The sequence below is a fragment of the Ranitomeya variabilis genome, chromosome 3 (assembly GCF_051348905.1).
Source record: "Ranitomeya variabilis isolate aRanVar5 chromosome 3, aRanVar5.hap1, whole genome shotgun sequence".
In the NCBI taxonomy this organism is placed as follows: domain Eukaryota; kingdom Metazoa; phylum Chordata; class Amphibia; order Anura; family Dendrobatidae; genus Ranitomeya; species Ranitomeya variabilis.
Window position 1 is genome coordinate 691,415,845 of NC_135234.1, and position 144,179 is coordinate 691,560,023.

General features: G+C 45.1%; 2 protein-coding genes across 2 annotated transcripts; one reads left to right on the forward strand and one right to left on the reverse strand.

Moving 5' to 3' along the window:
• The first annotated feature begins 6,978 nt into the window (after positions 1-6,978).
• SERPINE3 (serpin family E member 3) lies at positions 6,979-60,601 on the forward strand. Its single transcript, XM_077299809.1, has 9 exons — positions 6,979-7,116; positions 15,559-15,844; positions 26,340-26,582; positions 30,056-30,253; positions 46,882-47,080; positions 51,538-51,638; positions 51,728-51,814; positions 53,063-53,146; positions 60,418-60,601. Exons 1-9 carry the CDS (start codon positions 7,039-7,041, stop codon positions 60,459-60,461), a joined length of 1,320 nt encoding a protein of 439 aa, XP_077155924.1. The 5' UTR covers positions 6,979-7,038; the 3' UTR covers positions 60,462-60,601.
• A 3,407-nt stretch (positions 60,602-64,008) lies between these two features.
• Positions 64,009-108,228, reverse strand: INTS6 (integrator complex subunit 6). Its single transcript, XM_077298124.1, has 18 exons — positions 107,836-108,228; positions 107,634-107,711; positions 98,247-98,396; positions 87,029-87,118; positions 85,127-85,310; positions 84,406-84,531; positions 82,130-82,284; positions 81,097-81,249; positions 78,986-79,118; positions 78,392-78,486; positions 78,197-78,307; positions 77,756-77,971; positions 76,934-77,060; positions 76,161-76,303; positions 74,583-74,814; positions 72,057-72,431; positions 70,498-70,591; positions 64,009-66,801 (listed from the first exon to the last, which is right to left on the reverse strand). Exons 1-18 carry the CDS (start codon positions 107,944-107,946, stop codon positions 66,711-66,713), a joined length of 2,664 nt encoding a protein of 887 aa, XP_077154239.1. The 5' UTR covers positions 107,947-108,228; the 3' UTR covers positions 64,009-66,710.
• Between the last annotated feature and the right edge of the window lie 35,951 nt (positions 108,229-144,179).

Consider the following 144,179-nt stretch of genomic DNA (forward strand, 5'->3'; position numbering starts at 1 on the left):
ACCTCGGGAAGATCAAAACATCCAACACAGCGGAGACACCATCACGTGTTTCTCAACGCAGTGATCCAGAACACTGCCCCCATAAGTGCTCTGCGATGTGCACCGACGTCCACGCCCGGCATATAGCAGTGACGTTCAATGACACTGATGCATGCAGCCTTTAATTGGCCGGTGGCCTTTAAACGTCACTGCTATTCCCTGCATGATGACATCAGCATGCGGTGCATAGCAGTGACGTTCCTGGTGGCCATCTTAACATTAGTAGTTCTAATGACTACTGTTACCAGCTGGTCCCCACTATGTCTGGCACGGGGGGCCTCCAAGGACCCAGGGCCCATGGAGAATCATCCGGTGACCTGGTGGGCAGTCCGACTCAGTCCACCAGTAAAAGCTAGCCACAGATGCGAGACTCTTGTCACTATTGTCAGCCATTGATTATCTTCTATTGTGCAAATGACGAATAGCTAATAACTAATGAGAACTTTCATCTGTTGGATACTCTTTAGACAGTATTCACTGTTATGACCCCAATGGCGAGGGTCTCACAGAAACAAGTAAGTCTGCGACGTACAAAAATCCAGCTCATAGGGCAGTGGTAACTGGGTTGACCATATATCTACTCCTAACGCCAACACTAGCAGTAGCCGGGGAACATGCCTACGTTGTTCGCTAGATGTCTCGCGCCAGCCGGAGGACTAACTACCCCTAGAAGAGGAAAACAAAGACCTCTCTTGCCTCCAGAGAATAGACCCCAAAAGTAGGATAGTAGCCCCCCACAAATAATAACGGTGAGGTAAGAGGAAATGACAAACACAGAGATGAACTAGGTTTTAGCAAAAAGAGGCCCACTTACTAATAGCAGAATGTAGTAAGATAACTTATATGGTCAACAAAAACCCTATCAAAATCCACGCTGGAGATTCAAGAACCCCCGAACCGTCTAACGGCCCGGGGGGAGAACACCAGCCACCCTAGAGCTTCCAGCAAGGTCAGGAAACAGATTATATACAAGCTGGACAAAAATGCAAACCAAAACAAATAGCGAAAAGCCAGGAAGCAGACTTAGCTTAATCAAGCAGGAACCAGGATCAGTAGACAAGAGCACTAAAGATTAGCTCTGATATCAACGTTGCCAGGCATTGAACTGAAGGTCTAGGGAGCTTATATAGCAACACCCCTGACCTAACGACCCAGGTGAGCATACAAGAGATGAATGACATACCCAGAGTCAAATCACTAGTAGCCACTAGAGGGAGCCAAAAGGTAAATTCACAACAGTACCCCCCCTTAGTGAGGGGTCACCGAACCCTCACCAAGACCACCAGGGCGATCAGGATGAGCGGCGTGAAAGGCACGAACTAAATCGGCCGCATGCACATCAGAGGCGACCACCCAGGAATTATTCTCCTGACCATAGCCCTTCCACTTGACCAGGTACTGAAGCCTCCGCCTGGAGAGACGAGAATCTAAGATCTTCTCCACCACGTACTCCAACTCGCCCTCAACCAACACCGGAGCAGGAGGCTCAGCAGAAGGAACCACAGGCACAACGTACCGCCGCAACAAGGACCTATGAAATACGTTGTGGATGGCAAACGACACCGGAAGATCCAGGCGAAAGGATACAGGATTAATGATTTCCAATATCTTGTAAGGACCAATGAAGCGAGGCTTAAATTTGGGAGAGGAGACCTTCATAGGAACAAATCGAGAAGACAGCCATACCAAATCCCCAACGCGAAGTCGGGGACCCACACCGCGGCGGCGGTTGGCAAAACGCTGAGCCTTCTCCTGTGACAACTTCAAGTTGTCCACCACATGCCCCCAGATCCGCTGCAACCTATTCACCACGGAATCCACCCCAGGACAGTCAGAAGGCTCCACATGTCCCGAGGAAAAACGAGGATGAAAACCAGAGTTGCAGAAAAATGGCGAAACCAAGGTGGCGGAACTAGCCCGATTATTAAGGGCAAATTCAGCCAACGGCAAGAAGGTCACCCAATCATCCTGATCAGAAGAGACAAAACACCTCAAATAAGCCTCCAGAGTCTGATTAGTTCGCTCCGTTTGTCCGTTAGTCTGGGGATGGAAAGCGGACGAAAACGACAACTCAATGCCCATCCTACCACAAAAGGATCGCCAGAACCTGGAAACAAACTGGGATCCTCTGTCCGACACAATATTCTCAGGAATGCCGTGCAAACGAACCACGTTCTGGAAGAACACAGGAACCAGATCAGAAGAGGAGGGCAGCTTAGGCAAAGGAACCAAATGGACCATCTTGGAGAAACGATCACATATCACCCAGATGACAGACATGCCCTGAGACACCGGAAGATCAGAAATGAAATCCATAGAGATGTGTGTCCAAGGTCTCTTCGGGACAGGCAAGGGCAAGAGCAACCCGCTGGCACGAGAGCAGCAAGGCTTAGCTCGAGCACAAGTACCACAGGACTGTACAAATGACCGCACATCCCTTGACAAGGAAGGCCACCAAAAGGACCTGGCCACCAGATCTCTGGTGCCAAAAATTCCCGGGTGCCCTGCCAACACCGAGGAATGAACCTCGGAAATGACTCTGCTGGTCCATCTAGCGGGCACAAACAATCTGTCAGGTGGACAAGAGTCAGGCCTACCAGCCTGAAATCTCTGCAACACACGTCGCAGATCTGGAGAAATAGCAGACACGATAACTCCTTCCTTAAGAATACCCACAGGTTCAGCGACTCCAGGAGCATCAGGCACAAAGCTCCTAGACAGAGCATCGGCCTTCACATTCTTAGAACCTGGTAAATACGAGACCACAAAGTCAAAACGGGAGAAAAACAATGACCAGCGGGCCTGTCTAGGATTCAGGCGTTTAGCAGACTCGAGATACATCAGATTTTTGTGATCAGTCAAGACCACCACACGATGCTTAGCACCCTCGAGCCAATGACGCCACTCCTCAAATGCCCACTTCATGGCCAACAACTCCCGATTGCCCACATCATAATTTCGCTCTGCCGGCGAAAACTTCCTAGAGAAAAAGGCACAAGGTCTCATAGTAGAGCAACCAGGGCCTCTCTGCGACAAAACGGCCCCTGCCCCAATCTCCGAAGCATCCACCTCAACCTGAAAGGGAAGTGAGATGTCAGGCTGGCACAAAACAGGCGCCGAAGTAAACCGGCGTTTTAACTCCTGGAAAGCCTCCACGGCAGCAGGAGCCCAGTTAGCTACATCAGAGCCTTTCTTGGTCATATCCGTCAGCGGTTTAACAACGCTAGAGAAATTTGCGATAAAACGACGGTAGAAGTTAGCAAAACCCAAGAACTTCTGAAGACTCTTAACTGACGAGGGTTGAGTCCAATCATGAATAGCTCGGACCTTGACTGGATCCATCTCCACAGCAGAAGGGGAAAAAATGAACCCCAAAAAGGGAACCTTCTGTACACCAAAGAGACACTTTGAGCCCTTTACAAACAAAGAATTTTCACGCAGAATCTCAAAAACCATCCTGACCTGCTCCACATGCGAGTCCCAATCATCAGAAAAAAACAGAATATCATCCAGATAAACAATCAAAAATTTATCCAGATACTTCCGGAAAATGTCATGCATGAAGGACTGAAAAACTGAAGGTGCATTAGAGAGACCGAATGGCATCACCAAGTACTCAAAATGACCTTCGGGCGTATTGAATGCGGTTTTCCATTCATCGCCCTGCCTAATGCGCACAAGGTTGTACGCACCACGAAGGTCTATCTTGGTGAACCACTTGGCACCTTTAATCCGGGCAAACAAATCTGACAACAGCGGCAAAGGATACTGAAATTTGACAGTGATCTTATTTAAAAGCCGATAGTCAATACAAGGCCTCAAAGATCCGTCCTTTTTGGCCACAAAAAAGAATCCCGCACCAAGAGGGGAAGAAGAAGGACGGATATGCCCCTTCTCAAGAGACTCCTTGATATATGAACGCATCGCGGTATGTTCAGGTACCGACAGATTAAACAGTCTCCCCTTAGGAAACTTACTGCCAGGAATCAAATCTATTGCACAGTCACATTCCCTATGAGGAGGCAGTGCACTGGACTTAGACTCGCTGAAGACATCCTGATAATCAGACAAATACGCTGGAACTTCCGAAGGCGTAGAAGAAGCAATAGACAAGGGCAGGGAATCTCCATGAATTCCATGGCAGCCCCAACTTGACACTGACATAGCCTTCCAGTCCAAGACTGGATTATGGGTCTGTAACCATGGCAAACCCAAAACAACCAAATCATGCATTTTATGCAGAACAAGAAAACGTATTACCTCCCGATGTTCGGGAGTCATGCACATGGTAACCTGTGTCCAAAACTGCGGTTTATTTTTTGCCAATGGCGTAGAATCAATACCCCTAAGAGGGATAGGATTTTCCAATGGCTCAAGAACAAATCCGCAGCGCTTGGCAAATGACAGATCCATAAGGCTCAGGGCAGCACCCGAGTCCACAAACGCCATGACAGGATACGATGACAGTGAGCAAATCAAAGTTACAGATAGAATAAATTTAGGTTGCAAATTACCAATGGCGACCGGACTAACAACCTTAGTAAGACGTTTAGAGCATGCTGAGATAACATGTGTAGAATCACCACAGTAGTAACACAAGCCATTCTGGCGTCTATGAATTTTCCGCTCATTTCTAGTCAGGATTCTATCACATTGCATTAAATCAGGTGTCTGTTCAGACAACACCATGAGGGAATTAGCGGTTTTGCGCTCCCGCAACCGCCGGTCGATTTGAATAGCCAGGGCCATAGAATCATTCAGACCTGTGGGAATAGGAAAACCCACCATCACATTCTTAATGGCTTCAGAAAGGCCATTTCTAAAATTAGCGGCCAGTGCACACTCGTTCCACTGGGTCAGCACGGACCATTTCCGAAATTTTTGGCAATACACTTCAGCCTCGTCCTGGCCCTGAGACATAGCCAGCAAGGCCTTTTCTGCCTGAATCTCAAGATTGGGTTCCTCATAAAGCAAACCGAGCGCCAGAAAAAACGCATCAATGTCAGCCAATGCCGGATCTCCTGGCGCCAGCGAGAAGGCCCAATCCTGAGGGTCGCCCCGTAAAAAAGAAATAACAATTTTTACTTGCTGAGCGGAGTCTCCAGATGAACAGGGTTTCAAGGACAAAAACAATTTACAATTATTCCTGAAATTTCTAAATTTAAATCGGTCTCCGGAAAACGGTTCAGGAATCGGTATCTTAGGTTCTGCCATAGGACTTCTGATAACATAATCTTGTATGCCCTGCACACGAGCAGCAAGCTGGTCCACACTTGTAATCAAGGTCTGGACATTCATGTCTGCAGCAAACACAAGCCACTCAGAGGTAAAGGGGAAAAGAAAAAAAAAAATGAGAGAGAGAAAAAAAAACCTCAGAGCTTTCTTTCTTATAATCCCGCTTCTGCAATGCATTTAACATTTAATAGGGCCTGGCAAACTGTTATGACCCCAATGGCGAGGGTCTCAGAGAAACAAGTAAGTCTGCGACGTACAAAAATCCAGCTCATAGGGCAGTGGTAACTGGGTTGACCATATATCTACTCGTAACGCCAACACTAGCAGTAGCCAGGGAACATGCCTACGTTGTTCGCTAGATGTCTCGCGCCAGCCGGAGGACTAACTACCCCTAGAAGAGGAAAACAAAGACCTCTCTTGCCTCCAGAGAATAGACCCCAAAAGTAGGATAGTAGCCCCCCACAAATAATAACGGTGAGGTTAGAGGAAATGACAAACACAGAGATGAACTAGGTTTTAGCAAAAAGAGGCCCACTTACTAATAGCAGAATGTAGTAAGATAACTTATATGGTCAACAAAAACCCTATCAAAATCCACGCTGGAGATTCAAGAACCCCCGAACCGTCTAACAGCCCGGGGGGAGAACACCAGCCACCCTAGAGCTTCCAGCAAGGTCAGGAAACAGATTATATACAAGCTGGACAAAAATGCAAACCAAAACAAATAGCGAAAAGCCAGGAAGCAGACTTAGCTTAATCAAGCAGGAACCAGGATCAGTAGACAAGAGCACTAAAGATTAGCTCTGATATCAACGTTGCCAGGCATTGAACTGAAGGTCTAGGGAGCTTATATAGCAACACCCCTGACCTAACGACCCAGGTGAGTATACAAGAGATGAATGACATACCCAGAGTCAAATCACTAGTAGCCACTAGAGGGAGCCAAAAGGTAAATTCACAACAATTCACTTCTAAACTTGTATTTTGAGAATATTCTAATATGGGACTTTCCACCCCCTGCGTCCTATCTTTGACTAACCATGGTCACAACAAATGTTTTTAGTCCATAAAGCAAAAATCTTATATTTGTGGCTGAATTAAAGGGGTTGCCTGATCATACCACATCTCCTGGTCAGGGGAGGAAGCAAAAGAGAATATACAGACAGGACAGCATTCTTTCTATGAGGTAAGGCTTTTACTGCTTGTATTTAAACAATGTTTTACCTCACAGACAGCAACATCTGTGATCCCATGCTGTAATGTCTGTACACTCTCTTTTGCTTCCTCCCATGGCCAGGAGCTGTAGTGTGATCAGATCTCTTCCTGCAGGGTCAGACACGGCCATTACACAGTACACAGCAGGGGCACATTTATAAGATTATCTAAGCACAGGAACATTTTAACACATTCAATTGTGGAACTTATTATTATTCTAAGATCTATTAATTAAAATGTATTTTGTTCGTGGGAAAACCAATTAAGCCAAATATTGGCCTGTCTGAAAATAATTACATTAAATTATTTTTTCCTGGGTCCCATATGTAATAAAATCTATGGAGGAATAATCAGATCTTAGTCTTACGCTGCATCCCTAGTGTTCCTCCTAACTGTTCCTTCCCCTATATTTGCTGGCTGATGGCCTGCCTCTCTTCATATAAAGCCACAAGTGCACAGGAATTTCACCAGAGTGGTACAGACATCGCCAGTAAAGGCTGCAGCCCCAGGATATGCCTCTCGGTGCCGTCCCATGACTTTGATGTGTACATGAATAAATCTAAGTCCCCAGAAGAAGGAGATTCCCAGGGAGACACATCCAGAGGACCGCACAGGACAGCATACATTGTGATAGTCCATGAGCCAAGAACCAAATTTGACGATATCGGTACCAAGCGGAGTGACTAATTCTCTTTGGTATTTTTAGGTAGATGCATGTCTGTAGTTTATTTTTTGATATGATAGCCCTTACATATACGTAGCTTATTAACCCCTTCAGCCCTAGGCCTATTTGTACCCAAGTGCCTAAGCCAATCTGACCTGTGCCACTTCATGGGCTAATAACTTTGGAACGCTTTCACCTATCCAAGCCATTCTGAGATTGTTTTCTCGTGACATATTGTACTTCACGTCAGTGCTAAATGGGAGTCAATATATTTTACCTTTCTATATAAAAAAATGCTAAATATTCGGAAATTTTGGAAAAATCGGCAATTTTTTAACTTTGAAATTCTCTGCTTTTTACAAAAATACTGATACCCCCCATAATAGTTATTAATTTACACTCCCCACATGTTTACTTCATATTGGCATCATTTTGAAAATGAAACCTTATTGTTTTACGACGTAATAGGGCTTATAGTTTTATGCGCAATTTTTCACATTTACAGCAAAACCCACTTTTCAAAGGACCAAGTCACTTCTGAAGTCACTTTAAGGGGCTTACATAACAGAAACCACCCATAAATTACCCCATTTTGCAAACTACACCCCTCAAGCTGTTCAAAACTCATTTTTAAAAACTGTTAACCCTTTAGGTGTTCCACAGGAATTTTAGCATGAGCCAAGAACCAAATATGACGATATCGGTACCACCCGGAGTGACTAGATGTAGTATTTGTAACAAAATTTAATCCAAGTTATGTAAATACACACTGAACATGTCATGTGCATATATATATATATATATATATATATGTTACTCCATAATATCTTCAACATCGGACTCTGAATCTGACTGTTGTTCTACTGGCTCGTCTTCAGTACCCTTGTTCTGGCATGTCTGTAATCTGCACATGTCTGTGCACTTCAGGCCATTGCTGAGGCAAGTACACTGAGGAAGTTCACATGACCGCACACACTTGCAGGACAGTAGCTGTATAATAGCTTCTGGTGCTGGTGCCCCTTGCATCCACTTGACAACAAGCTTTCCGTCGTTATCTATCATCCAACCGCAGTCTGTTGGGTTTGCAACCCATGGCTGGCTCTGCAGACTTCTCCTCCAGATCGCAGCCTGGTAGTTTGCACGCAGTGCATGCATGAAAAGGCAGTCCTGGCAAGGAGGGAGTTGACTTGACTCTACCACTCCACGTCTGGCACAGAACAGCTGATAACGGAGCCTGTTTACCTCAGTTGTTTGGGTAGTTGGCAGGTACATGTGGCAGGTGATTTCCTGTAACTTCTCAAAAAGTTCGGTAGACACTTCCCATGAACGACCAACTTCCTGAAAGGCATCCTGGTATGTCTTGTTCATCTTCAACTGCTTGAGTGTCGTCATCTTCCCACGGCCAGCGAATGCACTGACGGTGTCACAGCCTGTAAATGCATGCATACCAATCAATGAATCACATACGCTGCCTCCCAATGTTCGGCTCAGAGTGGTGATATCCAGGAATCTTGTCCGGTTCTGTGTACCGCATTTCTGGAACAGGTGGGATGGGATTTTGTGGCACATGCCCAGACACAGGACCATGACATCAGTATCCTCCGAAGTGATGATGACCGACTTGTAACCAGATTCTGCTGCATGAAGAGCATGGAGAAGGAGGCGTTTGTCTGCTTCTTCTTGATTTGACTTAAGGTCAGCAGCCTCTTCCCACTGTTCTTTGGTGATCTTAAAGCAGAGCTGCTCACATGTGACATACAGCTCCTTCTCCTCAAGCTTCTCCCTGTGGTGTTTCGCCTTCCATTCTTCTACCAGAAACTTTATGAGACTTGCCTTGTTGGAGGAACTACTTAGAAGCTTTTTCCACTGCTGGATGTTGTGCCCATGTTGAATGTTCTTGAAATGGATCCCTGTGCCTTCATATCTGTTGACTCTTTCTGTATCTTTGATGGATGTCTCCTTGTAGACGTCAAAGACAATATCAATGCGCTTGCTCTTAGCACCCTCATGGATAGCGCGACTCATTGCTGTGCCTGCTAGCTGGCCAAATGTTGCATTGTTTCCCTTCAGTTTCTGAACCAGGCTCATCCCATCAATGATGGTTGCAGAGGGCTCGGGGATCACTTCTGCAGGACGAGCATTCCTCTCCAACTCCCTTGCGAGGGCAGCCTTGTTGGTCTTGCGGATAGACCCATCACCATTGGCAAGTGCCCATGGCAATGGACCCAGGGGATGAGTCAAGACATCACTCATTTGTAGCTTTCTGTTCTCAGCTACAAGTATCATCTGGCCAAATAGGTTTCTGTCAGCCTTCAAAATTACCTCCTTGCCAAGACCTTGTCTGCGTGTCTTCATTTGGATGTTAGAGAACGTTTTAAGTTTGTTCTTCGTCATCTTGTCATGAAACAATGTAGTTGGCTTATCGGTACCCAAACGCTCATCCTTGAATGTTTGATATGCATCCTCTCCTATACTGTATGCCCCTTGAAGGTCTTTGGCTACATCTGGTGGTGCTACAGTCGCTGTTGACAAACTGATAAGTTCACCATTATGCTCTTTGTTGAAGGGGTTCACCCAACCTGTCTCCAGCAGTTGAACGAAAGATTGGACATCGGCTTCATCTCTTCTAATCCTAGACACCTGTAGGTCTGAATGGCTGAAGTCAGTATATTGTTGGCCTACCAGGGCCCTCAGCTGCCTCAAGTACATACTGCGGTACTCTGATGTCAGGTAGAACCTGGAAACAGCTCCAACTTTGAGGCTGAAGCCTTTTGTGCCCCCTGGTGTCTGGGTGTCTTTGTTGATTGTCTCTTCAATGGTCTGGTCCACAGGAATTCGTCCAAAAGGATTCTTGCTACCGATCTGTACCGAAAAGCCACCTTGCATGAAGTATTCATGGACCTCTGGGTGTTCTATGGGCAGCCGAGACATTGTGGCATAGTAATAGGTTAGGTATCGGGCATAGTTGACCTTGTCATAGGCAAAACACCATGGTATCATCTGTCGGATTGCTCCTAGGTGAAGCATCCAGTTGCCTTCTCTTGAAGCTCGAACCAGGGCCAGCATGGTCTCGACCATGTCCAAGTATGACATCCAGAATGCTGAGAGTTGTTCATTTCTGAGGGTCTCAAGATAAACTTGAAAGAGCTTCAGGGTAAGTGTGCAAGATTCATTATCCAAGAGCTTTTCGAAGGATCCCTGCGACACACTGATGCGAAAGTTTGTGATGTTCTTCAGTGTTTCATCCAGATGGTGAAGGTCCCTTGCATGGTTTTCTTCTAGCCATGGAAGGAAGTTTTTCCAAGCAAGCCTCATAAGTGCTTCATAGACCAGCTTGTGTAGTCTCACTGCTCTGCCTGGGAGGTGTCAGCCTCTACAGAGGGAGATAGGAGCTCTGCAGAGAAGACCGGAGAGTCCTGTTCAGCACAGAACGTGTATGTGTCAGTGTGTGTGCGTGTGTTGGGGCACCTCAGGGTGTCTTCAAATGTGACATAGCCCCCTAGATTTCTTCCAGTAAAATTTGCACTCCAAAAGTCATTTGGCGCTCCTTCCCTTCCGAGGCCTGCCGTTCCCCAATACTGCAGTGTACGACAACATATCGGGTGTTGTTGTGTTCGGGAGAGATTGGTGAACAAATAGTGGGGTGCATTTTTTGCTGGTACACCTCTTAAAAATAAAAAAATGAGCCTAAAATGACACCTTCATGTAAAAAATGCACTTTTTCCATTTTCTCAACCAAGTGTTTCCAACTACTGTGAAACACTGGTTGGGTCAAAGTGGTCACTATACCCCCTAAAAGATTCCTTGGGGGTGTAGTTTCCAAAATAGGGTCACTTTTTGGGGTTTCCACTGTGGGGGTACCTCAGGCAGCCTTCAAATGTGACATGGCCCCCTAGATTTCTTCCAGTGAATCCGCCACCCAAAAACCACATAGCGCTCCTTCCGTGTTGAGCTGTGCTGTGTGCCCATACTTTAGTTTACGAGTACATGTGGGGTGTTTCTATAAACTGCAGAATTAGGGTAACCAAGTTTGGGTTTGCCGTTAACCCTTGCTAGGTTGCAGGTAAAATTGGATTACAATGTAATATCTGGAAAAAAAATGAAATTTTGAAATTTCGCCTTCATTCTGCTAAAATTCCTGTGGAACACCTAAAGGGTTAACAGTTTTTAAAAATGAGTTTTGAACAGCTTGAGGGGTGTAGTTTGCAAAATGGGGTAATTTATGGGTGGTTTCTGTTATGTAAGCCCCTTAAAGTGACTTCAGAAGTGACTTGGTCCTTTGAAAAGTGGGTTTTGCTGTAAATGTGAAAAATTGCGCATAAAACTATAAGCCCTATTACGTCGTAAAACAATAAGGTTTCATTTTCAAAATGATGCCAATATGAAGTAAACATGTGGGGAGTGTAAATTAATAACTATTATGGGGGGTATCAGTATTTTTGTAAAAAGCAGAGAATTTCAAAGTTAAAAAATTGCCGATTTTTCCAAAATTTCCGAATATTTAGCATTTTTTTATATAGAAAGGTAAAATATATTGACTCCCATTTAGCACTGACGTGAAGTACAATATGTCACGAGAAAACAATCTCAGAATGGCTTGGATAGGTGAAAGCGTTCCAAAGTTATTAGCCCATGAAGTGGCACAGGTCAGATTGGCTTAGGCACTTGGGTACAAATAGGCCTAGGGCTGAAGGGGTTAATAAGCTACGTATATGTAAGGGCTATCATATCAAAAAATAAACTACAGACATGCATCTACCTAAAAATACCAAAGAAAATTAGTCACTCCGGGTGGTACCGATATCTGGCCCGGCTCATGGACTATGAGTAGATGACTTTATATGATACATCTCAATGAAAAATGCCCATTGACAAGTCTGCAAACAATATTTATACAAACATCATATTTTAATGTGAGAACCAGATGATTTTCAGAGATAACTGGTGCTTCATTTGTGCTGCTCAACTCTTCCTGAAACAGAGGTGTGTTATAAATTGCTTCAAATAACATGTAATGCTTCGTCTATCCTGAAGATGTTCTTCAGCAGCTGCATGGTATTATAAGGTACTGAGTCTGAAGGAAACATTCCTTATGATCAAGGTATTTTGCGCTAATTAGTTAATAAATTATGTGTTGGAAAGTTAGCTTCTGTTCATAAAGTGGTTCTGTAGCAGCTAAGGTATATGTTGTATGTCTTATATACAATTACGGTAATTAAGGATGACCTATTACATGTCTATGGTACAAGGACCTCTAATATTTCTTTACATTTACAGTGGTAATTATCCCATATACTATTACTGTATTTTGTAATATAGATAAATATTCCACTATTTATTTTAAATATTGTATACTGTATTATATACATGTAATATGCATAGTACGTTTAGTATTTATGAAAATGTAAAACAAAAACAAATATATTTTTTTTGTCCAAACAATTTAGGTTAAATAAATGGTTAGTGGATATACAAGTTATGTGTGTGGGATGGTAACAGTGCAGATCATATAGTATATCAAAGGGGACATGACATGGAAATTGGAAGCTCGTGATTATTAATAAAAGCCATATTATACATTATGCACTATAACAAGCAACATAATAAAAAAATACTAAATAATGTTAATAATAAGATTTCATATTGAGCTGATAAATAACTAATCGCAGCAAAGGTACAATATTCAGGCAATAACTAAAATTTGGCGCTTGCCCAGATTAGGGTTGATTTCATACTTCCAAAACCCGTTTAAAAGTATGTGCACACAACATCTTTTTTCCCACGAATCTACCTGAAAAACAATCACAAAAGTGAAGCAAAAAAAATGGACATAATGCACAGCAATGTAAAAAAGACATTGCTGTGCACATTTTCAGTCTCTTGTTACTTCTTCTAACTTCTTCAGGGTTCAGAAACCATGAAGCGGTTAAATAATAACTTGTTCATTCATTTGGCAGCTTTGTTTGTTGCCTATCCACTCTTTATATGTGAAAGTATTGGGTAAAGATAGTGGCGGCAAAACCACCAGCGAAGCCACATCAGGATAAAGACCTCAGGCGCTTTCCTGAAATGGGTTCACATCTGCTTTCTTGGATCATGACCCCTTCAGCCCCTGTATGGATTAGTGTCACGAACCAGGCAACACTCTGCATAGAGCTGATCATGACAACACTCTGAGGATGTGATGGTCCATTACATGTGCTTGTTTTGGAGGATATTATATCTAGAAAATAGATGATCTGCCACCCTTGGGATAAAGCATTATGTTGTAAGGTTGGTGGCCAGTTGCTATCGCGTTCCTACCCCTGAAGACACCAATCACGTCATGTATATTGTGTAATGTGAATTGTGTTGTGCGTCTTTGTTATCTATGTGTTGTGGTCATGTACAGTGTTATAAGTAACTAGATTGTGGCCCGATTCTAACGCATCGGGTATTCTAGAATATGCATGTCCCCGTAGTATATGGACAATGATGATTTCAGAATTCGCAGCAGACTGTGCCCATCGCTGATTGGTCGAGGCAACCTTTATGACATCATCGTCGCCATGGCAACCATTATGACATCTACGTCGATACTGTGCCCGTCGCTGATTGGTCGAGGCCTGGCGGCAGACTGTGCCCGTCGCTGATTGGTCGAGGCAACCTTTATGACATCATCGTCACCATGCTGTGCCCGTCTCTGATTGGTCGAGGCCTGGCGGCCTCGACCAATCAGAGATGCGGGATTTCCAGGACAGACAGACAGACAGACAGACAGAAAGACAGACAGACGGAAAAACCCTTAGACAATTATATATATAGATAGTGTAGGATGTGCTAGTGTATAGCATAGTGTATAGTTTAGGTAGTATAGGGACAGATAGTGACTGTAGCTTAGGTAGTGACGTCAGGGTAAGCTAGTATAGTGATAATTAGTGATGAGAGAATATACTCGTTACTCGAGATTTCTCGAGCATGCATCCTCCGAGTATTTTTTTAGTGCTCGGAGTTTTAGTTTTCCTCACCGCAGCTGAATGATTTACATCTGTTAGCCAGCATAAGTACATGTGGGGATTCCCTAGCATCCAGGCAACCCCCACATGTACTTATGCTGGCTAACAGATGTAAATCATTCAGCTGCAGTGCTAAAAACTAAAACTCCGAGCACTATTATTATTATTATTTATTGTTATAGCGCCATTTATTCCATGGCGCTTTACATATGAGGAGGGGTATACATAATAAAAACAAGTACAATAATCTTAAACAATACAAGTCATAACTGGTACAGGAGGAGAGAGGACCCTGCCCACGAAGGCTCACAATCTACAAGGGATGGGTGAGGGTACAGTAGGTGAGGATAGAGCTGGTCATGCAGTGGTTTGGTCGATCGGTGATTACTGCAGGTTGTAGGCTTGTCGGAAGAGGTGGGTCTTCAGGCTCTTTTTGAAGGTTTCGATGGTAGGCGAGAGTCTGATGTGTTGTGGTAGAGGGTTCCAGAGTAGGGGTGATTTTAGGAGCACTAAAAAATACTCAGAGGACCCCCGAGCGTGCTCGAGAAACCTCGAGTAACGAGTATTTTCGCTCATCACTAGTGATAATGTGTGGGACTAGCCGATAGTAGGAGCAGTTTAGTGTTAGAGAAACTTCGTGTAGTTAGTGAGATAGGGTTTGAAGAGTGAAGACAGCAGTGATTCTGTGAGGTGATCTACGTTTAAAAGGAGACCTATACACATGGATAGTGAGATCCTAAGGAGAAGTAACTGACCAGTCACAGTGGCTTTCCAGAGAAGGGTCCGTGGTTAGGATGCTGAGTCATGAATACCCTAAGCTTGCAAACGCCGAAGGTAACAGGCCTAAACAGGACTGAGTTTGTGGGATTAGTGGGGGTCCAAAGCAGTAGACCCAGGGCGTCAGTAGTGGAAGAAATAGGATGTGGAACCTCTGAGTAGAGACACCTACTGATCAGGACTGTGGCATAGAAGCTGGGTTGTAACAAAATAGGGCGAAACAGCTCTGAAGTAGACTACAAAGGAAGAATACTGTGTGAATGAACGGCCAGCCAACACCACAGGCTACAGGTGGCCTGCACACGTGTAAGGCCCTCACTTCATGAGTGCAAACACCCAGCCAGGACCCACACTTTCATGTAGCGCAGCGTAAAAGGAGGAGATGAGTGCCGCGCCCTTAGCTATCGCCCAGCACCGCGCTACAATATTATCCATGCAGAAGGAGCTGCTGTCTTATTCCAAAGAACACAAGCCAAGAGGGCTACTGATATATCTACATTACATATGGGGAAGAGAAGAAATCAAAAGGGTATCTCAACTTTATCTTACCGGATGTGTGTCAATTATTATGGCATGTCTTAAATCTATAATTGTGTCAAGACATTCTGTAACTCATTTTCTATTCTCCTCCAGGTCTGGTTTCCGGTTGTGCATACATACCCCATGCCTCCAGTTTTGTTTTGGTTACTCCTGTATTCATGTTGCCTCTACCAGGGTCACTGCCACCTTTATGATAGACTCAGGGAGCTGAACACAGAGTTTGCAGTGAATCTGTACAAAACAGTAGTGACCACGGAGAACAGCACAAATGTGGTCATCTCTCCAAGCAGTGTGGCCACCTCTCTGGGGCTACTGCAGTTCGGAGCTCAAGGCAGCACCTTCACCCAGATAGAAAAGACTTTGGGATACAATGTTTACGGTAATTAAATTATTATGGATGTAAATTATTAATTGTATTTATAATGTAATTGTAACAACCATGCTGGCATCATTGCATGGCCTCCCATCCCCCACCTGCATTACACTCAAACTCACTTACTTCTCTGGGCCTTGTTGTGACTTCTCTCTGCTGCCTGCTCTATGCTGTGTGCCTCAAGTCTGCTGCTTGCTCTGTGCATGCTCTGTCTGTGTGCATAGGGGGGCGACACCGGCAATTCCTGTGTCTTATTGAGACTGTGTGCACCTTGCTAAGGTGTCCCCGGTCAATCACCATGAGGCTTCCTGTATTTAAGACATCCCCACCTATTGGTGGGGGCCTGTGCAACTTACTCCCTCAGTCAGTTCTTAGCTGCTGAGGTGCCAGGCCCTGTCTCTTTTACTCTCGTGTCCGCCACCCAGGGGGGCGTTGTACCCTGGTCTGTGTCCTGTGTAGCCACCCAGTGGGGCTTAGTACCCTGCCTTTGTCCTTGTGTAGCCACCCAGCGGGGCTTCGTACCCTGGCCTATGTCCGCCACCCTGAGGGGCGTCGTACCCTGGCTTGTGTCCATGTCTCTGCCTAGTCCTGTGTCTGTGTCCGTTTATATCCCTGCCTTGGTTTCCTTTCCCTGCTGTGCGTACTCTGTGTCTTGCTTTGCTCTACTTTCGGCTCCGCTCTCTGCGACCTTGCTTTGCTCCTTGCTCTGCATTCTGTGACCTAGCTCTGCACTCTGTGGTTTTGCTCTCGGCTCTACACTCTGTGTCTTGCTCTGCACTCTGACTTTGCTCTGCTCTCAGCTCTGCACTCTGTGGCTTTGCTCTCAGCTCTGCTCTCTCTAGCTTTGCTCTGTACTCTGACTTTGCTCTGCTCTCAGCTCTGCACTCTGTGGCCCTGCTCTGCGTCTCCACTCAGCTCTCGCTCTGCGGCTCCTCTTCTTGTGGTTCTACCTTGCTCCGATCCTTGTGGTTCTACGTGGCTCCACTCCTTGCAGCTCTACTTCTCCCGTTCTTGGCTCCGCTTCCTGCATTTCTGCACTTGGCTCTGCCTCCAGCTCTTGGCTCCGCCTCCTGCATTTCTGCACATGGCTCCACCTCCAGCTCTTGGCTCCGCCTCCTGTATTTCTGTGCTTGGCTCCGCCTCCTGCTCTTGGCTCCACCTCCTGCATTTTTGTTCTTGGCTCTAGCTCCTGTGCTTTCGCTCTGCATCCGCTCTTGCGGTCTTTCTCTACCTATTCTTAAGTCCTCCTGTCTGAACAGGTTCCTACCTGTTTTACATACCAGCCTGCAGACCGGTCCCTACGGGTTCTTCCAGTGTACTAGCCTTGTCCTCCATTCTTGCCAGAGAGCCAGCCGTGCCCACCTGCCAGTGTCTCTGTAGTACCCATACCTGCCTGCCAGAGAGCCAGCCGTACCTGCCTGCCAGTGTCTCTGTTGTACCCGTCTGCCTGCCTGTGTCCCAGCCGTGCCCTCCTGTCTGCCAGCTGTGCCCGCTTGCCTGTCTATGTTCCGTTCCCCGGTGGGATCAGCAGCCACAACCAGACACCACCCTGGAGTGGTACCTGGTAGCTTCCTATTGCACAAGTCTGACCTCACCATCAGAGGCTCCAGCGAACACCTAGGAAGCTACTTAGTTACGCCCCCTCCAGGGAAGTTTGGTCTGCGGTCCAGTGGGGCCACTCCCCCGCACGCCCGCGCCAACCAGTCTGGGCACGAGCGTGACAGTAATGAGATAAATACTAGTGATGAGCAAGTATACTCGTTGCACAGGTCCCCCTGAGCATGCTCGGGTGGTCTCTGAGTATTTTGGTGTGCTCGGAGATTTAGTTTCCGTCGCTGAAGCCTTCTTGATTTGCGGCTGCTAGACAGGCTGAATACATGTGGGAATTCCCTAACAAACAGGCAACCCCCACATGTACTCAGGCTCGCTAGCAACCACAAATCATGCAGCTGAGGCGACGAAAACTAAATCTCCGAGCACGCCAAAATACTCGGAGACCACTCGAGCATGCTCGGGGAGACCCGTGCAACGAGTATACTTGCTCATCACTAATAAATACATGAAAATTAAGCTCTTCTAGTTCTAGTAAGTAGTGTTGTATAATAATATGCTTTGTCTAGAGACTTACCCATCCACGTTTTTGAGCAAGGTACCTTCAAACTGGAACCTTGATGAGGCTATGTAATAAATCTAAAAGAAGCTGTGGGCAGTGTCTGAATAGAATGAGTGAGTGACCTGACTGCATGTAAATAGTAGGTTCAGGTCATCAAAAACAGCCAAGGAATAGGTATTCTGTTGTATTTAAACATGGAACAATTAACTGAAAAAGAGATTATTTGCAGTAGGTCTTTTTTATTTTGAATGTACCTGACCTTTTTGTGTATTTTGATTATTATACATGGTTCCAGACACATTTTGCATATTAAAATGGATATTAAATAATAGATTATTGGATCCATTTTTAAACATATGACATGAACATGGTTATGTAATGTTTGTGTGGGACCACACTGGCTCAGTGCTTAGCATATCCTGCTAATACATGTTAATCTGGACAAACTGAGCATTTGTACTTCCATTTGGCAAATGTGGTTCACTGTAGATAAATGTAAAGTTATGCATATGGGTAATAATAAACTGCAGATAATATATGTGCTAGGATGAGTAAATCTAGGAGAGTCACTTGTAGATCACAGACTAAAGGTACCGTCACATTAAGCGACGCTGCAGCGATATAGACAACGATGCCGAAGTCCCCGGGTAACCAGGGTAAACATCGGGTTACTAAGCGCAGGGCCGCGCTTAGTAACCCGATGTTTACCCTGGTTACCAGTGTAAATGTAAAAAAACCCAAACACTACATACTTACATTCCGGTGCCTGTCGCGTCCCCCGGCGTCCGCTTCCCTGCACTGTAAGCGCCGGCCCTAAAGCAGAGCGGTGACGTCACCGCTGTGCTTTGCTTTACAGCCGGCCGGCGCTCACAGTCAGTGCGGGAAGCTCTGAGCAGCAGCGCGGACGCCGGAGGACGTGACAGACATCAGAAGGTGAGTATGTACTGTTTTTTTTTTTTTTACTTTTACAATGGTAACCAGGGTAAATATCGGGTTACTAAGCGCGGCCCTGCGCTTAGTAACCCAATATTTACCCTGGTTACCATTGTAAAACATTGCTGGCATCGTTGCTTTTGCTGTCAAACACAACGATACACGCCGATCTGACGACCAAATAAAGTTCTGGACTTCTAGCTCCGACCAGCGATATCACAGCGGGATCCAGATCGCTGCTGCGTGTCAAACACAACGAGATCGCTATCCAGGACGCTGCAACGTCACGGATCGCTATCGTTATCGTTGGAAAGTTGGTCAGTGTGAAGGTACCTTTAGTAACAACATGCAAGGACAATCAGCTGCACCTAAAGCCAGCAGGATATTATCTTGTATTCACAGCATTAGTGGAACCTCATCTAGAATATGCAGTTCAGTTTTGGGCACCAGTACATAGAAAGTCCTGGAGTTAGAATGGACTCAAAGAAAAGCCAGAAAATTGATAAGGGGCATGGAGGATCTTAGCTATGAGGAATGATTAAAGAGAACCTGTCACTTCCTATAAATATGTAATTCTTTTAAAGTTTCATTTAACAGTGCGGCGCACAATGAAATAAAACCTCGTCATATTCAGGAGAACAGTGGAATACAGTCATCTTGCAGCTCTCTGTCTCAGACATATACAGTTAGGTCCATATATATTTGGACAGAGACTACATTTTTCTAATTTTGGTTATAGACATTACCACAATGAATTTTAAACCAAACAATTCAGATGGTGGAGGCAGTGTGATGGCTTGGGCATGCATGGCTGCCAGTGGCACTGGGTCACTAGTGTTTATTGATGATGTGACACAGGACAGAAGCAGCCGAATGAATTCTGAGGTATTCAGAGCCATACTGTGTGCTCAGATCCAGCCAAATGCAGCCAAACTGATTGGTCATCGTTTCATACTACAAATGGACAATGACCAGTGTTGAGCGATACCGTCCGATACTTGAAAGTATCGGTATCGGAAAGTATCGGCCGATACCGGCAAAGTATCGGATCTAATCCGATACCGATACCCGATACCAATACAAGTCAATGGGACTCAAGTATCGGACGGTATCCTGTATGGTTCCCAGGGTCTGAAGGAGAGGAAACTCTCCTTCAGGCCCTAGGATCCATATTACTGTGTAAAATAAAGAATTAAAATAAAAAATATTGCTATACTCACCTCTCCGACGCAGCCTGCACCTCACCGAGGGAACCGGCAGCCTTCTTTGCTTAAAATGCGCGCGTTTACTGCCTTCCGTGACGTCACAGCTTCTGATTGGTCGCGTGCCGCCCATGTGACGGCGACGCGACCAATCACAACAAGCCGTGACGTAATTTCAGGTCCTGAATGCCTAATTCTAGGCATTCAGGATTTGAAAATTACGTCACGGCTTGTGATTGGTCGCGTGCCGCCCATGTGACCGCGACGCGACCAATCACAACAAGAATTAGGCATTCAGGACCTTGTTGTGATTGGTCGCGTCACCGTCACATGGGCGGCACGCGACCAATCAGAAGCCGTGACGTCACGGAAGGCAGTAAACGCGCGCATTTTAAGCAAAGAAGGCTGCCGGTTCCCTCGGTAAGGTGCAGGCTGCGTCGGAGAGGTGAGTATAGCAATATTTTTTATTTTAATTCTTTATTTTACACATTGCTATTAATCCCGATACTGATTCCCGATATCACAAAAGTATCGGATCTCGGTATCGGAATTCCGATACCCGCAAGTATCGGCCGATACCCGATACTTGCGGTATCGGAATGCTCAACACTAAAAATGACCCAAAACATGAAGCCAAAGCAACGCAGGAGTTTATTAAAGCAAAGAAGTGGAATATTCTTGAATGACCAAGTCAGTCACCTGATCTCAACCCAATTGAGCATGCATTTCACTTGTTAAAGACTAAACTTCAGACAGAAAGGTCCACAAACAAACAGCAACTGAAAACCACCGCAGTGAAGGCCTGGCAGAGCATCAAAAAGGAGGAAACACAGCATCTGGTGATGTCCATGAGTTCAAGACTTCAGGCAGTCATTGCCAACAAAGGGTTTTCAACCAAGTACTAAAAATGAACATTTTATTTAAAATTATTGAATCTGTCCAATTACTTTTGGTCCCTTTAAAAACAGGGTGGCACATGTTAAGGAGCTGAAACTCCTAAACCCTTCATCCAATTTTAATGTGGATACCCTCAAATGAAAGCTGAAAGTCTGAACTTCATCTGCATCTGAATTGTTTTGTTTGAAATTCATTGTGGTAATGTCTATAACCAAAATTAGAAAAATGTTGTCTCTGTCCAAATATATATGGACCTAACTGTAGCACCATCTTTCGTTTAAGCAAAGCCTCATTCAGATGTTTCTGAAACACTGTCCATGCATGGACCCGTGACGAACGAACTAGTCGCAGGTCTCACAACCCAAACTCAACAGCCTCATATATGTCTGTGAGGCCATCAAGTTCAAATCAGGAGACTGTGCACCCTAGTCTATACACAGACAACTGGATGAAGCCTAAATCTAGTCTGGTTAGCCAATGGGGCATAATCCGAATTTCTTCTCTATGGGCATCATCTTGTAGATAACACCTTGGCTAAGACGACTTGATTTACAAACATTTATATACAAGAATTAGGGTGGCCATATATTAGGAATGGAGAGGAACAGGGACTAAAACAATATTGTAACATATTTCTGGCAACTAAAAAGTCCTATTTAAAAGGATTACATTTACTTACTCCTAATAACAGATGTCTAAGGGGGACATGACGAAAGGGTTAGTCCATCCCAGCACAATTTCGTGGCAAGCACTACAGCTTTCTGAATCCTAGTGTTGTGTAATAAACAAACTGTCAAGATTTGAATGCTTGTGGTCATGTGCCAGAGCAGCTTCTCTTCCTGTTCTCCGTGTTCTGTTGAGAGACGTAGATGAGATGCTAGTCAGCACACGACTGCAAGTATACAAATTACATTCTTGCAGTCACGTAACACCAGCTGTGATTGGCAGGTAGAGCTAAATCCCAATAGTTTGTATATTACACGTTAGGAGTGCTTGCCAGAAAAAAAAGGGTAATGAGCTGGACAACACTTTTTACGTGTACAAGTATATAAATTGCCCATACAAAAAATATGGTGGAATATTGTAAAATCACCCAATAGACACAAGTGTTCAGTCTCCAGAGGTGAGAGGCCTTTTTATCTTACTGAAAAACTGTGACTTAGCCTAACTCTGGAGCAGGTTATACAGTTTATAGCTTAAAAAATGAACTTTTAGAACATTTCTTAGATAAAAGATAAGATTTTTGTTTTCATTGTTGATCCAGTCTGACAACCTTTGGATCAGGAGGGAATTGATTTCCTTTTAGGGCAGATAGGTTGAAAAAGGACCAAGGTCCATCAAGTCCAATCTTTCTCCACTGATTATATATTTTTAGTCACTAATAACCCACAATGTTATGTCCAGTGAGGAAATCGTCCAGCCCTTTTTTGAAAGCTGTTACAGTGTCTGCCATTACTACCTCTTGTGGTCGGACATTTCACAATGTGACTGCTCTAACTGTAAAGAACCCTTTACTATGTACCTGCCGGAATCGCCTTTCTTCCTCCCATAATGAGTGCCCCTAGTCCTTAGTATGGTCTTTGGAAGGAATAAGTCATGTGTCAGTCCTCTGTACTGGCCACACATATATTTATACATGTATATGAGATCTCTGAGATGTGTTTTTTCTAAGCTGAACAAGACCAACTTTTCCAACCTCTCCTCATATGAGAGGCCTTCCATCCCTTGTAATAATCTAGTTGCTGCCTTTGAACTAATTTCTGAATATCCTCTTTTCCTTATGTTTTTTTTTTTACTTTCCTGTGGCTTGATGAGGTTAAGGAAATCTAAAAGTTACACCTACTCCATCCCTCCACATGTTCTTCCATGCCTTATTTGAACTTGTACCTTTTTAATTATGCGTCTGATATCAGTACAAGATGTATGATATAAAGCCACATTGCGGGTGAGCTGGGAGCAGCCCCGACTGCATTCGTTACTGGCCGAGCAGCGTATCAGCTTTCTTTCCATCTTCTTAATCCTTTAATAATTTACAATAACAACTTCACTTCCACTGGGTCATTCAGCGTGAGCGGAGGAAATTAGTTTCAAACGCTTGTATTTGATTTTAATTAAATACTTAAAGGATTTTCATTTAAATAAATCAAGATTTCAGGATTAGGTGCGCACCCTATGCTGCAGGGAGACCAGGTCTTAACCAATGCATGGTGAATGTCTGCCAGACTTTACTAGAGAGGAACCAAACCTCGAGCCACAGTACGTGAGGCTGGGGCAAGTCCCAGTACTGAGAGTATATGATTAGTACATGACCATATGAGAAGCAACGACAAAGAGCACAAATCAATCTAAATTGTTGCACTGTAATGTTGTCCTGGATGTGTGCTGTTGTGATATAATCTGTAGATAATCTGCTCAGAAATATGGTAACTAGTGATGAGCGAACGTCTTAGGCTTCTTTCACACTTCCGTCTTCCAAATCTGCACAGGATCCGTCAAGACGTTGAAATGACGGATCCTGTGCAGATTGTGGAAAACGTGTGCACTGGGCCAGTGTTTCTGACAGACCCATCGAGCCTATGTGCACCTGTTGTGTATGCGTCTTCGCAGCGAATTTCTGCTGCGAAAACGCATACACAACACAAACCAGGTTAAAAAAAATTAAAAATCGCAGTATTCTCACCTAACCAGCGTTCCCGCGCAGCGATGTTCCCGGCAGCTAGCGTTCCTAGTAATACATTGCGAAATCTCGAGACGAGGGGCGATAACGCGACTTCTCGCGAGATTTCGCAATGTATTACTAGGAACGCTAGCTGCCGGGAACATCGGTGACACTGTGCGGGAACGCCGGTAGGTGAGAATATTGCGATTTTTTTATTTTTTTATTATTTTTAACATTATATCTTGTTACTATTGATGCTGCATAGGCAGCATCAATAGTAAAAAGAGAAAGAGAGCGAGCGAGAGAGAATTTCCCTGACGGGAAATTCTTCCACGCATGCTCTTTGAAAAGGCGGGACCCATCGCTGGATTCCTGCTTTTCACAGTCAGCGTCGCATCCTGCGCCCATAGGCTACTATTGTAGCCAGTGACGGGCAGCGCAGGATGCGTCACTGACCGATTTTCCGACGTGCAGAAAAAACGTTCCTCTGAACGTCATCTCTGCTCGACGGACTGTTTTTTTTATGCAGGATTCAGTGAAAGACGGATGAAACGGATGGCCATCCGTCACAATCCATCGCTAATACAAGTCTATGGGAAAATGCAGGATCCTGCATTCTCAAAAAACAACGGATTGTGACGGGAGCTGAAAGACGGAAGTGTGAAAGAGGCCTTATCCGAGCATCTGGGCGTGCTCGTATATTATGTTCTAGTCCCTGCAGCTGCATGACTTGTGCCTGTTAGACAGCTGGAATACTTGTGGGGATTCCCTAACAAACAGGCAATCCCCACATGTGTTGTATCTAACAGCCATAAATCATGCAGCCGCAAGGACTCGAACATAATATACGAGCGCTCCCAGATGCTCAGATAGCACCCAAGCATGCTCAGATAAGACGTTATCCAAGCACGTTCGCTCAACACTAATGGCAACCATTGACTGACAGCAAAAAAATAAAAAATGTTGAAGTTAGAGAGAAATTAAATCAAATAACCTTTATGTAACACAATTTTTGTTCCTGGCTTCCAAATGTAATATTTTAACTGCTTATGTTTAACGATTATGGAAAAATGACTACATTCAGCACAAACTTTGATTTTATGACCACAGGCCAGAAAATTTTCATAATTATTGTGTCAGAAAAAGGAAATTACACTATAACAAATTTTTATTTATTTTTTTGTTCTTGAGTCCAAAGTGTGTTTCCCTAACCTGCTATGCCTAAAACAAATAGATAATAGTTGTTGTTCTACAAAAACTTTGCTTCTGTGATCAGGACAATGAAATTTTGAAATCTTTCTGTTTTCGGGAAAATTCTCCATTCACATTCAATACTGAGTAGTCTTCATTGTCCTGATCACAGAAGCAAAGTTTTTGTAGAACAACAACTATTATCAATTCGTTTTAGGCCTAACGGGTTAGGAAAACACACTTTGGAACAAAAAATAAATAAAAATTTGTTACATAGTGTTATATCATAAAGTTAGATCAAAATACACATATGTAAGTGAACTTAGCGCATCAACTTTACAGCATGGAATGGTAAGATAAGAGGTGACTTGATTCTTGGCGCAAATACTGAGCCAGCAATCAGGTACAATATCCAACAGTTCAAAAGGAAAAAAAAGTTTCTTCATCATCTTTAGTTCATCACAACTTAAAAACTAGGTGTTCTCATCCAGAGGCTCAGATTTGATTTTCAAGCCATGTTCTCACTTCTATCTTGGAGTTAGGCTAGGGTCAATAGGCCGATTTTCTCTCATCCAATAAAATCGGCCATATTATGCTAATGATCACTCTTATCGGACTCAGATCAGCATTTGATCATTGTTTGAGCAGAGTAGGATCCAATTTTCTCAGATGTGAATAATAAAAAAAAAAAAATTATCCAACTTCTCCATTCTATCAGTCTATGAAAATCGAACCGCACTCCGATATCATCCGAGTGCAGTCCAATGTTTTCCACGGATCCATAGACATAACTGGTTGAGTGCGATCTGATTGGATGCAACTCGTAGATGCCGTGAGTCGTCTGAGTAAAAAATTGGAAATGTGCACAGCCCCATAGAATAACTTGGTGACGATGACGAGTGCTGTCCGTCAAAACGATAGATAGTGCACGTTCATTTTTTACTGTTGACTGCACGAGACCTTATGCTAACTCTCGAGATCTGTACTCCTTATTTTTACTTTGCAATGAAATGAAAATTAAATTCATTTTAGCTCACTCAGGTTGCCAAAGAAATCTTTTTGGATTTGCATTATTCAGAAATATCATTTATACAGTGAAAAATTTAAAACTGGAAAAAACACTTAATTACCAATATTCCCTGCAACTACCGTACTTCTTCGGGAGAGACGTTACCAAGGGTCCTACATAAAGGGGTTGTCCAGGATTCTGAAAAAAACTGCAGGGAAGATGATTATAAAAAAAAATAAAATAGTACTCACCTCTATAGCTCCAGTTGCTCTTACGGTCCCTGTTGGTCCTGCAGTAATAATATGCCACACATGACCGCTGCGGACAATCACTGGTCTTAACGGTCTTGTGCTATAGATAGTGGCAAGTTGAGGACATTACATCTCTGTAGTGATGATGGATCACAGCAAACAAACTGCAACAAGCCAACTTTTAAGATATTAAGTCTTTGTATCTATGTATTGATTTGCATTTGTACATTTTATATTTACCACCAGATAAAACAGTGGAAGGCTTTCTGAAAAGTATGCACATGGAACTTTCCAACTCCAGCCAGGACACTTCCATCCATACGGCATGTGCCCTATTTCTCCAACCAGGGATACCTATTTCCCCTCAGTTTACTGAGCATGTTACACAATGGGCACAATGGGCAAACGGCAGCATTCAGCCGACCAACTTCACTGAGCACAACGGGACAAGCAGCCAAATAAACCAGTGGGTACAGAGGAACACAGGAGGTGAGTTATTACTCTCCAGTCCCTACGCCCATACGCACCTCCAACGTTCTTCTTCCACTTCTAATACATATTTAGGGGTAAGGGGAAAGGGGCAACCATTTTTATTTTTCAAGGTCAAAAATGCCAAGGCTGGATGTTATTTAGACGCCTATGGTAAAATATTTGAATGTCAATGTCTGTGTATGGCATGTTCTGTGAATTTTTTTTTTTCAGGCTTTTTTCCCCCCAGACATTTTGCACAAAATGTTCAATGGAGTTGTTAACAAATATTCAAAACACAGAAATGATAGTACGGCAGAAGAAACCCTACCATGTTCACACTATCCATTTGTCTCGCATCTTTTTGTTGTGATTTTTTCAAAAATGCTGCAAAAACGCTCAATTTTCAAAGCCTCTGTCACTCCAGGTCTATTTCCACCTATTTATTTTACTCACTTATATAGCGCCCTTAATTCCACAGCGCTTTACAGACATTATTGGCACTGTCCCCATTGGGGCTCACAATCTAGATTCCCTATCAGCATGTCTTTGGAGTGTGGGAGGAAACCGGAGAACCCAGAGAAAACCCACGCAAACACGGGGAGAACATACAAACTTCTGACAGATGTTGTCCTTAGTGGGATTTGAACCCAGAACATATTGCCACCTTCTCCTGCTTAACTGACTGTCTTTATGCCATACTTCAGGCAAAGGAGCAGGGAATGGAGCTGGAGAGATAGAGGCTTGAGATCCACTATAGCACAGCTCTTGAGACTCATTTAAATATCAATAGATTCACAGATTTCTCAGTAATGGAGGAACGGACTGACCATATAAAGGTATTGCTGGACTTGTCATTGAGCTTCAAGCAAACATACATAGTTTGGGGGGTGAAATCCTGCTGACAGATTCCCTTTAAAGATAGCTGTTTTTTCATAAACGTTTGACATTTCATAGTGACTTGTAAGAAATTTTCAACAGCAAGGGTCATTGTATGCCAAGACCCCAATGATCTGCTACAGAAAAGAGAAAGAAGTGCTCACCTGTGCATTGTGGTTGAGTGGTCAGGATTAGAGTTGAGCGAATTTGATCAGGTCCCTGCTTATTCGGCAAGCTATAGCACTTACCGAATAAGTTGCAGAGGGAACCCAGATACCTGGATCGCTCCTGACGATCAGATGATCAGCGCCGCAGCTGCATGTGTCGCGGCTGTGTCACGGTCACAGCACATGCATGGAGAACCTGTGTGTTGGGTACCCGAAGAAATTCGCTCAACTCTAGTCAGGTTAACTGAAGATGTGATCATAGACTTTATGAGCACATCTTCAACTAACTTGCCATTTTTGTCCCCTTCATCTCAGCATCGGGAGCCCTGCTGACCAGTGCAGTTCCTGTTTGTTGCGATTTGCAAAAATTCGAGGAAACATCATTGCCAAGGGCATAATATACTGTTTTGTCTGTTGTGGTTGTTCGGTTTAGGCTATGATTAAACTTATTTTTGTGTGACATGAGGATCACAACTAAAAATTGTCAATGGGTTCACACTGTGACCCACAACCAAATACAACGCAACTTTCTAAAAGAAATCAAACCCATTGGATTTTTGGTTGTCATAGTCTACAATACATCTTACATGTGTATGTTTGCGAATTAGCTGTATTTTTTTACATCCAGATCACAGCCCCAAATAGTCATATAACTACAAGTCACACAAGAGTTTTTGGACAAACAATCCAGCCTTAGAAGATCAAATCTACCATCAAATATCCTGCTACGGAATTAATAGTAGGGAAATCTGATATAAATCCCTTGGACTTCATTCAGAAGTCCATTTGTCATGAGTGTTTTTGACCAGTTTTATCTTATGTGCAGAAAGAAAATAAAATTGCAAAGTTCCTCCTGCCCATTGCAATGTCACAAATGGACAGCACACCTATTTTCACAGACCCATAGACTTGAAGGTGCGATTTTAATCATTGACGCAGATCAAAATCGGATATGTCTACATGATTTTTTATAAGACCTGGGAAGAACCCAACAGAATATAATACGAGGTTCTAGAAATAAAGAATAGAAAAAAATTCTGCGCGACTCATGGACATCTGAAAAAGGCCTTATGTAGACAAAGCGGAGAGTGTCTGCAAGGCCGATTTCACACGTACGTTTATTTTCAGTACTGAAAAAAACTGTATCGGAGATATCCGCGTCCGTGTGTGTACTATGTGTGGCAACCGTGTGCCACCCGTGTGCAGCATCAGTACCACAAGGACAGGTCCTGGGGAAGAAGTGCTACTGTAAGCGCTGTTCCCCAGCGGCAGGTGCTGAAGCCGACTCTCATCATTCTCCCCTGCTCTGTCCGAACGATAGCAGGTGGGGGCTTTTGGGACTCTTACCCCATCATCCGACACCTGGTGCCTCTAATAACAGTGACAGTAGGTGCGGAGGATGGGGTATTCCACAGCCGCCAGCTGCGATCTAAGGAAATGAATGAAAAACCTGTCGTGGGTTCTCCTCTATTTTCTTGAACCAACCAGGCAAACCTCACAGCTGGGGGCTGCAACCCTCTGCTGTCAGCTTCAGCAAGGCTAATTATCAAGAATAGAGGGGTCCCCACGCTGTTTTTTTAATTATTTAAATAAATAATTTTAAAAAATGGTGATCCCACCCTTTTTTGACAACCAGCCTTGCTAAAGCTCACAGCTGGGAGCTGATATTCTCAGACTGATAAGGGGCCATTGGTATAGGCCCCCCAGCCTAAAAACAGCAGCCCGCAGCTGCCCAGAAAAGGCGCATCTATTAGATGTGCCTATTCTGGTGCTTTGCCTGGCTTTCCCCCTTGCCCTGTAATTGTGGCAAGTGGGGTTAATATTTGTGGGGTTGTTGTCACCTCTGTAATGTCAGGTGACATCAAGCCCACGGCGTAGTAATGGAGATTACTGCATGGGTCGATGTTCTCAGAACCAGGGCGAAACGGACTAGAGAATCCCCAGGTACAGAGAGTCTGAACATGGAGAACACTGCGGTACCGCCTAAGGCGCTATTACCCCGTAATGTACTGGAGGACATGGAACGGAGTGCAGGGAAAGAGCAGAATGAGAACTGCATAGGACTTGTTGTTGATGTTGTTACTGACAAAAATGAGCTGCCAAGTTATTCAAGTAAAGTTTCACATGTTACATTTGAACTGGACTGTGTCTCAATTCTTGTGAAGCCAGTTGCAGAAAGGCCTCAGCACCACAGTGGTATCCCTGATGGCGCAGCGGGAGAAGACACAGGTACGCTGGTGAAAGAATGCTGTTTTCATGTAAGCGGAGGCCAGGGCAAAGATAAACCGGAGTGTTCGGCCATGACTGTGATTCTGGCACTCCCTTACATATGGTTAGGTGATAAATGTATTCAATGAGACAACCCCTTTAAGTGTATACCAGTTTGTCCACTGTATTTTAAGAGAAGGATATAATTAAATTTTAAGCAGTTTGCGCTGATTTTTACAGGCGGAGTAAAGACACTGGTGCCTGGTGGAAATTTTGGGTCCGGTTATACACAGATCGCACTTGTGAGCACAATGTATTACAGAAGCAAATGGAAAACAAAATTCTCTTTCGCGGACACCCAGACATTGCCTTTCATTAGTGCAGATGGATCAGTGGTTAAAGTTCCCATGATGCATCAGACTGTGGATGTAAACTACGGTAAGGAAGAACTGCTGTTCTAGTAATCGCAATATCATGGAATAAAATCAACATTCACATGTCCGGAATCGCAGGGCCGCCAGATGCGTGTTACCACACATAGTGGAGACGGGGTTTCATAAAATCCCCTCCACTATGCTGTAACATCTGGACGCTGCGGATTGAACGCTGCGGCTCCATGCTGTGTTCAATCCGCAGCTATTCCGGATGTAATACGGCCCGTGGACACATACCCTTAGGCTGCCGTCACACTAGCAGTATTTGGTCAGTATTTTACATCAGTATTTGTAAGCCAAAACCAGGAGTGGAACAAATAGAGGAAAAGTATAATAGAAACAAATGCACCACTTCTGCATTTATCACCCACTCCTGGTTTTGGCTTACAAATACTGATGTAAAATACTGACCAAATACTGCTAGTGTGACAGCAGCCTAAGAGCCTCCTTTATCAAAGTGTCTAAAAGGAAAACTGGCTTTGTTACTCATAGCAACAAGTCACAGCGCAGCTTTCATTTCATAAACTGATCTGGTAAAATGAGAACTGCTCTTTGATTGGTGACTTTTTCATCTAAAAATTGACAAAAGTCACCAAATCTTTGTGATATTTTAAACACTTTTACGCCAGAATTCTAGCAAGATCTGTTCAATGAATCTGGGCTGAAGCTCTATCCTAACGAGGGACTAAATATTTGCTGGTGGGCCACCTCTCTGATGACCAGAATGATTAGGGCTAGGTCTACTCAGTAACATTTGCTGCAACACAGGTCACACAGAAAGAAAACACTGTATGCTGCTGAAAGATCAATGCATAACGAAGGATAAATGGGGTCCCACTGTGACCTGTGGAGTACCGCATTTATTATGCTTTGCTTATATTGCGCCTTTACATTCTGCAGCCTATGCTGCTGTGCACATGCCCATGTTTTTACACGGGCCGTGTGCCAATGTAAACCAAACGGAGACATTTTCTTTTTTTCCAGCAGCACAGGGCCAATACAAGTCTATGGGCGAATTTAAAACACATACCGCACAGGGATGGCATCCGTGGGCTGTAAGTGCTTAACATCCCAAAGTATAGGAGAAACTTTCTAATTTCTTTTTCTTGGCCATACCAGAAAAACAGGGATGGCGAGACTGATCCAAAACACTAATGAAACCGGTACTGGTGAGTTTTTTACCTCACTATTTGTAAGCCAAGGAGTAGAATAGTTAGGCCGGGATCACACATACGTGAGATACGTGCGAGTCTCGCAGGTGAAAACCCAGCTCTGGCGCCGGCACTCCGGAGCGGAGCGTGCAGCTCCATGTATTGCTGTGCGGCTGCACGCTCCTCTCCCAAGTGCCGGCGCCAGAGCTGGGTTTTCACCTGCGAGACTCCGCTATATCTCGCATATGTGTGATCCCGGCCATAGAGGAAAAGTAAAATAGAAACATGTCACCACTTCTGAATTTTTTACCCATTCCTGGTTTTGGCTTATAAATACTGAGGTAAAATACTGACCAAATACTGAACAAGTGAATGTGGCTAATGCTGCATTTTAGCATCAGAATAGTGCAATCACCGTGTAGCCTCAGGTCACATGTATATGTTCGGTATTTGGTCAGTATTTTACCTCAGTATTTGTAAATCAAAATCAGGAGTGGGAGAAAAATACAGAAGTGGTGATGTGTTTTTATTCTACTTTTCCTCTGATTGTTCCACTCCTGGATATTTCTCTTCTCAAACTGGCGGCTATAGATTCTGTTGGTGGTTAAAAAAATGTTCCAAAGCCTGAAGATATGAACATATGAATAGCAAGTGATTTTTATATAGAAATGAAGATGCACATGTTCATTCTTTTGTGCGTTTTTCATGCTGTTTTCATGGAGGAATCTGTTTGAAAGATGTTGTGGGCACATTTCCTACCCCCTTTTCCTTAGGTAGTTACCACTTGAAAAATTCGTCTTTTTGGAATGCCTCTAAGGCCAGTCTCACACGTCCAGATAATTCCGGTACCGGAAAAATCGGTACCGGAGTTATCCGTGTCCGTGTGCCCCTGCGTTTCTGTGGCACATCAGTGCGGCACACGTGTGCTGCCTGTGTGCCGACTGGGTACCACACGCACCCTTCTAGGAGACAGCGCTAGAGATAAGCGCTGTCCCCCCCACGTGGTGCTGAAGCCGCCATTCATATCTTCTCTGCAGCAGCGTTTGCTGTAGAGAAGATATGAATAATCCTTTTTTTTGTTTCTCGTGTTTAACATAAAGATCCATGTCCCCACCCCCTGTGCGCCCGCCCGCTGTTATTAAAATACTCACCCGCCTCCCTCGCAGTGTCCTGTCCTGGCCGCAGCTTCTACTGTATGAGCGGTCATGTGGGGCCGCCGATTACAGTCATGAATATGCGGCTCCACCTCCCATAGGGGTGGAGCCGCATATTCATTTCTGTAATGGGCGGCTGTTATGACCTGGTGGGTACAGAGCAGTACTGAGATTACCTGGTGGGCAAAACCAATCATGGACTCACTACGGAGCAGCACTGAAATGACCTGGTGGGTAAAACAAAAATAGGACTAGCTCTGAGGAGGTGGTAACTTTACTGACCGCAATCCTACTCCTAACACCAACACTAGAAATAGCCGTGGAGCGTACCTAACTCTGCCTAGACGCCTCTGCACAGCCTAAGAACTAGCTACCCCTAAAGATGGAAACAGAAAGCTATCTCGCCTCAGAGAAACCCCCAAAGGAAGATAGCCCCCCACAAATATTGACGGTGAGTGGAGAGGGAAATGACAAACTCAGAAATGAAACTAGATTTTTTAGCAAAGGAGGCCAACACTATCTAAATAGACAGAGATAGGATAGGTTGCTGTGCGGTCAGTATAAAAACTAAAAGTCCACGCAGAGTTTACAAAAATAACCACCACACCGACTCACGGTGTGGAGGGGCAAATCTGCGACCCCAGAGCTTCCAACTAGCCGGAATATTTCATAATGACAAGCTGGACAAAGAGACATAAATTGAACTGAACAGAAGGTCATAAGCAGGAAAACACCCAAAAAGTAGCAGACTTATCTTAAGCTGAAAATGGACTGGCCAACAGAGAACTTCCAGGAAAGGACTGAATCCACAGGAAATACATTGACAGCTGGCATCCACTAAAGCCAAAAGCCCAGTTAAATAACAAGGCCAGGAAACCGATTAGTGAACGCAGCTGCTAAGTTACACTTGAAACCACCAGAGGGAGCCCAAGAGCAGAACTCCCAAAAATACCATTCGCAACTACAGGATTGAGCCCAAGAACGGAATTCACAACAGTACCCCCCCCCCCCTTGAGGAGGGGTCACCGAACCCTCACCAGAGCCCCCAGGCCGATCGGGACGAGCCAAATGAAAAGCACGTACCAAATCGGCAGCATGGACATCAGAGGCAAAAACCCAAGAGTTATCCTCCTGGCCATAACCCTTCCACTTGACCAAATACTGAAGTTTCCGCCTTGAAAGACGAGAATCCAAAATCTTCTCCACCACATATTCCAGCTCCCCCTCAACCAACACCGGAGCAGGAGGGTCAACGGAGGGAACCATGGGCACCACATATCTCCGCAACAAAGATCTATGGAACACATTATGAATGGAAAACGAAGCTGGAAGGGCCAAACGAAAAGACACCGGATTGATAATTTCCGAAATCCTATAAGGACCAATAAAACGAGGTTTGAACTTAGGGGAAGAGACCTTCATAGGAACATGACGAGAAGACAACCAGACCAAATCCCCAACCTGAAGCCGGGGACCAACGCACCGACGGCGGTTAGCAAAAGTTGAGCCTTTTCCTGAGACAATGTTAAATTGTCCACCACATGAGTCCAAATCCGCTGCAACCTGTCCACCACAGAATCCACCCCAGGACAGTCCGAAGACTCAACCTGCCCTGAAGAAAAACGAGGATGAAAACCGAAATTGCAAAAAAAAAGGCGAAACCAAAGTAGCCGAACTAGCCCGATTATTAAGGGCAAACTCGGCCAACGGCAAGAAGGTAACCCAATCATCCTGATCAGCAGACACAAAGCATCTCAAGTAGGTTTCCAAGGTCTGATTGGTTCGCTCCGTCTGTCCATTTGTCTGAGGGTGAAATGCCGAAGAAAAAGACAAATTAATGCCCATTCTACCACAAAAGGACCGCCAAAACCTAGAAACAAACTGGGTACCTCTGTCAGACACAATATTCTCCGGAATACCATGCAAACGAACCACATGCTGGAAAAACAAAGGAACCAAATCAGAGGAGGAAGGCAACTTAGGCAAAGGTACCAAATGGACCATTTTAGAAAACCGGTCACAAACCACCCAGATGACAGACATCTTCTGAGACACAGGAAGATCGGAAATAAAATCCATGGAAATATGCGTCCAGGGCCTCTCAGGGATAGGCAAGGGCAAAAGCAACCCAATAGCAGGAGAACAGCAGGGCTTAGCCCAAGCACAAATTCCACAGGACTGCACGAAGGAACGCACATCCCGTGACAAAGAAGGCCACCAAAAGGACCTGGCAACCAAATCTCTGGTTCCAAAGATCCCAGGATGACCAGCCAACACCGAACAATGGATCTCAGAAATCACCTTATTAGTCCATCTATCAGGAACAAACAATTTCCCCACAGGACAGCGGTCGGGTCTATCAGCCTGAAACTCCTGAAGCACCCGCCGCAAATCAGGGGAGATAGCAGAAAGAATCACCCCCTCTTTGAGAATACCAGCCGGCTCACGGACTCCAGGAGAATCAGGCAAAAAACTCCTAGACAAGGCATCAGCTTTCACATTCTTAGATCCCGGAAGATACGAGACCACAAAATCAAAGCGGGAGAAAAACAAAGACCACCGAGCCTGTCTAGGATTCAAGCGCTTGGCCGACTCAAGGTAAATCAGATTCTTATGGTCGGTCAAGACCACAACACGATGCTTGGCTCCCTCAAGCCAATGTCGCCACTCCTCGAATGCCCACTTCATAGCCAACAACTCCCGATTGCCGACATCATAATTACGCTCAGCAGGCGAAAACTTTCTGGAGAAGAAAGCACACGGCTTCAACACAGAGCCATCAGAGCTTCTCTGAGACAGAACAGCTCCTGCCCCAATCTCAGAAGCGTCAACCTCAACCTGAAAAGGGAGAGAAACATCTGGCTGACGCAACACAGGGGCAGAAGTAAAACTACGCTTAAGCTCCTGAAAGGCCTCCACAGCCGCAGAGGACCAATTCACCACATCTGCACCTTTCTTGGTCAAATCGGTCAGAGGTTTAACCACAGTAGAAAAATTAGCAATGAAGCGGCGATAAAAATTAGCAAAGCCCAAAAATTTCTGAAGGCTCTTCACAGATGTGGGCTGAGTCCAATCATAAATAGCCTGGACCTTAACAGGGTCCATTTCAATAGCAGAGGGAGAAAAAATGAACCCCAGAAAAGAAACCTTCTGAACTCCAAAAATGCACTTAGACCCCTTCACAAACAGTGTATTAGCACGAAGAATCTGAAATACCATCCTGACCTGCTTCACATGAGTCTCCCAATCATCGGAAAAAAACAAAATATCATCCAAATATACAATCATAAATTTATCCAAATACTCCCGGAAAATATCATGCATAAAGGACTGAAACACAGATGGGGCATTAGAGAGCCCGAAAGGCATCACAAGATATTCAAAATGGCCTTCGGGCGTATTAAATGCTGTTTTCCATTCATCACCATGTTTGATGCGAACCAGATTATACGCCCCCCGAAGGTCAATCTTGGTAAACCAGCTAGACCTTTAATCTGAGCAAACAAATCAGAAAGCAAAGGCAAAGGGTACTGGAATTTGACCGTGATCTTATTGAGAAGGCGATAATCTATGCAGGGCCTCAAGGAGCCATCCTTCTTGGCAACAAAAAAGAACCCCGCTCCCAACGGTGACGAAGACGGGCTAATATGCCCCTTCTCCAAAGACTCTTTTACATAAGTCCGCATAGCGGTATGCTCTGGCACAGACAGATTGAAAAGTTGACCCTTAGGGAACTTACAGCCAGGAATCAAATTAATAGCGCAATCACAGTCCCTATGAGGAGGCAGAGGACTGGATTTAGGCTCCTCAAATATATCCTGGAAATCTGTGAAAAACTCAGGAACCTCAGAAGAAGGGGACGAGGAAATTGACATCAGAGGAATGTCACTATGTATCCCCTGACAACCCCATCTAGTCACGGACATGGATTTCCAATCCAGCACTGGATTATGTACCTGTAACCATGGAAACCCCAGCACAACCACATCATGCAAATTATGCAAGACCAAAAAGCGAATATTTTCCTGATGTGCTGGAGCCATGTTCATGGCTAACTGTGTCCAGTACTGAGGTTTATTCTTGGCCAATGGCGTAGCATCAATCCCCCTCAAGGGAATAGGACTCTGCAACGGCTCCAAGGAAAAACACAGCGCTTGGCAAATTCCAGGTCCATTAAGTTCAGGGCAGCGCCAGAATCCACAAATGCCATTACAGAAAAGGACGACAATGAGCAAATCAGGGTAACAGACAAGAGAAATTTAGGCTGTAAAGTACTGATGGTAACCGACCTAGCAACCCTCTTAGTTGGCTTCGGGCAGTCAGAGATAGCATGAGTAGCGTCACCACAGTAAAAACACAGCCCATTCTGACGTCTGAACTCCTGCCGTTCTGCTCTCGTCAAAACTCTATCGCATTGCATAGGCTCAGAACTCTGCCCAGAGGACACCGCCATATGGTGCACCTCCTTACGTTCACGTAAGCGCCGATCAATCTGAATGGCCAGAGACATTGATTCGTTCAAACCAGCAGGCGTGGGAAACCCCACCATAACATCTTTAAGAGCTTCAGAAAGACCCTTTCTGAAAATAGCCGCCAGGGCATCCTCATTCCATTTTGTAAGCACAGACCACTTTCTAAATTTCTGACAATATATCTCTACTGCTTCCTGACCCTGACACAGAGCCAGCAAAAATTTTTCTGCCTGATCCACAGAATTGGGTTCGTCATAAAGCAGTCCAAGTGCTTGAAAAAACGAATCTATATTGAGCAATGCAGGATTCCCTGGCTCAAGGGAGAATGCCCAGTCCTGCGGGTCGCCACGCAACAGAGAAATAACAATCTTCACCTGCTGAATGCGGTCACCAGAGGAACGGGGTCTCAGAGCAAAAAATAATCTGCAATTATTTTTAAAATTCAAAAACCTAGATCTATCCCCAGAAAACAAATCAGGAATAGGAATTCTAGGCTCAGAAACAGGAGTTTGAACAACATAGTCTTGGATACTCTGTACCCTTGCAGCGAGATGATCAACACGCGCAGACAGACCCTGAACCTCCATATCAGCACCAAGCTCCTGCACCATCCAAAAATCAAGGGGAAAAAGAAAAGGACAAAACAAGCAACACAAAAAAAAAATGACTCAGAACTTTCTCTTCCCTCTTTTGAGATGCATTTAACACATTGTGGGCCAGCTGTACTGTTATGTCTGGTGGGTACGGAGCGGTACTGAGATGACCTGGTGGGCAAAACCAATCATGGACTCACTACGGAGCAGCACTGAAATGACCTGGTGGGTAAAACAAAAATAGGACTAGCTCTGAGGAGGTGGTAACTTTACTGACCGCAATCCTACTCCTAACACCAACACTAGAAATAGCCGTGGAGCGTACCTAACTCTGCCTAGATGCCTCTGCACAGCCTAAGAACTAGCTACCCCTAAAGATGGAAATGGAAAGCTATCTCGCCTCAGAGAAACCCCCAAAGGAAGATAGCCCCCCACAAATATTGACGGTGAGTGGAGAGGGAAATGACAAACTCAGAAATGAAACTAGATTTTTTTAGCAAAGGAGGCCAACACTTATGATCCTAGTGGCTTAGGATCACAAATCTAACCAGCTAAGTAGAAGAAAATAGGACGAGCTCTGGGGATGTGGTAACTGGACTAACCGCAAACCTGATCCTAACCGCACACACTACAGGCAGCCGTGGAACGTTTCCTGAAATCCTAGACGTCTCTTCACGGCCTGAGAAACTGACTACCCCTAAAGAGAAAGTAAAGACGTCACTTGCCTCAGAGAAATAACCCCAGAGATATAGAAGCCCCCCACAAATAATAACGGTGAGTTAAAAGGAAAAGACAAACGCAGAGATGAAACAGGTTAAGCAAATGAGGCCCGCTAACGCTAGATAGCAGAAAATAGCAAGGGATCTGTGCGGTCAGTAAAACACCCTATGCAAAAATATCCACGCAGAGAATGCGAGAACCCCCACACCAACTAACGATGTGGGGGGAGCAACTCAGCACCCCAGAGCACCAGCAAGCAGGGAAATCACATATTAGCAAGCTGGACAAAACTCATCATACACTAGGAAACATCTTGAACACAGATGAGCAAAAATAAGCAAACCAAACTTAGCTTCTCTTGGAGAGACTGATAACGGATGTAGACAGGAGCAATCAGAATAGCACTGAATACAACGACAACAGGCAAGGAATGAAGGACCAGGTGGATTAAATAGGAAACCTAACTAGCAGATGACAAGACAGCTGATCCTGCCAGAAAACTGCAAAATAACAAAAAGAGCCACTAGGTGGAGCCCAAAGAGAGAACTCACACAGTACCACTCACGACCACAGGAGGGAGCCCGGAAACAGAGTTCACAACAGTACCCCCCCCTTGAGGAGGGGTCACCGAACCCTCACCAGAACCCCCAGGGCGATCAGGGTGAGCCACATGGAAGGCACGAACCAAATCGGCCGCATGAACATCAGAGGCGACAACCCAGGAATTATCCTCCTGACCATAGCCCTTCCACTTAACCAAATACTGAAGCCTCCGTCTTGAAATACGAGAATCCAAGATCTTCTCCACCACGTATTCCAATTCTCCCTCAACCAGCACCGGAGCAGGAGGCTCAACAGAAGGAACCACAGGCACCACATACCTCCGCAACAAAGACCTATGGAACACATTATGGATGGTAAACGATGCCGGGAGGTCCAAACGAAATGACACAGGGTTGAGGATTTCCAAAATTTTATAAGGACCGATAAAACGAGATTTAAACTTAGGAGAAGAAACCTTCATAGGAACATAACGAGAAGACAACCACACCAAATCCCCCACACGAAGTCGGGGACCCACACAGCGACGACGGTTAGCAAAGCGCTGAGCCTTCTCTTGTGACAACATCAAATTGTCCACCACATGGTTCCAAATCTGCTGCAACCTATCCACCACAGAATCCACCCCAGGACAGTCAGAAGACTCAACCTGACCCGAGGAAAAACGAGGATGAAAACCAGAATTACAAAAAAAAGGCGAAACCAAAGTAGCCGAACTAGCCCGATTATTAAGGGCAAACTCGGCCAATGGCAAAAAAGTCACCCAATCATCCTGGTCAGCAGAAACAAAACATCTCAAATAAGTTTCCAAGGTCTGGTTAGTTCGCTCGGTTTGGCCATTCGTCTGAGGATGGAAGGCCGACGAAAAAGACAAATCAATGCCCACTTCATTGCCAACAACTCCCGATTACCAACATCATAATTTCGTTCAGCCGGCGAAAATTTTCTTGAAAAGAAGGCACATGGCTTCATCACAGAGCAATCAGAGCTTCTCTGTGACAAAACATCCTTGCTCCAATTTCAGAAGCATCAACCTCGACCTGGAAGGGAAGAGAGACATCTGGCTGACATAAAACTGGAGCCGAAGAAAACCGGCGCTTCAGCTCCTGAAAGGCCTCAACGGCCGCAGGAGACCAGTTAGTCACATCAGAACCCTTCTTGGTCAAATCCGTCAAAGGTTTAACCACACCAGAAAAATTAGCATTGAAGCGACGGTAAAAATTAGCAAAACCCAAGAACTTCTGAAGACTCTTAACCGATGTAGGTTGAGTCCAATCATGAATAGCCTGGACCTTGACTGGGTCCATCTCAATAGAAGAAGGAGAAAAAATAAAGCCCAAAAAGGAAACTTTCTGGACTCCGAAGAGACATTTGGAACCTTTCACAAACAAGGCATTGGCACGCAGGACCTGAAATACCATCCTGACCTGCTTCACATGGGATTCCCAATCATCTAAAAAGACCAAAATATCATCCAGATACACAATCATAAATTTATCCAGATATTCTCGGAAGATATCGTGCATGAAGGACTGAAACACAGAAGGGGCATTAGAAAGTCCAAAAGGCATCACCAAGTACTCAAAATGGCCTTCGGGCGTATTAAATGCTGTTTTCCATTCATCGCCCTGTTTTATACGCACAAGATTATACGCACCGCGAAGATCTATCTTGGTGAACCAACTAGACCCCCTAATCCGAGCAAACAGATCAGACAACAATGGCAAGGGATACTGGAATTTGGCCGTGATTTTATTTAGAAGGCGATAATCAATACAGGGTCTCAACGAACCATCCTTCTTGGCCACAAAAAAGAATCCCGCACCAAGAGGGGACGAGGAGGGGCGAATATGTCCCTTCTCCAAAGACTCCTTTACATAGCTCCGCATAGCGGCATGCTCTGGTACAGACAAACTAAACAGTCGTCCCTTAGGGAACTTACTACCAGGAATCAAATTTATAGCACAATCACAATCCCTATGAGGAGGTAGGGCACTGGATTTGGGCTCATCAAATACATCCTGGTAGTCCGACAAAAACTCAGGGACTTCAGAAGGAGTAGAGGAAGCAATTGATACCAAGGGAGCATCGCCATGAATTCCCTGGCAACCCCAACTCAACACAGACATAGCTTTCCAATCCAGAACTGGATTATGAGCCTGCAACCATGGCAGACCCAACACGACAACGTCATGCAAATTATATAACACAAGAAAGCGAATCACCTCCTGATGTGCAGGAGTCATACACATGGTCACTTGAGTCCAGTATTGAGGTTTATTCTTGGCCAATGGTGTAGCATCAATTCCCTTCAATGGAATAGGGAACTGTAATGGCTCAAGGATAAAACCACAGCGCTTGACAAATGACAAATCCATCAGATTCAGGGGGGCACCTGAATCTACAAAAGCCATAACTAAGTAGGATGACAGAGAGCAAATCAAAGTAACAGACAAAATGAATTTAGGCTGTACAGTACCAATGGTGACAGATCTAGCAAAGTTTTTTTGTGCGCTTAGAGCATGCTGAGATAACATGAGCTGAATCACCACAGTAAAAGCACAACCCATTCTGACGTCTATGATTTTGCCGTTCAATTCTGGTCAGAATCCTATCACATTGCATAGACTAAGGTTTCTGTTCAGAAAACACCGCCAGATGGTGCGTAGGTTTGCGCTCCCGCAAACGCCGATCAATCTGAATGGCCAAAGACATTGACTCATTCAGACTCGCAGGCGTGGGGAACCCCACCATAACATTCTTAATGGCTTCAGAAAGACCTTCTCTGAAATTTGCAGCCAGGGCACACTCATTCCATTGAGTAAGCACCGACCATTTCCGAAATTTTTGACAATACACCTCAGCTTCATCCTGACCCTGAGAGAGAGCCAGCAAGGCCTTTTCTGCCTGGTTCTCCAGATTAGGTTCCTCATAAAGCAATCCAAGCGCCAGAAAAAACGCATCCACATTCAGCAATGCAGGATCTCCTGGCGCCAGGGAGAAGGCCCAATCTTGAGGGTCGCCACGTAACAGAGAGATAACAATTCTAACTTGCTGAGCGGAATCACCAGAGGAACGAGGTCTCAAAGAAAGAAATAATTTACAATTATTCTTAAAATTCAGAAACCTAGATCTATCTCCAGAAAAAAACTCAGGAATCGGTACTTTTGGCTCAGACATAGGACTGTGAACAACAAAATCCTGAATGCTTTGCACCCTTGCAGCAAGATGACCCACACTAGAAGTCAGACTCTGAATATCCATGTCTGCAGCTGAACTCAAAGCCACCCAGAGATTAAGGGGAGGAGAGAAGCAGGACACACTGCAGAGCAGAAAAAAAAAAAAATTGAACTCAGGATTTCTCTTATCCCACTTTTGCAATGCATTTAACACTTTTGGCCTGTTGTACTCTTATGATCCTAGTGGCTTAGGATCACAAATCTAACCAGCTAAGTAGAAGAAAATAGGACGAGCTCTGGGGATGTGGTAACTGGACTAACCGCAAACCTGATCCTAACCGCACACACTATAGGCAGCCATGGAACGTTTCCTGAAATCCTAGACGTCTCTTCACAGCCTGAGAAACTGACTACCCCTAAAGAGAAAGTAAAGACCTCACTTGCCTCAGAGAAATAACCCCAGAGATATAGAAGCCCCCCACAAATAATAACGGTGAGTTAAGAGGAAAAGACAAATGCAGAGATGAAACAGGTTAAGCAAATTAGGCCCGCTAACGCTAGATAGCAGAAAATAGCAAGGGATCTGTGCGGTCAGTAAAAAACCCTATGCAAAAATATCCACGCAGAGAATGCGAGAACCCCCACACCAACTAACGATGTGGGGGGAGCAACTCAGCACCCCAGAGCACCAGCAAGCAGGGAAATCACATATTAGCAAGCTGGACAAAACTCATCATATACTAGGAAACATCTTGAACACAGATGAGCAAAAATAAGCAAACCAAACTTAGCTTCTCTTGGAGAGACTGATAACGGATGTAGACAGGAGCAATCAGAATAGCACTGAATACAACGACAACAGGCAAGGAATGAAGGACCAGGTGGATTAAATAGGAAACCTAACTAGCAGATGACGAGACAGCTGATCCTGCCAGAAAACTGCAAAATAACAAAAAGAGCCACTAGGGGGAGCCCAAAGAGAGAACTCACACAGTACCACTCACGACCACAGGAGTGAGCCCGGAAACAGAGTTCACAACACAACACTATCTAAATAGACAGAGATAGGATAGGTTGCTGTGCGGTCAGTATAAAAACTAAAAGTCCACGCAGAGTTTACAAAAATAACCACCACACCGACTCACGGTGTGGAGGGGCAAATCTGCGACGCCAGAGCTTCCAACTAGCCGGAATATTTCATAATGACCAGCTGGACAAAGAGACATAAATTGAACTGAACAGAAGGTCATAAGCAGGGAAACACCCAAAAAGTAGCAGACTTATCTTAAGCTGAAAATGGACTGGCTAACAGAGAACTTCCAGGAAAGGACTGAATCCACAGGAAATACATTGACAGCTGGCATCCACTAATGCCAAAAGCACAGTTAAATAACAAGGCCAGGAAACCGATTAGTGAACGCAGCTGCTAAGTTCCACTTGAAACCACCAGAGGGAGCCCAAGAGCAGAACTCCCAAAAATACCATTCGCAACCACAGGATGGAGCCCAAGAATGGAATTCACAACAGGCGGCCCCACGTGACCGCATACAGGAGAAGCTGTGGCCAGGACAGGACACTGCGAGGGAGGCGGGTGAGTATTTTAATAACAGCGGGCGGGCGCACTGGGGGTGGGAACATGGATCTATGGATCTTTATGTTAAACACGAGAAACAAACAAAAAAAGGATTATTCATAACTTCTCTACAGCAAACGCTGCTGCAGAGAAGATATGAATGGCGGCTTCAGCACCATGTGGGGGGGACAGCGCTTACTGTAGCGCTGTCTCCTGCATGGCACACGGACTGCACACAGACAACGTCCGTGTGCAGTATGTGTTTTACACGGACCCATTGACTTTAATGGGTCCGTGTAATCCGTGCGCTCCCACGAACACTGACATGGTCCGCAAAAAATCAATGACATCTGCACAGATGCATAGATTTCAATGTGTCTACGTGTGTCAGTGGCTCCGGTACGTGAGGAAACTGTCACCTCACGTACCGGAGCCACTGACGTGTGAAACCGGCCTTAAAAAGTGTGCACATAGCCGAAGACCTCACTGAAACAGCTGAAGTGCTGGTCTGTACTCAGGTCAAAGGAAGCAAAGTAACAGCATCTGTTTGACGCAACAAAACAATACGGCCGTGTCCACATGATGCATTCCCAATGTATTTTGTTTTTTTTCTTTGCACAGCTTTCCAAAAAAAACTGTTAAATTGTAGTGGTTTTTTTTATTTATTTTTTTAAGTGAGGTAAATAAAAGTGCATTGCAAACACATTGTGTGAACACAACCTAAAGAGGTCGTGTTAGGTTATCAATGATTGATTGGCTGGGTCCAAATTTTGTAAGGAATGAAATGACTGCAAAACTCAGAGTGTGTCTGTCCCTTAGGCTAGAATCACACATCTGTGTGTCATGTCTGTGCTCGGACTGTGATGTATTGATGTGTTAATCTAGCCTTAGGCCACGTTCCCATGTTCAGTATTTGGTCAATAATAAGCCAAAATCATTCTACTGGCATTTTCAGTTTGGACAGAGCTCTGTTCTTTCCAATACAAGTCAATGGAAAGTTCTGACGACGCCCAGAAGATGCCCAGGTCTTTTGTTTTGTTTTTTTTACATAGTTTTTGCTTCAAAAAAAGCTAGCGGTTTCTTAATTATTTAAAGAAATTAAAAAACGACCGGAAAACAAAAATAAAAAGACTTCACAAAAACAATGAGAAAACCTTCAAAACAAAACAAAAGGGAACACTTCAAGGAAAAAAAGCTCAAGTTTCTTGAAGACTCTTCTGCTTGAAAAATATGTCGAAATCACTTTAGTTTAGAAGACTGTGTGCATACATAGTTTGAGGCTATGTTCACACATTGCATTTTTTATCTTTTTTTTAAGCAAATTTTAAGCTGCGTTTTACAGTATCAGCAAAGCCTATGAGATTTCAGACATCTCATGCACAATCGTTGATTTTTTTTCCCCAACTGATTTGGAAAACTGATGTGTTTTTGAAAACTGCAGAATATATATCTTTCAGATATTTTGCAGCATTTTTTCACCCGTAGGAAACAATGGGTAAGTAGGAAAACACAGCAAAAAAACACAGGTATCAGGTTTGCTTAATTTTTGGTGCAAAAACCATAAGGAGGTTATATCATGATTTATTTTTTTTTTTTTGGGGGGGCACTAAACTTTATCAGCATGCACAAGAGAAAAAAAATGCTGCAAATATGCAGCAAAAAATGAAGTTAAACCTGCTTTTTTTTGTAGAAACAAAATCGCAACGTGTGAACATATCCTCTGGGAGTTTTTGAAGAAGTTTTTGTTTCCTGTAGAGTTTTTAAGATATTTTTTCTCCTAAGGGTTTTTTTTCAGCCTTTTGATTGGACAGTGCCTAGCTTGGAGCAGAGTTCAAGAGTTGAATTAAAGAAGTCGCATGAACTTTATTTGGTTTTACTATGAGATTTTCAAAATGTTAAGAGGAAGGAATGTCAAAAAGACTAAACACACACGTGGTCAAAATTGTTGGCAATAGGCCTGGACAGAAATTATGGTACCCCTGAAAATAATGTGACAAAAGGGACATGTTAAATCAAGGTGTGTCCACTAATAAGCATCACAGGTTTCTACAATCTTGGAATCAGTGAGTGGCCTGTATATAGGGCTACAGATACTCACTGTGCTGTGTGGTGACATGGTGTGTATCACACGCAACATGGCCAGAGGAAGCCAAGGAAAGAGTTGTCTCAGGAGATTAGAAAGAAAACTATAGACAAATATGTTAAAGGTAAAAGTTATAAGACCATCTCCAAGCAGCTTAATATTTCTGTGACTACAGTTGCACATATTATTCAGAAATGTAAGATCCATGGGACTGTAGCCAACCTCCCTGGACGTGGCCGCAGGAGGAAAATTGATGACAAATCAAAGAGATGGATAATACAAATGGTAACAAAAGAGCTCAGAAAAACTTCTAAGCAGATTAAAGGTTAACTTCAAGCTCAAGGAACATCCGTGTCAGATCACACCATCCGTCGTTGTATGAGCCAAAGTGGACTTCATTGGAAACGACCAAGCAGGACACCATTGTTGAGAAAAAATCATAAAAAAGCCAGACTGGAATTTGCCAAACTACATGTTGACAAGCCAAAATGCTTCTGGGAGAATGTCATATGGACAGTTGAGACAAAAATGTAACTTTTGGGCAAGGCACATCAGCTCTATGTTCACAGACGGAAAAATGAAGGATATCAAGAAAAAAACACTGTCCCTACTGTGAAACATGGAGGAGGCTCTGTTATGTTCTGGGGCTGCTTTGCTGCATCTGGCACAGGGTGTCTAAAATCTGTGCAGGGTACAATGAAATCTCAAGACTATCAAGGGATTCTAGAGAGAAATGTGGCCATGGGTTACAGAGTCACATCCCTTCTTTTATATGTACAGCGAGCATAAAATTTCATGAAATCACATCAACTTTGCTTGAACTGTTAAATGTATCAGATTTTCTGCAGAAACAAAACACGGTGTTTACGCTACATGTGGCAATGTCTAAAGGAGACTTTTTTTTTAGTCACTCATGGCCATTGCCAGGTTGTGACTGGTATTACAGCTCATAAATATGGATGACCTGCAAGAACAAATAAAGCCCTTGGACAAGTATGTCTGACCTTCTAGAGAAAAACGTATTCTAACACTGAATAATCCCCTTAAGTTATTGATATGTCAACATCTAGAATAATCATTTCATTGCCACCCCTCAGCCCTCCCCAGTAACAGAATATAAACTTAGCTTGTGAAATTTTTTTACAGGTCAGTTTGAAACGCCATCCCTCAAGAAGTTTACAGTAGTGGAGCTACCCTATCTGGGGAACACAGTCAGCATGTTCGTGGTGCTTCCGACAGACAGGAACACACACTTGGCTTCCATTGAATCGAACCTGATATCAAAGACCATTGCAATGTGGGCCAATGGTATGAAGAGAATCAGAATGGACGTCTTTTTGCCCAGGTAAAAAAAGCCTATAGTGTTTTAATCATAAAGGCTAAATAGTTTGAGCGTTAATAGGAGAAGTCATACTTTTCTTCACTTTCGGCTCAAAAAATTAGCACATGTAGACCCAACCTTAATTCTGATGCAGGAAAACATGAATCTCTTCACTAATCTTACAACTTACATTAATATTACAACTTTCCCAGCTTTATTTATTTCCATACTTAGTAGCATTTACTTCCCTGGTGCAGGTACCCATGCTACCAGATCGGCCTATAATTAAGGCATTATTGAAACATCCATTTTTTTTCTCATACATAAAAAAAATTTACCAATTTTTTTTCATCGCCATTTGGTCACTGTCAGTTTTTACCATCAGCGTTTCATTGGTTACTATTGTTATTTATTTTTAGAGCACGATTGATTCCATGGAGCTGTACAAGAGAAACAGTTCCATACAAAATACAAATATAACAATGACCAAACTAACAATGACCAACTGGTAAAGAGAGGAGATGGCCCTGCCCTTACGGGCTTTCAGTCTACCAGATAATGGGGAAGGAGACAGTAGGGTAGGTGAATGCGGAAACTCTGGTGGTACAGAGGTGGCAGCGAGCGTCATTGCAGGCTGTAAGCTTTCTTGAAGAGATGGGTTTTCAAGTACAGTTTGTAGGTTCCAAGTGTGGCTGATAATCGGATGTGTTGTTGGCACAGATTCCAAAGGACCCATATCCTCGGGATGTCTTGGAGGTGATTGGGTGAGGAGTGTATGAGTGTGGAGGAGCAAAGGAGTTCTTGGGAGGATCAGCGATTGCATGCTGGAAGATATAGGGAGATTAGTTTGGAGATATATAGAGGAGACAGATTATGAATGGCTTTGTAGGTCAGCGTTGGTAGTTTGAACTGGATATGTTGAGTAATTGGGAGCCAATTAAGGGGTTTGCAGAGGGGAGAAGCAGAGGAATAGAGTGGAGAAGGTGGATTAGTCGGCCAGCGAGTTAATGATGGACTGGAGAGGTGCAAGAGTGTTTGCAGGGAGGACGCAGAGGAGGATATTGCAGTAGTTGAGGTGCAATATGATGAGGTATGATGAAGATACACTTGTGGTTATGTCCTGAGGAAGAGGTAATTTGAACCTTGAAAATCATTGAATTAAACCACTTTTGTCTATTTGAACACCTTGATTTTATGTCATTGAGGTCTACTATGGATTTTGACATGTGTTTAAGATAAATATCAATTTGTAGAAGCCATCTTTTCAACTTCGTTATTTTTACAGATGGTGTTATGTTTGCATCAAGAATTTGTTGAAATTTAATTGAATCCATTCTTTTCTCTACCCCTGAAATGTTCTCAGTGCCATTGGCTGCAACACAACCCCAAAGCATGATTGATCCACCCCTATGATTAATGGTTGTCGAGATGTTCTTTTTCTGAAATTCTATGCCCTTTTTTCTCCATACTTTTGATCATTGTGGCCAAAAGTTATGTGCACACGATCAGTAAACGCCTCGTGTTGGACGCTGCATACTTGTGCAGCATCCAGATATTACAGAATAGTGGATGGGATTTCAAGAAATCCCATCCCACTATGGGTCCACAGACGCCCGCGGCTCATGGACAGAGACAGACATGCGGCGCGTCTTTCAAAACCGTAGCATGTCAATTTCTCTTGTGGAAGCGCTAATCTCCACAAGGGAAATTTCACCCACAGAATGTACTGAACACTGTGAATCCGCACGGTCCAGTGAACACATGGGGATTCACCTGCGTTCAATAGATGGCAGCGCTTTGGGTGCAGCGAACATGCGAACATGAACTTGTTTCCAAAATGCATCAGGCTTGTTTAAATGTTCTTTTGCATACTTTTGAAGTTGAATTTTATGGTGAGGACGCAGGGGAGGTTTTCATCTGATAACTCTTCTATGAAGGCCATATTTGTGCAGCTCTCGCTGAAATCTCGCTTAATCTTCCAGGCCTTATCTTGACCTCCACTGTTACTGTTAACTAACATTCCTTAATTAAATTTCGAACTCAAGAAAGTGCAACTTTAAAACGCTTTGATATCTTCTTATATCCTTTTCCTGCTTTGTGTACCTGAACCACTTTCAGAGTGCTAGGCAGCTGTTTATATGAATCCATGGCTGCTGTTTTTTTGGCATAAGATTTGAGGAAGCTGGGTGTTTATAAAGCTGGGAAATTTACATCACCTGGCCTTTCCTAACGATGATAGTGAAGAAGCCATAACCCTAACAGGCTAACTAGGGTCTGAAACCTTGGCCAAAGTTATCTGAGCACATAAATCTCCAAGAGTGCTCAAACTTTTGCATATACAATGTTGACCAGCACAGCCTCGAAACCTGAAATATCTGGAGAAGATCTGTATGGAGGAATGAGCCAAAATCCCTGCTGCAGTGTGTGCAAACTTGGTCAAGAAGTATTGGAAATGTCTGACTTCTTTAATTGCAAACAAAGGTTTCTGCACCTAAATTCTGTTTTTCTATTATATCAAATACTTATTTCATGCTATAAAATGCAAATTAATTATACAAAAATCATACCATGTGATTTTCTGGATTTTTTTTTTATTTCTAAGATTCTGTTACTCACAATTGAGGTGTACCTACGATAAAAATTACAGACCTCAATTCTTTGTAGGTACAAAGACTTACAAAATCTGCAGTGCATCGAATACTTATTTTCCCCAAATGTATATGACAATTCCTGAATTGCTGTTTACTTGTTCATTCAGTCTCCCAAAAATCTGAATAAAGACGATTAAAAAAAATATTATGTAACATCAAATGGCACCAATGAAAACCAACTAATTCTGCAAAAAAACAAGCCCCTACTGTCAACAGAAAAATTGAGGTTTTCCATATTACTGGTGGCTCAGAGACTCTGGAAAAAGCAATACAGCTCCCAAAGCCAATGTCTCCACCTACCGTTTTCCCCATAGTGTGCCCAAACTGCATTTAATGTTGACATGTATGGCACTGCTGCAGAGGAGAGAACCAAGCGGTTCTCCGTGACGTAATGATTGATGACCAACCCATTTGGCAAGTCATCAATGTGAGATCATTGGGGGTCGAAGACCTGACAGTGGATGGAACTAAACAATGTACAGGAAGAACACAACAGCTCTGGAAATTGCTTAGTGGCAGCAGACGAGTCTTGCACTTTATCTCCCACTGAAGTGAATATACTGCAATATTCAGCAGCAGCCACCAAGCAGTGTATGGGACTGTTGTGTCCCACCCATACATCGCTTAGATCCGGGCACTGCTGGAGCAGTTCTTAGCTGATCGCTGGGGTGTTAGGCTAGGTTCCCATTGCGTTAATGGGATAGCGCTAACGGACAGCGCTGCACGGCGGAATTAACGCCGTGCACCGCGTCCGTTAGCGCTCCTATTGCCGGCAATGTTAGAGCGCATTGCTAGCGCGTGTCATTTTCGGCACGCGCTAGCGATGTGCCGGTCTTTTGTAGCGCGCCTCGGACGCTGCTTGCAGCGTCCGCGGCGCGCCAGAGGTCCGTTCCCCGCTCTCGCAGATCGGGGATCTGCGAGAGCGGGGACGTTAACGCGACCCCTGAACGCGGCCCCGAAAAAGACATTGAGTTAGCGCAATCCGCTAGCGCTCGCGCTAAACGGATTGCACTAACGCAATCTGAACCTAGCCTTAGACATACACAGATCTCATTGAGAAGAGTCATTAATTGTTAAATACTGGACAACTCTTAATTTATGGGGTCTGTGTCTTCAGGAGCAAATTTTGGGCATTATGAACTAAAATGGCATATTGGAAATGTTTCACTTTGTGAAATTCACTGCATACTAGTTTCTAGAAATCACAGATTGGGCCAATAGTCACTGTAGATGGGTTCCCTGAGTGTAAAGTGGGGATTTCTGCTGTTTTGCCACCTTAGGGCCTCCGAAAATTGCACCCACAAACTACTCCAGGAAAATCTGCACCCCAGAAGCCAAATGACACTCACCTTCTGAGCCCTGCTGTGTGCCCAAACTGTAGTGTATGACCATGTATAGGGTATTGCCATACTTGTGAGAAATAGCATAATAATTCACAGGTTTCTTTTTCCCTCATTAGTAATGGAAAAAAATATGAAACATGTTGAGTTAATTATAATTATGGTAACAATTGTAATTTTGCATTTTCACAACCCAATAGTAAAGAATTTGGTGAAAACGCATGTAGGGTAAGATACTCATTACACCTAGTGGTGAAACTTCTTGAGGGGTGTAGTTTCTGAAATGGGGTCACTTGTGGGCGGGCGTGGGGGGAGGTTCTGCTGTTTTGGTACCTTGAGGTCTCTGCAAGCATAACATGTTGGCTGCATTCAGGAGGGATTGGGTAACTAATTATTGGGTTCATTTTCTCTATTAGGAGCCTCAATATTGACTTATCAAAGACGATCCAGAATTTATGACTTTTCTATTTGACTATATTCTTCATTGCAGATTTAAATTGGAAAGCTACACTGATCTAAGGTTGTTATTACCAGCCCTGGGGGTCTCTGATTTATTTGACCCAAGGAAAGCAGACTTTAAAGGGATTTCAGGTAATTGCATCACATGGAAAATGACCAGCATTAAAATCTTTCATGTATACTGTTATGTAGAAATCCATGAATGTACCACCTAATTTCAGAACAGAGAAGCCTTTATATTTCTCAAGCATCTCATAAAGCGGAGATTGAAGTGGAAGAAGGTGGCACAAAAGGCTCAGGAGTATCAGGTGGGTAAAAGGCACATCAGTTTATACTCCACATTGTCAACATACTCTATGGCGCTGTACACAAAATTTTGGCCAAAAATTCAGTTTTCCTGCCTGAAGTACGGCACCATCTAAATTGTGGCTTTTTCGTTTACACACCCAACTGTACTTCTACAGAAACAATTATTTTGGACAGTGCCTTATAGATGCATTATATGAACACAAGTATTGAGACAGCTACATACTTACACCTACAGAAGCTTTCTAAGTTATCTCCTATCCATAGAATAAGGCATAACTTCCTGATCTCTGCACTTCCGACTGCTGGAATTCTCAGCTATCACATAAATGGGTTCTGCAGCTCCATCTTGAATGGAGCGATGGTGCAAATGCTCGACTTCCTCTTCATTGTTTATTGGACTCCAAGAAAAGCCAAGTAGAGTAAGTCCCATAGACAATGAATGGGGCGGAGATCAAATCTATGCACCTAATGTTCCCACAACTTTGGAAGATACAAGTGTCTGAAATGTCTTTGTAAGCTGAAAAATTAAGATTTTCTTTCAGTGGAACTAAAAATCCCAGGACACTTATTGAAGGCCAATTATTCCTTCTCCACCAAACTTTACAGTTGGCACAATGCAATCAGGCAGGTGATATTCTCCTGGACTCCTCCATCAGATCGAGAAGTGTGACTCTTTGCCCCACGGAACATGTTTCCTCTGCTCCACAGTCCAGTGGCGGCGGCTTTATAGCCACTGCATCCAGTGCATGTGCTTAGTGCAGCTGCTCACCTATGGAAACCCATGTCACGATGTTCCCGATGAGTTTTTTCACTGAGCTCAGAGGAGGTTTGAACTCTAGAGTCATGGTGTCAGAATAGCGTTGATGCCTTTTACACATCCACCTCCGCACTTCGCGACTGTGCTAACTTGTTGGCCAAGTTGTTGGGGTTTCTTTTACATGGCAATATTGCTCACAGTTGGTGGAATATTTAATAGAAAAAACATGTCACAAAAAGATTTGTTAGAAAGGCGATAGCTGTCCTATTATAGCACCACACCCCAATTTGGCGAGCCATAGTCCAAAACCTCATTGACAGATGTTAGCAGAGACATACGGCACAGCGAGGGGCCACATTTTCTACACCTTTGGCAATGGGACTGAATGAAAAAAAAACTTTATTCACTGATTTAGAGATGCATCCCGTATGGACAAAATGCATTCTTGACTTGGCAATATTAACCCTTCCTATAAATGTGTGTCTTACAGCAATGGTGCTGCTGAAAAGATCCCGCATGCCTGTGTTTAAAGCAGACAGACCATTTTTCTTCTTCTTAAGACAAGCCAACTCAGGTATATTAGAGGGCTTTAAGCGACGAGCCTACTTTGTAAATCACATGATGTACATATTCTTGCTGAACCACACGGAACTTTGTCTTTAATCCCTTAATGACTTATGACGTTCTATGCCCCTGCCTCGCACGCCAAGCCCGCACCTTTCCTAAAAAAACGATGGCTGGTCAGTCTCATCTGCCTCCAACAGTCATGGGCTGAGCTGCATCTGGGGATGTTAACCTGTTAAATGCCACTGTCTTTCTCTCACATCAGCATTTAATGTGCACCGGAAGGGGAGGCGCGCTGTTCTATCTAGTGATGAGTGAACGTGTTAGGCAATCCCTGCATGTGTTGTGGCAGTCGAAGAGCTGCAAGACATGCTGCTGTGGGTAATCAAAAATATTTTTTTAGCACACCGAAGACACTCAGTTGGGACCTGAGCATGCTCGGATAACACCTTATCGAAGCACGTTTGCCCACCACTATGAGCAGCATGGTAGCTCAGTGGTTAGCACTGTGGCTCTGAAGCACTGGGGTCCTGGGTTCAAATCCCAGAAGGATAACATTTGCAAGGAGTTTGTATGTTTGCTTGGGTTTCCTGCCACACTCTAAGATAGGGAATTAGATTGTGAGTCCCATTGGGGACAGTGATAATGATAAATAAGCAAAGCATAATAAATAATCACTAGTTCTATTCCCTCATTGGCACTCCCACGAGGCGATCGCACAATGCTAAGGAGTTGCTATGACAGCCAGTGATCTACTGAATATCCCAGTGTGTCATCATGGTACGTGAGAGAACACCAGTCTGGTGTTCATAGAAGGCGGTGATTTTGGCTATACACAGCAATGCTCTGACATTGCTGTGTATAGAACAAGCGTAATCAGATGATTGCAGCTTCAAGTCCCCTAAGGGGACTAACAAATACAGTGAAAAGTAAAATCAGAAAAAAAGTTTAAAAAATATGAAGAAAAAATTATTAAAGTTCAAGTCACCTCCCCCTTTACCACATTCAAAAAAAAAAAAGAGGTGGATCGCTGCATTCGTAAGTCTGATCTATCAAAATATGAAATAAATTAATCTGATCGGTAAACAGCGTAATGAGAGAATAACAATCAAAATAGAAAAAAACATGTAATAACTGGAGATCAAAAACATCATATCTATCCCAAAGTGATATCAATAAAAACATCGACTCAGGGCGCAAAAAACAAGCCCTCACACAGGACCATAGCCCAAAAATTGAAAAATGTTAAAGGTGTCGGAAAATCGCAACATAAGCAAATTATTATTTACTTACAAATTTCAGAATTATTTTTCACCACTTAAAAAAAAAAATACAAAAACTACACACGTTTGGTATCGCCATAATCATATTGAGCTGGAGAATGATATTATCAGGTCGTGTTTACATTGGAGCAGCATAATGTAGAGACATAGATTAAAAACTGTGTAACCCCACCCACACCACTGATTGGCAGATTTCTGTTTACACTGTTCATAGGCAAAAAGCTGCCAATCAGTGGTGCGGGTGGCGCTATGCAGAGCTCATGAATAGGGAGGACTACATGCAGCAGGTTTACTAGTCTTCTAGTGATAATCTTCTGTTGATAAAAAGGATTTGGTCAAAACTACACAAGCAGCCCAGTAAGTGACACAGCTGAAATCAGGGTCTCTCTCTCTACAATATGGTGATAAAATATTAAGTGGCAGATTCCCTTACGAAAAAAAAGTAAAGGCAGATTTGTGAATAATTTTATTCAAAACCCTTGTGCTAGCTTCTCAAACAAAAATTAAACCCTTTCAGCTTACCTCCTGTACTGACACCAATATAAAACGGAGTCCTAATGTGATCGGTCAAGAGCATCCAGTCTGCTTGTCGAGATATAAAAATATATACAATATATATATTATATACAGTCAAAGACAAAAGTGTTGGCTCCCTTGAAATTGTTTGCACCCTTGACATTTTTCCAGAAAATGAAATATTTTTCCCAGAAAATTGTTACAATTACACATGTTTTGTTATACACGTTTATTTCCTTTATTGGAACAACACAAAAGAAGAAAACAGAGAAAAAAAAAAGATGATTACTTACAGGTTGTGACGTAGCGATCACCAAGCCGGTTGGGGTACGCTCCTATTTAAACAAACAGCAACCATTTCTCATTAACAAAAGTCCCGACCTGGTTTATTCTACCACCATGAAGCATGGTAGGCCATGTGAACATCACAGAACCGACATATAGTCCATTTCAGTCGAGGTTACATTCGCACAGTTCAGTACCTGACACCCGTCAGTTCACTATTCCCCAGGCTCGGAGTTACCTGCTTAGTGACGGAGCCACATTTTTTAAATCTGACCAGTGTCACTTTATGTTGTAATAACTCTGGAACGCTTCAACATATCCCAGTGATTTATTTAGAGACTGTTTGTTTGTGACACATTATACTTCATGATACTGGTACATTTAGGTCGATATGTTTTGTGTTAATTTATGAATAATATCAGAAATTTAAGAAAAATGTTAAAAAATAAGCAATTTTCAAACTTTGAATGATTATCCCTTTAATCCAGATAGTCATACCACAGCAAGACACTAATAAATACAATTTTTCTCATGTCTGCTTTACATCAGCACCTTTTGTAAAATGTTCTTTTATTTTGTTAGCATTTTAGGAGGTTTAAAAATGTAGCAGTAATTCTTCATTTTTTCACAGAAATTTACAATATTTATTTTTTAGGGACTTAGCCATGTTTGAAATGATACCATTTTAAAAACAGCACCCCCTGACATACTGAAAACTGCTGTCAGGTAGTTCATTAACCCTTCAGGTGCTTTTCAGGAATTAATGCAAAGTGACATGACAGAAATGAAAAATGTGTATTTTTACCACCTAAATGCCTCTAACTTCTGAACAGATTACTACAGCTGTCAGACTCTAAGGCCGCTATTTGGTCATGAATTGACATGGCAAACACCAGGACCACAAAACTATGATCTGAGGGCACGATGGGGATAAAGAGTAAGCCCCCACACTCTATTAACCATTTATATTGATGTAGTAGTCACTATTGACAGCATCTAAGGGGTTAAACAGATATGGACGGTGCAAACAGTGATCGTGGCTGATGCAGCAAGTTGTCAGCTATAGTGTACAGACAGCTGCTGGATTGTCCCCTATATGGGGAGGCTATTCTCTTATATCTCAGGTCAGTTAAAGACGTATTGGCGGTCATTAAGGTGTTAACAGATTCTCAGGTTTCCCAGCCTGGCTTCATATAGGTCCTGTCAGTAGTCCAGACACTCAATAGCTTCCTGGACTTTCAGGATCTCCAGTCTCACACATGCCCAACCTTCCCATGTGGTGCACCCCCCCCCACTGGGAGGTATGTGGTTAACCAGTCCCACCCATCACTTTCTGGTTAACCCTTAAATCCAGCCCTTTACTAATATACAGGTTTGTGGGACTACAAGACCCAGCAATCGGTCCCGGATTCAGACCTCTGTATGTGCGATACATACCCGTCTTCCTATACACCACTAGTTGGTACATCACAAGGTAATCGAATTTTCCAGAACCCACGATAGCACCATGGAGAGGATCCACCCCAAGCACATAAAACCCTAGTTTTAAAGGGCGCTTCAGTTGTTTACAGTGCATGAGAGGAACTCTGTTTGGTTAGTTTAGTAGACACAAATAAATACAAGTTCGGCAATACATGTCATGTCCCTGATCTACTACCATACTACCATATCCCGTATAACACTACATCTGTAGTTTAATTTAAAAAGGAACCCCTTCCATTTTGGGTCCCTCTGTCTTGGAACAATCCCCTGTGTGCTCCTTCTTGATGCACGAAAAGGTCTTTTGAATTTTGGGTCACTGGTTTGGGGGAACCCTTTTTTTTTTAATCTGTGGCCTTATTCAAAATCTTGTCAAAACGATGATCCGAAAAGATATTCACCCTCGAAGGGAATGCCACAGAGCCTAGACTTAAAGCGGAAGTCCCCAGTCCAATTTTTTAGCCAAAGGGCCCTTCTGGCAGAATTCGAGAAGGCGCATGTACGTGTTGTCATTTGCACTGCGTCAGCTGAAGCATCCATGAGGAAATCTGCTGCCTTTGCCATGTTTGTAAGGCTGGCATGCAACTAATCTCTTGGGCAGTTGTTTCTAATCTGTGCCTTTATTTGGCTAAAAGCCACATATGCTCAGAGATCTCACCATACATGTGGTGCTTTATTTGGTTTAAAGGCTGCCACCCCGGATTCCCAAGCTTTCTTCAGAAAGCTTTCTGCCTTCCTATCATATGGGTCCATTGCAAGCCCTGCATGATCGAACATGAGCGCTGTATTAGGGTATGTGTCCACGTTCAGGATTGCATCAGGATTTGGTCAGGATTTTCCATCAGTATTTGTAAGCCAAAACCAGGAGTGGGTGATAAATGCTTAAGTGGTGCATATGTTTCTATTATACTTTTCCTCTAATTGTTCCACTCCTGGTTTTGGCTTACAAATACTGATGAAAAATCCTGACCAAATCCGGATGCAATCCTGAACGTGGACACATACCCTTAAGGGACACCTTGCGTACATCCATGTCTATTTTTGGTACTTTATCCCAGATTTCCGAATACTCTGAACTTTTATGCTTCCTGTCCTATAATCCCCCCCAACATTGGATCCTGCAGGGGACAGAAGCTGAACAGAGCCACCCAACTTCTATCCTAGAGTATGGTTACATACTCTTTATATGTAAAGAAATCCAACCTTTAGTTTAATTATACATAATTTTTAAATTAGTTTAATAAAGGTCTCATATATGTATATTTCATTTTTTTAAAAAAATGTATATTGGGATATAATAGTGGTCAAATCTAAATTTAAAGGGGGATTTTACATCATTTAATGCAACTTATTTTCAGTGCAAACCCAGCCACATTCAATTTACAACTAGTTCTCTAGTCCTCTCAATTTGGGGTTCATTTTGGTTGATTTCATGACTAGTAGCAGTGGGCGGGCTCTATATAAGGAGCAGATGACATCCAGGACCAACAACCCTGACGAAGGTTCGGTGACCTTCCAACTGCATTGGCAATTGGCCCTGTTCAGCTTCCGTCCCCTGCTCCATGCTTTCAGCTCTAGGTGACGTCACCCAGACCACACCCCCTTCACACCGCTACAGTCTAGCGGCGCCTTCGGCCGAGGTACGCCACTTGTCGGTCTTCCTGGCGAGCACAGCGGTACAATTCCAATAGGGGAGGATGCTCCCCGGATTTCTACCACCCTGCATCGCCGCTTCGACCCCCAACTCTGGACTGGACTCACGGAGGCATTGCACGTCAGTGTGTTTCATGTAACAGAGTGCACATTTGTCCCTTTCAAGCTCCAATTGTCTCCACACACTTGGAATCAGCCTACTGGTCTTTTCGCCGGCACATTACGATACCAAAAAGACACAGCACCAGCACTGCAGCGGCACAGCACCAGTAAGTGTTCTTTTCTACTTTTTGTGACTGGGACCTATTGTGCTATTTTTTCTTGGTGCATGATTGCTATTATCGGTGGTTGGTAACGATTGGCAATCAGTATATCTATTTAAGGGCTCATTTCCACATGCGAGTCACACGTCCGTATCTCGCATGTGGAAACCAAGCTGTGGCGCCGGCACTCAGGAGCGGAGCTGTGCAGTTCCATGTGTTCCTATGCGGCCGCACGCTCCGCTCTGGAGTGTCGGCTCCACAGCTTGGCTTCCACATGCGAGATACGGATGTGTGACTCGCATGTGGAAATGAGCCCTTAGATTGGTTATGTATTAATTGGTATATCTTCAAAGCACCAAAGCCTCAAGGTTTATATAGAAACGGTCTTTTTTACCAACTATTTATTTGTTTTATTCTTAATAGGGAAGCGCGGTGACCTTTGTTTTAACTTTATTCGTTTTTCTTTGGTATTGACAGACTGAGCACAGCAGCTGTCTAGGCACCAGCAGCTTTAACCTATATCTAACACTTTTGGGAGCGCCGGTGTGCCTAACATTATATACTTTTGAGCTCTAAAGTCACAGCTGCTCTTATCCCGGCAAGTCAGCGGAAGGGTGAGACTCTGCAAAATTGCAATCTTAGGTATTTTGCTGGGACTGTTCTATGTATTTGCCTGTTTTGTCGTTCAATAAAGTATTGCCTCGTGGTTTTACCCTCACCCTGTGTTGTCAGAGTAGTATTATGCCCACGGTAAAAGGAGAGATGGCGTTTGGTGGGATGATCCGTGGTCCATGCGGTTTAGGCTAGCAGACTAGGGCACCTGCTGACCCAGTCTCCACAAACATCTTTGAACCTCCACCATATTTGACAGTAGGTACTGTATTATTTTCGTTGTAAGCCTCATTCTGTTTTGTAAACAGTAGTATGAGGTGCTTTACCAAAAAGCTCTATCTTGGTCTCAAAAGACACTTTCCCGGAAGAATTTTGGCAACCTGCAGTCTAGCTTTTTTAGGTCTCTGTGTTAGCTTTGGGGGTCTCTTGCCATAGTTTTATTTCATTCAAATCTTGACTGGTAGTTCGTGCTGACACTGATGCACCCATAGCCTACAGGACCTCGACCATCCTGCGTTGCAACTTTTCAATTTTTCTCTGCCGTCCACGTGCAGGGAGATTAGCTGCAGTGCCACAGGTTGTAAACTTCTTGATTATATTGAGCACAGTGGACAAAGGAACATCAAGAATCTCTGGAGATGGACTTGTAACCTTCTTATTGATATTTTTCTACAATTTTGGTTATCAGTTTTCTTTCTGTTCTCCAAGCTTAGTGTGGCGCACACACAGACGCACAATTTAAAGATTGAGCCAACATCTCCCCTTTTATCTGGTTTCAGGTTTGATTTTCATATTGCCCACACCTGTTACTTGCTATATGTGACTGTTTCAAGCAGGTGATGCTTGTTCAAAAAGTAATTTACCAACATTTTTGGAAAGGTGCCAAATCTTTTTCGGCCAGTAATTTGTGCAAAATTATGTCCAATTTGCCATTTTCCATTGTTCCAAACACACAAAGGAAAAAACAATGTGTATAACAAACCATATGTAATTGCTATAATTTTCTGTGAGAAATACTTCATCTTCTGGAACAATTTCAAGGGTGGCAACATGTGCGTAAATTTTAAAACTGCAGCATATAAAAAGCCAGCAAAATGAAAAGCAATAAAGTCACAAAAATGTATCTTTTGTGATGGTCTATCCATACCCTTAACGTAGTTTCTAATCACAATTCTTTTGGTTTCTTACAGGTTTGGTGCTGTTTATAGGAAGAGTCACAAATCCTTTGCACTGAATGAGCAGTCAATTGTTTCTGTATTTATTATTCCTGTGTTTTCTTGACAAAGTATGAAACCATTTTTATTGTATAGATGATTCTAAATAAAGCATTGACTCGTTTTACAATTCGTTTTCTTTTATGGTTAGTCAATTGATTGAAATTGAATAAAAAAACACAACTTAGACAAGTACTAAACAAACACCCACAGGAAGAACTCGTCGCATTTATTATTGATCATGAAGAGGTCAAGATATACCATACTTTTTTTAAATTAAAGATTATTATTTATTATTATAGCGCCATTTATTCCATGGCGCTTTACATGTGAAGGGGGGGGGGGTATACATAAAAACAAATACAATAATCTTGAACAATACAAGTTACAACTGGGTACAGGAGGAGAGAGGACCCTGCCCGCAAGGGCTCACAATCTACAAGGGATGGGTGAGGATAGAATAGGTGAGGATACAATAGGTAAGGATAGAGCTGGTTGTACAGTGGTTTGATCGATCGGTGGTTACTGCAGGTTGTAGGATTGTCGGAAGAGGTGGGTCTTCAGGTTCTTTTTGAATGTTTCGATGGTAGGCGAGAGTCTGATGTGTTGTGGTAGACAGTTCCAGAGTAGGGGGGATGCGCGAGAGAAATCTTGAATGCGATTGTGGGAAGAGGAGATAAGAGGGGAGTAGAGAAGGAGATCTTGTGAGGATCGGAGGTTGTGTGCAGGAAAGTACCAGGAGACAGGGTCACAGATGTATGGAGACAGGTTGTGGATGGCTTTGTATGTCATGGTTAGGCTTTTGTACTGGAGTCTCTGGGTATTGGGGAGCCAGTGAAGGGACTGACAGAGGGGAGAGGCCGGGGAATAGCGGGGGGGACAGGTGGATTAGTCGGGCAGCTGAGTTTAGAATAGATTGGAGGGGTGCGAGAGTGTTAGAGGGGAGGCCACAGAGCAGGAGGTTGCAGTAGTCAAGGCGAGAGATGATGAGGGCATGGACTAGGGTTTTTGCAGATTCTTGGTTTAGGAATGTACGGTTCCGTGAAATATTTCTGAGTTGAAGGCGGCAGGAAGTGGAAAGGTCTTGGATATGCGGTTTGAAGGAGAGATCAGTGTCAAGGATTACCCCGAGACAGCGAGCTTGTGGGACTGGGGAGAGTAGGCAGCCGTTTACTGTAATGGATAGGTTCGTTGGTGAAATAGTCCAAAATCAATAATATTCCTGGATGTTTTAGACACAAACTTAAAGCAGCTCTAATTAAGAGACTGATGAGCTTGTCTGCTCTGATTTTGGAGTGCTGTGGATGTCAAAAGTAAAGAGTTTCTCTATCAGGAGGGATCTTAAAAAAAAAAAAAGTTTGACAGTTCTGATCAGCGACATGGTGGCCCTTACTAGATCCATTTTAAAACAAGACTTCTAAAAATTATCCATTAGGCTTTTATCAGGGTTCTTTACCAGTCAGACCACTGCTGTATACCACACCGTTGCAACTGAATAAGACACTGATTCGAACAGCGCCTCAGTACACAGCTTTGACAGGTTTAACAAGTAGTGTTTTTATGCAAATATTTAGGAGTATGAAATTTAAGAGAATCCTTTTGTAATTGTGAGGATTTTTTTTATATAAAATAAAAATAAGCAGCAATACTTGTGTAACTTTGACCAAGGTTTTCCATATTCTTTTCACCCATGCCAATGAGGGTGTCAAATCATTCTCCGTTTTGCAGGAAAGCAATGCACACCCTAGTCTGATATTTTCCTATATCACCAGTAAATGTACTTTCAGGTCATCCTTCATTTTTTTCTGCCTCCAAACCAGTCACATTTTAACCAAAATGATCCTTCCCTCGTTCCCCAGTCCTTACGGAGGTAGTCCACTACTTTAGGCCCTCAATGTCTGATCAGTTAGGGTCAGACACCGGGCACCCCCACCGTCCGCAACTGCTCAATTGCCAACCGCTGATCTGCGGGGGTGCCCGTTGTTGGACCACGCACGATCAGATATTGATGACCTATCCCAAGGAAAGGGTCATCAATGATGATGTAGTGGACAAACTCTAAAGCCGTGCTCATTGATTCAAAGCTGTCACACACATGTAACTTATGTATTTAGGTGGCAATTAGAATTGGGGGCATCTACCCTAACTGAAAATAAATGGTCCCAGATTTATACCTATTGTACAAAAATATATCCTCTATTTTAATGATTTAGACAAATCTCAAGGCCTTAACAAGGTGGTACCGCATACCAGCCCATACTGCCCATTCAGTCCTTAGCTATTACCCAACTTCTTTCAGGTGTTCTCACTATAGGCAACCTGCACTACATCTGGTTAACAAGTCTGACTTATTTCCAAATTTATTCTAAAAAGGCAACCAAAACTAAGCAAAACCTGCTTTGAGGCATGTTTCTTACTGCCAAGAGAGCAGGATTTGACTTCAGAAAAAAAAGATTGAAAAAATGCAACATTACTGGGATGTGAAATTCCTAGGGACCATTTGGAGGATCTCAAAAAAGCAAAACAAAAAAAAACAACCTTAAACTTGAGAAATGTTTTGTGCAAGTACCCATCTTCTATGTTTGACCTGTGAATGGGAAGTTACTATCCTTCAAAGCCTGGCTCTCGACATGTGAACAAGAAACTTCTATGCTATAGATGGGCAGGATAATGGTCATTGTATATAGTCGCGCTGGATTTCATATACACAGCTGTCTACTTACATGCTTTAAATCTCATCTTTACCATCCTTTGCTTACCCTGTCTTATGGATCGTCCCCTGTTCTCCATAGGTTCTTCCTCTTCGTATGAGTCTTTATCCCTAAAATTCTGATGGAACCTCCCTAAAGTACATGTTTTTTTCAGGCCACGACAGCCAATGATCAAAAAATTTTTTTTTATTTTTTTTTTAAATTTCCCCTTTATCTGTTTCCCATTGTAAACACCAGAGGCCAGTTCTCAGATCTCTTGATTTAATCTTGAATTTCCAAGTGACGATTGAAATATCAATATGTGATCAAATCATTAGACTCAATTCTCTTGTTCTCATCTCCGTTTATACAAAATGCAATAAATAAATAAATCACTATTTCTGATGCAGGAAGGTCCCCTCCAATGGTCTCTAGATCACTGCTGCAGTGTTCACGTGCAGAAAGTAAAGCCAACGACTGGCTGCAGCAGTCACATGTTCCAATAAAAGGATGTCATTACTGCAAGTAAAAGAGCCCGGCGGGGGACCTGTACTAATGCAGTGATCCTTGAACATTTCTGGACAGAACCGGACAAGATTTTCAGCAGAGAAACTCTAAAAGTTCCAGCTCAATGCTTTTACATTTTCAGCTTTGGAGAGCTAGGGAGCAAAGAAGTGCAATAGGGTCTTATCCGACAGTATAATTTGAAACAAGAGTTGCTAACCTGATAAAGTTTAGTATCAGAACACTATGAGCAATCAGCTGCTTCAGATCCACAGGTCACCAGACCAGACTCAAAAGGGAAGAAAAAATTTTGTGGGATAATTCCACGCTGCTGGAGAATTGATGAGAATCTGATATACAAGGAGCTGTATTTGTACAATTTTATTATCAAAGCGTTTTGAAGTTTAACAAACATATACTCTTACTTATAAATTCTATAGAGTTAGCATAGGGGTGAAATAAGGATTGAATGTGTCATCAATTTTCTAAGCCAATATTTCTAAAAGGTGCTATTTACTGAAATCTGGTAAGAATTTCATGCAACAACCCATCTAATCCACACAGGGAAAAAGGAAACAATAGATTCCATAAATTAAGTTAATAATAAAAAATGACAGGGAAAAAGTATTGAAAACATAAAGAAAAAGGTGCAAAAAGCCATAGCAAATTATGACACCAGCTCAAATCCATCAGTAATTAGAAAGCAATCCTGCCACTTAGTGAAAAATAATGTCCCATTACCAAAGTGCCACAAAAGAAACATCTCACGATGGGTAAAATCAGTGAGCTGTCTCAATACCTTTGCAACCTTACTGTTGCAGAACAAACTGATGGCAAGTTACAGAACAATTTGTAACTACTGAAGGTTTCAGTCAGCACTGTTAGGGCTATAACCCGACTGAGTTGGGGTCCATTTTAGTGGAGTCAGAGATAGCATAAAATGGGCCGATGCCAAAATAAATAAAATAGATTGGATTCAGTTGTTCCGTGCAGGATGTGCTGTAAATGTTTTCATAATTTGGGAAAGTTATAGAATGTCCTATAAATGTCTGTTCGAGTTTTGATCTAAGGAACTCTGCTGTTAGTTGAGATGAATCTGTGCTGCACTTTATGTACATGCTCAGTAATGAGGCAGGGTTGGGGAGTCATAAGTCAGGGAAATTGAGGAGTCAGAGGTATGGCTAACAACTCCACAGCCCTGTCCGGAAGTGGAACTCATTCCATGAAAAACCAGCCATGACCTGGTGCTCCATGCAATATTTCAGATAGAGGAGTAAAGGAATCAGAAGAGTTGTCTAAGCCAAGGACAACCTGTGGAGATCTACAGAAAGACCTAGAATCGGGAGGTACAATTGTTTAAAGAAAACTAAGTAATGCAATCAGTCTCCATGGCCTGAATGCACCCTCACCACGCAAGACTCCATTGCTGAACAAAAAGATAAGATAAATCTGTGAAATACTGGGAGAATGTAGTCTGGTCAGATGAGACCAAAACTGAATTCTTTGGACGCCATAATACACGTTTGGAGGCCAAAAAGCACTGCATGTCCCCACAAAAACACTATACTAACAGTGAAGTTTGGAGGTAGGACCCATCATGATGTGGGGCTGTTTTTCAGCATACGGCACTGGCAAACACTATAGTTCAAGCAAGGATGAATGACAAGAGTAAAGAGATATTTTTGATAAAAATCTGCAGCCATTTACCAGGATGATGGAAGATAATATATCACCAGTTTTGTCACAAACTATGTCCATTATTTTTAAGATCACAAGAGTGAGGATCCTCCAACCCCTTTATATCCTCAGACATGCCCCTGCATACCTCAGAATAAGTGTTTTATACTTGTCTCGTGTAGATGCAACGTGCGCGGTCCAGATTGTAACGCCACCTCTTCTAACTGCATGCAAGTGGAAGATGCATCTGTCATCCAATAGTGCATGATGAGGCACGCCTGCACAGCTCTCAGATTCCACTGGACAAGGTGCGAGACCTCAGGCGCTGCGTAGACGATGGAGACACGTCTTCCACTTACATGAAGTTAGAGGCGGTGTTTGCAGGGACGGAGGCAGAGCTAATCACAATCTGGAATCACCCATCGGACTGGACAATATACATGCAGCACAGGACAAGAATAAAACTTTTTCTGAAGTACGCAGGTGCAAGTCTGAAGATAGAGGGGTTGCAGGATCATCACACACAAAGATTTTAAAAGTTGATGGTCAGGGTTTATCAGCGAAAATACTGGTGACAGGTTCCCTTTAAATACATTTCAGCAAGTGTTCAACATGTTTTCCCTGTGTCATTTCTCATTATAACAACTTAATTTATGGACATTTATTTCTGTGTGGATTGGATGGGTTGTTACCTGTGACAATTTCATGTCAATAACAATTTTAATAATATATGTACTTAGAAAATTTGAAAGAGATCTACATGTTCTTCCAACTAAAAACAGTAAAGATCTGTTCAGACATTTCTGACCGTTGTCAAACTCCGAAAACCCCTTTGAATAAATATCAATAGAGCAAATATTAAAATAGAGCTTTTTATTAATGGAATAACAAAAGTGCTTCTTTTTAAATAGTTTTCAAAATTCACCTGTACAACTTACAATATATTCAAAATAATGTACAAAATATTACCTTGTTCAACGCGTGTGCTTCTGTCTAGCTAGGTATTAATGACAAGTTGCATTTAAAAAGTCTTTGTGAAAAGCGTGCATGTCCGACGCAAGGAGTTCAGTTTTCCAATGCTATAAAATCAGTTTTTGAACAACCTCTATAAATGAGCCGGTAAAGATTTTGGCAAACACCTTGATTGCAGCCAGTGATGCACCTACATGTGAGCTGGCGGGTATGCTGTGAAACCTGAGAGAAATCAGCATAGCTAGTCAGTGATCACCGGGATCTTTTTAAAAACTTCCCCCTTATTCCATTAAAGGCATCATGTTGATACTATCCATGTTCATAAAAATGGAAGCATATGAAAGTATCAGTGTTCAGACTATTCAGACTATTAGGCCACGACTATGTCCATGTGCAGACAGACGGGTCACCATGAGGCCCACTTAGTTAACTGCTGTTGACGTGGTTGACTTGATTTGCTTTGTGAATTTCTTCTAAAAATTCTTCTAGTTGTTCGATCAGCATTCGCTTTTTAAACCTGAAAAATTAAGAGGATAAAATATAACTAATCGAGAACATAATCCGGACTGAGAAACCAGGGAAGATGTTGCATCTTGTTGGCTTTAAACCCATGAGCCTAAGGCAATAGTGCTAACCACTGAGCCGCCATGTGCATCAGCTGCCAGATTTGGAAAGGTCTTTTCCATGAAGGTTTGTAGGTCATACAAATTTTGAGAAGCCAAATGTGAGGGTGTAAAGCCACAAATTGGAGAGACCTGAACGGATCTTATTATTTCATCAGGACAATGAAATAGAGGTCATCAATAAACTGATAGGCGTTTTGATTCCTGGTATGTGACCAGTCGATTGAGGGAAGGTGTTGGCGCTCAGATTTGCAAATTTTGTAGAGGCAGTTTCTGGTGGTCAGGTCCCATTAATATGAATAGGACTAAGGTGCAGGCAGGGTCGCTACAAAATGTATGGAGCTGCCACTAGTAAACAATGAATGATCACTTGTTGTGGGGAGGCTGGGTGTCAGAGCTCCACTGACCCAATATTAATGGCCTATTCTAAGGACCCGGCGTCAACATCAAAGTCCTGGTAAACCCCTAAACAGGAACCTATCGAGTACATTCAGTCCAATCTGTGGACACTATGGAATAGAGGAGAAGCCGAGCACAATGAAGCATTGGTTTGTTCTAAAAGATCCCGGTCCAACTTGCGATTGTGTATGAAGATAATTGCCATACAGGGATGAGAGTCAATCACCAGTAGGGCCGCCAACTGGACTCCTGTGCACACAGACACCAGGGAGTATTCGTTTTACTGAAGCTTTTCCCACAAATATGTAAATCTGTTCAGCTTTTCCTGCTCTATGACACCCTGCCCACAGATAAGAGAACATTCAATATGACAGGTTCTCATTACATCCACATTTAAATGCTGGCTCAGAGAGGTGTTCTATACATAAAGACGACCCATCTCTTCCATAACGTCATCCAGTTTCCGACACCTGTAAGGCTCAGATAAAACAAGCAGAGACCTTCTACAGGTCCTTCTCAAAAAATTAGCATATAGTGTTAAATTTCATTATTTACCATAATGTAATGATTACAATTAAACTTTCATATATTATAGATTCATTATCCACCAACTGAAATTTGTCAGGTCTTTTATTGTTTTAATACTGATGATTTTGGCATACAACTCCTGATAACTCAAAAAACCTGTCTCAATAAATTAGCATATCAAGAAAAGGTTCTCTAAACGACCTATTACCCTAATCTTCTGAATCAACTAATTAACTCTAAACACATGCAAAAGATACCTGAGGCTTTTAAAAACTCCCTGCCTGGTTCATTACTCAAAACCCCCATCATGGGTAAGACTAGCGACCTGACAGATGTCAAGAAGGCCATCATTGACACCCTCAAGCAAGAGGGTAAGACCCAGAAAGAAATTTCTCAACAAATAGGCTGTTCCCAGAGTGCTGTATCAAGGCACCTCAATGGTAAGTCTGTTGGAAGGAAACAATGTGGCAGAAAACGCTGTACAACGAGAAGAGGTGACCGGACCCTGAGGAAGATTGTGGAGAAGGACCGATTCCAGACCTTGGGGAACCTGAGGAAGCAGTGGACTGAGTCTGGTGTGGAAACATCCAGAGCCACCGTGCACAGGCGTGTGCAGGAAATGGGCTACAGGTGCCGCATTCCCCAGGTAAAGCCACTTTTGAACCATAAACAGCGGCAGAAGCGCCTGACCTGGGCTACAGAGAAGCAGCACTGGACTGTTGCTAAGTGGTCCCAAGTACTTTTTTCTGATAAAAGCAAATTTTGCATGTCATTCGGAAATCAAGGTGCCAGAGTCTGGAGGAAGACTGGGGAGAAGGAAATGCCAAAATGCCTGAAGTCCAGTGTCAAGTACCCACAGTCAGTGATGGTGTGGGGTGCCATGTCAGCTGCTGGTGTTGGTCCACTGTGTTTCATCAAGGGCAGGGTCAATGCAGCTAGCTATCAGGAGATTTTGGAGCACTTCATGCTTCCATCGGCTGAAATGCTTTATGGAGATGAAGATTTCATTTTTCAGCACGACCTGGCACCTGCTCACAGTGCCAAAACCACTGGTAAATGGTTTACTGACCATGGTATTACTGTGCTCAATTGGCCTGCCAACTCTCCTGACCTGAACCCCATAGAGAATCTGTGGGATATTGTGAAGAGAAAGTTGAGAGACGCAAGACCCAACACTCTGGATGAGCTTAAGGCCGCTATTGAAGCATCCTGGGCCTCCATAACATCTCAGCAGTGTCACAGGCTGATTGCCTCCATGCCACGCCGCATTGAAGCAGTCATTTCTGCCAAAGGATTCCCGACCAAGTATTGAGTGCATAACTGAACATTATTATTTGATGTTTTTTTTGTTTGTTATTAAAAAACACTTTTATTTGATTGGACGGGTGAAATATGCTAATTTATTGAGACAGGTTTTTTGGGTTTTCAGGAGTTGTAGGCCAAAATCATCAGTATTAAAACAATAAAAGACCTGACAAATTTCAGTTGGTGGATAATGAATCTATAAGATATGAAAGTTTAATTGTAATTATTACATTATGGTAAATAATGAAATTTTACACTATATGCTAATTTTTTGAGAAGGACCTGTATAGTATATACTCCACGTACATACATAACCAAAGGCCTTCACTAGTTAATTTGTTGCTTTTTTAAGTCACTTTCCCTTTTGTCTTGTGGCATTAGTTGTAATTTCGAAGAATTTGGCAACCAAAACTACAAGTGCGATTTATCTGGGCTGTGGAATCAGTCCATTTTTGTTGAGTCGGTATAAAATGGACTGACTCCTAAAATACATTGGGTACAGTAGTACAATGCAGGATGTGCTGGAAATGTTTTCATAATAATTTTGGAAAGTTGTGAAATGTCCTATAAATGTCTGTTCTGTTCCTGATCTCAGCTGTTAGTGGAGATGAATCTGTGCTGCACTTTATGCACATCCTCAGTAGTGACCAGGGCTGTGAGGTCACGTTTGGCTTACCGACTCCACATCCCTGCGATTTATGAATTTGGTGCAGAGTCAAAAATGAGCTCTTGTTGTCTTGAACTGTTGTATGCATAAGTTGTATGTTAGCGTTAGAGTCAAACAAATTTCACCCAAATTTTGCAATACTCAAATACAACAGGAGGGGGACTGTTGAGAAATTTCCCCAAATTAATCAGGCTAAAACCATCTGGAACTGCTAGGGTATGTTTCCACGGTCAGGATGGCCGGCGGTATCACCGCAGCGGCGAAGCCGCTCGGCGCTAAGCCCCGCCCCCTTTCTGGGACGCGATCATGCCGGATGTGTTAACTCTTCACATCCGGGATGATCGCTCTCTCCCATAGCGCCCTGTGATATGCCTTGCGGGGACGCTGCGTCCCCACAAGGTGTACGGACATGCTGCGATCTGAAAAGACGCGCAGCATGTCCGTAGTCGCAGGGCCGCCGCGTGCGGGTTTCCACGCATAGTGGAGACGGGATTTCATAAAATCCCCTCCACTATGCTGGAATATCTGGACGCTGCTTGTTTGATGCTGCAGCTCTGCGCAGCGCCAAACAAGCAGCGTTTCCTGACTGTGGAAACATACCCCTAGACTTGCAATGATGAATCAGTGTCCAGGTGTTATTACTGCGACATTTATCACAGTTGCATTCAGATTTTTTTTTTTTTTTACTCACCTTGCCGCCTCCTTGATAACATTCTGCAGGAAGTGAAGACGCGCTTGCAGATTTCCTTGTACATCTTTTAACAATGAAAAAATAGTCTCATACTCTACAAGAGAAACAGACATGTAAACACAAAGGATAAAATACAATCACTGCACGTACAATTTATGCATCAATCTTAACCCCTTTACGACTCATACCTATACATCGTTTGTGTCGCTGACTGCTACCTGCTCTGAGCCTGCATCTTTCCCTGCACTTGATGGCTGATTTTATAAGCCATTAAGTGCCTTTAACAGCCGCAGGTGGATCTCCAATCTACCTATCAATCACCGACAACGGCATTTAACACGCAATAGCTGAAAGTGTCACAAGTTCCACCCATCTGTGCCTTTATCACGTGATGGCAGGCTGCATATGGGTTGTCATGACAGTCGGGGGTCTGCAGAAGACCTCGTGCCGGTCACTGTGAATTCCCTGTGAACGCTGGCACGTGGCCGGCATTCATAGGAGATCGTGATTTTTGCTATACATAGTAGGGCTGAAGTGTTGCTATGTATAGCACAAGTGACTGGACGATCGAAGCTTCAAGTCTCCTAAGGGAACTATTAAATAAAGTGGAGAACATTTTTTTTAAATATTTTAAAAAATAAAGTTCAAATCACCTTTTTTGCCCATAAAAAAAAAAACAATAAAAAACCCCAAGTATTTGGTACCACCAAGTTCTGAAGTGTCCGATCAATTATTAAAACAAATTGGTAAACTGCATAACAAAGGGAAAAAAAAAAAAATCAAAAAGAATAATTTTTTTGATGGCTGCAACATTGCAATAACAAGGTCAAATACTTCAAAATGGCATCAATAAAAACATCAGCTCAGGGCTAAAAAACAACAAAAAAGCTCAGCACGAGATCACAAAAAATGAGAAACGTTATGGTTCTCAGAAAATGGCGACAAACGCAAAAATTCTATTTTTTTCACAATTTAAACTGTATTTTTTGGTAATTGAGTACTCGTACTGACCTGGGGAATGAAGGTCAGCTTTGCCACTTACTGAACATGGTAAATAAAGAAGAAAAAAAAGACGTTTGTGGAATTGCACTTTTTTGCAATTTCACCACACTTAATCCCCCCCTTCTATTTTCCAGTACACCAAGATAAAAATCGATGGTGTCATTCGAAAGTACAACTTGATACGCAAAAAACAAGCCCACATTTGGCCACATTGACAGAAAAAGTTATGGCTCTTAGAAGAAATGGAGGACAAACAAAATTAAAAAAAACGGAAATTTGTCTAAAGGTGAAGGGCATAAAGGGACTGTCTGCACAGAATGACTGTTCAAACTAAGTGCTGAACGAATGAAGGCTACATCAAGAACTGAGCGCTTATGGCACAAAAATTTGCCAAATAAAACCATCGACCGCTGACTCTGCCATCCCCCATATTCTACCCGAATAGCAACTACTTGAGCAGTTCTACTATGACAGCAGAATAACTTTGCATTTTTCATGCTTCCATAAACTGGTGTAACCATGTCAGGCTGACTCGGGCATTAGGATGACAAACATACTTCTTCCAGGCTTCCGGATCTCTTTAATTATTCTTCTTTTAAGCTCTACGTTGACCTCCTCATAACTCCGACAAGGCCGCAACCTCCTCATCTTGTGTGAAAATGCAGCGGTGTCGTTGCCAAAGCAATTTCCCAAATCTCCAGGTGGCTTTGATTTTCCAATAAATAGATTAGAGTTATTCGAATCGAAGCAGTCGGGGTCTCCGTTTTCTGTGGAGTTGGCGGTACTTAGTAGGGAATTTAAAGAATCCTGGGACAAAGACTCAAAATCGTCTGAATCAGACAGGAACTCCTCTGTGCAGAGATGTTCATCATCATCATCATCATCATAGTTCTCTGCATTTTCTGTTGGCAATGTATTATGCAAGCTGGGATCTGAAAAAGTAAAAAATTAGTTAAATACATTGAAATATTAATGGGGCTGACGGCAAAAGTTTACAGCCATTTCCCCAAACAGGAAACAGAACTTCATATACTATAAAGAAGCACTGACACAATATTTTATTGCTTTATCTGTGCAAATGCGTTAATATTCTCACCGATCGCCATCTTCCCCAATTTCCAGTCCTCTTCCGAGTCACATGACGGCTATCCTGACTTCCAAGAAGCAGCCATTACAATGTATATACACGGGCCATTGTTCTGATGCTCCGTACATTTACACTGTACTCCCAGCTCACAGAGCCCACTGAGCTAGCAAGTTGGAATAGTTTGAGAAGAGGACCGGAGCTGAGGAAATCAGCGATCCCTGAGTACATTAATACACGTGCACTACACACAGGTATAGGCAATACAAATTTTATTGGGAGTGGTTCTCTAAATTGGCATTAATGTCCTGATTTCAGACCCCCCAAGATCCCTTTAGATCACTTCTATGTTACTTCATAGAAAAGCTTCTCTCCCAGAAGTGTGAAGACATGCAAAGAGAAAGGAGCTGAAGGACCGAACGTGCAAGTGATGTGTGAAGGGGTCTGGAATCAGAACAGTTCTCATAGTAAAACATTAGCAAGTGTCAACTATCTGGATGTTACCAGGAATTCTCCCATTAATAATAGTAGGCCTTATAATGTGGAGAACAGTCACCTACATGTTACCGATAAAGAGCTCCAAACTCTAAGGACCAGCTCACGAATTACATACTGTAGGTGGACCTCACACCACGGTATAACCATGTGCTCTCACAAGTGGGGGGTAGGATTAAGGCAGAACAACTTATATAAAGAAAACCTTTCAATGGATTTTATTTTTTTATTTAATCTGAGCACCTCTCACCACTGCACTTCTCCCAATAATGCAGCTATACTTTTCTTTTCTGTGGCTTTTCTTTCTAAAGTGATGCCACCGAGTAATAAATATGCAATTTTTCTCTTCAAACTGGTCATATACCGGAAGCTCTGTGGCCATGTGACTTTTCTCCTCTATGTTGCTGGCCAATCAAAACACGGCTGTGTCAGATGGGAAAAAGGAAACTCCCACAGAAATTTTGTGGAATAGGCCCAGTTGGTTGAAGAGGGAAAAAAAAAAATGCAAATTTCTTTTTTGTGGACTTCACTAAGAACCGAGAATTATAATGAATAAATAACGAAGAATCAGCGACGTAGCAGTAATGGAAAATTTGTGTTTTAAATAAAAAAATCGGGACAGGTCCTCTTTGAATTAAATGTGTCTATGCAGGAAATTTGGAGCAGAGTCAGAGAAAAAAAAAAATTGCATATAGACTTCTGCCCATATTATAACTGCTCAACAGTAAACCTCTACCACTATATATGCAGTAATATCTATATAGTCATTATCCAGAACATTAACCCCCTTAGACCATGATGAAGCCAGCAAAAACAGGCCACAGGTCCTCGGACCTAAACTCCAGCTCAAAGGCATATATGTGGCTGTTCAGGTCAGGAGACACACAGTCGGTCTGTACAATCACAGTCCATACTCTGATTGTTATAAACGTGCGAAATGTAAAGAATGTGGAAACTGCTCAAGGAGCCGTATAGCATGCCGGTTTGGTTACTGCAACACGGTAGGAGGTTTGATGAAACCTTTATCTTATGGCTCTAAAATGCACAAGTCCGAATAAGGGAAACAATAATGTATTTAATATTATGAACATCCTTAAAAAGGTCTTGAGAGCCGCCATATTAGAGAAGCTCTTCCTACCCAGATGTCAGTGACAGTGCTGCAGGGTGTTGTGCACTTTATGGCAGCTGCAATGAGTAAGAATAATGAACAGGGAAGTGACAAACTAAGGCAGATGTCCCAGGAAGCAATGTAGTACAATGAAAGCGAGAAGCTACATATGGAGCTGGACAATCTACAGTTCTGCCCTAGATACAGTCTTCAGAAGGACATTAATGTCGCTAACCATTTCCTAATCTGTATGGTAAAGATGAAGATTCCCTTTAATAAATTATAAATCTAGCAGTGTAATTGTTGTACTCTGTGCCACTAGCACATTTTCAAAGTAATATGCTTGAATGAGATACTTAAATATTTGCTGTACAAATGCATGTAGCCCATACGTACGTTTATTTATTGCTGCTGGTTTCTGCATGTCTGCTGAACTCTGGATTGTGGGGGCTGGTGATCCCTTTCCTCCTACGTGGTTGTTTACCACTGGAGACGGTGATCTATTACGTAACAGCGGAGACATACATCGCCTCCTTTTTGGGACCCCCAGCATATTTGGTTCTCCTGGTCGCTTGTGCTTGTTTTGATGACCTGTCACAAACTCATCAGCTTCATCAATCATCATCCCCTAGAGAGGTAGAAAAAACAAAGTTAATAGAACTTAGACCTCAGTTTTTCGCATGATTAAAAACGAACCGATTTCACTTACGATTTTAAGCAGTGTCAATTTTTTTTACCCTTAATATCGTTTTCTTTTATACACAAAAACCCAAAACCCTAATGGTGGGCTGCTTTTCCAGCTTCTCCGATCCAGCAGTCAAGGGAAAAATAACCCAAGATGCCAACAATGTGCTTTTTGATCTTCATGGACCCGTGGACTTGAATGTGCAATTTTGAGCCATGGTTTGTATTAAAATCTTACATTTCTCAGCTTTTTATTTATTTATTTTTTTGCATAGCAGATACACTGATGTCATTGCAGAAAGACTGCCCCATAGCTACATATCATCTGGACATGTCCTAAAATAACTATGTGGAAAAAAATCTCTAAATTACTAAATAAAGTCAATACCTCTAAAGCCAAAATCCCTCAACCATCTTTTTTCTTTTTTTTTTTTTTAATTCAAACTTGCTCCCCCGAAGATAAAATATATTTCAATTCACATTTGCTATATTGAAACTACTTATTGCATCTAAAAAGGAAGTCTACTGATGTTCCTACTATTCCACATATTATAGAAAATATGTCCACTCAATTCTTTTTCTTGCTTTAAGAAACATCCATCTTCTTACAAATAATTCTAGATGTCTTCCTGGAATAAATACGTCTCCCCAAGCAGGAATAATCTATACATAAATATTTTCATCCATAAAATACATAGATATTAGTTTATTTCAATACATATAAATTGAAAACCTGTGAAGTTATAACTTATTATAATATAGACAGTCTTTTATTTGCCTTTATCCCTCCTTATTGACTTTATCCATTTTTTCTTTTTTCCCTTTCCTCTGTCCCCTCTGAATCTTTCCCTGTTCTCTAGTTTCTTTTACGTTACAAGTTTGTTTTCTTGAGGTTGATGTAACAGTATAATTACATTTTATTCTCTTTCCCCTGTGTTGTAAAAATCACCAAATAAAAAGATTTTAAACAGCCCCATAGACTATACTAGATACAGGACCCAGCAATGTAAAATACAGACCATGTGTGAAATACGGACATCTATAAGAGGATCTGAGGTGGAGAGCGTACACTGTATACGAATGAAAAAAATATATCAGAACGTGAAGATGCATTGGAATCCATTAATAAAATGAATGTCATTCCTAGCTACTTTTCTACATGGCAAGTCTTTAATATTGAAACTATAGGTCGGTATCTGAACCAGATTCCATGCATCATTGCAATGAGTTTTCTAGTAGCGCTTTGTTGACTAACACCAGGAGACGAGACCCTGAAATGGCCAAAACTACCTTTTTGTCCAGTTTAAAGGGATTTCCAAACGTATGTAGTCTCTTGGGCTGATCAGCGTCCAGCTCTCTTAGTGGTGATGGGATATTCCTAAGGTATTCTTGATAATTTCCCATCTGAACTATAGGGATACTGTGTATCTGGTCTGTGGAAAGAAAGATGCATGTATATAATGCCTATAAGTACATTGCGAGTGACTCCACTTTCTTTACTGCACTTACAAACTGCTTCAAAGATCAATAGCAAATCTATAAACCAATCTAGAATACAGGAAACCTTATTGTGTGCTGGTCCCATTTTTTTTTTTTTGGAAGACTAATGCGATACTCAGCGGACACTATTGCTGCCTTATTAATTGAACCGGAGAAATTGCAGTGATAACTCTCCCCATCTGATAGGGCGGGAAAGCAGGGATGTGGAGTCGGAGTCCATTGTGGTGGAGTCTGTCCATTTTATACAGACTCCTAAAATATATAATACATTGGGAACAGCAACACAATGCAGGATGTGCTGTAAATGTTTACATAGGAATTTGGGAAAGTTATGAAATGTCCTATAAATGTCTGTTCTGTTCCTGGTCTCAGGATCTCTGCTGTTAGTAGAGATGAATCTGTTCTGCACTTTATGTACATGCTCAGTAGTGGCCAGGGCTGTGGGGTCAGAGTCGTGGGAAATTGAAGGGTCGGAGTCAGAGTCGGAGGTTTGGCTTACTGACTCCACAGCCCTCTGGGAAAGTATGGCCACATAATCCTTTTACCACGCTGCACCATCTTACCTTCATCTTGTCCACTGAAGAACCTGCGGGATGACTTAAGGAGATTTGTCCTCATTCGTGTTAGGTGATCCAAAAGATTGGTTCTTGAGATGTCATAAGCATTTCTAAATGTCTGTGGTTTCAAGTCCTGCAGAAAAAAGAAAAAAAAAAAAAAAAGAAACATAATGCAGGTATATGAATAGTATAGGTCTATGCCACATCAGGCCAGTCTCACACGTCCAGATAATTCCGGTACCGGAGTTATCCGTGTCCGTGTGCTCACGTGGCACATCAGTGTGGCACACGTGTGGCAGCCGTGTGTCGACTGGGTACCACACGGACCGTGCAGGAGACAGCGCTACAGTAAGCGCTGTCCCCTGCTTTGGTAATGGGAGGGGGTTGGTTACCGGGAATTTTATTTCAACCGCAAAAAAAATAAAAAAACAATCATTTTTTCATTCCTTCTCTCCAGCGAATGCTGCTGGAGAGAAGAAATGACGGGCGGCTTCAGCACCACACGCTGGGGGGACAGCGCTTACTGTAGCGCTGTCTTCTGCATGGCACACAGACTGCACACGGACAGCATCCGTGTGCGGTACGTGTTTTACATGGACCCATTGACTAATGGGTCCGTGTGATCCGTGCGCTCTCACGAACACTTACATGTCTCCGTGTTTTTCAAACGGACACACGGTCCGTGAAAACACGCTGACATATGCAGAGACACATTGATTTTAATGTGTCTACGTGAGTCAGTGTCTCCGGTACGTGAGCAAACTGTCACCACACGTACCGGAGCCACTGACGTGTGAAACGGGCCTCAGATGTGTCACCGAGCGCTACCTTATTCAGCAGGGCTATCTGGAAGCCAGCAAACTCCTTCACGTTCAGTTCTAGCATTCTCTGCGGCATTTCTCCTGTAATTTCCTGCAATAACAGCTTGAAGTCCTTCCTGACGGCCAGCGATGGGATACTTGTGCCATTTTGGACTTTGATACCAGCTTCCTGTGGACACTTTTTCCCGATGGAAGTGATCACTCTATCAGATTCCATTTTAGCCTGAAGTAGAAAAAATGTTTAGTAGAAATTTTTTAAATGTTATAAGTGGATTTGAAAACGATGGGTAAAATAAGAACCAGGGTTTCGCTAGTTAGGCACCAGATCAGATTTCTAGCCATCTACCAGAACTAGGTCACAGAATGGCGTTCCTGAAGAAACATGGCACCGGGAGCCATACTACCCCAGATCAGCAGTTACAAAAAAAAAAAATCTGGCACACAATACCTGTTGGCTAAGTTTTTTGAGGTAGGAGACCACACTATAACTCAGTCCATACTCCAGATTTTCTGGTATCAGGTTTGGAGCTCCCATCATCCTTAACGCTTTTTTTAAAGGCTGAAAAAACAAACACAAGAGCAAGTTACCAGCATGCCGAGGCCAGGCGAGACTTAAAACGCCAACGACAGACATGACACCTACTCCAATGTAGTACGGGGGCATGGTTTTCAAATAGCTCTCAAAAAGTTGCCTCCATTTCAGAGAAGGTTTAGCCTTGTGAATTTTAAACAAGTCATCTGCAAAGAAAAGATGAAAGATTGTCTTTACCTGAGAGTAAACATGGTTCCAAAAAACTAAAACTGAATATATGGCAACTTAAGAATTTATTTTTTTTCAATTACAAGAACTTTCAAATTAAACTTTGATACGCTGGGCCTCTCTGACCTTTCCCGGTGCCTGCGCACTGCAGTACTTTGCGCTGTCCTCAACAGGGCAGATAAAGGACGCCTGCGCCGGAGCCACGACAGGAAGCAAAGAAGAGGCCGTCATCTTATGAAGATGGGAGGCCCCGGACGGGACCGCGACGCCCATCGGACCAGACCGCAGTGTGACCGCCCCTGGGTGAGTATAATATAACTCGTTTTTCTCATCTTTCAGGTTATATCGGGGGCTTATCTACAGCATTACAGAATGCTGTAGATAAGCCCCTGATGGCGGTGGCTGCAGCTTATAGGCCAAAAATGGGGTGACAGATTCTCTTTAAACCCAACCAGAACAGCATCTGTGAAGACTTACCTAATAGCGGGAGGAGTACAGGGTAGTTGTAAGGCATCACAAACAGATTTACACAATTAAGGGCAGTGCTGGCTTTCAGGTAACCAAAAGGATGACCGAGTTCACTGTACTTCGCACTGTTTACCACGAACACCTTCCAATTAAAAGAAAATAAAATCATATACCCCTGTAGCTTGTCTATTGATATAGGAGTTCATCATAGATTATAACCTGGCTTAACCCTTTCCTGCTGCAGACTTGTGTGCCATTATATGGTACCATACGTCACTCCATTAGAGTAGTGGTGCGCGAGCAGGGATCCCCGTCCATAAACTCTGCACTCAGATGTCGAGCAGTTGAACAGTGAAAATAATTTTATTTTGACAGTTCAACTGCACTACATATTCCTAGATTCCGGACCTTCATCCGAAAGCTACAGATTGTGGTACGCAGGGTATTTCCAGGAGACATAGCGCAGCGGGAATGTGACAATAGTCAGACGTGCAGTGGTGCCATGTTCCTGTAACAGCTGTGGGTGGATCAGATTTTTACCACTAAAATGTTTTAGCCCCATGTTTTTCATTTTTATAAGGGCTAATAAAACAAAACCTCAGTTCGTTGTACAACTTCTTTTGAGTGCACCGGTACCCTACATGTAAGCGGGAACTACTTTTCAGAACCAGTGCAAAGCTCAAAAGATAAGGAGGAACGCTATTTGACTATTTAAGAACAAATTTTGGAAGAATAGTTTGTGGACTCAATATACAGATCCCATACGTGCCATAACCTCCAATCATGTGACCCCATTTTGAAAACTACACCTCTCTGGGAATGTATCTATGGGTGCAGCAATGACTGACCACATGGGCGTTTTCCAGAAACGGGCAGTACTGGATTTTGCCGAGTGAAAATTGCAAATCTGTCATTGCAGTGCCCAGCTCATGCTGCTGTAGACACATCTGTAAATTAGGCGGGTTCTCATCACTACAAAAATGCCAAACACGTGGGCGCTAAATGTGGTTTAGGCACACTGGAGCTCAGAAGGGAGAAGGGGCATTTGGATTTCGGAGCACGGAATTAGCTGGATTTTTTTTATGGGGCGGGCAAGCGGCCATTTTGCTTTTCCAGAGCCTTTCTGCTACTTATTTACATTCCAGTTTTATCGCGTTTTATTCTACTTTTTGTTTAGTGGTATGATGAAGCATAGTTTTTATTTTAGTGTTCACTGAAGGGGCTAATAATTTTATTTATATAGCACCAACATATTCCACAGCACTTAAATTAGTTAGTTGCATAGTAGCTGCAAAAGCAAATGTGTAATTTTTACATAAATATTTTTTCCATTTTTTATTTTCTGATTTAAAAGTGCACATTTTTTTAAAAACTTTTTTCACCTTTACACTTATTCTCCATAGGAGACCAGCTTTCATTAGTCTGCTTGCTGGCATCATGCATTACACTGGTCAGTGGCGATCTGACAGAACGCCTCTTAGACCATGTTCTGGGCATGGGCTAACAGGATCTGTGGCTGTCAGACCCAGAAGTTGTCATGATGACCTCAGGCAGCCATGGCAATAATCAGCCCTCGCAATGACTTCCCTGGGAGTTCCCCCTGCCCCCTAAATGTTGTAATTGATCTAGATTTAGGGGGTTAAATGGCCCAGGGTGGTGCATGTGCCGCTCCTGGCCCTGACAGCCGGAGCTCGGCTATCACTTAAGCCGAGCTCCCGGCAGCGATTGCACAGGCACTGCTCCTGTATCTGCATGATCGCCATGATGTAAGTTTATGTAAAAGATCATGAAGGTGTCAAGGAGGCTGTCTGACATTCTCTCAATAGTGATAACTTATTGGTCGGGGTCAGACTACTGGTATTTGCACAGATCGCACATGGCCAAAAGCGGCTTCCTTCATTCCCTATGGCGCTGCTGCATTTTAAAGCATAAGTAACTGGTTCTTATGATCGGTCCCGGTGGTCAGACCTCCATTAATTCATTAATCCGTTACCACCTATCCTATGGATAGTGTCACTGGACCACCCTTTTAAACACGCGCTATAATGTGAAGAGAGCCATAACTAAATGATACGAAAGGGAGGTTTGAAAAATGAAACCACATCTTAATATGAACTTACGGGCCAGCAAGTATGAGGGGATTTCCTCTCCAGAATATACTGCGTCAGTGGTGATGGCTCCAGTTCATACTTGTCAAATGGCAGCTTCTCAATAACCATTGGCTCAGAGTTGGTGCAAGAAAATTTCACAATGGGATGAGCAGTTCGAGGGGGCTGTTTGGGAGGAAACAGGAAAAAAAAAAAAAAAAAATCAAAAATAAAAGCCAGTTAGTTCTCACAAACAATTCTGGCAGTGGCAGACAATCACCCCCTCACTGAACTATGTAAGGCTTGATGCAGACTAAGTGAGAAAAGGTCTGTTACAAATATGTAGCTTTCAGAGGGCTATCAGAAAAATACAGTGCACATTTTAGTGTCAGGGGCCGATCGTTCAGCTCCATATTCCTGATGTGATCAATATGATGCAACATCACAAACAATGGGGGAAACTTGACATAACTACATCAAGATTTGGGAGCAAAAGCCCAAAAAACAGCTTCATGAGCTGCACCATCCTCTGGTTTATGTGCTATTCAGGAATGGGGACTACAAATTAACAGCCCACACTGAGCCAGTGACTAAAAAAATACCCCAAAACTGGTGCCAAGATCTAGTACTATGGTAGCCAACTAAGTTGGCAACAACTCAGACTGAAGGCTCACAATGCACCAGACAGATCGTTTGATCAGGTGCGGACACAGACTGCAGAGGGCTCCTGTGCAAGAAATCTTCCTGGGCTGGTAGGCAATGAAAATCCAAATAAAAGTATAATAAAGGATTTTTTATTTCATGTTTTTTTTAATAAAACGCGTTTCAAAGTCATTCCAGACTTCACCCTTGGGACACAAACCGTATATCTACATAGATACAGCAGCGCAGATAAACCACATTTGGCTTTTTTCCCCCTGATCTCTCATTAGCGGAGGGCTGACCATGTAAAATGGTCAGCAAAAATATTGCTGGACTTTACTTTGTCAGCAGAATTGTATACCCCAAACCATTTGTATGAGTATTTGTTGCTCTATCAGAATCTCTTAGTTTCTTCTGAACTTACCAAGGTCGGAGAATTCTGATCTGGCCAAAAAGATTCAGGTACCGGCCAGTGGCCCAGCGGTACTCCAGTTTTAGGATTTGGTCTAACGTAGATTAACTTTCGACAGCTGTGCCATGGCTGAGCTCCGACTGGTTTGACGGGTTCTGTAATTCCATCTGAAATTCAACATATTAGGATGAAAAACTTAAGTAGACTCAACACAAAGCAAATAACGGTTCAAAAACTTATCCGACAGCCAACAGTATGCCAAGGATACACACTAAATGAGCATACGGGGTTGTGGAGCACCTCTACCACCCAAGTTATCAGGCCTGGAGAGACGCCCCTCAACGTTGGGTCTGGACATTGTAGAGCAGTGTAACCCCTGGCAGGTATTGTTCACATGTCCTATCCTTATTAACAGTATTGGTTACCTAGGAGTTTGCCTTGTCTGATGCCAAACAACACATTTCCACACCAAATATCAGCTATGTCAATAGCCAAAGACTCTGAACAACCCCTTTAAATACTGTAATACATAGGTCACACAAGATAAGGAGATTTAGTATACCGATCATTAAATATTTGCAAAATTGCACTCTTTAAATTATATTCTAGCGCTAAAAAAAAAAAAAAAAAAAAGCATAAGAAACAGCACTGAATCCACATAACAGAGGACATCTGCAATGCACATGAACCGTAAATTACAGGCAGGATTACTGGCAGGTCTATGGCAGACCTACGTTATGGAGCAGCCACAGATTGCAGAGCAGCCGTAGGAAGTGAAAAGATCCAAAAATACCAAGGACAAGGCCAGCCCCCTCCCCATAGAAAATGCTGAGCATCCCTCCAATCAAGTATAGCATGTTTCCTACCCCATGCCAGCTGGCCCGACAAGACGCAGCGTGGGAATAACCACTGTTTACAACACGTATTGTAAGAACTCTCTTGCTAATGTAAGTGGGTGATTACAGGTTGGGGAAGTATTCCTTGAGGTTCATGAGCAGCTCTCCATCTCCATGGTGCCTTACTGGCAGAGCAGCGGCACCGCAGCAGATCTGGATGCGGCCGGCCGAGGCACAAGATGAGTGACAGGATCTGAATAGTAGCAGGGGAGCCTGTACAACACAAGACCCATAACAGAACGCAATCTGCTCGAGCTGCTGGGTATTACTACAGTGAAGGCTTCAGCAAAAGGGAACTCTGAATAAACACTCATTTAGCTCAAAAGAGGACACTGGTTAGGCTAAAAAAAAAAACAAAAAACACAAGAACGCAAAACCATATTTTCACAGAATGAAACTTTGCGTTATATGAACATGTAATATATGTACACAGTGGTCAAGATATTACAATATGTCAATGTGTGGATTGTTTAAAGATAAATGTAGGCAAACTGTAGCCTTCCAGAGCCCCCGCAGGTCCAGTGCAGGCCGCTATGGTGGTCCGCACGAACCCCACAAGCGGTGTTTGCGTTATCTTGAAGCCGCAGCAGAGTAGAGGAGCGCGTCATCGGATGTTCCTCTAGTCACCGGACCGCTGCAGCCACTCACAGGCGGTGCTGTAACGTCCGAAAACTCTAGGCTCCACTTTCAGATAAGACCTGTGTAGCCGTCTGCGCTGGAAGCACAGCTCATTATAAACAATCCATGCAGAATAATCGCATATATACTGTATATTATAGTTATGCAATTATTCTGCAGAGCAGGAGCCACGGCTGGCGCCTGCAGAAGGTTTTGTTTTTTTTCCCAATATGTATATATAATATTCATTATGTAAACCATGGGGCAGGTCAGTGAAAGATCAATGACCTGTCAGAAGCCATACACATGAATACCTAATCGGAGCACCACATGAAGCCCCCACAGGCCGTCCCGGAGCACGAGCATATCACTAACTCAAAACTGAAAATACGGATTAAACAACAACCACAAGACGGATTTCATCACCAGGTATCATTGTAATCAGTATAACAGCGCCGACCAGACAGCCTGTAGGTTACTGAGCACAATCCTACTGACAGGTTCCCTTTAAAGGGATTATTCAGATTTATCACGAAAAATGCCGTGAGGCTTCTCCAGTGCTGGAATTAAGCGGGGTTGCATACGTCTAGTAGGAATGTGACCGGGTTATGAATATCACAGGCACCAGGGAATCCTCACAGTGGGTGCTAGGCGAAACGTGACGGCTCAAGACTGCAATCACAGAGTTACTGTAAACTTGTTGTAAATCTGGACAACCCCTTTATATAAAAGAAAAAAAAATAGATCAATTGATAAAGAAAAACGTTTGCTAACCTTCAGTAAATGGAGGATCAGGACCAGATTTTTCAAAATTGATGACAACCCCACTTTGAATCTTTTGCACCAATGATTCCAGGCACTGGTTTAACATTCGCTGAGAGAAAACACAATATGAACGACCTGACAGATAACGAAAAGTGAAACGTTAAGTGAAATGAAGGTAAAATTTAAAAAGGAACACAAAAGCCAAATGTGACCAGTTACGTTGCCAAGATCACACATTTAACGATGGTCGGGAGTTAGAGGGTACGCCATAGGATATTACAAAAAATTCCTTATAAAGCAAAGGTTCCATCACCAGGAATACGGGGTCCGAGAATGACCCCGTCCCATTTATTAATTTCCATAAATCGTTTTGGAGAATGGGTTGCACTTGGCTGGCTCTGCATTTAAGTTTAGTGGAATTACAGAAGGAGACCAGAAAGTTGACCCCCATCTTCATGATAGATGAGGGTCCCAGATATCTTAGGCCCAAATAACGCAATGCTGGCATTTTTCATGATGAGGGGGCAGGGAGACGTCAGATACGCCACCTCTCATGAATCTGACCGGCGCCACACTTTGTCATGACTCCATGTTGTCACCAAGTGAAGCAAAATTCTTAGTGCCATATTTTGCAAAAATGACTCAACTCTAAGCCGTTGTCAGTTTTCAGACATTAAGCTTTGATGGATCGGGGTCTTGGTCTTTGTGTGTTCTGTATATACATACGCACCTCCTGTGACATCACACATTGGTGTGATGGGGGACTCATCGACTAGGACCGTATTCCCCTGATCCTGCTCCACAGATGTCGCGCCAGGAAGCCGGAGAACTAAAGCGAAAAGCCTCTGATCCCAACGGAAAGGCTCCTTGGTTAACTCACTTCCGGGCAATGGAGAATTTAGAGGCAAGTGTAGCTAGAAAGAGGAAACAGAAAAAAAAACAGATGCAACAAACCTACAGCTGCAAAGGGCTACTGCTCTATATTCACTTCCTCCCACTTTCTCCTTCATTTTTCTTCAATATTTTACAAGTCAAAACGATATATTATAGGAATTTTATGTGCCAGCTTCATTAAGGCATTTAGGCTATGTGCACACGTTCAGGATTTCTTGCAGAAATTTCCTGAGCAAAACAGGACATTTTCTGCAAGAAATCTGCATGCGTTTTTTTTCGCTTTTTTTTTTTACAAAGCTTTTACCGCGTTTTTGGTGCGTTTTGCAGATTTTTCCGGAGGTTCACAATGCAATAATATAGTGGGAAATCCGCAAAAAATCAGCAAAATTAATGAACATGCTGCGTTTACCTCGATGTGTTGTTTTCGAATTGCGGAATGCATTCTAAATGATGGGATGCATAATGTATGCGTTTTTATAGCGAAAAAAATCCGCGAAAAATCTGCTACGTGTGCACACAGCCTTACACCAAAATACAAGCATAAAACTGATATTCTGCATATTCTTAGTGCAACTCATTTGTGCAAAAATTTTGTGACTTGACATTTTTTACTCAAGTCCTAACCAGTGTGGCCAAAGTGGGCAGAGCTGGGACAAGGGGTGGAAACACTTGCCCGGGAAATTAATTAAACCTTGCGCCACTCTGGTGGTGTAAATTACATCAGAAAAGTACTGCAGACACGGATGGGAGACATTTTTGGTGGAGGCTCACGGCAGGTGTAAAACGCACCCAACTCCTTAACCGTGCGCTCAATGATTGAGGCACATCTTACTACAGCGCTCCTTCACCAGGGCCAGCGTGAGAAATGCTTGTCTTCATTAATCAAGTTTCCAAAAGGTGATACAGGGATTCCCTAACAAACCCAGCATGTGTTGTGCCTGTCTAACAGCGAGACATGCAGCCGCAGGGACTCAAACATATTGTTCTAGCACGCTGTAGACTTGGTTAGCACCCGAGCATGCTCAGATAACACCTTATCCAAGCTCTTTAGCTTCTCACTAGTGATGAGCGAATATACTCGTTACTCGAGATTTCCCGAGCACGCTCAGGTGACCTCCGAGTATTTTTTAGTGCTCGGAGATTTAGTTTTCCTCACCGCAGCTGAATGATTTACATCTCTTAGCCAGCTTGATTACATGTGGGGATTCCCTAGCAACCAGGCAACCCCCACATGTACTTATGCTGGCTAGTAGGTGTAAATCATTCAGCTGCGGCGATGAAAACTAAATCTCCGAACACTAAAAAAATACTTGGAGGACACCCGAGCGTGCTCGAGAAATCTCGAGTAACGAGTATATTCGCTCATCACTAATCCTCACTAATTAACTAATCCACTAACGAACAATATAGGAAAAGTGTCAGTAACCCACGGCATTCCACCTACAGTGACTACAACTCCCAATCTGCATTGAAAGGTGGATACACAACCACTAGAGAACTGCAGGCTGCCGAGCCCGAAAGTGGGAAATCATGGCTGATACTCTAGCACACAGCAATCTGATTAAGATGTGATGCTCTGAGAATGGGGGCATAATGTCACTCCATTTAGGTGCGTTTTGACACCCCCCCTCCAACCTCCACAAAGTACTTTTCATTGCATTGAATTACGGCGATATTTCCCCCTTATAGTCAGACTACACCACAGGGACTACGTCCACGCTCCATTCGTGACACTTACTTCTTCCTGCACACCACTCGCTGATGTCAATTTGCTTCCATCGGTTATTGCTATAATGATGGCGGGCTCCAAAAAAAATGGATTTCTTCCCTGTTGGTGAATGAAGACGTTTGACAATTAACAGTGCAAATCAGGAGGCTGAGAGAGAAGACAAGCAATGTGCATAAAAGAAAAACTAAAACCATACGGCGTTAACTTAGGATGTCACTAGTTAGTCTGGATTACAGTATCTATCAATACAAGCACCAAAGATCAAGGGCAAAGGTGCAGGAGCAGTCAGCCTGGGGTACAAGCACAGGCTATGAGCCAAGATACATTTAGTGGACTGAACTCTTCGGCATGCAATTTTTTTATTTTTTCTCAAGGTAGGCAAACCAGATGAGTTTTTCAAGACGACACTAAGGCTATGTGCACACGTTGTCGATTAGGCTTAGGAATTTCTGGTGCGGATTCTGTCTCTCCTGGCAGAAAACGCACCTGCGGTTTTTTGTGCGGTTCCGCAGCGTTTTTCTGTGCATCTTTGCTGCGGTTTTCTTGCGGATTTGCTGCGTTTTTTACCCCTGCGGTTTTCTGTAATGGAATGGGTACAAAAACGCTGCAGATTCACAAAAAAGTAGTGACATGCTACTTTTAAACCGCAGCGTTTCCGCAGCGGATTTTCCGCAAAGTGTGCACAGCATTTTTTTTTTCTCATTGATTTACATTGTACTGTAAATCAATTGCGGATCTGCAGCGTTTCGGCACTGCAAATCCGCAGAGAATTCGCAACGTGTGCACATACCCTTAAAGAAGTCAGCATGTGCTGCCAATCCTGAGCATTGGTTTCTGCCTGTAACCCTGTGCACACTGCAATCTGACTGATGAAGGTCACTGTAGGACCGAAACATCTTTATTTTTGGATTGCCTGCACACAATATAATTATCTGCTTACAACATTTACCTAAGTGGCAAGTTTTCTACAAGACACTTCAGGAAAAACTGCTGTTCAAGCGTGTGTTTTTATTTTTTTTATAGCTTGTTTTGAGTCATTTACATAGCGCTTTTGTGACATGTGACTGCCGGTGGGTTTACTTGTGTTTTTAGCGTTTTTCCCAGTGTGCTTCAAACGCCTTTTACTAGCAGTATTTTTGTATTTTTTTATTCCATACAAATCAAGAAAGCACTGGTGATTTGTAGGGTAACAATCCTTGTATTGTAAAGTACAGAGCGTCTTGACAGAATGCCTGAAGAATGGTCAACTGACGTCAGAAGCGGAAAAAAGACGCTCAAAAGACTGAACATGTGAACAGCAAGTCGTTTTTCAATAGATATGCATACCGGTATGTCCATTCTTTTAAGAGTTTAGCTAGTGTTTTTTCAGGCCTTATACCGGACTCGCCTGAAAAACACGTGTGCACTTTCCTGTAGGATTGGTGAACAGTTTTTGGGGGTTTTTGTTTTTTGAGACTGCAAATTTTCCAGTGGAGCCCGATCCCGGAAATTCTCCTTTGCAGAGTTTGAGAGTTCTTCCAGAAATTTTTTTTTTGGGAGATTTTTAATCCTGAAGTTTTTGTTCCAGCTTTTTAATTGGACAGCGCCTAGTTTGAGAAGATTCCATCAAGAACTGGTTAAAAGAAAGGGACATGAACTCATCTATAAGTTGGTGTTTCAAAACCTTGAGCGCAAGAGAAAAAAAAAAAATCGTAACATATGAATTGGATGAGTCAAGCGACTTCAGATTTTTTTTTTTTTTGTGGTGCTGACAGTCCAAATACCTGAGCACATACCCTTAGTGAATTCACAAACTGATTTTGCTGCAGAAAGTCCTAGGAAAACCTGTCCTATTCATCAGAATGGGGGCTTCCTCTGCCCTTACAGACTCAGAATGGTCTCAGATTTGGTCCACTTCAATTCTAAATACCTTAATGCTAGAGACAGACTATAAGGTGTTAACTAGATGATAATTAACCCCAGCTAGAGTTGCCAAGGCAGTTCTTAGCTACTCTCCCAAGTGTTTTACAGGTTGTGATTCTGGCAGGGATATGTACTATATTTGGTGGTTGTGCCCCGTGGTGCGCAGATTTTGGACTAGAGTATATCACCTTATTCTCTCAGTCACAAACAGTAACCTTAAAAAAAAAACACCTTGGGAAGCCATACAAACGTACCCCTACCATCCCTAAACACACCCAAATTCTAATCTCATTTATATTCCTAGCAGCCAAGCAAACTATAGCATTGGCCTGGAAAAAAACCCAAAAAACTCAGGTCTAGATTTGTCAGAGGTCAAGAGATGACTTTCATGGAGTATGATCAATCAAAAATTATCTGCCATTCTTCTGGATAAAGTCCGTAAATTTGAGAAAATTTGGCATCCTGGGCGGATTACGCCAACCACACTCCCTTTGACACACCTTCACTTTGTTTACATGATCCTGACTCAGATTCGTCCTAATTATTTATATAAATTTAGACTCGACTAACCCATCCCCCTTGGGCTCTTTTTCCCCCCTACTCCTTCCCGTCAGTTAAGTTAGCCCCTCCCCTTGGGCTCCTTTCCCCCCCACTATTACCCTCTACTCCTTCCCATCAGTTACATTAGCCTCTCCCCTTGGGCTCCTTTCCCCCCATTATTACCCTCTACTCCTTCCCGTCAGTTACATTAGCCCCTACCCTTATGTTAGCCCCTCCCCTTGGGCTCCTTTTCCCCACACACTATTACTCTCTACTCCTCCCCATCAGTTACATTAGCCCCTCCCCTTGGGCTCCTCCCCCCCACACTATTACCCTCTACTCCTTCCCGTCAGTTACGTTAGCCCCTCCCTTGGGCTCCTTCTCCCCCCCCCCACTATTACCCTCTACTCCTTCTCGTCAGTTACGTTAGCCCCTCCCCTTGGGCTCCTTCCCCCCCCCACTATTACCCTCTACTCCTTCCCGTCGGTTACATTAGCCCCTCCCCTTTGGTTCCTTCCCCCCCCCCACTATTACCCTCTACTCCTTCCCGTCAGTTACGTTAGCCCCTCCCTTGGGCTCCTTCTACCCCCCCACTATTACCCTCTACTCCTTCTCGTCAGTTACGTTAGCCCCTCCCCTTGGGCTTCCCCCCCCACTATTACCCTCTACTCCTTCCCGTCGGTTACATTAGCCCCTCCCCTTTGGCTCCTTCCCCCCCACTATTACCCTCTACTCCTTCCCGTCAGTTACGTTAGCCCCTCCCCTTGGGCTCCTTCCCCCCCCCACTATTACCCTCTACTCCTTCCTGTCCGTTACATTAGCCCCTCCCCTTGGGCTCCTTCCCCCCCCCCCACTATTACCCTCTACTTCATCCCGTCAGTTACATTAGCCCCTCCCTTTGGGTTCCCTGCCCCCCTTTTACCCTCTACTCCTTCCCGTCAGTTACGATAGCCCCTCTCCTTGTACTCCACCCAACTAAATGTTAGTTGTTTTTTATTACTGCAATGTAACTCATTTGAATAATTACTTAATAAAAATCTATTGAGGAAAGAATGGGGGCGTTTCAGGTGAATGCAACAGTTGCAGAACTTTGTACAATCTCAGAAGCCTGTGAAATTCACCCACTATCTGAACCTTGGATTGACAGGATATGCACAAGGCCTACATAAAGCCGTCACTGTGCTGTATAGGGATACGGCATACAGTACAGCAATGACTGGGTATAACCCGTACACAGTAACTTGTGCTGGACACTGCTTCCCCCTACAGGAACATCACAGTAATGGCAGCATTTGCTGTTGAATTCTCCAGACGCCGTGTAAGACAATCTGCTTTTATTTTTAATGTGATGCAACTATTATTCCGTATAGGGAAAGTGCAATAGTTGCAAAGTCACTTCCAACTCTGCTGCATAGGGAAAAAGATGAACAATAAATTGTATGACGATGCAGAATGGAGAAGAAAAACAAGTGTATAGTGTGCGGTTAAATAAAGATCATGAATGTTCCAGTTAGTCGGCATGGAACTTTACTTCTTCCAGCAGCAGTGTGTGCTCCAGAGCTGCTCTTCATACTGGCATTGGGCAAAACAGGCTGCAACCACCGTCAGCTATAGGCCCATACTGCAGCCACTGGGAATGCATAACTATAAAACCTCTTCCTGTTCTTACTCCTGTGCTTCTTCACTAAGGCAATAAAAGTAGAAGGGGACAAAAAAAGAAAAAATAAGCTTCCTACAAGTACTGAAATAGGATTATAGGCGGACAGTGCTCCGGGACATGAACATCCATTATGCCGTTTTACTGTACTTTCCAATCTGCAAACAACTCCTAGCAAGTCCAGACAGCCACAGTATATGGCGGAGCACCAGGCAAGTGAGCGCTCCTTGTTCCTCTGATCACTGGCAGACCATGCAAGGTTTCCGACGGCCATAATACAGGGATAATTTTAACACCGTTCCTGGCCGGATTGCGAGACCACCCAATCAGACCGAACTGCATCGTAGAAAATGCAGCTGCAAAAAAGTGTATTGATGTATTTTGCATACGTTTTTCTAGCATTTTGGGGTTATAAAACGCTGAAATGCAGCATGTCCATTTTATTTTTTTCTGCACCAAATCTGCAAGTCAGAAATAAGTAACATGTGCATGAGACTTCAGGATTCTCATACACGTCGCTGGCATCAGGATTTCCTTCAGGTGTTGTGACAAATCTGCAAACAAAAACGTGACGTGTGCACATTGCCTGGCATAACCACGCCATTTAGGCTGCTGACATTTGCTGTAATGTCTGCAGCATAAACTGACGTGCTGCCGATCTGCACTCCTGACTAAAGCCATTTCATGCCACACGTTGGCAGTGCAGCAGTGAGACTCACAGCAGCACTATGGTGTATAGACGCGTCTACGGTAATATTCTGCCATCAGCAGATCCGGATACGCTGACAGCAGAGAACCGTGAGGACAATGGCCACCAACCCCGGTATAAGCCACCTAGTGGACATTAATAAAAAGTGCCGGAAATATACTGTTCTCATAAATCAAAAGGGAACAGAGCCAAATAAAACAAGCTAAGAACACAGTACAGATTCCTTGTAGGATCATAGAATGCACGGCTAAATAAAGGTCCCCGAACTGCCCGACACTCCAGGGTTCTGTCAGGTTCCTGGGATTTTTTACATCAGTAACAGTGATACAGACCGGGCTGTTATCATCAAAGCTGCAACCAGTAAGATCATAAAGAACAGAGCCTGGACCAGGGATAATGTATGAAATGGACTCAAAATCCCCTCTATCAGGTAGATTTACAGAGTCAATTATATAACGGACCAGCAGCTCCGAGCAAAATGAAATCCTAGTTCAGCTGCAGAGAAGTTGTATCCAAACTAACAGCAGCACTCGGTGCCATGTACACGGGAATAGAGACTACGCACTCGGCACCGTGTACACGGGGAATAGAGACTACGCACTCGGCACCGTGTACACGGGGAATGGAGACTACGCGCTCGGCGCCATGTACACGGGGAATGGAGACTACGCACTCGGCACCGTGTACACGGGGAATGGAGACTACACACTCGGCACCGTGTACACGGGGAATGGAGACTATGCACTCTGCTCCATGTACATGCGGAATAGAGACTACGCACTCAGCGCCGTGTACACGGGGAATGGAGACTACACACTTGGCGCCATGTACACGGGGAATGGAGACTATGCACTCTGCTCCATGTACATGCGGAATAGAGACTACGTACTCGGCGCCATGTACAAGCGAAATAGGAACTACGCACTCGGCACCATGTACACTTGGAATAGAGACTACGCACTCAGCGCCATGTCCACGGGGAATGGAGACTACGCACTCGGCGCCATGTACACGGGGAATGGAGACTACGCACTCGGCGCCATGTCCACGGGGAATGGAGACTACGCACTCGGCACCATGTACACGGCAATAGAGACTATGCACTCAGCGCCATGTACATGCGGAATGGAGACTACGCACTCGGTGCCATGTACACGGGGAAGAGACTACGCACTCTGCTCCATGTACACGGGGAATAGAGACTACGCACTCTGCTCCATGTACACGGGGAAGAGACTACGCACTCTGCTCCATGTACATGCGGAATACAGACTACGCACTCGGCGCCATGTACACGCAGAATAGAGACTACGTGGACACAATAGATCATCTTTATCTGGCAGCTCTTCTACAAGTTTTTCCTGAAACCTTCCGTACAAAGGACTCAGTATCTGGCAGCATTGTGGTCTGCATGTGCTGACCAGTGACCCTTCATTGTGTCAGGGGTCTCGCATGGGCAGAAAGTTGCCTCTTCATTATAGGAGGTGCAATGACAAATGTTCTGCCTCGGAGACCAGACGTGAGCAGTAAGCCCTAGATCCTGCATTGGTTCCCCAAAATCTACTGATCGGGTTGAATAGATGAATCCAGTTTCATAACTACAGGCTGATCTGTTCTAATCTATTTTTCTCAGAATAAGAAGTGATGTGCAAGATCTGAAGACAAAAAATAGGAAAACTGTATTACACATCAGGCTCATGTTCCCCGAACACAGTAAACACGGCTTGTCCTGGAGGACAAGAAATAAGACTGCTTGTCACGCTTTCAGAGACACGTGGTTAGGAGCTGCAGCTGTGCAAATTATCCATGAGTCACCATGTGTCTAACAGGAAGTTACACGGCGGCCATCTTGGATGAGGGCAAATATTTAACCCCTAGAAAGAACAACTACATGAAGTGCCATTATCTTTGGGACCCAGTGTCTCGTGTGTGGGGAACCATAGACAGAACGATCTAATGTAGAAATCTTTATCTTAAATGTATTTCCAGGGAGGAGGCCGATTATTCTGTGGTGATGGGATGAGCGCAGTCTCTTACGAAGAGCTGCACTTGTGTGAATCATCTAATACATAGTCTGAAGAACATGGCCATTTCTCAGTTTTGTGCTCCAGTTTTCTCTCTATCCTACTTTTTTGTGGGTGTAGACAGTAGAGACAGGTTTTACCCTACTGATGTTGCCACAATAATGACCCTGCTTAGGATGAGGAGCCCCAGGTTCAGACACATGTACTTGGCTAAGCTACCATCTGTGGGAATAGGACAGATCGCCGAGTCAGACTCCCTGACAATACCGCAGTGTCTAGGAACCTGTTCAGGTGCTAGACGTTTTACGGCTTTGTTTCTCACAGGGCGAGATGTAGGTTTGAACACCATCACTATACAATGTACTGAAAAACAAGAAAAATTAAAGAAGGGGGAAAAAAAAAAAATACAATTCCAACATTCATTGAGTGACCTGGCAGGTCAGTTCTCCAAACCAGATCCAATACAACACCAGACTTGTGTCATACACATATAGCTCTCGCTATATCCATCTCTGAGACCCGTAACATTTTTTATTTGACATCAATATACCCATTGAAGGACTTGATATTTTTCAGCGGTGAGATTGATACCATTTTGGGGAACATACAATGATGGTGGTACCAAATATATTTTATTTATATTTAATGGAGAAGAGTGGGGACTTGATGCTGTGATCCCTTGTTTTATACATTGCAATACTGCAGTATGGAGAGGAACGTGTGGCAGAGCTTCTCAGGAGCACCAAGGTGGTAGGCCTAGGAGCGTTCAGCAGGCTCCCAGCTGCCATGTGAACTCATGTGTAACCCTGCATTTGTGTCACGGGGCAAATATGAACTGGTGGTCAAGTACCAGTGTGGTCAGTTCAGACAGCACTGTCAGATTGACAATGGCATCTAAATGGTTAATAGGAGAGAACCAGAGCGCTGCTCCAGCCATTGCTGATGGAGGGTAGAGTTGAGCGAATTTGATCGGGTCCATGCTTATTCGGCAAGCTATAGCACTTGCCGAGTAAGCAGCAGAGGGGGCCCCGATACATGGAGCGCGACGGCTGATCTGCTGTCCGGCGCCACAGCTGCATGTGTCACTGTCACAGCACCTGTGTGTTGGGCTCTCCATGCATATGCTGTGACAGAGCCATAATACATCAGCCAGCGCTCTCCATATATCCAGATTCCCTCTGCCACTTATTTGGTAAGAGCTATAGATTGCCGAATAAGCAGGGACCTGATCAAATTTGCTCAACTCTAATGGAGGGTATGCAACAACCATCATCTACACAGCTCCTGTGCCTTCTCCACACTTGTGACCCCAGCGTGGATGTATTAGTCCATCCATATGCCCCAACGGTCTAAAAGGACAAATCAGCAAAACTGTTTAAAAGCACACAGCCTTGTAAGTGACCGCTACGCAGGAGCCCTCTGTGTAGCCAAACGCTCCAGTGCTCTCCATGAGAGAAGTTCTGCTAGACTACCGTCGGTGGCAAATCTCCCCACCAGTCTAAGGATCTGGCTATTGAAATTCAACAGATCGGAACCTTTTCTCCCTGATGTCGACTGGTCGGAGGCTCCATATACATTAGATGATTGGCCTCAGTGGCTTCAGATGACTTGTCTAACATGAATGGCTATGTAATCTTATGAACAAAAAGCTGTAAGGATTGTTACCCACTGCTTGACTAGGCAACAAATCTGTCCAGTAACTATGGGAATTCCCTAATGATTCAATATTTGTTGAAGACATAGGCCACCAATGCTGGATATAAAAAGTATGTCAGCCCACCATACCAGGATAAGCCAAGCACATTGCCTTGCAGCCCCTATAAACGTATCCAATTTAACTAATTTAATCACTGCCTCTGTGCTGCAGAAACTGAAGTTTAATCATATGCCAATTAGGATCTCGGTGCACCCTTGGTGAGGTCGAGTAGTTTAGTGCGCAGTCTATCGCTGGCAATTTACATCTTTGGTGTTCTTTGCAGACCGCGCTTTCTGGCTTCCAGCAAGCTAGTGCTGCGGGTGAACAGAGCGCGCACCGCGGGTGAACAGAGCGCGCACCGCGGGTGAACAGAGCGCGCACCGCGGGTGAACAGAGCGCGCACCGCGGGTGAACAGAGCGCGCACCGCGGGTGAACAGAGCGCGCACCGCGGGTGAACAGAGCGCGCACCGCGGGTGAACAGAGCGCGCACCGCGGGTGAACAGAGCGCGCACCGCGGGTGAACAGAGCGCGCACCGCGGGTGAACAGAGCGCGCACCGCGGGTGAACAGAGCGCGCACCGCGGGTGAACAGAGCGCGCACCGCGGGTGAACAGAGCGCATCTTTGATTAAAGAGCAGTTTCTACAGAACAGAGGCAGCGATTAGAACAAGGCCGGGGCTACACTTGCTGCGAGACTCAAGTATCCTAGTTCTGGCTACAGTGGGGAAAGTAATTATTTGATACATTGGCGATTTTGCAAAGAATGGAGGGAAAAGATTGAGTTTTATTGTACCGGGTGGGTGGGCAGTGATGGAGGAGGGGGTGTCCGTTGTGGATAACCCTTTCAAATCCTTAATATGTAAGGCCTTCAGCGATAGGTGGATCATGTGCCAAGGAAATTGATTAGTAGCGGTTGGAGTGAAAAATATTTTCATGTCATATCCTTTTTGCAAATGCTACTGTTCATAAAATTACATGACCTGGATTATCAGACATTTTATATAGTTTACATTTTCTTTCTAAAGCACTAATGGGAAATGTTGGTATAATACTTATAAATAGCATCTTATGGGATGTGAATGCTGAGCACCTACACTTCAGGTTATATCAGTCCTTGAAAATGGTGCAGGATGTAGCGATTGTTATTCACGATTCTCATCCTATATAGACGCCTGTCTGACTTTTTGCTCGTGACTTCTGATCGCATCGTTTACATGATTATCTGCTCGTGTAAATGAGCCCTTACTGGGTATTTACATATGTGCTGTCTGTATACGTTGTAATAGAATCAGCTAATTACTTCTATCGGCAGAGGTAGAGATCATGCAGCCACATGATTATGTGTGATGATGACTTTACAATGCTAAATTCAGGAGCATAGCCTGTATTCCATGGGGCGCAGGATGGGGACAGACTGTGCGGAGCCTCTATCCTGGTCCTGCATGGCCTGGAAGAAAGGATTTGTGTCACTTAATTGTGATTGCTGTTATCACAACCTATACTATGGCACATCTGACTTTGGATAATTCTTCTGAGCATCACCGAGTCCTAGCGATTATAGTGCAGGACAATTATGGGACTTGTAATACTAATGAGGTAGTAGTGCCAGTCCTCGTCTTTATTGAAGATGTTGAACACTTATTATGGTTTGGACTTGAACTCTTTTTCCTAGGTCAGCAAACAGGCAAAAAAGTGCAGATTCAGACTTCTGTGATTTGATGTGAACATTTGGAAACTTTTGGGAACTTGCTTACCTTACTGAGTAGCTTCATTTACGGAGATCAATGCTTGATGTTAGATGTGAAAAGTCAAATGAGTGGTCAAAGTCTCCATGTGGACAAAAAACCTTGCCGATTTAGACCATTAACCGTATTCAACTTACAACCCCGAACAGCACTCCATCACAATGCACTCACAAATAAGACTACTTAATATTAAAAAAAATCTAAAAAAAAGTTAAGTTGTTCTGAAATTTGATCAGGAAATGGCATAAAAACCACACTGCTCCAGCGTCACTTCCTGCAGCGATGATGTCGTATGACCACTGCAGACAATCACTGGCTTTAGAGGTAACATGCCATACAAGCTTGAAAGCCTGCCATAATGTCATTTCTGCAAGACCAATGGGGCCATTGGAGTAGATTTATGGCATACCTGTCAATTTTTTTTTTACATATATTTCTTGTATCTAGCCCTTTTTTAATTTTGGAAACCACAACAAAGTGATATTGTTGTGTACGTAAAACTATGGTCTATTCATTCACTGTATAGTTGGTACAGTAATTGTTATATCAGTGCAGGTTCCACTGCCAGGACCACCACTGATCAGACTTGGAGTCTCCATTCTCTGGACAAGAGACAATGGCCAGAGGTCATGCATGCGCCCTGCATCTTCAATTTATGTCTTGAGACATAGAATAAACTCCTATAAGATCAGCAGGCACAGAAGAGCGAGCCCTGGAAAAACTCTTAAAATGATGGTTTCCAACAAGTGAATTATTGTGGACTTAATTTGAGTGAGTTTTTTTGGTGAAAACTGGAATAAAAACTAATTACTTAAACGTTCTACCAGTGTTAACATTTGTCTGTTTCTTGTGTCACAATAACCTGAATAGGCTTCCACAGGAGCGAGTCGAAATATTAGAGATACAAAAATCATGTCTGAAGGAAAGCATTTTCCTTCCCATGTTCGGACCTACCTGTCCATAGTTGTCTATGCCAGTTACTAATCTATTTAAATTTAACAAATCAAAGGACGTCCTTAGGGCTTGACCGAGACTGGTGAGTCCAACTGCTTGAAGATTTTTTAACTCATCCATAAAAGTAGCGTGATTTTCCTTCCATCCGGCCTGCAAAGAAAGCAAAGGACATATACTCTTCAAACTCTGCTAAGGAACCAAGTGCTACCTCCTCCAAACTTAACCAGGTGCACACTTGCATTTCGTTTCAGTATGTTTTTCTTAGCTCTGCAATTGATGGAAGTTTAATTTTTTTTTTTTATTTTTTTTTTATGTTAACTCCTCTCCATTACATGGATGAAAACAAAACCCCCCAAAAAAAGCACAAAGATCAATTACAGAGCTGTTAAAAACATATGCACCTTGTCATGAGTCCCATAAAGAGAAAAAAGGATCCAACGGATATCTTGACCACAGAACGATGTTAATATCTGAGAATTCAGAGAAGTCCACCAGAGTCATTGACAACAAGGAGGCGAAGAGAGAAAAGTCAGCAACTTTGAAACTCGTTTAGTTTCCTTCCCGATAGTGTCTTTATCCCTACACCATAGCATAGTTGTGCAAATCAAAGAAAAAACAGGCAAAACAGGGTCCAAAGTTGGAGATTCTGAACTCCGTTTGCCTCAATATTCTCAATGGCTTCACCATAGTTTGGTCTGAATCCGTTTTTTTTTTTTGTGCTTCAGGTGGAATATCTAAGTCAGACTTAAAACGAAAGTGTGATGTGAATCCAGAGTTGGACAGAATCGGAGTTATCGGTGTGGAAGTCAACAGTTCATCTACAATAGAATTTTTCATGATTTTTTTCACAAAGTGATGCAACAGTGTCACTCGCTACAACTTACCAATGTTCAGAAACCCAAAGACTAAAAAAATAAATAAATAAAATCACTCCGGGAAGCAATTCTGCCTCTTCATCCCAATGATGGGTAGAGATCTGGGTGCCGTGACTGTCATCACACCGTATAATAGGCCATTTAAATAACAGTGACCCCAAGATAAGGTTCCTAGCATGGCTTAAAAAAAATTGCTTTTAGCACAATAGCTTTTCTGATGCAACACTGGTTATATCTGAAGGCCATGGTGTTACATTTCTGTAAAAAAAGAATTCCATTAGAAAGTTGGACTAACTACCAGGGCTGTAGAGTCGCGGGTATATCAAATGGACCGACTCCTAAAATATATAATAAATTGGGCTCAGTACAATGCAGGATGTGCTGTAAATGTTTTCAAAATTTGGGAAAGTTATGAAATGTCCTATAAATGTCTGTTCTGTTCCTGATCTCGGCTGTTAGTGGAGATGAATCTGTGCTGCACTTTATGCTCAGTAGTGAAGCAGGGCTGTGAAGTCAGGGAAATTGAGGAGTCGGAGGTTTGGCTTACTGACTCCACAGCCCTGCTAACTACTCTTTTACACATCAAATATGGATCCTATAATGAAACAGGATAGATGAGCATGTTATCAGTTTTGGATCTGTTTGCATTCACTGCTATTGTCATCTGTTAAATAAAAAACAGCTTTTGTTCACTAGAATATTGCAATAAATGCAAAAGCTAATCAAAAAGTGAAGCACCCACATTTTTTTCTATAAAACAGATCAAAACAGTTTTTTGACAAACAGGAGAAAAAATAAAAAATAAAAGTTGCCCATGTGAATCACCCTACTGGTTTACATTGGCACCACATTTCAATCCAATATAGGCATTAGTGATGAGCGAATATGCTCGTTACTCGAGCACGCTCAGGGGTCCTCCGAGTATTTTTTAGTGCTCGGAGATTTAGTTTTCCTCGCAGCAGCTGAATGATTTACATCTGTTATCCAGCATAAGTACATGTGGGGATTCCCTAGCAACCAGGCAACCCCCACATGTACTCAGCCTGGGTAGTAGCTGTAAATCATTCTGCTGCCGCGATGAAAACTAAATCTCCGAGCACTTACAAATACTCGGAGGTCACCCGAGCGTGCTTGGGAAATCTCGAGCAACGAGTATATTCACTCATCACTAATAGGGATGATAAAACCACTTATGTGAGTCTTTAGTCAAACTTCTGAAAGTGACAAGGATCCACTTCCACTCTTTTACAGCAGTTTTTCATAGCTTTTTGATGATCAGAATAACTTGATGTGGTCTTCCATCCAATGTAAAAAAACAAATGTACACAGTAGACTGGGAATTTCTCGACTTCAAGAACGAATTGTAAACAGGATGTACATTAGATTGTAGACGGGAGTTTGCAAGTTTACACCCTTTCATGCTCATCATTTGCCATTTTGTCACATGAACTAGTACTGTCACCGGGTCGTTACTATGCAACAAGGTATCAGCATGATGTAGGGGCAGAGACCCCTAATTCCAGAAATGTGTCAATTACTGGGCTGCTTGCTGTAGTCTAATTTTGTTAAAAATCACTTTCTATGCAGCAGATTTAGCAGTTCTCTGAATACTGAGCTCTGTATAACCCACCCACACTACTGATTGGCAGCTTTCTGTGTACACTGTGCATAGGCAGAAAGTTGCCAGTGTTGGTGCAGGTTTACCCAATAGAAGGACTACATGGCACAAGACAACTAGTAATGGCAGGGCAGCACGGTGGCTCAGTGGTTAGCACTGCAACCTTGCAGCACTGGAGTCCTGGGTTCTAATCTCACCTTGGACAGCATCTGCAAGGAGTTAGTATGTTCTCCCCGTGTTTGTGTGGGTTTCCTCCCACATTGCAGACATACTGATAGGGAATTTAGATTGTGAGCCCCAATGGGGACAGTGATGATAATGTGTGCAAACTGTAAAGCGCTGCCGAACGTTAGCGCTATATCAAAAAATAAAGATTATTATTATTATCTGATAAAACACTGATTTTATTGACACTAGAACAAGCAGCCCAGTATGTCACATCGCTGAAATCAGGGTCTCTGCCTCATATCATGCGACCCTCGGCTTAACTAGCAAAAACCTATTGTCAGAATCCTTTCAATGGAACATATGATGCCAGATCAGCAGCACTTCATAAACAATATTAATTTTGATAACCAATGGATTAACATTGATAGCTTATCCACATTTCTTGTTATGCAACATAGGGATTTATTTCTGCATGTTTCTTAAAGGTAAAGGCTTGTCAAAAACATTTCATGTATTAGCCCCAACTTCACTTCCCAAACGTGTGTCATTGCAATAGGTTTGTATCATGTGCAATGTACAATACTGGGACTTTCACCAAGAGCTACCCTGTCCTATGCATGGTATATGCTGTCAATCAATAACACCCATACGGCTTGACCACCCAATATCAGTAGGTCACACAAGTGGAATTGCCAGTTTGCATAGAGTATAACCAGTGCAATGTCTGAAGAGGGCTTGTGGCCGACCACACATCTCAATAAGCCGGCCCTTATCTGTCCATCAGTGGTAACAGAAGGGGGCTGGCCTAGTTACTGAAGTGGACCCGTCAGCTAGTGTCACACAGAACTGATGACATGTCACTATAACAAAGGCTGTTCTGTGCCAAGGAGAAGCCAGGAGTGGAGCTGCTAGCAGGAGACTGGGACACCTCGGTTCATTTACATAGATATGAGCAAGATTAATATTTTGTCACGTACACACATTTTAAGATTTTTGAGACTAGGCTATTCCTTAAAGGAAATAGTAAGATCAACCCTCCTAAGCCGTCTATATGACATGCAGGGCATAGACAGTTGAAGATAATACCTTGATATCTGCAATTAGATTTCTTATTACAGAGAAATCCATGTTTTTCTTAATATGTAAATGAGCAGTTAACACCTACAGCCCGGATATAGATCTCCCCGAGAACCTGTCTCCAGAGGTTATTTAAAAAGGAGTAAACAGTGTGAGACATGTAATCAGGAGAGCCGGCTGTCAGTCATTTCATGTCTCACACTGGTAACATCCCATCCACTATGCTGTAACATCTGGACGCTGCATAAATACGCAGCGTCAAAACTGCAGCAATTCCTGATTGTGGGCACATTCCCCTACAGAACACTGCCGCCACTTAGGTCAGGTTCAAATTACGTCCAAGCAGTCCGTTAGACGGACTACGTTACACCGCGGCATAATGCGGTGTAATGCAGTCCGTTAACGCTGCCATTAATCTCTATTTCCAAAATGGACGTGCGCTAGCGATGGGCTGTCATTGAGTGACGGACCCTGGGACACAGGCTGCAACGTTTCCGGGTCCGTCACCGCTAGCGCAGAGCATCTGCAGTGACGGACCCGGAAACGCTGCAGCCTGTGTCCCAGGGTCCGTCACTCAATGATGGCACATCCCTAGCGCACGCCCACAATGGTGATGCATCCGACATAGGAATTAATGGCGGCCGTTAAGGACTACGTTACACCGCGTTTATGCCGCGGTGTAACGTAGTCCGTCTAACGGACCGGTTCAACGCAGTGTGAACCCAGCCTTAAAGATTAGGGACTTGCAGGGTTTGTTTAACATCTGTAGTTATTTTGCTTTACTTATTGTATTGTTAACATTGTTACTTGTGACTGCTGTGTTTGAAACTGTCAGGCTATGTGCACACGTTCAGGATTTCTTGCAGAAATTTGCTGAGCAAAACCGGACATTTTCTGCAAGAAATCCGCATGTGTTTTTTGAGTGCTTTTCTCGCGTTTGTACCACGTTTTTGGTGCGGTTTTTTTGTGGATTTTTCCAGAGGCTCCCAATGCAACAATATAGTGGGAAATCGGCAAAAAATCCGCAAAAATTAATGAACATGCTGCGTTTTTTACCGTGATGTGTTTTTTTCAAGGAAAAAATGATGGGATGCATAATGTATGCGTTTTCTCGCTTTTTTTAGCGAAAAACCCCGAAAAAAACATGAAAAATCTGCAACGTGTGCACACAGTCTTAAACTGTAAAGAGCTGCGGAATATGTTGGTGCTATGTAAAGATTATTATTATTGTCTGCCTTAAGGGGGTTGTCCAGTTCCAGCTGCAGTCTTTTTTTTTAAATCAACCTAAAAAAAAAAAAAAAAAAATACTAACTCTCGCTGGGTGCAGCACTGTCTTATTGTCTGCAGCTCTGCCATCATGTCAAGAACTGCCAGTGCTGCAGACACCTGGAGACTGGTCACTGGACGTGGGGAGGGCAAGGAAAGAAGATTTTTATTTTGTTTTTTACATGGCAGCCAGGGATGTGGGGTTTTCACAAGACCAGAAGATCCCTTTAAGTGTCAATATCCAATGTTACATTTACCTACATGGGACAACGTGACCCAACATCTGAGCCAAAGATGCTCCAAAATTGGGGCAGCAGGCGACCGTGTCGGGCAGGGCTGTGGAGTCGGAGCCCATTTTGGTGGAGTAGGTGTCATGGAAATTGAGGAGTTGGGAGTTTTGGCTTACCGACTCCACAGCCCTGGTGGCAAGGGGGGGCAGCGGACGACAGTGGCAAGGGGGGGGAGGCAGCGGGCGACCGTGGCAAGGAGGGGGGGGGGGGGGGGAGGCAGCGGGCGACCGTGGCAAGGAGGGGGGGGGGGGAGGCGGGCGACCGTGGCAAGGAGGGGGGAGGCAGCGGGCGACCGTGGCAAGGAGGGGGGAGGCAGCGGGCGACCGTGGCAAGGAGGGGGGAGGCAGCGGGCGACCGTGGCAAGGAGGGGGGAGGCAGCGGGCGACCGTGGCAAGGAGGGGGGAGGCAGCGGGCGACCGTGGCAAGGAGGGGGGAGGCAGCGGGCGACCGTGGCAAGGAGGGGGGAGGCAGCGGGCGACCGTGGCAAGGAGGGGGGAGGCAGCGGGCGACCGTGGCAAGGGGGGGGGCAGCGGGCGACCGTGGCAAGGGGGGGAGGCAGCGGGCGACCGTGGCAAGGGGGGGGGGAGGCAGCGGGCGACCGTGGCAAGGGGGGGGGAGGCAGCGGGCGACCGTGGCAAGGGGGGGGGGGGGAGGCAGCGGGCGACCGTGGCAAGGGGGGGGGGGGGAAGGCAGCGGGCGACCGTGGCAAGGGGGGGGGGGAAGGCAGCGGGCGACCGTGGCAAGGGGGGGGGGGAAGGCAGCGGGCGACCGTGGCAAGGGGGGGGGGGGAGGCAGCGGGCGACCGTGGCAAGGGGGGGGGGGGAGGCAGCGGGCGACCGTGGCAAGGGGGGGGGAGGCAGCGGGCGACCGTGGCAAGGGGGGGGAGGCAGCGGGCGACCGTGGCAAGGGGGGGGGAGGCAGCGGGCGACCGTGGCAAGGGGGGGGGAGGCAGCGGGCGACCGTGGCAAGGGGGGGGGGGGGGAGGCAGCGGGCGACCGTGGCAAGGGGGGGGGGGGGGAGGCAGCGGGCGACCGTGGCAAGGGGGGGGGGGGGAGGCAGCGGGCGACCGTGGCAAGGGGGGGGGAGGCAGCGGGCGACCGTGGCAAGGGGGGGGGGAGGCAGCGGGCGACCGTGGCAAGGGGGGGGGGAGGCAGCGGGCGACCGTGGCAAGGGGGGGGGGGGGGAGGCAGCGGGCGACCGTGGCAAGGGGGGGGGGAGGCAGCGGGCGACCGTGGCAAGGGGGGGGGAGGCAGCGGGCGACCGTGGCAAGGGGGGGGGAGGCAGCGGGCGACCGTGGCAATTGGGGGGAGGGAGGCAGCGGGCGACCGTGGCAATAGGGGGGAGGGAGGCAGCGGGCGACCGTGGCAAGGGGGGAGGCAGCGGGCGACCGTGGCAAGGGGGGGAGGCAGCGGGCGACCGTGGCAAGGGGGGGAGGCAGCGGGCGACCGTGGCAAGGGGGGGAGGCAGCGGGCGACCGTGGCAAGGGGGGGGGGAGGCAGCGGGCGACCGTGGCAAGGGGGGGGGAGGCAGCGGGCGACCGTGGCAAGGGGGGGGAGGCAGCGGGCGACCGTGGCAAGGGGGGGGGGGGGAAGGCGGCGGGCGACCGTGGCAAGGGGGGGGGGGGGGGAAGGCAGCGGGCGACCGTGGCAAGGGGGGGGGGGGGGGGAGGCAGCGGGCGACCGTGGCAAGGGGGGGGGGGGGAGGCAGCGGGCGACCGTGGCAAGGGGGGGGGAGGCAGCGGGCGACCGTGGCAAGGGGGGGGGAGGCAGCGGGCGACCGTGGCAAGGGGGGGGGAGGCAGCGGGCGACCGTGGCAAGGGGGGGGGAGGCAGCGGGCGACCGTGGCAAGGGGGGGGGGGGGAGGCAGCGGGCGACCGTGGCAAGGGGGGGGGGAGGCAGCGGGCGACCGTGGCAAGGGGGGGGAGGCAGCGGGCGACCGTGGCAAGGGGGGGGGGGAGGCAGCGGGCGACCGTGGCAAGGGGGGGGGAGGCAGCGGGCGACCGTGGCAAGGGGGGGGGGAGGCAGCGGGCGACCGTGGCAAGGGGGGGGGGAGGCAGCGGGCGACCGTGGCAAGGGGGGGGGAGGCAGCGGGCGACCGTGGCAAGGGGGGGGGAGGCAGCGGGCGACCGTGGCAAGGGGGGGGGGGGAGGCAGCGGGCGACCGTGGCAATTGGGGGGAGGGAGGCAGCGGGCGACCGTGGCAATAGGGGGGAGGGAGGCAGCGGGCGACCGTGGCAAGGGGGGGAGGCAGCGGGCGACCGTGGCAAGGGGGGGAGGCAGCGGGCGACCGTGGCAAGGGGGGGGAGGCAGCGGGCGACCGTGGCAAGGGGGGGGAGGCAGCGGGCGACCGTGGCAAGGGGGGGGAGGCAGCGGGCGACCGTGGCAAGGGGGGGGAGGCAGCGGGCGACCGTGGCAAGGGGGGGGAGGCAGCGGGCGACCGTGGCAAGGGGGGGGAGGCAGCGGGCGACCGTGGCAAGGGGGGGGAGGCAGCGGGCGACCGTGGCAAGGGGGGGGAGGCAGCGGGCGACCGTGGCAAGGGGGGGGAGGCAGCGGGCGACCGTGGCAAGGGGGGGGAGGCAGCGGGCGACCGTGGCAAGGGGGGGGGGAAGGCAGCGGGCGACCGTGGCAAGGGGGGGGGGAGGCAGCGGGCGACCGTGGCAAGGGGGGGGGGGGGAGGCAGCGGGCGACCGTGGCAAGGGGGGGGGAGGCAGCGGGCGACCGTGGCAAGGGGGGGAGGCAGCGGGCGACCGTGGCAAGGGGGGGGGGAGGCAGCGGGCGACCGTGGCAAGGGGGGGGGAGGCAGCGGGCGACCGTGGCAAGGGGGGGGGAGGCAGCGGGCGACCGTGGCAAGGGGGGGGGGGGAGGCAGCGGGCGACCGTGGCAAGGGGGGGGAGGCAGCGGGCGACCGTGGCAAGGGGGGGGAAGCAGCGGGCGACCGTGGCAAGGGGGGGGAGGCAGCGGGCGACCGTGGCAAGGGGGGGGGAGGCAGCGGGCGACCGTGGCAAGGGGGGGGAGGCAGCGGGCGACCGTGGCAAGGGGGGGGGGAGGCAGCGGGCGACCGTGGCAAGGGGGGGGGAGGCAGCGGGCGACCGTGGCAAGGGGGGGGGGAGGCAGCGGGCGACCGTGGCAAGGGGGGGGGGGAGGCAGCGGGTGACCGTGGCAATAGGGGGGAGGGAGGCAGCGGGCGACCGTGGCAAGGAGGGGGGGGGGGAGGCAGCGGGCGACCGTGGCAAGGAGGGGGGGGGGAAGGCAGCGGGCGACCGTGGCAAGGAGGGGGGGGAAGGCAGCGGGCGACCGTGGCAAGGAGGGGGGGGGGAGGCAGCGGGCGACCGTGGCAAGGAGGGGGGGGCAGCGGGCGACCGTGGCAAAGGGGGGGGGGGGGAGGCAGCGGGCGACCGTGGCAAAGGGGGGGGGAGGCAGCGGGCGACCGTGGCAAAGGGGGGGGGGAGGCAGCGGGCGACCGTGGCAAAGGGGGGGGAGGCAGCGGGCGACCGTGGCAAAGGGGGGGGGGGGGAGGCAGCGGGCGACCGTGGCAAAGGGGGGGGGGAGGCAGCGGGCGACCGTGGCAAAGGGGGGGGGGGGAGGCAGCGGGCGACCGTGGCAAAGGGGGGGGGGGAGGCAGCGGGCGACCGTGGCAAAGGGGGGGGGGAGGCAGCGGGCGACCGTGGCAAAGGGGGGGGGGGAGGCAGCGGGCGACCGTGGCAAAGGGGGGGGGAGGCAGCGGGCGACCGTGGCAAAGGGGGGGGGGAGGCAGCGGGCGACCGTGGCAAAGGGGGGCAGAAGCCAGGACATGCTGGGAAGTGTAGTTTCCTACAAGTGTGAGGCCACAGGTGGGCCATGACTGGTGGCTGCTGCCAGCAGCACTCGTGTGTGTGACAAGTGTCTGCCCTCAGCCCTGCACTCCGGGGCACCCCCGAGCACCAATCTCCCCCCCCCCCGGGAATGTCACTTCTGGCTGGCCTCCCACAATCCCTTGCACGGAGCGGGGGGGCTGTCGGCCATGTTCCTGTCAGTGAGGCGGTGTGCGCTCACCCCGGCGGCCGGCAGTGACCCGGGCACACACCGGGCGGGCGGTGCGAGGACGCGGCTGTTTACCTTGATCCCATACGGAGGCTCCTCCAGGGTGACCAGCATGTACCGGTCTCCTCTGCTGGCGGGGTCCCGGGATCTGAGCTGGGAGACAGAGAGATGGGGGTGAGCGCAGGGAGCAGAGCGGCAGCAGCACCCCCGCCTCAGCGCTGCACTGGCGCCTGCCTGCCTGCAGGGGCGCTGCTCTCTGGCGGGGTACTTACTATACCTTCATGAAAGTCTCTACAGCGCCCTTCGCTATGTCCAGGTATGTGGTGCCCAGGTGGCTGCGCTGGTTCATGGAGCCGGACGTGTCTAGCAGGAAAAGTAAGATGGGCATAGTGCTGCGGCTACATGGGCAGCGCCACTCACTGAGGAACCTCCCTGACACTACGCGTCTCCTCACCGCAGCCCCATGTCCTCCTCTTTGTGTGACAGCCTGTGGCCCCGGGCTCCTCAGGGAGGCCGCCTAGGAGGGGTTAATTACAACGGTGGCCTGTTACACTGGTGTTTGTGGGAGCCGCACTGGGTGTTTATGCCCCCTTCCCCCCGTGGATGTGACAGAAGTTTGAATGAGTTCGGCACTACTTCCCCTCTCGCAGCCTCTGTCTCCCTCTACTGAGCGCTTCCTTTCGCACTCGCGGCTTTTAAGGCGAGCAGGCGGGGTTCTAGAGAGGCTTCTGCGGATACGTCACTGGCCATGTGATTAAGGAACAGGCGCTCCTATTGGTTGTTCAGGTTGCGCCTACTTAACATATTTATGAGCGTTTCGGGAGCGAGTTCTGCAGTTAACTCTTTCGGCTGCTACGCATGCGTGTCTGCGCAAGGTACAAAGATAGTAGGTATCGCACCCGAAAGGGTTAAATGAGCTCGCGGGAGGCGGAGAAAGGAGCCAAATGCGCGGCCCTGGATGGGCGGGAAGATGTGAGGTCGCGGGTGCGCGCGAGTTGGGGCGCGCGGCTATAACGGGCGTCGTCGTCAGTGATTTTCCTTCAGTCGTCAGCAGAGGAGCGGTGGTGGCGGACGGGGCGCAGCTGCGCTCTCAGGAGGCTGTTACATAAAGGCTGGCTGCCGTGTTTCCCCCGCTACGGTTATATAATAGTGTAGGCGAGGTGATCTGAGGCGGGATGGCGGCAGCTCCGTGGTGTCCTTCACCGGCGGGTCTGCCCTTGTACGGCCACGTTACAGCTCCGCACCGCCGGGCTCTGCGGGAATAGCGGAGGGTTAGTCAGCAAGCTGCCGGGAGAGGACAAGGCCCAAGCCAGTGCCGGGGTGGGAGTAGTGCCCCCGCAATTACACGGGGATTGTGGGAGTAGTGACCCTGTAATTACACGGGGACGGTGGGAGTAGTGCCCCCGCGATTACACGGGGATGGTGGGAGTAGTGCCCCCGCAATTACATGGGGGACGGTGGGAGTAGTGACCCTGTAATTACACGGGGACGGTGGGAGTAGTGCCCCCCGCAATTACATGGGGATGGTGGGAGTAGTGACTCTAATTACACGGGGATGGTGGGAGTAGTGCCCCCGCAATTACATGGGGGACGGTGGGAGTAGTGCCCCCGCGATTACACGGGGATGGTGAGAGTAGTGCCCCCGCGATTACACGGGGATGGTGAGAGTAGTGCCCCCGCGATTACACGGGGATGGTGAGAGTAGTGCCCCCGCGATTACACGGGGATGGTGGGAGTAGTGCCCCCGCGATTACACGGGGATGGTGGGAGTAGTGCCCCCGCAATTACATGGGGATGGTGGGAGTAGTGACTCTAATTACACGGGGATGGTGGGAGTAGTGCCCCCGCAATTACATGGGGGACGGTGGGAGTAGTGCCCCCGCGATTACACGGGGATGGTGAGAGTAGTGCCCCCGCGATTACACGGGGATGGTGAGAGTAGTGCCCCCGCGATTACACGGGGATGGTGAGAGTAGTGCCCCCGCGATTACACGGGGATGGTGGGAGTAGTGCCCCCGCGATTACACGGGGATGGTGGGAGTAGTGCCCCCGCGATTACACGGGGATGGTGGGAGTAGTGCCCCCGCAATTACACGGGGATGGTGGGAGTAGTGACCCTGTAATTACACGGGGATGGTGGGAGTAGTGCCCCCGCAATTACATGGGGGACGGTGGGAGTAGTGACCCTGTAATTACACGGGGATGATGGGAGTAGTGCCCCTGCAATTACACGGGGACGGTGGGAGTAGTGCCCCTGCAATTACACACGGCGGACTGAGGGAGTAGTGCCCCTGCAATTACACGGGGGACGGTGGATTAGTGCCCCCGCAATTACACGGGGATGGTGGGAGTAGTGCCCCCGCAATTACACGGGTGACATTGGGAGTAGTGCCCCCGCAATTACACGGGGATGGTGGGAGTAGTGCCCCCGCAATTACACGGGGATGGTGGGAGTAGTGACCCTGTAATTACACGGGGGACGGTGGGAGTAGTGACCCTGTAATTACACGGGGGACGGTGGGAGTAGTGCACCCGCAATTACACGGGGGACGGTGGGAGTAGTGCCCCTGCAATTACACACGGCGGACTGAGGGAGTAGTGCCCCTGCAATTACACGGGGGACGGTGGATTAGTGCCCCCGCAATTACACGGGGATGGTGGGAGTAGTGCCCCCGCAATTACACGGGTGACATTGGGAGTAGTGCCCCCGCAATTACACGGGGATGGTGGGAGTAGTGACCTTGTAATTACATGGGGGGAAGGGGGGGGGGTAGCTCTCCCGCAATTCAACGGGGAGTGGTAGTGTACCCGTAATCACATGGCTGTGGGTGTAGTAGTGCCCCCGTTATTACATGGGTAGGATATGGTAGTGCCCTGGTAATTACAGGGGGGTGTGGTAGTACCCCTGCAATTACATGGGGGGGAGATGGTAGTGCCCCCGTAACTACATCGGGGTGGGAGGAGTAGTGCCCCAGTAATTACATGGGGTTGGTGGTAGTTCCCTCATAATTACATGGGGGTGGGAGTAGCAGTGCCCCTGTAATTACATGGGTCACGGTGGGAATAGTAGTGCCTTTGTAATTACATGGTGGTAGGAGTTGTGCCCGTGTAATTACATGTGAGTGCTGGTGGGAGTAGTGCCCATGTAAATGCAATGGGGTGGTAATAGTAGTGCCCCCGTAATTACATGGGGGTGGTGGTAGTGCACCTGTAATTTGGGAGTAGTGTCCCATAATTATATGGGTGGGAGTAGTGCCCCCCGTAATTACATGGTGATGGAGGAGTAGTGTCCCTGTTATTACATGGGGTGGGTGGGATTAGTGCCCCTGTAATTACATTGGGTTTGGTGGAAGTGCCTCTGTAAGTACATGGGGGTGGTGTGGGAGTAGTAGTGCCCTTGTAATTACATGGGTGGGTGCTGATGGGAGTAGTGTTCCTGTAATTGTGTGGGGGGTTGGAGTAGTAGCACCCCTGTAATTACATGTGAGAGTAGTGCCCCTGTAATTATATGGGAATGGTGAGCTAATGCCCCATGGGATGGTAGTGCTTACTATGAGTGGCAGATAAAATACCAGATGGATCTCCAGTTTGGTGGTGGCAGAATGGACAAATGGAGAATACAGAATAATAATTGAGTTTAAAATACTGCAATATATAATAAGCCATCGTAGTGTCCCGTAATATATAATTGTCACACACGCAGGTGGTCTGTGGACCCACTGTGCCACGGAGCAGGCGTGACTAAGCAGCTACCTTGGTGTTCACTGGATCCTCCAGTGGTGAGGTCAGACTTGTGTGGCAGATAGCTGCCAGGTGTCACTCCAGGGCCACGTCTGGCAATAGCAGCTGACCCCTCAGGTCTAAGCTGTTAATATAGACTCTGGGATAGGACAGGTTAGAGACTCTGGCCTCAGGAAACAGGTGAATTATCGCCAATGCAGTTTCAGGGTATGGTCACAGGAACAAGGACTAACTATACAGAACTAACAAGATATAGGAACAAGTTAAACCGACTAAGGATGAGGGACCTTGCAATATACAGTTGCACAACCCTAACGCTAAACTACAGTGGTTGCTCGAGCACCTCCCAACTGGGCAGGTGCTTTTATACAAGATGCCTCCCAGCTATTGGCTGGAGACACTTTGCAGGAGTTCACATTAACCAAGTGCCTCCCAGCTGGGAGCATGTTACAATGTGTGTGCAGCGCCCCTTTAAGAACGGGATCGTGCACACTAGACATGTCTCCGAGACACAGCTTGCACACCAGGAAGTGCACTATACTATGATATAATTTATTTCTAGAGCGCCAACATATTCCACAGCATTTTACATTACCACATAGTATACTATAATATATAACTTTCATTAACATAAAGCTCCAGTGTATACTGTGGCCGGGAGTGAACAAAAAACGCTCTCCCAAGCCACCCCAACGGTGTCACATCAAACGGACAACTACGAAAAGATATAAACAAGAAAAGTTGGAGTAAAAATGTCCCAAAAAACATTTTAAAAATAAAAAGTACAAGATTTATTTATTCAACAATACAAATAACAGGTGTGTAATTATACATGCTGTATACAAAGTATAAAAACCAGGAGAGATGACGGTACGCCGGGTTAAGGAGGGGTGACAAAGTTCATCCCCAGGGTGCAAGCATCACATAGAGAAGTTGGGAATAATCCCACGGGCCTCCAGTAATAAAAGTTACAATGTGTCAATACAGATAAAGCCCCATATACCCCACAGTAATTTCAGTAATTCATGCTTACCCATTGAATGATCAGGGGAACATCCCCACCACGCCCGGCACGCGCGTTTCGCTGTATAGCTTTTTCAACAGGGGTTAATCCTTTGCCAGTCTCTTGTGTTTATACATAGAGAGACCCGGAAGTATAGCTGGTAAGCTGCGCACCAGCACCCAGAGCACATCGCCGCCAGAGCCCGGGGTTACAGTTGTCGGTGTATCAGGGCAGGATATGGACGGGCTAAATCATCACGAAGGGAGAATTTGCTGTTACAATACAAGAAACCTAGACCGGACAATGAGTCTGAGGTCAGGTTTATCTCCACCTCTAAGGCTAGTTTCACACTAGCGTTAACTGCAATACGTCGCAAATGCGTCGTTTTGCCGAAAATACGCATCCAGCAAAAGTTCTTGCTGGATACGTTTTTTCGTCATAGACTAACATTAGCGACACATTTGCGACGCATTGCAAAACGTTGCGTCCGTTTTGCGACGCTTGGGCGTGTGGTAGTGGACCGTCGGGAAAAAAAACGTTACATGTAACGTTTTTTGCTCCCGACGGTCCGCTTTTTCCGACCGCGCATGCGCGGCCGGAACTGTGCCCCCACCTCCCCGCACTTCCCCGCACCTCACAATGGGGCAGCGGATGCGTGGGAAAAATGCATCCGCTGCCCCCGTTGTGCGGCGGGGACAACGCTAGCGTCGGGGACCTCGGCCCGACGCACGGCGACGGGCCGAGCCCGACGCTAGTGTAAAAATAGTAGCCTAAGGGTATGTGCACACGTTGGGTCCTGGTGTGCGAATTTTGCCGCACTGATTTTGATAAATCCGCAGGGCAAAAACACTGCGTTTTTCCTGCGGATGTACCACGGTTTTTGTGCGGATTCTGCTGCGGATTTACACCTGCAGTTTTTTAATATGGAGCAGGTGTCAAACCGCTGCGGATTCCGTACAAAGAATTGACATGCTGCAGAAAAAAACCCGCAGCGTTTCCGCGCGTTTTTTTCTGCAGCATGTGCACAGCGTTTTTTGTTTTCCATAGGTTAACATTGTATTGTACACCGCATGGAAAACTGCTGCGGATCTGCAGCGTCAAAAACGCAGATCCGCAGCAAAAACCGCAACGTGGGCACATACCCTTACTGTCACTGGGGTCGCATCCAGGAGATAATAAACAATCTGTTTTGCAGATGGATAGTGTCCTGGCACCACTTTTGACAAAGTTTCCACTGCTGACACAACGTAGAGGAAAAAATGTAAAAGATAATCTAGTGAGTGTTATGATCCTTAGTGGCTGAGGATCACAGATAGGACTAGCTAAGTTACTGAACATAGAACGAGCTCTAAGGAGGTGGTAACTGGACTGACCACAAAACCTGATCCTAACCAAACACACTAAAGGTAGCCGGTGAACGTGCCTAAATTCCTGGACGTCTCGACGCAGCCTGAGAAACTTGCTACCCCTATAGAGAAAGTAAGACCTCACTTGCCTCAGAGAAATGACCCCAAAGATATAGGAAGCCCCCAACAAATAACGGTGAGGTAACTGGAAAATACAAAACGTAGAAATGAAAACAGATTCAGCAAATGAGGCCCACTAATACTAGATAGCAGAAGACAGACAGGGAACTGTGCGGTCAGTAAAAAACCCTATACAAAATATCCACGCTGAGAATTCAAGAACCCCCACACCAACTAACGATGTGAGGGGAGAAACTCAGCCCCCTAGAGCTACCAGCAAGCAAGGAAATCACATATTAGCAAGCTGGACAAGGACAAATAAATAACCAAGAAACATATTGAACACTGATGAGCATAAAATAACCAAACAGAAACTTAGCTTCTCTTGGAGAGACTGATAGCGAAGGAATTCAGGAGTGATCAAAATAGCACTGAATACATCGACAGCAGGCAACAACTGATAGTCCAGGAGAGCTAAATAGGAAACCAGCTAACAGATAACGAGACAGCTGATCCAGCCTCAGACCTGCAGAATGACACAAAGAGCCACCAGAGGGAGCCCAAAGACAGCACTCACACAGTACCACATGTGACCACAAGAGGGAGCCCAAAAACAGAGTTCACAACAGTACCCCCCCCTTGAGGAGGGGTCACCGAACCCTCATCAAAACCCCCAGGGCGATCAGGATGAGCCACATGGAAGGCATGAACCAAATCGGCCACATGAACATCAGAGGCGACAACCCAGGAATTATCCTCCTGACCATAGCCCTTCCACTTAACCAAATACTGAAGCCTCCGTCTAGAAATACGAGAATCCAAGATCTTCTCCACCACGTACTCCAATTCGCCCTCAACCAGCACCGGGGCAGGGGGTTCAACAAAAGGAACCACAGGCACCACATACCTCCGCAACAAAGACCTATGGAACACGTTATGAATGGCAAACGACGCTGGGAGGTCCAGACGAAATGACACCGGGTTAAGGATTTCCAAAATCTTATAAGGACCGATGAAGCGAGGCTTGAATTTAGGAGAGGAGACCTTCATAGGAACATACCGAGAAAACAGCCATACCAAATCCCCAACATGAAGTCGGGGACCCACACCGCGACGGCGGTTGGCAAAGCGCTGAGCCTTCTCCTGTGACAACTTCAAATTGTCCACCACATGGTTCCAAATCTGCTGCAACCTATCCACCACAGAATCCACCCCAGGACAGTCAGAAGGCTCAACCTGACCCGAGGAAAAACGAGGATGAAAACCAGAATTGCAGAAAAAAGCCGAAACCAAAGTAGCAGAACTAGCCCGATTATTAAGGGCAAACTCGGCCAATGGCAAAAAAGTCACCCAATCATCCTGATCAGCAGAAACAAAACATCTTAAATAAGTTTCCAAGGTCTGATTAGTTCGCTCGGTTTGGCCATTCGTCTGAGGATGGAAGGCCGACGAAAAAGACAAATCAATGCCCATCTTAGCACAAAAGATCCGACAAAATCTGGACACGAACTGGGATCCTCTGTCAGACACAATATTTTCAGGGATGCCGTGCAAGCAGACCACATTCTGAAAAAATAGAGGAACCAAATCGGAGGAGGAAGGCAACTTAGGCAAGGGCACCAAATGGACCATTTTGGAAAAACGATCACACACCACCCAGATGACAGACATTCTTTGAGAGACTGGAAGATCCTAAATAAAATCCATGGAAATGTGCGTCCAAGGCCTCTTCGGGACAGGCAAAGGCAAAAGCAAACCGCTGGCACGAGAACAGCAAGGCTTAGCCCGAGCACAAATCCCACAGGACTGCACAAAGGAACGCACATCCCGCGACAAGGAAGGCCACCAGAAGGACCTAGCCACCAAATCTCTGGTACCAAAAATCCCAGGATGGCCTGCCAACACCGAAGAATGAACCTCGGAAATAACTTTGCTGGTCCATCTATCTGGGACAAACAGCCTTTCTGGTGGGCAACGGTCAGGTCTATCCGCCTGAAATTTCTGCAGCACTCGTCGCAAATCTGGGGAAATGGCAGACAAAATCACTCCCTCTCTGAGGATACCAGCCGGCTCTGAAACTCCCGGAGAGTCAGGCACAAAACTCCTAGAAAGCGCATCAGCCTTCACGTTCTTCGAACCAGGCAGGTACGAGACCACGAAATCGAAACGGGAGAAAAACAACGACCAACGAGCCTGTCTAGGATTCAGCCGCTTGGCAGACTCGAGATAAATCAGATTTTTGTGATCAGTCAAGACCACCACACGATGCTTAGCTCCCTCGAGCCAATGTCGCCACTCCTCAAATGCCCACTTCATAGCCAACAACTCCCGATTACCAACATCATAATTCCGCTCGGCAGGCGAGCACTTTCTCGAAAAGAAAGCACAAGGCTTCATCACAGAGCAATCAGAGCTTCTCTGCGACAAAACAGCCCCTGCTCCAATCTCAGAAGCATCAACCTCGACCTGAAAAGGAAGAGACATCAGGCTGACACAAAACTGGAGCCGAAGAAAACCGGCGCTTCAGCTCCCGAAAGGCCTCCACGACCGCAGGAGACCAATTAGTCACATCAGAACCCTTCTTGGTCAAATCCGTCAAGGGTTTAACCACGCCAGAAAAATTAGCAATGAAACGACGGTAAAAATTAGCAAAACCCAAGAACTTCTGAAGACTTAACAGAAGTAGGCTGAGTCCAGTCATGAATAGCCTGGACCTTGACTGGGTCCATCTCAATAGTAGAAGGAGAAAAAATAAAACCCAAAAAGGAAACCTTCTGTACTCCGAAGAGACATTTTGAGCCCTTCACAAATAAGGCATTAGCACGTAGGACCTGAAATACCATCCTGACCTGCTTCACATTGGACTCCCAGTCCTCAGAAAAGACCAAAATGTCATCCAGATACACAATCATAAATTTATCCAGATATTCTCGGAAGATGTCATGCATGAAGGACTGGAACACAGAAGGAGCATTAGAGAGTCCAAAAGGGATCACCAAGTACTCAAAATGGCCTTCGGGCGTATTAAATGCTGTTTTCCATTCATCCCCCTGCTTAATACGCACAAGGTTATACGCACCACGAAGATCTATCTTGGTGAACCAACTGGACCCCTTAATCCGAGCAAACAGATCAGATAATAATGGCAAAGGATACTGAAATTTCACCGTGATTTTATTTAGAAGACGATAATCAATACAAGGTCTCAGAGAACCATCCTTCTTGGCCACAAAAAAAGAATCCTGCACCAAGAGGGGAGGAGGACGGGCGAATATGTCCCTTCGCTAAAGACTCCTTTATATAGCTCCGCATCGTGGCATGTTCTGGTACAGACAAATTAAAAAGTCGTCCCTTAGGGAACTTACTACCAGGAATCAAATTTATAGCACAATCACAATCCCTATGAGGAGGTAGGGCACCGGATCTGGGCTCATCAAATACATCCTGGTAGTCCGACAAAAACTCAGGGACCTCAGAAGGAGTGGAAGAAGCAATTGACACCAAAGGAGCATCGCCATGAATCCCCTGGCAACCCCAACTTGAAACAGACATAGCTTTCCAATCCAGTACTGGATTATGGGCCTGCAACCATGGCAGACACAAAACGACAACATCATGCAAATTATGCAGCACAAGAAAGCGAATCACCTCCTGATGTACAGGAGTCATGCACATGGTCACTTGAGTCCAATACTGAGGCTTATTCTCAGCCAATGGTGTAGCATCAATTCCCCTCAGTGGAATAGGGAATTCTAAAGGCTCCAGGACAAAACCACAGCGCCTGGCAAACGACAAATCCATCAGGTTCAGGGCAGCACCTGAATCCACAAAAGCCATAACCGAGTAGGATGACAGAGAACAAATTAAAGTAACAGACAAAATGAATTTAGGCTGTATAGTACCAACGGTGACAGATTTAGCGATTTTTTTTAAGCGCTTAGAGCATGCTGAGATAACATGAGTTGAATCACCACAGTAAAAGCACAACCCATTTTGACGTCTATGATTTTGCCGCTCAATTCTGGTCAGAATTCGGTCACATTGCATAGACTCAGGTCTCTGTTCAGAAAACACCGCCAGATGGTGCGCAGATTTGCGCTCCCGCAAACGCTGATCAATCTGAATGGCCAAAGCCATTGAGTCATTCAGACTTGCAGGCGTGGGGAACCCCACCATAACATTCTTAATGGCTTCAGAAAGACCTCTGAAATTTGCAGCCAGGGCACACTCAGTCCATTGAGTAAGCACCGACCATTTCGGAAATTTTTGACAATACACCTCAGCTTCATCCTGGCCCTGAGAGAGAGCCAGCAAGGCCTTTTCTGCCTGGTTCTCAAGATTAGGTTCCTCATAAAGCAAACCAAGTGCCAGAAAAAACGCATCCACATTCAGCAATGCAGGATCTCCTGGCGCCAGGGAGAAAGCCCAATCTTGAGGGTCGCCACGTAACAGGGAGATAACAATTCTAACTTGCTGAGCGGAATCACCAGAGGAACGAGGTCTCAAAGAAAGAAATAATTTACAATTATTCTTAAAATTCAGAAACCTAGATCTATCTCCAGAAATCAACTCAGGAATAGGTACTTTTGGCTCAGACATAGGACTGCGAACAACAAAATCCTGAATGCTTTGCACCCTTGCAGCAAGATGATCCACACTAGAAGTCAGACTCTGAATATCCATGTCTGCAGCTGAACTCAAAGCCACCCAGAGATTAAGGGGATGAGAGAAGCTGGACAGACTGCTGCAAAGGGAGAGGAAAAAAAAAAAATTGTACTCAGGGCTTCTCTTATCCCACTTCTTCGATGCATTAAACACTTGTTGGCCTGCTGTACTGTTATGATCCTTAGTGGCTGAGGATCACAGATAGGACTAGCTAAGTTACTGAACATAGAACGAGCTCTAGGGAGGTAACTGGACTGACCGCAAAACCTGATCCTAACCAAACACACTAAAGGTAGCCGGTGAACGTGCCTAAATTCCTGGACGTCTCGACGCAGCCTGAGAAACTTGCTACCCCTATAGAGAAAGTAAGACCTCACTTGCCTCAGAGAAATGACCCCAAAGATATAGGAAGCCCCCAACAAATAATAACGGTGAGGTAAGGGGAAAATACAAAACGTAGAAATGAAAACAGATTCAGCAAATGAGGCCCACTAATACTAGATAGCAGAAGACAGGCAGGGAACTGTGCGGTCAGTAAAAAACCCTATACAAAATATCCACGCTGAGAATTCAAGAACCCCCACACCAACTAACGGTGTGAGGGGAGAAACTCAGCCCCCTAGAGCTACCAGCAAGCAAGGAAATCACATATTATCAAGCTGGACAAGGACAAATAAATAACCAAGAAACATATTGAACACTGATGAGCAAAAAATAACCAAACAGAAACTTAGCTTCTCTTGGAGAGACTGATAGCGAAGGAATTCAGGAGTGATCAAAATAGCACTGAATACATCGACAGCAGGCAACAACTGAAAGTCCAGGAGAGCTAAATAGGAAACCAGCTAACAGATAACGAGACAGCTGATCCAGCCTCAGACCTGCAGAATGACACAAAGAGCCACCAGAGGGAGCCCAAAGACAGCACTCACACAGTACCACTTGTGACCACAAGAGGGAGCCCAAAAACAGAGTTCACAACAGTGAGGGGTCATTAGGTGCCCAAGAAAAATAATATCTTCAATGTGGGTAGCCCTAAACAGGGCTGCTTTCCCTGTGGTTCATGTGTCGCGTGTCCTAACATTCTCGGATGTGGGACCTTTAAAACATCTGACGGGAGCAGGGAATTTAAAATTTGAGAATACATCTCATGTATTACCACATCAGTGGTATATTACGCCACGTGTCCCTGATCTATGTTGGTCTCACATCTAGAGAACTCAAGGTTAGGACACGTGAACATGTACAGGATATTATATCTTCTAAAGAAGTAACGGATATATCCACTTTGAAGACTCTGCCAAGGCACTTTCGGGTACATCACGGATCCGACCCAGGTGACCTGAAAGTAAGGGGCATACACAGGATCCATGTAGGGATGAGGGGTCGCAATACTATGAAAATGTTGGCACAGTGCGAATGTAGGTGGATTGTCACCCTTGATACTTTGGCCCCTAAAGGACTCAACGAAAAGTTGAGTTTTGCTCCCTTTCTGTGACCCACCTTGTCCCATAGTATAGTTCCACCATTTCTTCGTCTTGTATGTGTGGTGTACTGATGCAAAATCTGAGATATGAGATATTGGTCTCCCCTCTCTAATGAGTCTGACCTCCATTTCTTTTAACTTTTTTATTTGTATATTTGTCTTTTTGTGTTTTTTAGTTTTTAGCTACACTTTACTAAATGGCCACAAATCCAGATGCCATATGAGCTAAGATGGACTCATCTCCTTCCTGTATGGGTACTTTAAAGAAATAAGAACATTTCTCTCTTCGTCTGTTCACTTATATGTAGAATATATATCAATATCTTTTTTTTATTTAGCTCACTTATAGTATCTATGCAATATTATATATTCTCTTTTTAAATGGTTAATTTTTAATGAATATTAGTATGTACACTTTCATTACGAATGTAATATTTAATGATGGTCACTTTATAAACTTTAGGCTATGTGCACACGTCAGGATTTTGTCAGGATTTTGTCAGGCTTTTTCATCAGGTTTTGTAGCCAAAACCAGGAGTGGGTGATAAATGCAGAAGTGGTGCATATGTTTCTATTATACTTTTCCTCTAATTGTTCCACTCCTGGTTTTGGCTACAAATCCTGAGGAAAAATCCTGACAAAATCCTGACGTGTGCACATAGTCTTATAGTCCATTTCTGGGGGGTTTTAGGTATAAGATGTGTCGATCTCGCAAAATTGTCTCTTTAGATATGGCTACGCTTGTGGTCTTCTGTAAAATGGCTGCCGGTGGAGCGCACGCATGTGTATCACCCTTGGTGCCCGTCTTCCTTCATAGCTATCAGTAGAGGCAGAGTGCGCATGTCATGACATCACGTGGCGGATTTCCGACCACATTTGCACCTTGCTCTGGCGGCGATGTGCTCTGAGTTCTGGTGCGCGTGCGCTGCTTACCGGCTATACTTCTGGGTCTCTATATAAACACAAGAGACTGGCAAAGGATTAACCCCTGTTGAAAAAGCTATACCACGAAACGCGCGTGGTGGGGATGTTCCCCTGATCATTCAATGGTAAGCATGCATTACTGAAATTACTGTGGGGTATATGGGGCTTTATCTGTATTGACACATTGTAACTTTTATTACTGGAGGCCCGTGGGATTATTCCCAACTTCTCTATGTGATGCTTGCACCCTGGGGATGAACTTTGTCACCGCTCCTTAACCCGGCGTACCGTCATGTCTCCTCTGTCGTTATCTCCTGGTTTTTATACTTTGTATACAGCATGTATAATTACACACCTGTTATTTGTATTGTTGAATAAATAAATCTTGTACTTTTTTATTTTTAAAATATGTTGTTTGGGACATTTCCAACTTTTCTTGTTTATATAATATATAACCGTATAGTGTACTTTAATAAATACAATAATTCATTATAGTGTTCTGTAATGTATGTAACCCAACATTGTGTAGTGCAATATATAATAATCCAGCGTAATATATATTGTGTACAGTGATATCTATAATAAACCAGTGCTGTGCGGTAATGTAAATTATGCTGGTGTATAATATTTAATATGCACTGCGTATAAAGTGCCACCATATTCTGTAGCACTTTACAGACATCATCACAGTCCCCATAGGGGCTCACAATCTACAATCTCTTATCTCTTGCAATATGACTTAGGATCAAAGCCAAATCAGAATCTCCATTTGGAGACATGGTGTTTCCAGGTATTGCTCCTCGTCAGTGCAAAGTATGAGATTTGATTTGGCTCCCAGTCTTAGCCTCTTACCCAGCCATATCAGATCTCATACTTTCCACTGATGAGAGGCAATGCCCTGAAACGCCATGTCTGCAAATTGAGATTCTGATTTCGCTTTTATCCTAAGTCATATTGCAAGGCTTGTTAACCCCCAAGGGTGGTTTGCACGTTACTGACCGGGCCAATTTTTGCAATTCTGACCACTGTCCCTTTATGAGGTTGTAACTCTAGAACGCTTCAACGGATCCTGATGATTCTGACATTGTTTTCTCGTGACATATTGAACTTCATGATAGTGGTAAAATTTCTTTGATATTACTTGCGTTTATTTGTGAAAAAAATTGGAAATTTGGCGAAAATTTTGAAAATTTAACGATTTTCCAACTTTGAATTTTTATGCCCTTAAATCACAGAGATATGTCACACAAAATACTTAATAAGTAACATTTCCCACATGTCTACTTTACATCGGCACAATTTTGGAACCGATTTTTTTTTTGTTAGGGAGTTATAAGGGTTAAAAGTTGACCAGTGATTTCTCATTTTTACAACACCATTTTTTTTAGGGACTACATCACATTTGAAGTTTCTTTGAGGGGTCTATATGATAGAAAATACCCAAGTGTGACACCATTCTAAAAACTGCACCCCTCAAGGTGCCCAAAACCACATTCAAGAAGTTTATTAACCCTTCAGGTGTTTCACAGGAAGTTTTGGAATGTTTAAAAAAAAAATGAACATTTAACTTTTTTTCACAAAAAATTTACTTCGGCTCCAATTTGTTTTATTTTTGCCAAGGGTAACAGGAGAAATTGGACCCCAAAAGTTGTTGTGCAATTTGTCCTGAGTACGCTGATACCCCATATGTGGGGGTAAACCACTGTTTGGGCGCACAGCAGAGCTCGGAAGGGAAGGAGTGCCATTTGACTTTTCAATGCAAAATTGACTGAAATTGAGATAGGACGCCATGTTGTGTTTGGGGAGCCCCTGATGTGCCTAAACATTGAAACCTCCCACACGTGACACCATTTTGGAAAGTAGACCCCCTAAGGAACTTATCTAGATGTGTGGTGAGCACTTTGACCCACCAAGTGCTTCACAGAAGTTTATAATATAGAGCCTAAAAATAACAAATCATATTTTTTCACAAAAATGATCTTTTCGCCCCCAATTTTTTATTTTCCCAAGTGTAACAGAAGAAAGTGGACCCCAAAAGTTGTTGTGCAATTTGTCCTAAGTACGCTGATATCCCATACGTGGGGGTAAACCCAGCCCCTGTTTGGGCGCATGGCAGAGCTCGGAAGGGAAAGAGCACCGTTTGACTTTTCAATGCAAAATTGACTGGAATTGAGATGGGACACCATGTCGTGTTTTGAGAGCCCCTGATGTGCCTAAACAGTGGAAACCTCCCACAAGTGACACCATTTTGGAAAGTAGACCCCCTAAGGAACGTATCTAGATGTGTTGTGAGAACTTTGAACCCCCAAGTTTTTCACTACAGTTTATAACGCAGAGCCGTGAAAATAAAAATTCTTTTTTTTTTTCCACAAAAATAATTTTTTAGCCCCCAATTTTTTATTTTCCCAAGGGTACCAAGAGAAATAGGACCCCAAAAGTTGTCCCAATTTGTCCTGAGTACACTGATACCCCATATGTTGGAGTAAACCCCTGTTTGGGCGCACGGGAGAGCTCGGAAGGGAAAGAGCACTGTTTTACTTCTTCAACGCAGAATTGGCTGGAATTGAGATCGGACGCCATGTCGCGTTTGGAGAGCCCCTGATGTGCCTAAACAGTGGAAGCCCCCCAAATCTAACTCCAACCCTAACCCGAACACACCCCTAACCATAACCCTAACTACACCCCTAACCCCAACACACCCCTAATCACAACCCTAACCACACCCCTAAGTCCAACACACCCCTAATCCCTACCATAACTTGAGGGCAGAGCAAAGTACTGCAGTGCGCAGGCGCCGGGCCTCTCTGACCTTTCCCGGCGCCTGCGCACTGCAGTACTTTGCTCTGCCCTCAACAGGGCAGACAAAGTACGCCGGAGCCGCAGCGTGAATACAAGAAGAGGACGTCATCGTAAGAAGATGGGAGGCTCCGGACCGCGACGCCCTTCGTACCGGGACCGCCCCTGGGTGAGTATAATCTAACCTTTTCTCATCTTTTAGGATACATCGGGGCTTATCTACAGCATTCCAGAATGCTGTAGATAAACCCCTGATGCTGGTAGGCTTAGCTCACCTTCGATTTTGGGGGAGACAGATTCCCTTTAAACCCTTAACAAAAAAAAATTTTGTTTCCAAAATTGTGCTGATATAAAGTAGACATGTGGGAAATGTTTTTTATTAACTATTTTGTGTGACACCTCTCTCTGATGTAATGGCACAAAAATTAAAAGTTTTAAAATTGCTAAATTTTCAAAATTTTTGCCAAATATCCCTTTTTTTCATGAATAAATGCAAGTTATATCGAAGAAATTTTACCACTAACATGAAGTACAATATGTCTCAAAATCAGTGGGATACGTTGATGTGTTCCAGAGCTATGACCTCATAAAGTGACAGTGGTCAGAATTGTAAAAATTGGCGTGGTAATTAAGTACCAAATTGGCTATTACTAAGGGGTTAAATATATGTGAAACGAGCAAATCACATAGAGCAAGGAACTGTGTAAAAGTGGTAAAAAAAAATCTTTTTTTGCTGATAAAGATAACCTATATTAACCCCTTCATGACCCAGCCTATTTTGGCCTTAATGACCTTGCCGTTTTTTGAAATTCTGACCAGTGTCCCTTTATGAGGTAATAACTCAGGAACGCTTCAACGGATCCTAGCGATTCTGAGATTGTTTTTTCGTGACATATTGGGCTTCATGTTAGTGGTAAATTTAGGTCGATAATTTCTGAGTTTATTTGTGAAAAAAACGGAAATTTGGCAAAAAATTTGAAAATTTCTCAATTTTCACATTTTGAATTTTTATTCTGTTAAACCAGAGAGTTATGTGACACAAAATAGTTAATAAATAACGTTTCCCACATGTCTACTTTACATCAGCACAATTTTGGAAACAATTTTTTTTTTTGCTAGGAAGTTATAAGGGTTAAAATTTGACCAGTGATTTCTCATTTTTACAACAAAATTTACAAAACCATTTTTTTTAGGGACCACCTCACATTTGAAGTCATTTTGAGGGTTCTATATGGCTGAAAATACCCAAAAGTGACACCATTCTAAAAACTGCACCCCTCAAGGTGCTCAAAACCACATTCAAGAAGTTTATTAACCCTTCAGGTGTTTCACAGCAGCAGAAGCAACATGGAAGTAAAAAATGAACATTTAACTTTTTAGTCACAAAAATGATCTTTTAGCAACAATTTTTTTATTTTCCCAGCGGTAAAAGGAGAAACTGGACCACGGACGTTGTTGTCCAATTTGTCCTGAGTACGCTGATACCTCATATGTGGGGGTAAACCACTGTTTGGGCACACGGCAGGGCTCGGAAGGGAAGGAGCGCCATTTGACTTTTTGAATGAAAAATTGGCTCCAATCTTTAGCGGACACCATGTCACGTTTGGAGAGCCCCCGTGTGCCTAAACATTGGAGCTCCCCCACAAGTGACCCCATTTTGGAAACTAGACCCCCCAAGGAACTTATCTAGAAGCATAGTGAGCACTTTAAACCCCCAGGTGCTTCACAAATTGATCCGTAAAAATGAAAAAGTACTTTTTTTTCACAAAAAAATTATTTTAGCCTCAATTTTTTCATTTTCACATGGGCAACAGGATAAAATGGATCCTAAATTTTGTTGGGCAATTTCTCCTGAGTACACCAATACCTCACATGTGGGGGTAAACCACTGTTTGGGCACATGGTAAGGCTCGGAAGGGAAGGAGCGCCATTTGACTTTTTGAATGAAAAATTATCTCCATCGTTAGCGGACACCATGTCGCGTTTGGAAAGCCCCTGTGTGCCTAAACATTGGAGCTCCTCCACAAGTGACCCCATTTTGGAAACTAGACCCCCCAAGGAACTCATCTAGAGGCATAGTGAGCACTTTAAACCCCCAGGTGCTTCACAAATTGATCCGCAAAAATGAAAAAGTACTTTTTTTTCACACAAAATTTCTTTTAGCCTCAATTCTTTCATTTTCACATGGGCAACAGGATAAAATGGATCCTAAAATTTGTTGGGCAATTTCTCCTGAGTATGCCGATACCTCATATGTGGGGGTAAACCACTGTTTGGGTGCACGGCAAGGCTCGGAAGGGGAGGCGTGCCATTTGACTTTTTGAATGGAAAATTAGCTCCAATCGTTAGCGGACACCATGTCGCGTTTGGAGAGCCCCTGTGTGCCTAAACATTGGAGCTCCCCTACAAGTGACCCCATTTTGGAAACTAGACCCCCCAAGGAACTTATCTAGATGCATAGTGAGCACTTAAAACCCCCAGGTGCTTCACAGAAGTTTACAACGCAGAGCCGTGAAAATAAAAAATAATTTTTCTTTCCTCAAAAATGATTTTTGGCCCGGAATTTTTTATTTTCCCAAGGGTAATAGGAGAAATTGGACCCCAAATTTTGTTGTCCAGTTTGTCCTGAGTACGGTGATACCCCATATGTGGGGGTAAACCACTGTTTGGGCGCACGGCAGGGCTCGGAAGGGAAGGCACGCCATTTGGCTTTTTGAATGGAAAATTAGCTCCAATCATTAGCGGACACCATGTCGCGTTTGGAGAGCCCCTGTGTGCCTAAACATTGGAGCTCCCGCACAAGTGACCCCATTTTGGAAACTAGACCTCCCAAGGAACTAATCTAGATGTGTGGTGAGCACTTTGAACCCCCAAGTGCTTCACAGAAGTTTATAACGCAGAGCCGTGAAAATAAAAAATGTTTCCTTTCCTCAAAAATATTTTTTAGCCCAGAATTTTTTTATTTTTGCAAGAGTAACAGGAGAAATTGGACCCCAAAAGTTGTTGTCCAGTTTCTCCTGAGTACGCTGATACCCCATATGTGGGGGTAAACCACTGTTTTGGCACACGTCGGGGTTCGGAAGGGAAGTAGTGACGTTTTGAAATGCAGACTTTGATGGAATGCTCTGCGGGCATCAGGTTGCGTTTGCAGAGCCCCTGATGTGCCTAAACAGTAGGAACTCCCCACAAGTGACTCCATTTTGGAAACTAGACCCCCAAGGGAACTTATCTAGATGTGTGGTGAGCACTTTGAACCCCCAAATGCTTCACAGAAGTTTATAACGCAGAGCCGTGAAAATAATAAATGTGTTTCCTTTCCTCAAAAATATTTTTTTAGCCCAGAATTTTTTATTTTTGCAAGAGTAACAGGAGAAATTGGACCCCAAAAGTTGTTGTCCAGTTTCTCCTGAGTACGCTGATACCCCATATGTGGGGGTAAACCACTGTTTGGGCACATGCCGGGGCTCGGAAGGGAAGTAGTGACGTTTTGGAATGCAGACTTTGATGGAATGGTCTGCGGGCATCATGTTACGTTTGCAGAGCCCCTGATATGCCTAAACAGTAGAAACCCCCCACAAGTGACCCCATTTTGGAAACTAGACCCCCCAAGGAACTTATCTAGATGTGTGGTGAGCACGTTCAACCCCCAAGTGCTTCACAGAAGTTTACAACGCAGAGCCGTGAAAATAAAAAATCATTTTTCTTTCCTCAAAAAAGATGTTTTAGCAAGCAATTTTTTATTTTCACAAGGGTAACAGGAGAATTTGGACCCCAATATTTGTTGCCCAGTTTGTTGTGAGTATGCTGATACCCCATATGTGGGGGTAAACCACTGTTTGGGCGCACGTCAGGGCTCGGAAGGGAAGTAGTGACATTTGAAATGCAGACTTTGATGGAATGGTCTGCGGGCGTCACATTGCATTTGCAGAGCCCCTGATGTGCCTAAATAGTAGAAACACCCCACAAGTGACCCCATTTTGGAAACTAGACCCCCGAAGGAACTTATCTAGATGTGTGGTGAGCACTTTCAACCCCCAAGTGCTTCACAGAAGTTTATAACGCAGAGCCGTGAAAATAAAAAATAATTGTTCTTTCCTCAAAAATTATGTTTTAGCAAGTAATTTTTTATTTTTGCAAGGGTAACAGGAGAAATTGGACCCCAACAGTTGTTGCCCAGTTTGTCCTGAGTACGCTGGTACCCCAAATGTGGGGGTAAACCACTGTTTGGGCGCACATCGGGGCTTGGAAGGGAGGGAGCACCATTTGACTTTTTGAATGCAAGATTGGCTGGAATCAATGGTGGCGCCATGTTGCGTTTGGAGACCCCTGATGTGCCTAAACAGTGGAAACCCCTCAATTCTAACTTCAACACTAACCCCAACACACCCCTAATCCTAATCCCAACTGTAGCCATAACCCTAATCACAACCCTAACCCCAACACACCCCTAACCACAACCCTAACCGCAACACACCCGTAACCTTAATTCCAACCCTAATCCTAACCCTAATCCCAACCGTAGCCCTAATCCCAACCCTAACCACAACTGTAACCCCAACACACCCCTAACCCTATCCGTAACCCTAACCACAAGCCTAATCTTAACCCTATTTCAAACCCTAGCCCTAATTCCAACCCTAACTCTAATTCCAACCCTAACCCTAAGGCTATGTGCCCACGTTGCGGATTCGTGTGAGATTTTTCCGCACGATTTTTGAAAAATCTGCAGGTAAAAGGCACTGCGTTTTACCTGCGGATTTACAGCAGATTTCCAGTGTTTTTTTGTGCGGATTTCACCTGCGGATTCCTATTGAGGAACAGGTGTAAAACGCTGCGGAATCCGCACAAAGAATTGACATGCTGCGGAAAATACAACGCAGCGTTTCTGCACGGAATTTTCCGCACCATGGGCACAGCGGATTTGGTTTTCCTTAGGTGTACATGGTACTGTAAACCTGATGGAAAACTGCTTCGAATTCGCAGCGGCCAATCCGCTGCGGATCCGCGGCCAATCCGCTGCCAATCCGCTGCGGATCCGCGGCCAATCCGCTGCCAATCCGCTGCGGATCCGCGGCCAATCCGCTGCGGATCCGCTGTCAATCCGCTGCGGATCCGCGGCCAATCCGCTGCCAATCCGCTGCGGATCCGCGGCCAATCCGCTGCGGATCCACTGTCAATCCGCTGCGGATCCGCGGCCAATCCGCTGCAGATCCGCTGCGGATCCGCGGCCAATCCGCTGCGGATCCGCTGCCAATCCGCTGCGGATCCGCGGCCGATCCGCTGCCTATCCGCGGCCGATCCGCTGCCGATCCGCTCTGTGTGCACATGCCATAACCCTACCCCTAACCCTACCCGTAACCCTAACCCTACCCCTAACCCTACCCCTAGTTCTAACCCTAGTTCTAACCCTAACCCTAGTGGAAAAAAAAAAAAAAAAAATTCTTTATTTTATTATTGTCCCTATGGGGGTGATAAAAGGGGGGGGGGGTTATTTATTATTTTTTTTATTTTGATCGCTGTGATAGAACCTACCACAGCGATCAAAATGTACCTGTAAGGAATCTGCCGACTGGCAGATTCGGCGGGCGCACTGAGCATGCGCCCGCCATTTTCCAAGATGGCGGCGCCCAGCGAGGAGACGGCCGGACACCGGGAGGATCGGTAAGTATGAAGGGGTGGTGGGGGGGTGGATCGGAGCACGGGGGGGGGGAACGGAGCACAGGGGGGGTGGGTCTGAGCAAGGAGGGAGCGGACAGGAGGACGGGGGAGCCGGCAGGCGGACGGAGGGGACCGGACCCCATAACGGAGGACGGGGGGGGCGATCGGTGGGCGTGGGGGGGGCACTTCAGTATTTCCAGCCATGGCCGATGATATTGCAGCATCGGCCATGGCTGGATTGTAATATTTCACCAGTTTTTTAGGTGAAATATTACAAATCGCTCTGATTGGCAGTTTCACTTTCAACAGCCAATCAGAGCGATCGTAGCCACGGGGGGGTGAAGCCACCCCCCCTGGGCTGAAGTACCACTCCCCCTCTCCCTGCAGATCGGGTGAAATAGGAGTTAACCCCTTCACCCGATCTGCAGGGACGCGATCATTCCATGACGCCACATAGGCGTCATGGGTCGGATTGGCACGGGTTTTCATGACGCCTACGTGGCGTCAAAGGTCGGGAAGGGGTTAAGCTTATAGTGTAGGAAAAAGATTTTTATATAAATAATATACACTGCTCAAAAAATAAAGGGAACACTTACAACAGAATATAACTCCAAGTAAATCAAACTTCTGTGAAATCAAACTCCACTAGCAAGCAACACTGATTGACAATCAATTTCACATGCTGTGCAAATGTAATAGACAACAGATGGAAATTATTGGCAATTATCAAGACACATTCAATAAAGGAGTGGTTCTGCAGGTGGGGACCACAGACCACATCTCAGTACCAATGCTTTCTGGCTGATGTTTTGGTCACTTTTGAATGTTAGTTGTGCTTTCACACTTGTGGTAGCATGAGACGGACTCTACAACCCACACAAGTGGCTCAGGTAGTGCAGCTCATCTAGGACGGCACATCAATGTGAGCTGTGTCAAGAATGTTTGTTGTGTCTGTCAGCATAGTGTCCAGAGGCTGGAGGCGCTACCAGGAGACATGCCAGTACACCAGGAGACGAGGGGGTCGTAGGAGGGCAACAACCCAGCAGCAGGACCGCTACCTCAGCCTTTATGCAAGGAGGAGCACTGCCAGAGCCCTGCAAAATGACCTCCAGAAGGCCACAAATGTGCATGTGTCCGCACAAACGGTTAGAAACCGACTCCATGAGGATGGTCTGAGTGCCCGACGTCCACAGATGGGGGTTGTGCTCACAGCCCAACACGTGCAGGATGCTTGGCATTTGCCACAGAACACCATGATTGGCAAATTCGCCACTGGCACCCTGTGCTCTTCAGAGATGAAAGGTTTACACTGAGCACATGTGACAGATGTGATAGAGTCTGGAGACGTGGAGAGCGATCTGCCTGCAACATCCTTCAGCATGACCGGTTTGGCAGTTGGTCAGTAATGGTGAGGGGTGGCATTTTTTTGAAGGGCCGCACAGCCCTCCATGTGCTCGCCAGTGGTAGCCTGACTGCCATTAGGTACCGAGATGAGATCCTCAGACCCCTTGTGAGACCATATGCTGGTGCGGTTGGCCCTGGGTTCCTCCTAATGCAGGACAATGCCAGACCTCATGTAGCTGGAGTGTGTCAGCAGTTCCTGCAAGATGAAGGCATTGAACCTATGGACTGGCCTTCCCATTCCCCAGACCTGAATCTGATTGAACACATCTGGGACATCATGTCTTGCACCATCCACCAACGTCACGTTGCACCATAGACTGTCCAGGAGTTGGCGGATGCTTTAGTCCAGGTCTGGGAGAAGATCCCTCAGGAGACCATCCGCCGCCTCATCAAGAGCATGCCCAGGCGTTGTAGGGAGGTCATACAGGCAGGTGGAGCCACACACACTACTGAGCATCATTTCCTTGTCTTGAGGCATTTCTACTGAAGTTGGATCAGCCTGTAACTTCATTTTCCACTTTGATTTTGAGCATCATTCCAAGTCCAGACCTCCATGGGATATTAGTTGTGATTTACGTTAATAATTTTTAGGTTTTATTCTCAACACATTTCACTATGTAATGAATAAAGATTTACAACTGGAATATTTCATTCAGTGCTATCTAGGACGGGGGATTTTAGTGTTCCCTTTATTTTTTTGAGCAGTGTATATGTCAAGTAGTAAAATAGTAAGGATAGCAGGAGCAGAACAGACAACCAAAAACAGCATAATTTGAATAATTATTTAAAAAAAAAATCAAATAAGTAGATAGTTGGCATATGACAGATAGTTATAATGTACAAGATGTGGACAAACAAGTGTTTAACCTAAGCAAAGAATGCGAAAGATGGCATCTGAGGAGGGACTATCCAAAAAATCCCCTTAAATGGTGCAAATAGGCCAACAAAGGAGAGTTCATAGAAGCCACATTAGTGTTATGGACAAAGTCCAGGTACATATGTTGTATATATAGGTCAATAAATAATCCAGTTGGTGTTTGTAAGACTTCCAATCACATTCTCATAGAATATAAAGTCAACCTGTGGTTCCTAAAAAAGTCACAAATAACCTGGACCTGGAGAATCCTTCAACGCTGGTAGGTAAATTTCTGGACAAAGAAGAAAACGGGACATGAACATCCAGTTAATTATTTTAGTTTTTTTGCGTGGGGTGGTCTTCCCAAAAAATTGAAGCAAATAATGTGTTCATGACACGCTTATGGGGGAGCGGATCTGCTGCTGACATCGTTGTAGGGATAATGACCCCTGATTCTGTACAAATATTCCCCGTCGTGGCATGTATGCCCCCCATCCTGATATATATGGCCACCAATCCAGGTTTACATAGCCCCCAACCTGATATACACAGCCCCCCTTTCTTGGTATACATGGCCCCTATCCTGTTATACATTGCCCCCATTCCAATCCTGGTGTACATAGCCACCCATTCTGGTATACATGGCCTCCTGTCACCATCCTGGTATATATGGCCCCCATCACGCCACACACACCAAAAATATAAACAGTTTTTCTCACCTTCCCTCTGCTCCCTCACAGCGTGGCATACTGTTCTCATGCCAGCAGCTGATTTCAGTGCATGATGTCCTGCCATGTGCCCCCCACACGCCAAGGTCAGCTGCCAGAATATTCACTGCTCACCATTCCCGGTGTAACAGGCCAAATTAACCCCCCCCCCCCGGCCAGAATATACCCGGGGTTAAAGTGGCCTAGGCCAGATTATACCCCCGGTATATTCTGGCCTAGCCCAAACTATACCCCGGGGTATAAATTGGACTAGTCCAGTTTATACCCCTCTGGGCCAGATTATACCCCGGGTATATTCTGGCCTAGCCCTAACTATACCCTGAGGTACAAATTCGACTAGTCCAGATCATACCGCTCCAGGTCAGAATATACTCCAGCTGCTGTAGATCAGATTTTTCAGCCTTTTGAGAACCATTGAGAGATATAATCAATAATGGAGCCCCAGGCAGCAAACGGGGACCCAGGCAGTGCACAGGGCCCAAGGCAGCGCACAAGGCCCCAGGCAGCGCACAGGGCCCCAGGCAGCACACAGGCGCCCCAGGCAGCACACAGGGCCCCAGGCAGAGTACAGAGCCCCAGGCAGAGTACAGAGCCCCAGGCAGCGCACAGGGCCCCAGGCAGTGCACAGGGGCCCAAGGCAGCCCACGGCAACAGGCAGCACAGAGTGGCCCCAGGCAGCACAGAGGGGCCCCAGGCAGCACATAGGGGCCCCAAGCAGCACAGAGGGGCCCCAGGCAGCACAGAGGGGCCACAGGAAGAGCACAGGGGCCACAGGAAGTGCATAGGGCAACAGGTAGCACAGAGGGGACACAGGAAGTGCACTGGGCCCCAAACAGCATACGGGGCCCCAGGCAGTGAACGGGGCCTCAGGCAGCACACGAGGTCCCAGGCAGCACACGGAGCTCCAGGCAGCACATGGGGCCCCAGGCAGAGCACAAGGCCCCATACAGCGCACAGGACCCCAGGTAGCCCACAGGGGCCCCAGGCAGTGCACAGGGCCTCAGGCAGCACACGAGGTCCCAGACCACACAGCTCCAGGCAGCACACAGAGCTCCAGGCAGCACATGGGGCCCCAGGCAGAGCACAAGGCCCCATACAGCGCACAGGAACCCAGGCAGCCCACAGGGGCCCCAGGCAGCACACAGGGGCCTCAGGCAGCACACGGGGCCCCTGGCAGAACACGGGGCCCCATGCAGCCCACATGAGCCCCAGACAGCCCACAGGGGGTACCAGATAGCGCACAGGGGGGCAGAAACAGTGAGCAAGGGGTTAAGAGATAGCGCGCAAAGGGGGGAAATAGACAGAGCGCATGTCCCCTGTATGCTGTCTGGGACCCCCTTTGCGATGTCTGGGGCCCTGCTCTTGAGTATATCACTCAATCCTGTAAGGCTAGTTTCACATTTGTGTACAGCCGTGCGCATGCGTACGCTCTCAGTGAAGCCTTGACCACTGGACCACTGCTGTGCCCCGCCGGTTAAGCTCTGCCCACGTTCTTTTGATGGTGCTGCAACCCGCGGCGAAGGCAACAAGTTGGATTTTCTTGTGTTCACCGAATCGTCAAAACAACGCATGCGGACGCAAACGCAAACATCCACAGGGCCTGCGTACCCAATGATAAAGATAGGGTACACAGGCCGCATGTGTACCTGGGCGAAGCTTAACTGGTGGGCGTGGCAGTGGGCGGGGCTTCACTAAGAGCGTACACAGCCGTGCGCAAATGTGAAACTAGCCTAAGATGTCTAGGGCCCCTGTGCGATGTCTGGGGCCCCGTTCTTGAGTACATCACTCAATGGTTCTCATAAGCGTGAAAAATCTGATCTACAGCAGGGGTATATTCTGGCCCGGAGGAGTATAATCTGGCCTAGGTATAATATACCCATGGTCTATACGCCTCTAGGGCAGAATATTAGTGTGTTTTTGCTGCTGTAGTGCTACAGTATATATAGATGCACATACACAAACCATATACCATTTCATGCGGCTTTTGTCAGATTTTCATGCAGTCTGCAGCAGATTTCTCTCTTTCACGTGACACGGAGAAATCTGCTGTGCTTCTGCACAAAAAAATCCACATCGTTGGGATGCGGATTTTGATGCAGATTGACTGCTGATTTTTTCCCTGTTGAAAATCAGCAGCAAATCTAGTGCAAGGGAACGGGTGAACTAGACTTATAGCATGTGTTGGAGGCATTACATTGAACTGACAGTAGATGGTGCAGTTCCATCAGTGCATAGTTAATGTTATGTGTTGTAACTTGTTATGTATGTTTCTCCCTGCTCTCTATGATATGCACCTTGAGTTCTCCAGTGTGAGTTCCTATTCTATACTATAAGGTATATAAAGTGAATTTGGAACACCTCCAACAAAAAAAAAGTTTTCCAATTTTGACAACAATGGGAGACCAACTATATGATCAGCTTTTGAGATTCTACACTGCAACAGAACAAAAGTACCCCCGTGGATCTACGATCTACAGTTGTGGCCAAAAGTATTGAAACCCCTGCAATTCTGTCAGATAATACTCAGTTTCTTCCTGAAAATAATTGCAATCACAAATTCTTTGGTATAATTATCTTCATTTAATTTGTCTTAAATGGAAAAACACAAAAGAGAATGAAGCAAAAAGCAAAACATTGATCATTTCACACAAAACTCCAAAAATGGGCTAGACAAAAGTACTGGCACCCTCAGCCTAATACTTGGTTGCACAACCGCTTCCGGTAACCATCAATGAGTTTCTTACAATGCTCTGCTGGAATTTTAGACCATTCTTTGGCAAACTGCTCCAGGTCCCTGATATTTGAAGGGTGTCTTCTCCAAACTGCCATTTTTAGATTTCTCCACAGGTGTTCTATGGGATTCAGGTCTGGACTCATTGCTGGCCACCTTAGAAGTCTCCAGTGCTTTCTCTCAAACCATTTTCTAGTGCTTTTTGAAGTGTGTTTTGCGTCATTGTCCTGCTGGAAGACCTATGACCTCTGAGGGAGACCCAGCTTTCTCACACTGGGCCCTACATTATGCTGCAAAATTTGTTTGTAGTCTTCAGACTTCCAAAACAAATAAAAAAATGGAGTGCACTCACCGGTCCAAAATGCAAACAGTCCTTTAATCAAAGCATGTGCAGGTACAATGGGAGAACGTGGAACAGAAGGACCTTCTGTTCCACGTTCTCCCATTGTACCTGCACATGCTTTGATTAAAGGACTGTTTGCATTTTGGACCGGTGAGTGTACTCCATTTTTTTCTTTGTTTTGGATTACCATGGACTGACAGACGTGCACCCAAGTGTCCAGCAGCAGGCATACAGGCACAGCAGCTTGGGATTCTGGTGGCGGTATTAGAAATATTTAGTAGCAGTGCCATGCATTATTTTTCTCTTTACATGTGCAGTCTTCAGACTTCATAATGCCATGCACACGGTCAAGCAGTCCAGTGCCAGAGGCAGTAAAGCAACCCCAAAATATCAGGGACCCTCCGCCATGTTTGACTGTAGGGACCGTGTTCTTTTCCTTGAATGCCTCTTTTTTTCTCCTGTAAACTATGTTGATGCCTTTGCCCAAAAAGCTCTACTTTTGTCTCATCTGACCAGAGAACATTCTTCCAAAACGTTTTAGTGGGGTCTTCCTGGGTCTCCTACCATACAGTCCCTTTTCATTCAGACGCCGACGGATAGTACGGGTTGACACTGTTGTACCCTTAGATTGCAGGGCAGCTTGAACTTGTTTGGATGTTAGTCGAGGTTCTTTATCCAACATCTGCACAATCTTGCGTTGAAATCTCTTGTCAATTTTTCTTTTCCATCCACATCTAGGGAGGTTAGCCACAGTGCCATGGGCTTTAAACTTCTTAATGACACTGCGCACGGTAGACACAGGAACATTCAGGTCTTTGGAGATGGACTTGTAGCCTTGAGATTGCTCATGCTTCCTCACAATTTGGTTTCTCAAGTCCTCAGACAGTTCTTTGGTCTTCTTTCTTTTCTCTATACTCAATGTGGTACACACAAGGACACAGGACAGAGGTTGAGTCAACTTTAATCCATGTCAACTGGCTGCAAGTGTGATTTAGTTATTGCCAACACCTGTTAGGTGCCACAGGTAAGTTACAGGTGCTGTTAATTACACAAATTAGAGAAGCATCACTTGATTTTTCGAACAGTGCCAATACTTTTGTCCACCCCCTATTTTATGCTTGGTGTGGAATTATATCCAATTTGGCTTTAGGACAATTCTTTTTGTGTTTTTTCATTTAAGACAAATTAAATGAAGATAATGATAACAAAGAATTTGTGTTTGCAATCATTTTCAGGAAGAAACAGAGTATTATCTGACAGAATTGCAGGGGTGTCAATACTTTTGGCCACAACTGTACCTCCAGAGAAACGTTCAAATGCCAAGTCCCAGTTTAGACAAACATCTAAGCCATATCGAGCAGAGAAAGGGATAATTTACTATGGAAAAAAGGAGGTTCTCGCTAAATCCGACTGCCAAATATCCTGAAGGCCTGTCACGACAACCCAACTTCTGGTGGCCATTTTGGCAGAGATAAAACATTTGCCAAAATTTCTGACCATTATTACTGGAAGGGAATGAAGAATGATGTTTACCAACATGTCAAAGCCTATCAAAAATGTTTTGTCACATGTCCCAAAATCAGCAAAGAAGCTCCACCACTCAACAGTAGACCAGTGCCTGGAAAAGTATCGAGCTTAGTTGGGATTGATATGATCGGTCCTCTTTAGGAAACATCAAACGGCAACAAATATATAGTTGCTGTCACTGATCATTTCTTGAAGTGGACTGAAGCAACAGCTGTTCCAGACAAGAGTGCCATGTCAGTAGCAAACTTTTTGTACATTATTTGCCGCTTAGGCTGTATGGACACTCTGATTAGCAACCAGGGAAGAGAGTTTGTGAACTCGATCATCGACAACCTGATGGATCATTTTAAAACAGATCACCGCATTTCATCTGCCTACCACCCACAAACAAATGGCCAGCGGGAACGTGACAATCGAACACTCAAAGGATCTCTTTGCAAGCTTGTCAATGACCAAGGAACCAACTGGCACCAGTTCATCCCTGGTGTTTTGTTTGCCTATCACACATCTGTGCATGCCTCAACCAAGTGCACTCCATTTGAGGTCATGTATGGACGAAAGGCTAAGCTTCCTATTGACCTCAATCCATCAGCAAATGACTGTGGATGTCATGTCTCTTTCAGATGATGCCAACCCTGATGTGTTAAATACACTCACAACCATTCATAACAGGATCCTCTCAACTGTAAGTACCAACATCCATTCTGCTCAGGAACACCAAAAGTGTGCCTTTGATCGCCGACACACGAGCAACAAAGAAATCACTGCTGGCACCATTGTTTATATCAAGAATCAATGTCGTATTCATCGCATGGGTTCAAAGATGGCACCACGCTAGGTTGCACCCTACTTAGTTGTGGAATCCTTAACCAAGGGACGAGTAAAACTTAAGAACAATAAGACTGGCAAGATACTAAGCAACACCTACCATGCCAGCAACCTTAAGATTTACCAGGATAAAGAGACTTCTCTACCACCCCAGTCCCCTGATGACTGTCCCAGTGACTCTGCCACACAGAAACACCAGCAAACCAAGACTTTCAACCCACTACCAAGTTCAGGAAGGAAGTATCTTACCACCACTCTTGACCTTACGTTTCATAGGGTTGTGTACTTTGGAGGCACAAGAGATCTTGGACAACCACGGTGTACATATAAAACCAAAGGTGATGGGAACTGCTATTTTCGGGCCATCAGCTATTTCCTGACAGGAACAGAGGACAACTACTCCCTTCTCAAAGCTAAAGTCATCCACCACATGAAAACTGACTTGTCCAAAAAACTACAGGGCTACTGTAATAAAGATGTGAATGAATATGTGAACACCTCTGGCATCTCTCGTGATGGAGTCTGAGCAACTGATGCTGAAATCATGGCCACAGCAAATCTGTTGAGTTGTGACATCGTCATCCACACCAAAGTTGGTGACACCATGGATTGGTTGACCTATCCCGCAAGCTTCAGGCTATGTGCACACGTTCAGGTTTTTTCGCAATAAAAACGCTATAAAAACTCATTAAAAACGCATACATTATGCATCCTATCATTTAGAATGCATTCTGCATGTTTTGTGCACATGGTGTTTTTTTCCACAAAAAAAACGCATCGCGGTAAAAAAAGCAGCATGTTCATTAATTTTGCGGATTTTCTGCGTTTTTCCCGCAATTCTATGCATTTGGAAAAAAATGCTCAAAAAACGCGTCAAAAACGCGAAAAAAACGCATGCGGATTTCTGGCAGAGATGTCCGGTTTTTGTCAGGAAAATTTCTGCAAGAAATCCTGACGTGTGCACATACCCTCAATCTGCAGTCAACAACAGAACATGCACTTTATCTTGAAAACAATCATGATCATTTTAATGATATCATTGTTTACCAATCATTTTAACCCCTTAACGACCGCCGATACGCCTTTTAACGGCGACAGTTAAGGGTACTTAAACCACAGTGCCGTTAATTACCGGCGCTGTGGAAAAATTGAATAGCGCCCCCCAGAGTTGGATTTTCTCTGGGGTCTTGGTCACCGAGGGCAGCCGAGACCCCAGAGAACATGATTCGGGGTTTTTTTACCGACCCCCGAGTTGCGATCGCCGGTAATTAACCATTTACTGACGGTCGCAAAAAAAACAGCGATTTCCCATTTTAATTTCTCTGTCCTCCGATGTGATCGCACATCAGAGGACAGAGAAATGGGGTCCTCGATAGCCCCCCGATACTCACCTGTCTCCCCCGGTGCTCCTCGTGGCCATCTTGTTCCGGCCAAAAAATGGCAGGCGCATGCGCAGTGCACCCGCCGGCCGGCACCCGGAAGATCTTTGGGGTCTCGGCTGCCGGGGGTAGCTGAGACCCCAAAGAATATGATCGGGGTCGGTTTTTACTGACCCCTGTTTTGCGATCGCCGGTAATTAACTGTTTACTGGCGACCGCAAAAAAAAACAACGATGTTTAATTCTCTGTCCTCTGATGTGATCGCACATCAGAGGACAGAGAAATAGGGGGACTCGGGGACCCTGTTATACTTACCGGTGTCCCTGGGTCCTCCTGTGTCCTCTCCTGGCCACTGGCTTCTTCCTCCGGTAAGAAAATGGCGGGCGCATGCGCAGTGCGCCCGCCATGATCTGACGGCCGGCAGCTAGAGGAGTTGGGGCTAAAATTAGGGTTAGGGTTGGGGCTAAAGTTAGGGTTGGGGCTAAAGTTAGGGTTGGGGCTAAGGGTTAGGGTTGGGGCTAAATTTAGGATTGGGGCTAAATTTAGGGTTGGGGCTAATGTTAGGACTAGGGTTGCGGCCAAAGATAGGGTTAGGGTAAGGTTTGGGATTAGGGTTAAGATTAGGGTTGGGATTAGGGTTAGGGGTGTATTGGGATTAGGGTTAGGTTTGAGGTTAGGGTTGAGATTAGGATTGGGGTGTGTTGGATTTAGGGTTCTGATTAGGGTTATGGTTGTTTTGGGGTTAGGGTTGTGATTATCGTTAGGGTTGTGATTAGGATTATGGGTTGGGATTAGGGTTAGGGGTGTATTGGGATTAGGGTTAGGTTTGAGGTTAGGGTTGAGATTAGGATTAGGGGTGTGTTGGATTTAGGGTTCTGATTAGGGTTATGGTTGTTTTGGGGTTAGGGTTGTGATTATCGTTAGGGTTGTGATTAGGATTATGGATCGGGTTGGGATTAGGGTTAGGGGAGTGTTGGCGTTAGGGTTGGAGTTAGAATTGGGGGGTTTCCACTGTTTAGGTACATCAAGGGGTCTCTAAACGCCACAGCCAATTTTGCGCTCAAAAAGTTAAATGGTGCTCCCTTCATTCTGAGCTCTGCTGTGCGCCCAAACAGTGGTTTACCCCCACATGTGGGGCATCAGCGTACTCGGGATGAATTGGACAACAACTTTTGGGGTCCAATTTCTCTTCTTACCCTTGTGAAAATAAAAACTTGGGGGCTAAAAAATCTTTTTTGTGGAAAAAAAAAATATTTTTTATTTTCACGACTCTGCATTATAATCTTCTGGGAAGCACTTGGGCATTCAAAGTTCTCACAACACATCTAGATAAGTTCCTTGGGGGGTCTAGTTTCCAAAATGGGGTCACTTGTGGGGGGTTTCTACTGTTTAGGTACATCAGGGGCTCTGCAAACGCAACATAACGCCCGCAGACCATTCTATCAAAGTCTGCATTCCAAAATGGCGCTCCTTCCCTTCCGAGCTCTGCCATGCGCCCAAACAGTGATTTACCCCCACATATGGGGTATCAGCCTACTCAGCATAAATTGCACAATACATTTTGGGGTCCAATTTCTCCTGTTACCCTTGTGAAAGTAAAAATTTGGGGGTGAAAAGATCATTTTTGTGGAAAAAATATGATTTTTTTTATTTTCATGGCTCTACATTATAAACTTCTGTGAAGCAGTTGGGGGTTCATAGTGCTCACCACACATCTAGATAAGCTCTTTGGGGGGTCTAGTTTCCAAAATGGTGTCACTTGTGGGGGGTTTCTACTGTTTAGGTACATCAGGAGCTCTGCAAATGCAACATGACGCCCGCAGACCATCCCATCAAAGTCTGCATTCCAAGCAGTTCTCCTTCCCTTCCGAGCCCCGATGGGTGCCCAAACAGTGCCCCCCCACACATATGGGGTATCAGCGTACTCAGGACAAACTGGTCAACCGATTTTGGGGTCCAATGTCTCCTGTTACCCTTGAGAAAATAAAAAATTGCAGGCTAAAAAATCATTTTTGAGGAAAAAAAAAGGATTTTTTATTTTCACGGCTCTACATTATAAATTTCTGTGAAGCACTTGGGGGTATCGGCGTACTCAGGACAAATTGCACAACAACTTTTGTGGTCTAATTTCTTCTCTTACCCTTGGGAAAATAAAAAATTGGGGGCGAAAAGATAATTTTTGTGAAAAAAATATGATTTTTTATTTTTACAGCTCTGCATTATAAACTTCTGTGAAGCACTTGTTGGGGCAAAGTGCTCACCACACATCTAGATAAGTTCCTTAAGGGGTCTAGTTTCCAAAATGCGGTCACTTGTGGGGGGTTTCTACTGTTTAGGCACATCAGGGGCTCTCCAAACGAGACATGGTGTCCGATCTCAATTCCAGCCGATTCTACATTGAAAAAGTAAAACGGCACTCCTTCACTTCCAAGCTCTGCGGTGCGCCCAAACAGTGGTTTACCCCCACATATGGGGTATCGACATACTCAGGAGAAATTGCACAACAACTTTTGTGGTCTAATTTCTCCTGTTACCCTTGTCAAAATAAAAATTTTGGGGCAAAATGATCCTTTTTTTTTTTAGAAAAAATGCGATTTTTTTATTTTCACGGCTCTACGTTATAAACGTCCGTGAAGCACCTGGGGGTTTAAAGTGCTCACCACACATCTAGATAAGTTCCTTAAGAGGTCTAGTTTCCAAAATGCTGTCACTTGTGGGGGGTTTCTACTGTTTAGGCACATCAGGGGCTCTCCAAACGTGACATGTGTCCGATCTCAATTCCAGCCAATTCTACATTGAAAAAGTAAAACGGCACTCCTTCTCTTCCAAGCTTTGCGGTGCGCCCAAACAGTGGTTTACCCCTACATATGGGGTATCGACGTACTTAGGAGAAATTGCACAACAATTTTTGTGGTCTAATTTCTCCTGTTACCCTTGTGAAAATACGAATTTGTGGGCGAAAAGATCATTTTTGTGTAAACAAATGCGATTTTTTATTTTCACGGCTCTACTTTATAAATTTCTGTGAAGCACTTGGGGGCTCAAAGTGCTCAACACACATCTAGATAAGTTCCTTAAGGGGTCTTGTTTCCAAAATGGTGTCACTTGGGGGGGGGGTTTCCACTGTTTAGGCACATCAGGGGCTCTCCAAACGCGACATGGCGTCCGATCTCAATTCCAGCCAATTCTACATTGAAAAAGTAAAATGGCACTTCTCTTCCAAGCTCTACGGTGCGCCCAAACAGTGGTTTACCCCCACATATGGGGTATCGGCATATTCAGGAGAAATTGCACAACAAAATTTATGGTTACATTTCTGTTTTTACACTTGTTAAAATAAAAAAAAATGGTTCTGAAGTAAAATGTTTGCAAAAAAAAGTTAAATGTTCATTTTTTCCTTCCACATTGTTTCAGTTCCTGTGAAGCACGTAAAGGGTGAATGTGGTTTTGAGCACCTTGAGGGGTGCAGTTTTTAGAATGGTGTCACACTTGGTTATTATCTATCATATAGACCCCTCAAAATGACTTCAAATGTGATGTGGTCCCTAAAAAAAAATGGTGTTGTAAAAATGAGAAATTGCTGGTCAACTTTTAACTCTTACAGTCATGGCCAAAAGTATTGACACCCCTGCAATTCTGTCAGATAATACTCAGTTTCTTCCTGAAAATGATTGCAAACACAAATTCTTTGTTATTATTATCTTCATTTAATTTGTCTTAAATGAAAAAAACAAAAAGAATTGTCCTAAAGCCAAATTGGATATAATTCCACACCAAACATAAAAAAGGGGGTGGACAAAAGTATTGGCACTGTTCAAAAAATCATGTGATGCTTCTGTAATTAGTGTAATTTACAGCACCTGTAACTTACCTGTGGCACCTAACAGGTGTTGGCAATAACTAAATCACACTTGCAGCCAGTTGACATGGATTAAAGTTGACTCAACCTCTGTCCTGTGTCCTTGTGTGTACCACATTGAGCATGGAGAAAAGAAAAGACCAAACACCTGTCTGAGGACTTGAGAAACCAAATTGTGAGGAAGCATGAGCAATCTCAAGGCTACAAGTCCATCTCCTAAGACCTGAATGTTTCTGTGTCTACCGTGCGCAGTGTCATCAAGAAGTTTAAAGCCCATGGCACTGTGACTAACCTCCCTAGATGTGGACGGAAAAGAAAAATTGACAAGAGATTTCAACGCAAGATTGTGCGGATGTTGGATAAAGAACCTCGACTAACATCCAAACAAGTTCAAGCTGCCCTGCAGTCCGAGGGTACAACAGTGTCAACCCCTACTATTCGTCGGCGTCTGAATGAAAAGGGACTGTATGGTAGGAGACCCAGGAAGACCCCACTTCTTACCCCGAGACATAAAAAAGCCAGGCTGGAGTTTGCCAAAACCTACCTGAAAAAGCCTAAAACGTTTTGGAAGAATGTTCTCTTGTCAGAAGAGACAAAAGTAGAGATTTTGGGGCAAAGGCATCAACATAGAGTTTACAGGAGAAAAAAAGAGGCATTCAAAGAAAAGAACGCGGTCCCTACAGTCAAACATGACAGAGGTTCCCTGATGTTTTGGGGTTGCTTTGCTGCCTCTGGCACTGGACTGCTTGACCGTGTGCATGGCATTATGAAGTCTGAAGACTACCAACAAATTTTGCAGCATAATGTAGGGCCCAGTGTGAGAAAGCTGGGTCTCCCTCAGAGGTCATGGGTCTTCCAGCAGGACAATGACCCAAAACAAACTTCAAAAAGCACTAGAAAATGGTTTGAGAGAAAGAACTGGAGACTTCTAAGGTGGCCAGCAATGAGTCCAGACCTGAATCCCATAGAACACCTGTGGAGAGATCTAAAAATGGCAGTTTGGGGAAGGCACCCTTCAAATATCAGGGACCTGGAGCAGTTTGCCACAGAAGAATGGCCTAAAATTCCAGCAGAGCATTGTAAGAAACTCATTGATGGTTACCGGAAGCGGTTGGTCGCAGTTATTTTGGCTAAAGGTTGTTCAACCAAGTATTAGGCTGAGGGTGCCAATACTTTTGTATGGACCTTTATGGAGTTTTGTGTGAAATGATCAATGTTTTGCTTTTT

What these genes read in the sequence shown, in the direction of transcription:
- INTS6 (XM_077298124.1), bottom strand. Translation starts at nt 107,946, where the DNA reads ATGCCCATCTTACTTTTCCTGCTAGACACGTCCGGCTCCATGAACCAG. An exon ending in CTTCAGTGGACAAGATGAAG is followed by an intron (nt 76,304 to 76,933) that starts GTAAGATGGTGC and finishes TTCTTTCCACAG; the next exon opens with ACCAGATACACAGTATCCCT. An exon ending in CCTTTAAACTGGACAAAAAG is followed by an intron (nt 74,815 to 76,160) that starts GTAGTTTTGGCC and finishes CTACCTCTCTAG; the next exon opens with GGGATGATGATTGATGAAGC.
- SERPINE3 (XM_077299809.1), top strand. Translation starts at nt 7,039, where the DNA reads ATGAATAAATCTAAGTCCCCAGAAGAAGGAGATTCCCAGGGAGACACA. An exon ending in GACTGTGGATGTAAACTACG is followed by an intron (nt 30,254 to 46,881) that starts GTAAGGAAGAAC and finishes ATTTTTTTACAG; the next exon opens with GTCAGTTTGAAACGCCATCC. An exon ending in AGACTTTAAAGGGATTTCAG is followed by an intron (nt 51,639 to 51,727) that starts GTAATTGCATCA and finishes ACCTAATTTCAG; the next exon opens with AACAGAGAAGCCTTTATATT.